Raw genomic sequence first — 144179 nt, forward strand, 5'->3', positions numbered from 1 at the left:
CCATGCTGCATTTTAAGAGTGTTTCAAGGCTCATTAAACTTTTGAACAGAGACAATGAAAACCCTGGCAGACTCCTTGAGAAGCTCCCCTTGCACAGTTTTGCATTATAATGCAGATCAGTAATGTGACACCTCAGAAAACAGCAGAAACACACGGGAAAGCTGCTGAGGTCAGCAGGGAAGAAATGCCTTCACAGCCGCTCTCTCACTTGAACACATGCTGACATTACTCAGCACAGCAGCAGCAGTCACAGCAGCTGGTCGAACTGGCAACAAAAGGAGGAACAACAAACTGCCTCCATGTGTCACACTACACCAGCCGCAGATCCTTGTTAAAGTCACTTTACGTTTGATAAGTAGTTTAACGTCTGCATTACTCAGCAGTTCTTGGCAAATTTGCTGACAGAAGTTTACTTATGATCCAGAACAATTTGAGACATTTTGGGGACAAAAGTTGACACAACAATAAGACATAACTTCTGTTGAAATTCACTTGTTATTGTGAACGTGGAAGCGGTGAAAACAGTTTTGCCCTCACTTGAAAAACAGAGCAGTTTGGAGCTGACGGGTTATGGTGTCATGAGTGAATAACACAAGAGCAGCAGATGATGTGGACTTATTAGTCAGAGAAGATTAGACAAGTGACTGACAAGTGTTGACCAGTAAACCGCAACGGAAACTACCTGAAATGATGCCTAATGTGGATCCGAATGTGCTCTATATGTTTTAAAAGGATGAATAATTGCAAGTGCAGAATACTGCTTATTCGTGACGCATCGGCCTTTCAGGAATCCCCACCCAGATGGCTGGTGGGGTTGGGGTGTGGTGGGGGGTCTGACTCTGAGCTGATGTACTGGCTACAGATATCTGGGTGGGGCAGAAGGAGAGGATGAAGAGTTTGCATGCCAGGTGTTGCAAGGAAGAAAAAAAAAGTTAACTGAGGAGGAACCCTCTTCTGAAGTGAAATCCAACCTTAGATCTATGGACTAAGATGCTTGTAAGTTAGGCATCTGGCAAAAACTTGTTTTGACATGAACTCACAGAGGTCATTACAAATCGCAGGCGCAATGAAGCTGTTTCTGTTCATTATATTTCTATTGAAAAAGTCCAGAAATGCCTCACTGTTGAGGCGTTTCTAATCAAGTCACCGTTCATCACAGACTGTACATTCCATCAAATAAGCCGTTCAACTGAATTAAAGTAGTAAAGCCTTTACAGTTTGGATGTATATCAGAGCTATTAAAGCACGGTTGTTCTATCCATTCATGCCACAGCATCACTGTAATGTCTTTAAAGCTTGCTGATACTCCACAAATTCTAAATAAAGGTGTCTGTCAGGTTTGAACGTCTTGTTCCATGTCTAAATCGCTTTCTAAGAATGTCTAGGAATATTTCAAGGGGATTTTAACACCAGTGTTGTTGTTTTTTTTACAATGTTCTTTGATGCTAAAAATACAGAAGGGACTTGAGGTTTTCATTCTGTATAAATAAATCAAAAACAGTGGATGTTCTAAAAAAAAAAATCAGTGAATCATATCAAATTCCTTTATTGCAACTGAACGATTGGAAACAATCTATATGCCATTATTACTATTATGATAATGATTTGATAGTAATAAAGTTAAAAGCCGGTCCTCTTGTCTAAAACAACCAAATCTTAAGCGCAGTTTATCTTCGGCAGAGTTTTCAGCCTCAGTCTGTTCCAGCACAGTTTTAGGGTACCTGCTGCCTGGCTTCTGTCCCGCAGGTCTCTGCGTCGCCCCTCTTCCTCCTCCTCTTCTCCCTCACGCAGGGCTTCTGCCATCATCAGGATTTGAAACGATGTCAATCAAAACGATAGCAAACGTAGAATCCTTACGAGCAGGTCATTCCATCTGCCCACATGCTAGTCGCTCGGTTCTGTCCCCTCTAGAAGTTTCACAGCGTCCTGCCCACAGCAGCCTTTTTGTGTGGGTGCGTAGAGGTGGTGCCACTCTCTGTCCGGACCCCTGAACTTGCGCTGGGACGTGCGCATTCAAAGCAGGACTGATCACCCGTAAAAATTTAACCCCTTAAACTCACGGTTAACGTTAAGCATCGTGACTTTAAAAGTATTCTGTTTGATTCACATTAAAGTCAGGGACCAAGTTCTCAAACGCGGCACGCTGGGGCGGAATTTTCACGACTTTGGCCGAACATTTGCCCCATTTTTCTCCTATAGGCTAGATATTCAGTTCATTCATTCAATGGCCATTTTATTCAAACACATAGATTTATGATCGCTGTTGGAAAACTGGAAGGACACCCGAGTCAACATTCTGGTCAACAAACGTTTGGCTTAAAAGCCAAAATTTGTCGCGTAATACGCCAATAGGAAAATATGTAATGGTTTAAAAAGAAGTCTAACTTGTGCAAGTTAAAGGAACTTCCACAATATCCATGCAAAAGTTTACTACTTTAAATGTTTTCATATCTTTACTGTATGCTGCTGCAACAAAACAATTTCCCAAATTGGGATTAATAAAGTATTTATCTATCTATCTATCTATCTATCTATCTAGAAAAAAAAACATTTATGTGGAACTTGTTGTCATGTAGACCCTTCCAGGTAGGCTAGTAATCCACTGTCAGCTATATCATGTTAACGTGCATGACCTCAATTTGTTTATGTAACCCTACCAATGGAAAACACATGTATGTGGACTGCTGCTGGTGTTTTCCAGGCTGTAGTTTGAATCCTCATATGAAAGGGAGGGCTTTTGCCGCCAGATGTCGCTACAGACCTGCTCATCATTACAGCCGGTTAAGCCTCATTCAAGCATAAAGGTGCCCCCATTTCAGCATCAGAGCCAAACAGTCTGAAGACACCTGGTAATGGCAGTTGGAAATGGTGATTTTTTTTTAGACTGGTTTTACACATAAATGTGCACCTTAGTATTTAAAGTGTGACTCGGCCTAAACAAACTGCCTTTCATTCAAGCTTTAAAGGAAGCTGTATATTTTTACTCTCCAGTATAATTTAGGACCTGTAAATAACAAAATATTTAGGGCCCCAAAACTTTGACAATCTGGTGGATTCTTTAAATATATCTTTCATCATCTATTCCTGTTCACACGAGCAAAAGCTCAAATGTCTTGATTGCTGCATATTGGATACACGCGTTTGGGGGGGGGGGGGCGGCGACAGATGTTTGCGTCATTCACTTTATTCGCTTTTTAATAAAGAAAACACACTCCTGGTCTCATACTTTATCGAGCACTTGTTTTGTTACAAAAGTGGTGACCCAAAAAAAAATCCATCAGACTCAAATCCCGTTTTTTAATCGTGTCGGATTCAGGCGAACCAGAGAGAAAGTTTTACCCAAATTACCCGACTTCATCGGATCCGTTTAACGCAGCTCAGATTGAGAGTGAATCTGTAATTCTGACCCAGTTTTCTGGCTCCTGGAAAAAAGCTCGATGTTACGCGCCGCTCAAACAAGCGCGTTCAGTTTGCTTTGTTTTAGGAAATATAATAACTACAATAACTACAATATATATATCATACCGTCGTTCATGTTTGGTCACGTGTTTCAGAGGTTAGCGATGACTAACGTGAGGCACTCCTTCAGGGGTGGAACTGGGTCTGCTGGAGTTCATGGTGGGAGGAGCCTCCGTATAAGGATTAATGAGGGTTTCACCTATGTATCCGCCGCGGACGAGGTTAAGAAGCTTGGTTACGTGTAGGCTACCTCCGTATACTGTTTCTAAAGTGGGGCGGCGTGGAGCTGGGGCACTGGAATACACTGGTGTTTATTCCTTAGAGGACGGGCTGAGTGTGTGTTTGTGGTTCAAATCAGCTGCTGGTCGACGCCGCTCACTGCTGTGCGCTCCTGTTCAGGAGGAGCCGTCCGACTCCGACGGGTAAGACAGAAAGAAAGAAAGGAACAGATCGAAACGCAGCACTTATTTTGGGTTTTCCCTGCAGTTTCACATGCATGTTACCTTATGATTTGACACTGACACCTGTGCTTGTAATCTTTGACAGTTGACTCTGTGATTGACATGTAACAGGGGTGGAGGGGTCGGGACTGTCCCAAACTGCGGCTGTGTGGAAAACTAGTGTTTGCTTGGGGATACCCAGTAAAATGACAATTTGTGTCACATCCTTTTAAAGTTTGAGAAGTGAAAAAGGAAAGTGCATTTCACTGCTCCCCCCCACCTTCCTTCCCCATTAACTGTTGAGTATTAACAGAGATAAGATAGACCCACCCGTCTATAACCAGAGGTCGGTTTGGCAACCATGCGCAGCCAGTAAACCGGTCCCTGCCTCATAGCAGGTTCTCGGTAGCCTACCTGGTGTCATAACTTGGAAGTGACATGCATAAAAAATGTTACACCTCGCTTGCTGAGCTTGTTTTCGAAGTTATTTTCCAAGCCTGAAACGCAGCTATGTGGTTGCGATTAACCTGCTGACGAGTGTTGATCTCAAATATCCACTGTGAGGAAGGCACGGTGCGCAGGTGTTAAGTTACCAGCAAACATCAACAGTGTCTCATGGCTGGCCAGTTTGAGTGTTTTCCTGTCCATCTGTTCTCTTCTGATCAGTGTCATTCACAGTCAGCTGATGTAAACAGAGCATTTGAGGCTGGTTTTCAGTGGAAAAAGGGCAAACTACTGTGTTGTTCATGTTTTATTTATTCAACCTCCATCTGATGAGTGAATACACCCTTTTTCCCTAAACGTGCTTAACTTGTTTAAAAAAAAAAAAATCTCCATAGCCTAATGATCTTTTTGATAGTGCGACGTTATGCAAAACAGTTTTCCAGAGGCTTGGCAAAAGCACACTTTTTGTGACTTGAAGTCGGACCAACATAGAATATCTGTCATGTATACGTTTTAGCTGTAAGAAGGCACAAACAACAATCTCTGGATCTGGGTTTAATTGGTTTGGTTTATCGGATGCAGAACAGTATAAGATACTTATCGCAGGGGTTTTATTTCTCAGGTTTGTTTGTTTTTTTATCGAGGTGTTTCTCTCTACGTACAGTCCTGAACTCAAAGTTTGCATTGTTTTAATGAAAGAGACGGAAGGAAAATTTCAGATTGTCACATTTCGGATCCCCAGGATCCTATCAGATGATTGGTAGATTAGTTTAAGAGTGAGCAGAAACATTTTCATTGTTGTAGATGAATGTACCTATCATGCAACTAGTTTATTAAAACCTCTCTATTTGTTCCAACTCCTTGGCCTGTGTGACTATAAAGTAAGTGAATGACACAGATATATCAGTTTTACCTGTCATCTCATACACTTTGATGCTAATCTGGGTCAATATGTTTATTCGAAGAAAGGTGAAAACCTTTATTTTTCCTCCCAATTTGTATAGCCTCGTGTCTGTTGTTCGGGATTGGTTTCATGCTGCTGAGCTCTGCCTCTCAGTCTTTTCCAGTTAGAATACTACATGTCTACTAGAAAATTTTTTTAAATTTATTTTTAAAGCCCCCCCCCAAAAAAAAATAGTCCCACTCCAGCACTTATTAATTCCCTTGTGCTCCTCAAAATTGTTCATTTCAAAGTATTTTTTGCGACAAAAAAACCTTATGTGGCCATAAAATTGCTGGGGTATTACTCTACACCTTTTTTCCTCATTCAGTGAATGAGAATTTATGAATATTGGTCATCTGCCTCTGCACACATCTTCACCCACCAGCAGATGACTCTACCTGCCCTGTCTCTGGCCCATTATGCAATCTCTGCAGTGCTTAAGAAGATCAAGCAAAGTTCTACAATGTTGCATGCAAGTGAAAATATTGGAAAGGTTGCTTTCAGAAATAGAAAAACGTATCCATCTACTGTTAGCCGGCTGGCGAGGCTTGGTGAGCCTTCAGCAAATCACACCAAGCAGCTTCCCCTCCTTGCTTCTACTGTTTTGGTCTCTAGCTTGTGCTAACATCTGCTGGTAGCTTGCAAGCCTCTCATTTCATTGGTTCCTCGCTGCTCATGCAAAACAGCTGTAAAGCCTCACCCTGTAAATATCCATGATTGGCTCCTCTGATCTTCTACATAGAATACAAACGGGCTGTCTGACCTCACCTTTCTGAGGCAGCTGGTGGCGCTCTGTACAATCAAAGCAGAAATCCACAGGCGTTGCGTTGTCTGGCGATTTTGCTCACATGTCATATAAGCTTTAAATATATAGCTTTACCTATCTGAGGAGGATTTTAACATAAATTCCTACACGCAGCAAGGCTGCAAATGGGGTTAAAGCTCTATGAAGTGCCCGAAGGACTGTCTGAGGAATGAGAGGAATGTGTAGCAGATCAGTCATTTTGCCTGAATATCTCTATATTTTGAGACAGGATTTAAGTTTGTTAGAGTATGTTTGGCTGTCAGCAGCACTCAAACCTGCAACCAAGAGCCTCCCGCACAGGACATTTGCGAGTCTCCATTGCAGCATGCCAGACTGTGAATGATGGTCATACTAATGTGATTAGATGTAAAGGTTCAGGTCACAAGTTGGGATCTGATTTGCTTCAGCTTGCTTGTTGGTGGCTCACCGTATTATCACAGTAGTTCTGTGACTGAGAAAATATTCAGCAGTAGATGTTCCAAAATCAGAATAATCTGAAAATCTTACTCTGGTAGTGAGCGTGCGATCAACTATGGTTTTATTGTGAGCATTGTGAGGTTCAGTAGCTTCTTCGTAAGTTGGTCAGTTAAGAAGGACACGAACACAAATCATTTGTGAGAAATTTCAACAGGGGGACAGGTGCTGTAGTTTGCATATCAGCAGGTGTTTGTGTGTTTGTGTGTCACCCTTTTCTGCCTTGAATCCAGCCAGCTCAGCTGTGTCCCGTGTTTAGGATTAGCTCCACCTTTCCCACCCGTGTCCCAAAGCTGAACCTAAAACCACACAAACATGCCTCATAAACTGCCCATGGCTGCATCTCCGCTTAGTCCAAACTAAAGAGTAACTTTTTAGCTTTTTTTTAAGATTACGAGCATAATAACCAGTTATGTTAGTTACTTTTTCTTTTTTTTTTCATGAGAGTTAGTGGACGACATTCCCACCATTTTCACGCCTGCCAGTGCATGCAGTGAACTCAGATTCATGTTATGAATCTTCTATTTTTAATCTATGTACACACAAGTTGGTGTTTAAAAGACAAATGCATGCAGTAACTGTTTTCATAGGAGTTATTTTTAATTGAATTTAAATTTCTTTTGTCTGTTTCCAGATGAACCATTTATATTTTCAGTTAGTGATCTTAATATTAGTAATAGTACTAATATAAAGGACATTTATGTTTGATTGGTTAATTATACTATTGCTATAACACGTTATGTGGCTCCTGAACACAAGTAAATCGAGGATTGCATGCGTTCATTATCCACTCTCGAATGAGACGGTTCTTGGGACTCTGTCAGGGTGATAGAGATTACAGGGCTCCCCAAAGACAACACGCCTTCATTGGCTTTCACTCTACTTGGATTTGCACTGCAGGTTGGAAAGCTAAAGTGACGTTAACAGCCAGCCGAAGGTTGATAGACAGTTTACAATGAGGGTATAATTCCTCTGTCTGCAATTGGATCAGAAAATCAGGCACAAGACTGTCTTTCTCACTGTGTTTTGTTTAACTTTTAAGAGGCTAACATTAATAACTTTTGTTTATATGGTCTGTATTTCCAGTAATTTTCAAGTTTATCGTAATGGAAGTTTTATTTATTTGTTTTTTTTCTTTTGATCAAGGTCTTTTTATTGAAGATTTTCACAATATACATAATACAAACAGTATACTGTATCTAGTCTAATCCCCAGTATCCACCCATCCTACCCACCCCACCAGAGAGACACGCAAACGAAAAAAACAAAAAAGGCCACATAAAAGACGACAACAAAACAACCACACCAAAACAAAAACAAACAAACAAACAAAAAAACAGACACAGCACAACACAAGTCTATGGGGTTACATTCTCTGCTTCCATTTTTTCCACAAATGTCAAGAAAGGCTGCCAAACTGCATAGAATTTCTGAGCAGAGTAGTTATGGAAGTTTTTGATGATGAAAAAAAAGAGTGGTAATCAGATTTTAGGCTCAATTTTGTCTTGTGAATTAGTGGATTTCTTTTTTTTTTTTTTACACATAGCCACTGGGAAACAATTTCTGAGTGTTCCTGGATTTGTAAGTTTTAAACTCGTTAAAACCTCAAAGTGAATACCATACATAGTTTGCAGTGGACAGAGGAAGGCTTTTCAGGGTCAGTAATGCAGTCTAGAGAATGGATCAGTGTTATTTGTCTTGTTCCAAGCAGCCCAAATTCTCTTGGTCACGTCCTTTTTTCTCTCTCCAACTTTGACCAACTTTTTAGCCAAACTAAATCAATGCTAACCAGGCAACATCGGTGGCAGGCATAGCTAACCCGAGGACATTGCTCACAAAGTGGCCCTCCTATCCCAACTCAGCATGACATACAGGATATGACATATTCTCTATAAGCATCTGAGTTAGTCCAGTTTCTGTTCACTATACAAAAGATACTCATGAAAGTGTTACATTTGACTTACATTTTAGCTCCTAAAACCTTTGTACAGTACTGTATTTCTCACCTTTTGAGAGGAACTTGGCTAGGCTAAGCTAAGCTAAACCAATCGTCACCCGTTACAAAAGGTTTTCCCTTCAAATTAAATTTTTTTCCTGTTAAGTTTTGGCTGTTCTCAATAGTTATGTTTAATGATGGTTTGTCTCATCATATAAATCTTTTTTTCTGTCTTGAAATTTATGAACAAAAATTGTAACGATAAGTGTGCTCCCAATCAAAATTTTTTTTCCACATTTGAAAGGTTAAAATGCATATTAATGCATGTATATATTATCCATACCTAAGCAAATTCACAGATGAGCCTGGTGTGCTATTTTCCTTATCTGGTGTTGTTTGTACTGAATTCTCTTTAAAAGAAAAAACAACAACATCAAAAAATAAATTTATAATTAACTGTAATCGTTGCCTTTTCCTTTCTTTTTTCCCCTAACAGGCTCCATTTTGCCTCAGAAAGGGCTAAATATGCGACCCAAGTGTGGTTCTGCAGCGTTCTTTAGTCTCACTGATAAATGCCTCTTAACTTCACGCTCATGCTTTATCAACTGCCCTTTCCTCCGTTTGACATGCAAACATTGCTGTTTATCAGTGGGTGAGATGCGATGCAAACGAGCTCCAGAGGAAGCAGCAGGAGCAGAGATAGGATATGCCCACACAAAACAGCCTTATCACTGACAGAGGCTTATTGTGGTAACAGGACAGGTTGAAGTCTTACCATGCCAACATGAAAGTACAGTGGGAATGATGTCACCAGCCCACATTGTATACACACAATGTGGTAATTCAACCTGAGACTGTCAGATAAAAGATGTGACCTACTGTTTTCAACAAAAGAAAAGGGTTTAAAAAGGGGGCAGAAAAGCCATGTTTTCGGTACAATCTCTGGCACTATGTAAATACTTTGGTATTAGGTTATATTACGCTGTCATGCAATCTACTAATGAGTGTGTTTTCAGAGGGACGTTCTCCCGTGTTTAGAGGAAATGTAGTCCTCATTTATGCTATTTATGAATTATTCTCACGTTAAGAAAGTACATTTGAAAAAGGTTTGGTGGCTCCTTATGAGGAGCTCTGTCAGAGGGTTGGAAATAAAAAGAGAAAAGATAGATAATCCTCTTTGGTCTGAGGTATTGCCTAACACCAAGGGTGATTGAAAAAAATCAGTACGCGCACAAACGAGCACTGACTTGTCCACACTTGGGTAAAGGATGACCTCATGCTGTACATTGGCAAGAAGCAGATTAATGCCTCATCCGTTCCTGTCTGTAAAAAGCCCTCTCCTGTGTGGACTGAGTGTGAAGTTGAATGACTTTCAGATCTACACATGAAGTTTCTCTGTATTGGGATCAGCCTGTTTTTTATTCATTTATTTAATTTCAATCTGCTCCATGGAACCCGTTTCCTCTGAAACGGGGCATTTCTTCCCTTCAGGCTTTTTGATTGGCTTGTAGTGATGATTTTCTCCATTACTTCTTCTTTCCCTTAAGCTGGTGTGTTTGGTTATGTTAATGAACTGAGTTGAATAGGGTAGGAGCACCCTGTTTGTAAAACCAGTTCAAAGGTAATTACGACAGCCAACACCCTTATTATGTGCATGTGAAACTCCACAGCATGGAGCAAGGAGCAACATCATCTACTTTCACAACAGCCTTAACTTATAAGCTTATTATAGTCTTTATTCAACACACAGGGGGCTTTGCTGTTAAAGAGCCCTCTGCTGGTTTTGAAGGGGTTCCTCATTCATTGTAACAATAATATACAAATTTACCACAGTAAATTTGAATTGATTTCATTTTCTGCAAAACTTGGAATAGTAAATAATCTGTTTTGTCATATAATTGGTGGTGTGTCTCAGATGGAGTAACAGGCTCCTAAAGAGTCAGTGCTTTTCACGGTCTTTAATTTGGTAGCGTTCATTTTAAATATAGAAAACCCTAGAGGGCTGTGATGATTAAGCTACCACTTCCTCAAAAGCCTTTGCCTTCAGTTCTCTCCATCAAACCCAAACTGTCAAATTTGTGGGTGAAATATGCCATTTAACACTTTGAAACAATTCCATTTCTTTTGCCAGCTTAGCTGTTTTCTGGAATTTGTGGACGTGCATGTGGCAGAATCCTTGTTACTATGATCGCTTCTTGGAGTTTAGCTGCCCCACATAATTCCAGTGTAGCTCCACCCAAACACCAGTAACCAGTAGTTATGTTTGCCAGTTAGACTTGCACATGTTTTTGAATGTGACTTCACTGGTATCATCGCTGTGTTCAATAAGAATTGGTAGCAATAAAGATGAATGTGGGGAAAGACTATAGACATTGATGAGTGGCTTTTCTTTCTGCTGTGTTGCTATTCGAATTCATTGGATGGCGAGGACTAGAAATGCTCTGGCCGTACCTTGTGTGGCCTCTCTGTGACTTCACCTGTAGACTAAATATTTTAGCAGCTTGTATAACTTTAATGAGCCTGTTTGTCACTTGGGTTGTTATGGTCACCGTAAGTTTTTATTTTTATTTTTTTGCCTGTGAGTGTCACCCTTAGTCGAAGTGAACTGGACTTTTTCTCTTGCTTTCCTATTTTATTTCATTCACTCTTATTGTATAAGCCTAAAAACTGTTTGATGTACACATCAATTAATATGAAAAGAGGAGTGTGTATTGATAACCTCTTCTAGACTTGGCCATTTGATAGAAGCAGCTAATCTCCTTAACATTTATGGTTACATTTGGCACTGAATCAAAAATTCCTATTGGGTGCAGTGGTGTTTTGGCCTTACATATAAATCCAAGATTTCATGGCCAAAGAGATGCTCATCAACCAATATTATAGAAGTTAATCACCTCAAGATAAACACTTAAGCAATTGCAGAGGAATGGGGCACGACAGGATGAACTGGTTGAAAAAGCAACAATCAAAGTTGAAACTGTGTGAAATATCTTAATCTGCTTAAAGTTGATTGAGGAAAAAAAAAGGAAATGTCTCGGAATTCTTATTTAACAAGAAAGTTCATCTTTACTGTGAGTAATGGGTGTGCCCTGCCTTTCAGCTGTTTTTCCTGACCACACCTTTGTGTATGAAACCCTCTGGGATGGCAGACAGCTGACAATGCCAGAAACCAGATCAGGACACAGAAAAAGACAGAAGCCTTCAAGGCGAGCTTTTCCCTTTCATTTCGGATTGTTTGCACCCACCAGTTTCATCTCTGCTTTTGATTCATTTTTTTTCATGTTTACTTTGGGAGGGCTGGTGTTAGACACACGTGAATATCTGCGCGACAGTTAGTAAGTAATCGTTTGAACGAGTGCAATACTTTGCCTCTTACGTGGTGAGAAAGATCCATCATGTTTCACTTAAAAATGGGATAGTTACAACTCATGACTTTCATCTATCTAATTGTCATAATGATGAAGCTCTTTCGTTGAAATGTGAGGACAGTGGTTTGCAGCAGGCCCCAAAACAGACAGCAGAGCCTTTATTAATAACAGTACAAAGAAAGTGTGAGGAAACCAGGCACAGCTTTGAGTAATGGTGCTTTTTCAGCCAAGTTAGTGGAACTAAAGACAAGCAAATTCAGATTGGTTTCATTATGGCTTTTCATTTTCTATAAAATCTCTCGTTGTTCTCGACTCGAGCATTTCAGCATGGCCATTACTTTTCAGTCTGGCAATCGCCAAAGACCCACAGGACGAAATGGAGGATAGAAGTAAAATGCAAACCATTTCACCTTTCTTTTCACATTCGTGGCTTTGATTTCATGAAAATGTGATCACCACTCTGTTTGTTACGCCGTTTCCCGTTTGGGGTTAAAAAAAAACTTAAATCGAAATAATTTGATACCTGGAAGAAAATCACATTGATTAAAAACAAGAATTATTTGTATTAGTATTGGCACTGTTGTTATGTTTTTTTTTTTTTAATGCTCTCAAGTATGAAAGGAAGATGGCATACGGTCTTGTTTGTTCTGGTTTATCTTGTCTTATCTTCTCTGACTGTGGACGTGTACTTGTCAAATTGCCATAATTGGGTAATTGGACGTCAGGAAATCACAAAAATCTAGTGAGATTCATGATGTCACTGTAAACTCGCAAATATTCAAATCACAGGAGACTATTCCAGAACCAAACTCTCAGACAAAATATGTATGTAGTTAGTTTTTTTTTCGTATTTTGACACATGCTCTGCTGTACATTGTCTAGGCTCTACAGTATTTGAGTTTATCTGGAGCACGCGGGGCAGTGAGCTCTCTGCCTCTGCGGGGCTGTAAATGAGGCCACAATTTAGGTCATGTCTTTGATTATCGAACTTTTCAGATTGCTTTTGTGAAAAAGAACATTGCATTCACTAGAAATCAAACAAGTGGATTTTTATGTGTTTGATGGAAAATGTTCAGACCGTATTATTAAAAGGTGTTTGTACAAAGTCTTGGATGTGGAGCATTGAGCGGATAAAAGCAAGTATTGACCTATTTGGCCACTGGAAGAAGGCAGAAATGTACTACTCTAAAATAGGGCAAAGAGCATTTGAGCGGAGTTGTTAGCAATGTATTGTTGTCTAGGAGGAGCTTGTCACTAATCTGGCTGTCTTCTCACCACTTGCCAAAGAAAGAAAGGAAAAAAAATCAACATCATGAATTTAGGAGCAATTTTTAAACCTCCTCCAGAAGAACATGTTGGCAAATGGCAACAGATTTTTTTTCACGAGCTGAATCAACGCCAAAAATACTTAAACGACTCAGTAAATGAACACTTACAGTAAACATGCTAATTAATGAAACAAAACAATACTAGAAATTGTGTAACTTCACCCATTAAATGGGATCAAATAAAGTGGGCAATGCACTAAAAACACATTTTTTTAATTATAGTTTGATTCAGAGTTTGCAAAAAGATCGATAAATGCAGAGATGTGATGCAGAAAATCAATAACCCTTTCCCATGTTAGTTTTTTACTGCTTACAGGAAGTAAGATTGCAGTATGATTACACAGCACCATTATCACGCTATGGTTTGAAGTAATTAAACTATGGCAACTTTTACACCCAACAACTGACTCTGGTCTGCTTGCCTGGTAACCACCTTCAGAAATCTTTCTGTCAGGCCAAAAATAAGACACTTGGATTTCTCTCAGTGTTGTTGTACACAAAATGTGTCTGCATGTGTGTCCTCTACATGGCACAAAACCAGCTAAAGTGTTTAAATGACTCCTCGTTGGCACTCAGATACATAACGCACACACACAAACACCACCACCTCTTTCCATCTGTCTCCTTGTGACTTTCTCTGTTAGCACATTGTCACACTTTTAGCCAGCATACATGCTTGATAAGAAACTCACATTTTTGAATCGCTAACATTCAAAACATCAACATTATAAGTAAAATAGGACTTAGAAAATTATGTGATATTGTACCTGTAACCAAAATCTAGATTCCTGAGCGTTTTGAGGGGGTTGCATCATGTGACACAGTTCAGAGAATGGATGTTAATGGTGCTCGAGAGGGTAGTTGTAATGTTGTTGGGGAGGGGCCCTTATGTCTCTGACAATGATACAATTACAGGTCTAACCGAAAGGGACAGTAGAGTGTTCTTCCCGATTGGCGAACGCGTCAAGAAAATGTGCGTGAAATATTTTTCTGCTCAAGTGTTCAGCGCTCGATTAGAATAGGTTTCATCATTGTGTTTTATACATGAAAACACTGTTTGTTGCTGCTACTTTCTTTCCTCACACCTCCTTCTTTTCTTCAGACTTTCTCCAGATCTGTTTTTTTTTCCCCTAGTCCCTCCCACCCCTCCCCCTCTCTCCCTCCTCCCACTCTGTAACCTCCTCCTCCTCTCCATCTCCATCCAAGTGGCTCTTGGAGCAGCTTACTCATGTCCAGTCATTTCCCACCATGCTTCGCCTCTTGCACGCACACTCATTTCCCGCTCCTTTCTTGACGTATCCTCATATCTTTTTGCTTTGACAACAGGACAAAAATGAGGTCCTTGCCTGCTTAGCGAACCGTCCCTGTTAAATATGGCCCAAGGAAGGTAAGAAACCTCACCAACTGACACACACACACACACACACACACACACACACACACACACACACACAGTCCTTGACACACTACCACTGGGTTTTTTACATTCCTTCTCAAGAATCCAAGCCGCCCAGCCTCAACTCTAACTGAAAGCAGATGGTTAAAGTTTGACTGTGCGTCTTGTAATGGTAAATGCAAAGTCAACTCAAAAGAAAGGGATGAGCTGTGATTGGTTAAGAGACACATTAAGGGGCTGGAGCTGGTAGCTGTAATTTGGCGTTGTGGTGTGCAGCTGCTGTGTGGTTTACTGTTGATTCCCTGCAGTGAAAGTCTGCACAGCCATGTGTAGTGTGAGGGCTTAACTCTGTCCTGTCATTGTGGTAGTCTTCATGCCATTGTTTGGCTGCTGGAAAATTTGTTTGTATTGCAGCTACGCCAATGAAGCGGGTCCATTTAGTGGTTAATTGTCACTAACTTTGCCCAGACTAAAATACCACAGCAGCAGGTGGTGGATTGTAATTTGTTTCCCTGGTGACGAATCCTTAAGATCTACCACCCTCAGCATGTTGATGCCTGAGATGTGTTGTGAGATATAACAGCAACCATTGGATATACTGTGAAATTTTGCTCACTCAGTAGTTACCAACAACATCAACTTGAACGATGTTGGTTTCTTGACTTTTTGGCTGGTAACCTTATCAGGTAAAAGCCTTTGTCTTGTAAAACACTTGATGGATGTCATCCTGTGAGAGGGAACTTTCTTTCTGATTAGCTGTCTTCCGCCCCTTCTCTACAGAAGGTTTATTTTCATTGTGAGGATTTCTTTATCTGTATCTGACTTGAATGCTTGATGACCAGATAGTTGCTGCAACACTTTGTTTTGCTGATACATAGATTATAGCAATGGGGGTGGAACGTGACACAGGGCAATCAATGGGGTGTTTTGGAGAAGCGACATTGTACGAGTCAGGTGAACTCCAACATCTGGACTCGAACACAAACGCATTCGGATTTTTCAACACATGCGGGAGAGTAATGGTAAGGATTGTTTCCAGTCACTGTATTTACCTGCAGGGATTGTAGGTCCATCCTGGACTTTCTCTCAACCTTTGGGACAGAATGCGATTGAACTGAGGTTTTAGGGGCACATTTATTTTGGTGTAGAATATAGGGTTTAGAAATGGTTGATAAAAATGCAATGAGTTGTTACAGACAGGTTTCGTGCTTCCAATTTCCTTGTTTGAAAATTCTTGTTGACTCTATTACAAAATGACTAAATCATAAAAGGAATCATTCAGTTTTAATCCAGACTTGTTCAAAATGTCAGCAGTCAGATGTCACAGATGTTGGTTGTGTCTTTCTGCTCTGCTTATTTATCCGTATCTGCAGCATGGTTAGTTTCACTGAGCTCAGTAAATAACAACACAGACTGTTTTTACAACCTACCATGTTTAATAGATTTTACAGCAACCGTAAATGTGCTCTTTAAGGCATGAGTGATAGCTGCTGCAGTCTAAGACGATGGCTGTCATAGATTACCATGTTGCTTTGGAATGCTCCGACGATATAAATAAATTGTGCTGTGAGAGATCCAGGCACTCCTCTTAACAACAAATGGTTAAACTTTTCCAAGTGAGTAGGAACAATAATAAAAAAAAATAAAAAAAGTCTTAGCACCATCGGATACCACAGAACGCCAGTGTTGCCATTTCTTCTCAATCCAAACAAGGCGTTTTAGACTGTGACAGGAAGTCGCAGTCTAAAACGCCTTATATACTTATGTATTTGAGAAGCTAGAAAGAAAAAATCTGTGCGTACAAATCTTTAATACATTTTCTGTGCGTTTACAAGAATTTAAGTCTTCTAAGAAGGAATTAGACTTTTTCATTTCGAGAGACGAAGTAGGCGCTGCAGATATTTTCCTTTTTGACTTGCTGGTTCCCAGTCTGAACCTTCACTGGCCTGAATTCACACCCTCTGCTTTTGGCAAAGGATTGTGATTCCACGTTTGCATCCATCTTTTTTGGCGTTTTGTGCATCTCTGCTTTGGGACTTCCATCTATCCCTGATGCTCTGCTTATCCTCCGAGGTCGGGTCGCGAAGGCAGCTGTGCAGGACCAGCACCTCCTGGGCGATCCCGAGGTGATCCCAGACCAGAAGAGATATACATACTATGTGTTCTGGATCTGCCCGGGGCCTCCTCCCAGTTTCACGCTTCCAAAGGGAGGGTGAGCAGGAGGCATCTTAAAACTTTTTTTTTTTTTTTTTTAATTAAAAAAAAAAAAATTTCATTGTGGAGGAGCAGCAGCTCTACCCAAAGCGCCCCCTGGATCGTTGGGCTCCTCACCCCAAAGGAAGCTGATCTGGGCAGCTGATATCCATTCTCTAATTTTTTTTGGTCATTACCCTAATGTCGAGACCATAGGTGAGGGTTGGAACAACAAATTGGTGAAACTTTATGTTAATAGCTGCCCCCCCTCCCAAACTTCTTGGTTTTTGACCAGCAAAGAGTTGGATTCTGCTTTGGAACCAGTTTTTCTGACTGGGAGGTGGCTCTTTTTTAAAAATGTGAATACAAGTTGTTAGATTGGGAACTGGTTCTGGATCAGTCCTGCAACTGCCTAAGTCAAAAAGGAAATTTGTCCTGCTAAATGTTTGTTGATTGCTTGAGAGCTCATTTATGAGATCCCTTAAACAAATGGGATTTTAAGCTACATCCAGCATCACGTCAAACTGTCTTGATAGTCATCACAAACATTTACTATCTACAAACACAGGAAATAAACAGGAGCGGATTGACATCCCGACATTTCTCCTGAATTGCCAGGCTGTTTCTGAAAGCCCGTGCATTTACATTGAGTTGTTTTAGCTCCATAGCAGCTCACATATTCCTGTTTTTAGAAAGCACTACGTTTGTTCGCTTCGTGGTTTTCCTAAAGAAAACTTCAGTCTTGTTTTGACAGAATTTATCTTGCCAGTAATGTTCTCTCTAGGGGGGGGGGGGGGGGCATTGGGCACAATTTTCCATTGTGCCCAATGTGAGTGTTGGATGTTTTCAACAAAGCTGCTTTCAGGCTATTTTTGCCAAAGAAAAAATATGTACAGTCATTCAGACAAGCCATGCTAAAAATTCAGACTGAAATGTCTCAACCAAAAATTAAAACGATACGTACCAAAATCAATATGAAGTATTTAGAACTAGCAGTCTTTCTGTTTACCCTCCCTGCTCCCCACACGTAGCCATAGTCGATCACACCCAGTTGCCGTTTGCCATATGATGTCAAATGTTTCAGTAATGAAAGTGATGTTAGGGGGCTGCAGGAATCCGCTGTGGGCGTTCGTGGAATTCCAAAACCAATTTGACAGTTTAGTGCGAAGACCGGAGTGTGGCAGGCAGCTCTAAAGTTGAGCATGGTGTGTTTCTTTCTTTCCTCTCGAGTCATCTCACTATGCCTGTTTTTGTTCTCTTTTCTGCATGCCTGTCATAGCTGCTGTCCAGCCATGCAGAGGCAGAGAGGGAGTGCTGTCTACTCTGTAGCAATCATATTCATAACCATATCATTTCATCTTTGCTGTTGTTTCATGAAGTAACCTTTTGCGGTCGAGTGTGTGATTATGTCTGCTTGTGTTTTCTTTTTCTCACTCTGCAGATTCTTGATGTTTATTCCTCCTCCTGAAATTATGGTTGCACCCACTAAGCAGTCAGGAAAGTCCTCCTTCTCCGTCCTATGACATGATTTAACCCACGTGATATGGTCAGAACGATGGCCTCTATGGTTGCCAATGGAAACCGAGACGAGCCGTCTCTGGTCTTGAAAGGGGTGGATCCAGAGACCTGCATGATTGTGTTCAAGAACCACTGGGCTCAGGTAAACACCTGCATCAAATAATGTGAAAAGCATTTGAACTAGAAGTGCCTGTAAAGCCTAAAGTTTGTTTAATTTGCACACACAAACATTTTAGATGACACTGTATAGTTTACATTGCTTATATTTCTCTATAGATTGCATACTTATCTGAGTAGTTCTAGATTTTCAACAACTGCTGAGAGTGTAAGCTTGTTCTGAAAAGCATACATTCTGCCTCACTGCTGCTTCAAGCCTTAACAGTAGAAACTGACTCCAGCACACTGCGGTGCGGCGAGGGCCAGTGGAATCTTGGCAGGGTGTCGCAGTCTGTTTCAGACTCTTGGCTCATTGCAGCAGCATGTGTCCCTGTTCACCCCCAGCGGGACCTGGAACCCTACTAACCCCAAGCCTCCCACACTGAGCTGAACCGAGTCGGCTCACATTGACACGAGTGTGAAACTGGACAGACTGTAAGAAGATAGGGAAATCTGTTGGTAACTAAATGTCATCTGTGTTTAGACCTACGTGAATGATTTTCTACGTGGGTCCCACTCTGCGTGGGTCTGACTCTTTCTAAGTCTAAACTAAGCAGAATTCTTCGCCGGCTTTATTAATGTTAACACGAAGCAAGCTTGCAGGGATTAGCTGCATGATTTGTTTGGAAGTGGTGTGATTTTAATATGTGCGTGTGAGCATGCTTCGCTCTTAGCCTTTCATAGTGTACAGTATTTTTTTTTTGAGAGTGTTAGCTTGCACAAACAAGCATGATTGCTTGCACAACATTCAAGCAGTGTTTTTATGATTTTAATAAATGCCTGGAAGGTGTCTTTTGTCATCAGAAAGTATTGCAGTCATCCCCAAAATTGTCGTAATATTTTTTTCCTCTTTTTTTATTACAGTTTCAGTTGCAGCAGGCAGTTGTTATTAATTTTTTTTAAAAGGAAAACTGAACTCGCAGGTAGACACAGTTTAGGTTAATTGGTGAATTATTCCCTTGAGAGGCATATTGGGAATTGGCATTGAACAGGCAAGCTGCTGTTTTGCCACATGACCATAAAATATATATTTTTTGTCTTTATCTTTATATCTACGATGTCCTGTCTAACCACAAGGATGGCTTTTTTTTTTTTTTTTTTTGTATAGATTTCAACAGAGTCCTGTTGATCTGAAAGGACTGGATTTGTTTTATTTATGACCGTAAAACAAAATCAACATCCCAAAATGCCGTTAATGTGTGTTTCGATCCCTTTTTCTTTCACACTGGGAGAAAAATTAGTTGTGGAAAAAGGAGAGGCTGGTTAGTCTCACACGCTGTTCCAGATTAAAACTCGTTTTGCTGCAGGCAAACTGGCAGCACAAGTCCACTCCTGCAGAGTTTTTATCCCGATGCAAAGTTAATCTGTAGCCTGAAATGAGTGTTCTTTACTTTGGTTTCAGCTAAAAAAAAAAAAAAAACACCCCTTGAAATCAAAGTAACATGTAATTTTGGCCTTATCCCTCAGCTTGGATCTCTGTCTATTTCGGTATTTAAAGGAGAGGTTTATGTTCACATGCTGAGTCTTATCTGCTGCTCTCCTGGCTTGATACAGCTCATTGTGTAGTGTGTTCTTTACATGCTAAGTGGCTGCCAACAGCTTAGAAATGCAGTCTTTGACGTGAAGGCAGGTTTTTACAATGGCTCTGAATTGCTAAGCACGTTTCCTTAGCACTAAAAAAAAGAAAAATAGAAAAACCAGTTAATTGTTTGTCCAACCAAAACTGTACAAAATAAACTAATAAACTTGAATCTTGAATCACCCCCGCAGATGAACACTCAGCTAAACTGAGATGTGCCTGAGCACACATTGATGTTAGAGGGGTCATCTGTCCAGTTAAATAGCCTCGTCGAGCTGTAACCGTGCTCAACTCCATAGTGCACGCTGACTGATTGATCGTGCTCATGGTCCATACCATGTGACTCCTAATAAATCCATCAGTTTCATGAGTGTATTTCTGTTCAGTCGTGTCACATCTAAGCTGAAACAAACCACACCAATAAAGGAGCAGATCTCAGCTCTGCGGCGATGGTGAAGTACTCTACTGGTTACATGAACTGCTGCTTTTTGGGCATTTATCAACCAGAATAGAAACAAAAAAGGAAGATTACGGTTTTTCATGCTTTTTCATGTATTGCTGATGTTTTCTCTTTAGGTCAAATACATAAACACTATGATACAAATTTTTATAATTTTTTTTTCTAATTCTAGTAATTGATTTAAACGTATGTAGGTGTTTTTTTTTGGGGGGGGCCTCACCTGCATTTTCTTATTGCAAGATTTCTCCTGCCACTGTTAGCATGTGATAATGAAATCCGATGAAGTTTTTAGTCTTTAACACAATACTCACACTTTTAACTTGAGCTTTTATTATCAAGGGTTAAGTTCTAAACTTCACTCAAGAAAGATCATTGCAATTTAACTGTTTTAACAATTTATCTGTCACGTGATCTCCCACACGACATTCTGTTGCGCCAACATCCTTCATTCATTTGTAGAACTCGTCATGGGACTTAAAGTGAAACCTGGGACCTCCTTGTTGCTGATAAAGTCGGAGACAGTTTTTTGTTTACGTTTAAAAGTGCCATATCCCAGTTCATAGAAATTGAATGCAAATGCATTACTTTTTAAGTTATCCTGCTATTAAGCAGACAAATTGATGGAACCAGCCACATAGCCTCCTTGACAGTGATAGAATCTCAGTAATGGCTGGAGAGCCAGACCAGCGCTGATCTTTCAGGCTCAAGAAAACGGGGCCAAGGCCCATTGGGCTAAGGCTGGGATTACAAACTCTGTTCTCCTGTTTCCATTAGCTATGCCGACTTCTCTCATACACAGCCAGTTATTGTCATGGCTGCAGCGTCAGGCTGGGGACACTAGCTCCATTATTGTGACTCTGGTTTCTACACAGTGGGCACACATGGGAGGGACTGGAAACACAATAGACTGTTTCATTCTGAGTTTATTTGTACTGTGCTGCTGGTCTATTTACTCCCAGTTTCTGCTGACAGTTGACCAGTCAGGAAGAGAGGAAGGATTGTACCTGTTAAAGCTCTGAGAGTATGTTGATGCGGTGTTTAAACACTGTCTATAAAAATGTTTTCTCAATAAAATCCCTAGAAACAAGTTGACAACCTTTTGGAAAGTTGAAATGAGAAAGCTGTGAGAAAGGTAAGGTTTGAATCTCCAGAGATTCCCATGGAGGTATTGGGGGTTTGGGTTTTTAACTTGGGAACAGCTGATTTGATGTTGTCTCATGCAGCATTGGCCGATAACATGGGGGAAATCTCTCAGATGGATAAAATACTCAGAGCCAGAAGTTCAACATTGGGAGTGTAAAGTTGCTTCTTCACAGTCGCATCTCCAGGATTACACCATCTTTTGTGAACAAGCACTGCAATCTCTCCTCCTTTACTGTTACCAGACTTTATGCGCTTTCTGTTCTGCCTTTACAGTCTGAGAGCTGTGTAGAGAGGTGTTGCAGTGCGAGATACTGTATGTTCTTACCCCATGGCTCGGTGAAACGCATAATCCCTCAGTTCCGGTATTCATGTTGTGTCCTCATCAGCTCTCTAAGCTTGTCCTTCTTATCTGCAACATCCCCATGTTGCTCCTGCCCAACGTCCAGGACATCTCCTCTTCAACTTGCCTCTATTCAGGTTCTGATTGCGGGCATTGAAAAGCTCAAACGTGGAAGCAGCTTCCCCATTGGAATGGATATAGATCATAATGGATGTGTCAGAATTACCACAAAGATGCTGCAGCACAGCATCCAAACCTGCATAGAGAAATATTTAAGAAATACAAATATTTTAAATAACTAAAAAAGGAAATAAAATGTGAACCTTCATGTATTCTTTTTGAAAATTTCTAGAGGATACAAAGAAAAAGACTCAGTTTGTCCAGAGCTGCTGCAATAGGCTGCCTCTAGTGCGACACCATTCTAGAACATGACATTGAAAAGTATTCATTTAAAAAATAAATAAATAAATAAAAAAGTCATAATCTCTTAACGGTACTTTAATTGCTCTGGGTAATTATCTTAACATGGTGTCACCCTTTTCTGTGGGTTGCAATAGAGATGTGGTGGAAACAGGCTTTTTCTGTGATAAATCTACATAATGTCTGTCTCTTTCTGTAGGTGGTGAAGATCCTTGAAAAGCATGATCCCCTGCGCAGCAGCTCCACCCTGCCTTCCCTGGGTGTCATCAACCTCAGCTCCAGCTCTAGCAGCAGCCCTCGCTTTGGCCCCATCCCTGGAGATGAGGCAAACGCTGTGCAGAATTATGTGGAGCACATGCTCTTCCTGCTGATGGAGGAGGAGAGCGGTGAGGCTGGAGCTATGGGCCCCATCCTGGAGTTTGTGGTGATGGAAAATGTGATGGAGCGTCTATTCGTGTGGAGCCTCCGCAGGGAGTTTACAGATGACATGAAACTGGAACAGCTGAAGATGTATGAGATGCTGGTGGGCCAGGCGCACCAGCCTCTGCTGCATCACAAGCCCATCCTGCGGCCGCTCATGATGCTGCTGTCCTCCTGTTCGGGCACAGCGGCGCCTGCCGTCGAAGCTGAGCTGGTGCTGCTGCTCAACCAGCTTTGCTGCGTTCTGGCTAAGGACCCCTCAATCCTGGAGCTTTTCTTCCACACCAGCGAGGATCAGGGAGCCACCAACTTCCTGATCTTCTCCTTGCTCATCCCCTTCATTCACAGGGAGGGCACAGTGGGCCAGCAAGCCAGAGATGCCCTGCTGCTTATAATGTCGCTGTCTGCTGAGAATGAGCGAGTGGCCAATCACATCGCAGAGAACACCTACTTCTGCCCGGTCAGTCCTAAATGAAAAAATTACTTTACTTTTTTGTCATTTCTCCCAGTCCCATCATTACAATTTCCTGGCATTCCTTTAAAGAATCTGGTGTTGAATGATACAAATGTCTGGCATTCATAAGATTACATCTTGGTTGCAAGCTAATCCCATATGAACAATGCTATTTAGCGGCTGCAGAACGCGCTGTGAAAAATGCGTTTTGATTTGCTGCCAATCAAACAACAAGAGTCTGAATTGAATTGGTTACAAAGGCATCCACAGGGAGACAACAGTGGCATCATCCCACTGAGGATGTATACATTACCACAACACTAATGATGCACTCATCTTAGGAGCATTGCAACAGGCTCTGGTGTTGTTTGAAATCCTGCCTTTGGAAATACTAAGAAGCACATGACAAGAAAAGATTTTATGTTGAAAGTATTTTGTTGACAAGTGTCTATATTATATGATGGTCAGTACTGCAGGAAATTTTGCTGCTCAAAACCTGTAGGAGACATAGACCTACTGTATATGTATGCCAAAGGATGTTGCTGATGGAGAGCTGCCCTCATAGTATCTTCATCACCTACTAAATCATGAGAAATCACAGCTATCATGCGTGTCATATGGTACACTGCCTCATTGTTAAATGAATGCCCATAGTATTTATTTCTTTATTCACTCTTTGCCAATTTATTTAGAAAACGGTTTATTTAAAGACTGTATACTTTACCTGAGGCCTATATTTGGAAAAAAGTGTTTTTTTTTTTTTTTTTTTTTTTGCAGAACATGTCAAATCTTTCCATCATGTAGCTTTTGTTATGCAGCCTAAACAGATTTTTTTATTTTATTTTTTGAAAATCACTTCTTTAAACTCCTCTAGCCAGGCATTGATTAAACCCAATCAATATTACATAGTTTATTTTTACCTTAAAATAGTCCCATTATGTCTTAAATTGTTTTGTTGTTTCACCCTTTCCATATTTAAAGTGTGTAGATGTGTGAGTCTGCATTTTGGCCATGCATCCATCTCCACTTCTTGCCCAACTATTGGACTGTATATGAGAAAGATGTATCCACTGTGACCTCACTCACTAGTTGCTAGAGTACCTTTTTGACTTTTCAGTTGTCTGTTTTTTATTTATTTGTCTGTCATCAAGTCAATCAATCAATTAATGAGGTGACCATATATGGACAAGACATGACTTCTGTTTCACCTTGCACACATCACACACATCATTAAGTGTAAGAAAACATCAGCAGTAGCAGTAACATCATAACTGTATGACATTACTGACTCATATCAGACATGGTGATAAAGCTTGCAGGCTGATGAAAAATGTTTGACATCTTTGTTGTCATCTTGCTTTGGTAAATTAGCATGCTGAAGTTTGCTAACTAGCACCTAATGGGAGGCATTGTGATTTGTTGTTAGCCCTAAAAGAAAGAAGACTTAAAGTTTTAACCGTATCGCGTGGGGATCTCTTAAATGTACCAATTTTAGTATATCCCATCTAAAAGTTGTCAAGATAATTTGCTTAGAATATCAACTGTGGACCTTCTGTGTTGGGTTGTCAACAATTGCCCAAATTAGGTTGGGACCTGGGATGTTATATCATATTAAAACACTGACTCTCCTCTCTCCCTCAGGTGCTGGCCACAGGCTTGAGTGGCCTGTACTCATCTCTGCCCACCAAGCTGGAGGTTCCCAGTGAAGAGTGGCACTGCCTGAACAAAGAGGACTGGTTGCAGATGCCATCACTTGTCCAGTTTCTCAACTCACTGGAATTCTGCAACGCTGTTATTCAGGTGATCATGTGAGCATAGGCTGTATGAAAAGGATGAATTTAGCCCCCACTGGTTTGTGGACTTCTAACGTGTTGACTTTTGAAATTGCTTGTAAATGGGAGCTTGTTAATCTCAAAGTCGCTTGCTCTTAATTATAGGCTGCTCTATTGTCTATTGTACTGTAAATGGGGCTATAATCTGCAAAAGTGGCATGTTATATTGAACTCGTACACCAGCGACTGAGATCATAAACTTCAAGCAAAATGTCTACTGAGTTAATAACGTTACATAAACTCCTACATTAGCTTCATTTTTAAGACTAAGAGGCTCTGCCCATCTTTTATTTAGTGGCTACATGAGGGAGAGCCTATATGCACTCCGCTCTGCAACATATAAAATGTACTGACACGTGGCTGCAACTCAACTCAGTCATGAGTCATGTCTTTTAAGAACATCTCCCTTGATACTGACTGTTCCCAGGTGGCCCACCCTGTTATCAGAGACCAGCTGGTGGCTTACATCTGTAATGGCTTCCTCGTGCCTGTTCTAGCACCTGCACTGCACAAGGTAGGACTCTCCTTCCTCGTCCTCTTCACCCTCGTGCTATACGGAGTACATATGCCAGGTGGAAGTTGTGAATACATTTTTGCCCTAAACCTAACCCTGATGACATGTTATTAACTGTCAGATTATTTAATGTTTTTAAACAATTTGTTTGGAGTCATCACTTTATGTAGCCCACATCGGTGAATGAAATATTAGAATCGCCCATCTTCCCCCTTTAAGTCAAAGTCTTTACAGATTGATACAATTATTAATATTTTTTTTTTGTGCTGTGTTCTGTGCCTTTAAAATTTTTGATTTGTCTTGACACTAACACAAACATTCACTGCTGACTCTGAAGCTCACATTGGAGGAGGTGATGACCACCACAGCGTACCTGGACCTCTTCATAAGAAGTGTGTCTGAGCCGGCCCTGCTGCAAACCTTCCTCTCCTTCATCCTCGTCCACCGACATGAGAACGTCCATATTTTAGATACGTTAGTCAGCCGCATCAACACCCCCTTCCAGGTATGGTACAAACCCACCGAGAAACGGCTATGAAAACAGGCTTTGTCGTAGAACTTGGCTCGTCGTGCTCACACATCATGACTCATGTTTAAAGAGCCAGAAACGGGTGTCGATTTAAAACCAGCTGCAGAAGCTTCTGATACCTTTAACTTTAAATGCCAGTACCAAAGCAGGCAGATTATTGCCATGGTGATTTTCAGTTGGAGGTTTTTAACCTGTTTGTAAGAGAAACTTGCATGTTTTATATATACATATATAAAAATATGATTTCCAAAATCAACAGTCCAAAACAACAGACTGTATACAAGAGGGACATAGTAGTGAATAGTCAATGGTGACTCAGAATCTTACTCAGAATCCAAGGCCATTGTTATGCTCTTGCTGAAGTGACTTGTAAGTCACAACCTAACACATATCTATGTATTTCTATGTTTCATTAAACTGGTTGTTATGCCCCGCTGCCCTGCATGTTTTACACGTGTCCCTGGTCAAACGCGCCTGATTCAGATGAGGAGATTATCAAGCTCCTGCTGGGAATGATGAAGAGCTGATGAGCTGAAGAGCTGATGAGCTGTCTCCCTTGTTCAAAGCGGCAACGTCGGAACAGGGAATCATGTAAAACAGGACCGGGGTCTTGGCAACCAGCACTAGCATTACTGTAGTCTATTTTTACTTAAGGTTGGGACCAGAGTTTACAAAATGAACATTGTGCTTTATTTTTTAATTTTTCAATTTATTTGGGAAATACAGAGGTCTTAGATGATGTAAGAAGGAGGGTCAATGAGAGAAAGAATTATTGGTACTTTCTCTTAAGATAATGAAAGAATTAGATTTTTGACAATTAACGTTTTGACTAATTGATCATTTAAGCATTATTTCATAAAAATGAAGAGTTTTTCCGGTTATGCTCATCAGATTTTTATGTCTTTGTGTCTTTTCATGGAATATTCCAGTTGGGCACTGTGTCGCTGGCACTTTTCCGCACCCTCATTGGCTTATACTGTGAAGATGTGATGCTGCAGCTCGTATTGAGGTGAGTAACCCATTTATGATGCATGCCGCATCTAATTGGTCTACAACATGATGAGCTTTTACTATCTACCTCCCACTGTTACCATCTGTCTGCTCACAATCCTTCCCTACGCCTCCCCCTACGACCGCCCATTGGTTTTTCTAATGCTCCTTTTCCATCTGCCTCCGTAGGTACCTGATCCCCTGCAATCACATGATGTTGAGTCAGAGACGTGTGGTGAGGGAGAGGGACTTCTATTCGGGGTCGGCGGCCAAGATTCTGGCCTTGACGCCGTCCTGCTGCTCTCCTGATCATAGTCCCCCACCCCTCCGACAGCTGGATTCCATCCTTTTTTCCAAGGGTGCAGAGAGTCCCAATAAGTCAAGCAATACAGGTAACAAAGAATAAAGCAGAAAAATGTGTTTCTTGTTTATTAAAACGAAGGACTTTTTTTTTTTTCCTCACTTATACTGTGGTAGAACAATGTGAAATATTCTTTGCACCACTATATAGCGGGTAAAGCTTTAGATGTGAAGGAGCTGCATCTATGATATATATATATATATATATATATATATATATATATATATATATAAAAAAAAAAAAGACCACTTGGAAAATACGATCGTATTTTCATTTGAATAGATTATGATAACAGGTTGTTAATAAGCCAAAAGATGTTGCACTGAACGCCGGTAAGGCGAGGCAGTTTATTATGCTTCACGTCAAGCTTAGGGAGAAAACTTGGCAACAAATAAGAGAAAGTTTCCATTTTATGTTTCGCTTTAAAAGAGCTTCAGAAAACAAATTTGACTACAAATTAGATAAAAGCATACATGTTTGATAAATGTGTAGACGTGCGTAAAATAAAGTTTAAGAAATAAGGTGGCATATTAATCAAAAAGCGGTGGAAAATAACTGACACACCGAAGGCTTACAGTTGGAACAAAGCTCAGTTCCAGGTTGACTTGGCCCCAGCAGAGGGCAGCAGAATGACTAAAAGCCACTTCACTTTGTTCGGTTAGATATCTGGACTCTACCAGCTGACCTGTTCCTAAAGATCTGAGACTATTGCTGGACTTGTTCTCAGTGAACATATTTGATATCAAAGCACCAAACTTTAAACCATCATCAGTGGGTACACCAAGATTCTTAAGTGTTAGTTTTGGTGCTTTTTTTCTCTTTAGTTAAACTCTGAGTGCATGCCTTCGTTCTTTATCAAAACATATTGTCAGTCGTACTTTTATTTAGTTAAAGAAAGGTATAGATATGACACAAAGCGTAGCAGGTCTTTGAGGCTATAGTGAGTGCACTGGATACATCTGGGTATCCTCTGAATTACTGCGAGAGACAGCCCCATCCTCTCTGAGAAATATTGAGAAGGTGAAGCACGTAAAGCTTCTAAAGAAAGGCCCCCAGAATTGACCCTTGTGGGTTTTCTTACTCCACTTAACTTATTTTTATATTCATAATCAGCATTGCAGAATAAATATCCACTGCTTTGTTGGTATGATCTGTACCACGGATGGACTGTTCTTTATCCAGTTGTCCAGTATATCTAGAAGTAGTTTTACAAGTGAAAGCCGTAGTTTAATGGCAGGCGAGAATGGATGTGATTCAGAATCTGAGACTTTTTATATATTCGATGGAAGAAATATGCGCATTTTTTTTTTTTAATTGACAGACACTACGGTTTAATGCAGAGGAGGGATTTATAAACCATATTAGGAGTGCTGATGATATTAGCATTGATGATAGGAGAGATGGGCCTAGAACTGTAAACAGAACTTCATTCTCATGCAGTGAGTATGAGGTGTGAGGTCGTATATAATTTGAGGATGAAATCTCAGTACGTGTCACAGTCTAAATGAATCATTCTTTGCAGCTGCGTTGTTGAACAGATTTTATGAATATTTTTGCTGCTTTCAAAATCAGCTGCAAGTTGAAATAATTTAGCTGGTTTTTCATTTACGGTTTCACTATTCATAAGCCCATTTAAGTGGGACGATGTTATAACCAAAGTAATGGTCGTGTGCAGTCAAACCAAAAAGAACACAAGACAAGTGTACAATTGTTTACTGTCATTTAAGATAATAAAAGTATGATTTATGCATGTTACGAGATCAAAATATGTTCAGACATATGGTGCGCTGTAAGATGTTGAACTGCATTTAATTGGAATATGAGAAGATAACAGGGATGGTTGTTAGTATTTTATCAAGTACTGAGATCTCCTGCTGTTTCGCTGTATTGCATCACTTTACCCCTTGTAGTTAGATGTCAAGCTCATTATTTTTGCTCTGTGTGAGTGCTGCATTTCTACGCTACATGCCAGCTTTTATAATTTCTGATCTGTTTTTGCTAGAGGAACAAAAGAGCTTCTCAGAAGAGGACGATGGTTCAGGTAACTCCTGCACCATCGGGTCAGAAATCTACCTGGATGTCAGCTATCTTCATTACCTCTATGACGCCCGACTTAGCATCAGCAGCTGCATGCGGGCCTGTCAGGTTTGGTCGGCACCATATGATGGCGAGAACCCACTTCCTGAGAAATACCAGCCGGGCGTCCTCGAGGAGCCAGGGCTGAAGAGTCGACAAATCCAGATGGGTCTGAAGAGAGTCCCACAGCTACTGGCGCCACCCCCTAGACCCAGCCGGCTATCAAGTGCAGAGCCATCCCTAGTCAACCAGCTGGAGCTGGAGTGGGATGATAGTTATGACGCATGTCCGGTGCAAACAGGCGAGGCTCCTGTAGAGAACAAAGCTCCGCAGCCTTCTCCTGCTGAGCCCCCAAGTCACATCCAGGAAATGAGAAGAAATGCTATCATGTTTGTTAAAGGTGCATACATTGAGGAAAATGAGTTCCAGGATGATGCCATGGTATACGATCTCGTTGCAAAGAAAGACACCACAGAAGCTGAGAAGTGCAAACCCAGAGGCTCACAATCAGAGGAACCTCAGCAAGACTCTGCAGAAGTCCCCTTAAGAAACGGGCTCAGTCTAACGCTTCTAGACCCTGTAATGACTGATAATGGCAAGAACAGCTTGGAGACCAAAGCCAAAGGTCCGACTGATTGCAACGCCAACCTCCAAAACAGCGGCGCTGTTGAGTCGGGTGAAGACCTTTTAGCTCAGTATGAGGAGCTCATTCGTACTTTGGATCCTGAAGCAGGTGTGAAACAGGTCAAAGCTGATGGAGAGTTGAAGAATCCTATCACACCAATGGAGGAGGAGGACGAGGACGAGGACGAGGACGAGGAAGAGATGGACTTCACCTCCTTCTCTGCGGAAACCCCAGAGCCAGAGAAACTGCAGTCACCATTTGGGACAATTAACAGGTTACTCAGTGGAACTGCAAATCGAAGCCATTCGGTGCCTTTTACAGGTAAGGAGAGAGGAGTATTATTATAATTATTCACCAGAGATGGAAGTTAAAAGATTATTACTCTTCCCGCAGGCCCATTTGTGAGTGTGCTGTTATCTCGTTTGGAGAATATGCTTTCAAACTCGGTTCATATCAACCTGTTGCTGACGGGCATCTTGGCCCAGTTGGCTGCTTACCCTCAGCCTCTCCTTCGCTCATTCCTACTCAACACCAACTTGGTTTTTCAGCCGACTGTTCGCTCCCTTTATCAGGTAACCTACGTGCGTGGAAACCTGCAATTTTGCTTTGCAAATGAGACTGACCTTTCAAATAATGAGATGAAACATTAGCGGAGCTTCATTCACACTTGTGTCTTTTTCTATAACTTTTTCCAGGTGCTAGCTACTGTGAAGAACCAGATAGAAGAGCAGGCTGCCAGCAGGAAAGACTTTCCAGAGCTAATCATTGCCGCTCAGCACTGGTTATTGGCAAGAGAGGCTTCATTCATAACAACAGGTGAGAATACACAGCTATGAGTGTCTTCTGCTATGCCCTCTATGACTGGAATCTGTATTAGCAAACAATAAAAAATCCTAACCGAATAGTAAGTCAGTCAGATGATTACAACTCTCGTGTCCATTTAGTACACATGAAGTTACAAACGTTTGTTTAGTTTAGCATTAAAAACTGGAAATGGGTAAGTGAGTAGCCTGGCTAAAATAGCATGTTGTTGTTTTTTCTTCCCTTTTACATAGTCCAGCAGTTACTCAAAAATCATCTGTGGTTCTCAAAACTGAACATTCCGACTTTTTGCCATGAGATTTAAATAAATAAATAAATAAATGCCAGTCCACACGCTCGGCAAGACCAAGTCTCTGCTGCTGGCCTCCTCTAATTTCTCCTTGTGCTAACTTCTCATTTACAAAAAGTAGGATTGATTTATTTCTTATTTTTTTCAATATTCTGCTTGGAACAGGCTGTCTGACCTTGCCTTTCTAAGATTGAATGTGTTGCTCTGCAGATTCAAAGCAAAAATCCTGAGCCTTAGCACTGGTGGCTGATTTATTTATTTATTTTTTAAATTAATTTATTTTTTCTCATGTTGCGCATTTAAAAACAAAAATAAAACTTGATTTTCAGGGATGAAAAGAAACAACATTATCAGGACGATCACCAGGGATGTTTTCCTGCCCCTTACCCCCAGTCTTTATGCTACGCTTAGTAAACCAGCTGCTTGTACACCAGCTGCTTGTACACCCCTGTGCGATATTGGAAATGACAAACATTTGTTTTAGAACCGTATTTAAACTGTTGGCACCAAAGTAGAAACTCATAGCAACAAATGTGAACACACAGCCATCAGACACTCAAGTTAGCAAGTCATTTCCATTTTGCCTGACTGCATAAACATGGCATCGGAATAACTTGCGAGCACCAGAACTTCCTGTTGTTGACCAGTGGGCCGTGTTGATCCACATGTCTGCGTTATGGCTGCATGTGGAAAACAATTTTTAGGGGAATTGGGAAATCCAAGACCAAGTAAAAAAATCAGCCATTACACAGTTACAGCAGTAATCAGGCAGTGCAGCGCGGGCCAAAGTACCATTTATAAGTGCTGCAGTGATGTCTTCCTGAAAGCACGCTATAGTGTCCTACTTTTAGGAAGCAGAATGAATTCTTCATGTTTTCATGAGGTCATACATCTTTTGCAGTGTAGCTACAGTTTTAATTTGAGCCCTTGAGCTTTAGCGATGTTTTAGAACTATATCCCTATAGTTTCAGAGCTGTGGAGCTGTAAAAGCTCTAAAAAAAAATGTCAGAGGAATGTTTGTGTAAAGATGAGAGATGGGGAATTTTAAAGGGAATATTTTATTTTGTTTTATCAGACAGATCCTACTTTTCAAATTATTCATAAAAGGAGAACTCGGCATTGGAACTTTTCTCTTCATAACATGTCTCACATGCAGATTTGTGCGTGTATCAGCCATACATTGTTCTACCCGTGTGTTTCCTTTTCTCCATGGAACCTAATCAATTCGTCTCCTCTCAGACAAAAACGGCAGCAGTGGCTCCAACCACCATGATGGGGGAAGGATATTAAAGAGTTCGCCACCACCAAAACCTAAAGCAATCTCTCCGGATCAGACGGAGGTCTTTGCTACCGTCCTCTTCACAGAGTTCCTCAAAGAACTGGCTGCGATCGCACAGGAGCAGTCCATCTTATCTTACATTCCTATGGAAGAGTAATAGTGTCCCAGCACGCCTCTGATGATGGATGGAGCTTGACTCTTTGGATATATATATATATATATATATATATATATATTTTTTAGCCATCTTTTTCAGGTACTACTTGGAGTAATCGTGTGATTGTAAAAGTATTTTTTCTTTTTCCAAGTTAAAAAAATCAACTTCAAGTGCTTTTTGATTTCTTCACCCTACTTTTGTAAAAATGTTTGGCAGCCAAGACGGAGGTCCGGACTTTGAGCTGTTAAATCTTGACCATTTTCCTTAACTTGCACCAGCTAATTACCTTCATACAGCTAAGCACCGGGTTCACAGACCAAAGACTGTAGTGTTTTTGGTTTTTAATGGAGAAAAACAAAAACAAACCATTTTTAGCAAACATCTGCCCTTTATCGGACCAGTCAGGTCTCAGCACCTGTTCTGAATGTCTTCTGGAACCAGCGCCAACCACGACATGCTGTTCAGTCTGGTTCAGTAAAACAATCAGGTGGCCTTTTGGGAGTTTTGCCTTAATGCCACAAGATTACAATTAATCTTGATTGATCATTATTTCCCCTGTACTCGACTGGCAGCAGTGCTGGCGACATCGCATAAAACATGTCAAAGCTTAGGCTTTGTTACTGAACCACTGTTACTCAACTTAATAAGTTGGTCACCTTTGTCTTTAAACTACAGAGTGGATTTCCACAAAATCTTTGTGTGCTCGACGGAGATTGCTTTGGTGATTTTTCTTTTTTGCTGATTCATGATGGTACCTCAGGAGTTTTTTTTTTTTTTTTTTTTTTTTTTTTAAATGCACATTCTGTTCTCGTACTTCTTGAACAGCTGTGGGTGAAGCAGTTTTCCTACAATGCACTAGTTTCTCACCTTCTCTATATCTGTACACATTGACAAACTGGATCAATGTTGTATTTAATTCGCCTTACTTTTAGTGATGCTTTTTCATATATGTGTGTGTATATATATATATATATAGGGAAAATAATGTGGTGAAATAGAACACTGCAAATCAAGCATGTTTGGAGTAAACGTAAGTTTAGCATATTTTGATAATGGGAATGGGTATTTAAATTATTATTTTTCTTAATTGTTATCAACGTTCTGCTTAGCAATTGTGGAGGGTTTTGTAAATTCTGATAGTTCTGAAATCTCATAATTATTCATTTGGTGAAAACAAATTCTGAATGTTACCAAGGGCAGCCTGTTGTGAATTAACTTTATTTTAGTCCAGTTATTGCACACGGTTGATAGTATGAATGAAGAAATGAGATCATTCGGATACATATATATTTTGTAACAAAGCGTGTGTGTGTATGTACTTGCAAACTGGTGCCTTAATTTTTATTTTAGTTAATATTTTCCCTGTTTTTTTTCCCCCTTTTTAGATGATTATTAAATGGATTTAAACAGAAGTAGGATTTTTACAGTTTAAGCATAAACTGTATTGGAAAATATTTTATTACAATAAGCTCAAACTAACTAAAAGTCTAATACCTGCGCACAGGCTGAAAGTAGGCAACAGTTGAGACATTATGTAATTTAGAAATGTACTGGCAGTCAAACATTTTCTCAAGGAAATCTGGGGTGGACCTCTATGCAGTTCCTTCATTTAGGGACGGGTTATTTCTGATGGTTTTTTTTTGTTTCTCTCATTAAAAAAAAAAAAAAAAAAAAAAAAAAAAAAAAATCAATAATCAGACCCTGACACACTAAACTGCTTTAAGTATTTCTGAGTAAACTGTTGGATTATCTGGAAAAATGGTAAAGAAAGTGGGCTGTGAACAAGGCAGCTCATAATTTGACTCCCTATGACAGATTACTCACATTACTCTAAAGGATGAAGTGATGGGTTCATTCTTGGTTGGAATAAATGTTTATTTTATGTTTCTATTTTACTCATTGCTATGCAGGGAATGAATTATGCACCAGGTTCTTTGTGAACTAACTGACTTTCAACACAAGTTGTACATTTGTTTCACTTAGTCATTTTTTTGAATTGTGGGAAACAGGTCTTTCTCTCCAATGAAAGAATGTTGCAGAGCACTTTATCAGCCTGCAGTCAGTACAGCTACGGTTAGTTTCTGCCTCAGTTAGAAGTCCAAAGATTCTGTGTTTTCTGTTGAAGGTTTGACCAGGCTGCTGTTTGTTGATGCCCGAGATAAAAATGCATAAAGACAATAAAGAAGATTTCTGCTAAATTAAACCAGATATGGTTAATGTGTTGCCTTTTTTTTTTTTTCTTAATTCACTTTATGTTGCACGGTTTGTGCAAACAGGTCATTACATGGGTGGAAAATATATTAAACTAAAAATGTCTCTGCCATCGTTAGCTGTTGATTCCTTTTTATATGTCCATGTAAAAAGAGTTTTGTATTCACGTTAATTCATATCTAATTGGTTTTCTTAAAAAGGTTTATGGCAGGGAAAATGCAATACGGATAGTAGTATGTACAAGAACAGGATTAGAACATGTTTAACCACAAGAGGGGGCTAAATGATCACTCTGCTGCTGGGATGCATGAACTGGGCAGGGTCCAAGAGCATCTGTCACGTCAGCAGTTTGCTTCACAAATAACCATAATGGCCAGTCTGGTGATAGCCAGTCGTATGTAATCTGTAAAGAACAGAAAGTTCTTTCAGAGGGGGGGGGAGTCTAGCCCTCTTATTTTAATGCCTTCCTTACAGCAATTTTAAGAGGAAAACTAGTCATAAAATACAAACATCTATTTGCCATGTGAGAATATTAAACATTAATTTTTGCCTTCTGTTCCCTGGCGAAAACAGACTGAACGGCAAAAAAAAAGCAGGTCCACAGACACAGTTCTAATCTGAAAAGCTTTATTACTTCTCAAAGACATGAATTCCATTCATAAATACAGATCATAATGGCTGTAGCCCAGTGAGACATAGTCCAGAATTTATTTACAAACTGTCAGTCCCAGGATATAAGCATACTTAATTTTCCACTAAGCCTAGTTCTATCAAAACAGTTTATGCGGCTGGTTTCCACAACAACAAATTGTCCATGACTTCACCCTCTTGCAGGGCAGTCTGCCCCTCAAGAAGTCTTCTTTTGTAGGATCTCCCTCACCAGAACCGGGTCAGCTCTCCCTTTAGTCTCCTTCTGAACCAGGCCCATCAGCTTGTTCAGAACTTTCTTGTTCCCATTTCTGATCGCGTGAACCTACAGTAAGGGACGGAAAGCCCACAATATCTCAGAATTCTCTTGATTTGCAATCTTACCAGATTTAGCATTTGAGCACCAACCTCATTGGGATGCGAGTCCACCACTTTCTGGCAGATGCTGTGCAGCTGTGCAGTGTCGCTAACAAGCCCCAAGTCCTGCTCCTTGATTATCTGTGGGGCCGTCTTTCCCGCTGACAGCCACATCTCCTGGAACACCTAAGAGCGTGGAAAAACCAGCAAGATGCAGGTGAAATCAAAGTTGGAAATCACTAGTTGGATTGCGTGTAGTCACAGACAGACAGGAATAATTGCATGGTCTGTGTGGCGGACTGACCTGCTTGGCAACTGAGGACGAGATGTGTCCCGTTTCCTGCAGCTCCAGCAGCTCGGCCAAGGCATCAGGAGAGATTGGGCTGAAATCAAATCAAGGGCTAATTTAACTACACTTTAATAGATGGACTTGAATTGGTGAAAGAAATGGTAGGGGAGATGGACAGAGACAAAGTAGACAGTGTCAAATTGAAAGGACAAAAAGGCAATCAACATCTGCAATTTGACTGTAATGCTTTTGCCTTTCCTGTGTCTGCTTGTTTATCCTTTTAGTTACCAGAAAAGAAAATGGAATAAAAAAAGCCTGTCACTCACATTCAGTGTACATAGAGCTCTAATTTAGAGGTTAAATCTCCTGGAAAACAAGGCCGATGCACTGTGGGAAATCTAAGGTCTCCAGCTTTATGAACAAGTGTCACATACAATAGTGATCCCCAGTCAGGGTACTTTTATCTCACAGGGTTTTTCAGCAGCTGCCAATATGAAAATTATGAAATGATTTAAGAAAACGTGCATATTCCTAAACAGTTTCAAACATTTATAATAGCCAAAAGTAACTGCTAAACTGTCTTGAAATAGTTAGCAAAAAGTAATAGACAAAGCAATGGATAACATGTTCTGAAATACAAGAACATGTGAACGTAGCTAAACAAATAAAAAAATGGCCCTATTTCCATAGACATTAAATTCAAAATGGGACATTTCTCAAATATTCGAAGCAAGATTAAATTAACTTTGTGTTTCAACCTTTAACAGTTTTAAAACTACAAAAATGAGAAGGGTATTGAGCAAAAGAAATGGGAAGCACTTTGCATCAAACAGTATCAAAGCTTAAAAACACTGACTGTAGTTTTAAAAGTATATTTCAGTTTGCATTTGAGGGATTTAAACGCATCCTTCATGCAAATGGCTTCCAGGTCTCCTTCCTGAATAAAGCTGGGATTCAGCTGAATTCTCATTTGCAAATTGCTGATACGTATATCTTCCTGAGGGTCTATTGTCCCTAAACAGGGTTCTGACTTTTGCTTTTTGTTACTACTTGTTGTACTCTGTGAAATTTTTCTCATTAGTACAATGACATAAAGAACTCAAACCACCTGAAAACCCTTTGCTCTCATCTCATAGCCTTCTCCTGCTTTGTGGCCGTCAGTTATTTTCATTGTCAGAGTGCTAGGCAGCTGCTTAGAGGAGTCTTTGGTTTTTGGACAAGTCTTAGCATGCTCATTTCAGAAAAGGTTGGGATTGAAAAAGAGAAGACTCATTATATTTGTTTTCAAAATGTACCCATTTTAACACCGACACGGTGTGGGTCTGGTGAGATATTTCTCCTTTCTGTCATCGGTTTATCGCAATCCACCCACATATCTGTCACTGAATTTGCCTTTGCAGACAGCTGCAGGCACCCTTTTTGAGGGGGAAAAACCTGAGCTTATCTGAGCTGGACGTGCTCTTAATGACACATCTTAAGTTTCCCTTGTCAAACTCCTCATTATATTATTCCAACCTAACGGCTTAGAGCCGGAGGAGCTAAAGGGCTGGTGTGACGGGACAGCAGCAGCAAAAATGTTGAAGCTGCAAATTATCATATGAAGAAAAGAAGAAGCTCCTCGCAGTCCTTAAAAGAAAGTCCTTTGAGACATTTACCAGGTATCCCAAAATGCCATTTATACCATCTTAACTCCACATCCTGAAAAAATGTTTCTGATAACTCTGCTTTGTCCCCCGTCTGCAGCTTTTCACGGTCCTGCCGGAAACACTCTCTTTCAACAACTTTCCTCCTTTCAAACAAAGCAAATGCAGCTCTATGCATAAATAAAGCCCCGCACCTCTGGAGTTTATTCCCACACAAATGCTTCACAGTAGACTGGAGTGTTGGACCAAATAAAGCTCACAGCATCTACACTGACGTCGGTACATTTCTTGAGTTTCACGTGACCTGTAATGACCGAAGGCTCTCAGTTCTGAGAAATGATCATTGTGTTTCATTACTGGTCTCAGCTGAAATTAGTTCAAACTGTTCTCATTTTATCCACAGGAACTACTAAACTGCAATTTGAAGAAATCGTTTAAAATGAAGGGGTGAAATAACTGTCCAATATTCAGCACAACAGTGTGCCATGAACATGAACTACTGGAGATAATTAATAGCCAGTGGACAGCAAAGTATATTTTTTGGTGAAAGTGTGTTTTGAAAGCAAACGTGTGAAAGCTGGCAACCATGGCAACTATTTGAATTTAAACAAAGCCAATAAGTCTTTAATTTCAAGTGGGACATCTTCCAGCATTTAGCATTCTCCAGCTAACAGACTGTTTTTCAAACAGGCCTTGTGACGGGTTGTTAGACTGCAAAAGGGCCTTTCTCATAGTCAGACACAAATGATGCCATTTATCTCGATGTAAAAGGGAAATTTGATTTGCCTCTGGTCTGGATTTCATCTGCCTCCTTGACATTCAATCATGAGTTTTGACATGTGAAATGAAATTATTTGTGGAGTTCAGGTAGTTTGAGAAGGGCATCGACCTGACGTCTCACTCAACAAATATCATTTGTTTATAACTGCACGGTGAAATAGGACCGGCTACAGGTATGAAGAAATGCTGTCAGGTTGGCCAGGATCATGACAATATAGTATTCTAATAAAAACAAATTAAAAAGAAGATAAAAAGCTCTTTGATTCTGGATGTTTTGGCCTGGTTTTGAAAGCTGAGCTCCTGCAGTTATGTACAACCCAAACCACACACTGGTAAATTCTGTCAGGCAAATTTTGGCCCGACTGCCGCTTGACTCTGCTGATATGAAAATGCCAGCATTGGTTACTGCCAGGACAAAACTCCACATCCAACCTCTTCCTTCTGTGGTAAATTTTTGTTATCATCTAATTAACTAAGAGCCAGTGTTCACGTATGCATTTTCCTAAAGAGGATATCTGACCAATATAAAAATTGATGGTATTTATCAAAGTCTTGACTCAAGTCTAGTTATTAGTCACAAGATGTGGGGCTGAACTTCTGATAACAGACGAGCCAAATAAATGTAGTTTCTCTACATAAATAACCACTGATGCAGAGACAAGAATAAGTTCAGTAGAAATGAGCTCATGGAACTCAAATTAGGGCAGCAATAATAAAGCCACCTTCCCTGCTGTCCCTTTATCTGTTCATTGTTTCTCCTATCACAGCCTGAACTCACTAATCATTTACAGGTGACCAACCAATCAGACCTGTGATTATTATCAATATAATATGGAGTGATTTGTCAGTGTGCTTCTCACCTCTGGCTCACACTCATGTCTTGTTGTTTGAGGTGACCTAACAGCTCATTTGTCACCCAGCCAATCACATTCCGGGGCTCCCTCTTGGTCGTCTTCATCACCGCTTCAAAGTACTCCATCAAACCGTCTTCATTCTGCAGTACAACACAGTGGGAATGATTTATCATTTAGCATATCATCAGAGTGGAATCAAGACAGGCCCAGCAGATTTAATTGAAGCTAATTTCACTCAGACCTGAAGATTTGATTTGGAAATAAACCTCTCTGAGCAGTTGTTTTCAGCCACTTAGAAACTCACCACCAGAGTGACGCTGTGCTCTGGCAGGATGCCGTACGTCTGCACAAGCCTGTCTCTTTTGACACTGGGTAACTCTGGCAGTCCTTCCTTTATCTTCTGCACCACCACTACCTGGCATGCGTCAATGCCAGGGGGCAGCGATGCATTATCCTCATACACAATCAGAGGGGGCAGGTTGGGCTCTGGCATAAACCTGGAAAGAGGCAAGGGAGGTGGTGGAGAAGACGAAGGGAGAGTGCTTTATCAGCATTACAGATAAGCTCACGAAGGAGGAGGCTTGCTTTTGTTGAAATACTAATAGTGCTCCAGACACCACGCTTGCCACATTTCACTTGCTTCCCTTATCATTTGACTCAATCAGCCTTAAACCCGTCTGTCAGTCATCCCCCCACCTAAACTGAAACACACACACACACTTAAAGTCTTAAAACTTTAGGGTTTACTTCTCTCCATCGTTCAGCTATTCCTCAGTACCAGAGTGAGCAGAATAATCTTTTGATATTGTAAATGCACATCTATAAATACCAAAAAAAAAAACAGAAAAAGTGACTCACCTGTAGTCCTGAAGACCCTCTTTGTCCCTCATAGGAACAGTCTCCCTAGACAACAAGACAAAAATTAAATAAATCAACATTTTGATGCTTCAAAAAGGTCAGTCAGTTCTGCATGACTCACAGTTTAAATAAACTTGTGTGGACTCTTTTGAATCCACTCAGTTCACCCTCCCTCTGAGATTTCCTGTCTATTTAAGATCTGCTTCCCTTCCTTTTGACTGGCAGGCTTTAATGAAGCAAGTTTGTCTGGTGTCATTAGTAGAAAATATTTTCCTGTGTGGCCACATGTTATGATGATGCATATATCAAACAGAATAAAGAATCATTTGCCCAATGTCTGGATTTTGTTTGTGTTTCAAACCAACATTCATTACATATATACAGCCCACCACTTTGAGCACTTTTTGTGTGTCATTTATGCACCGTTTAAGCTTTTTGAAGATCTTTTTACACTATCAAAACTACGCACGTAACAGTTGGTGTTAAACTCTAAGTACAGTACAGGGTAGGGAGGCATCCCTTTAAATCAGAAATTACATACAAATCAATTAATAACACAACACATAACTTAAGCCGTTATTACTACACAATTCCATATGGCCGGGCAATTTAAACCATTTTTACTGACAAGACATTAGAATTTAGCCCAAGACAGATATAAAATTAGATTCAATCAAATGCATCCATGCTTCATGTGCGATAAAAGATAACAGCAAACTTATTCTGCATCTCTTGGCCAAGCATTTTTTAAAGGTGGACAAATTTTTGTTATAACCTACCCAGGCAATTCTAACCCACAGCTACAATATAGTAACCATTGGCAAAGCGATTGTACCTCATTCCCACATCTTGGTGTCTCATGGCCACATGATAAAAAACTACATACAGATGTCACCAGATGAGCGTATTCCTCTGTAAATGTTAAGGCCACAGTCCAACACAGAATATGGCAGCTGACAGCGAGGACTGGCACACCAAACGTATCTGGATATCTGTTTGGTAAATATCATGTTCACCTGCTTTTTGTGCATGTGGACTAAATCTGACACTCACAAGCTGAATGTAGATAATTTTTGGTACTTAGTCCGTTTTCAGTTGCAAAAGTGGCGCATGAAAAAATACTGGTTGACACCAAAGATTACAAGTGAAATGTTCCCAAGTGGCACTACTCAAGTAGTCTGTTCTTCAAGAATGTAGAAATGCATTTACAAAACCTTACAAAAATGACCAAAAAGCTGTGGCTTGGCTGTGGAGATATTAAGGAGTTCACAAAAGCATAATAGAACAAAGGATGCGAACATATGTACAGGAGACTCGTCTCAGTCAGTGTGGATGTTTTTAAAGCAGCATCATCAGATCTCTGTCCGCTTTCACAGAAATGAGAAAACAGAGCCATTCATGCACGCTTTAACCTGCTTTGCCACCTCGGACATGCAAGGCCTCATGGGAAGGAGCCAGAGCCCCAGAAGATGATCAAGGCCTCAGCTGTGTGAGAGCAGGCTCATTCTGTGAGCTCATAAGCCTCGAGATACACATTGCTCACAGATAACACAGGCTGACGGCAGCATCCAAATGGCTCTATGCATCATCATTACCATGATGGTTTGTCCTCAGCACAACTCAGAACTAATGAGCCAGGCAGAGATCCAAGTCAGAGGGTGTTGTAGTGGCTAAATCTTGGCATCACAGTGCTGCTTTTTCATCCCCTTACCCTGATTTGGAATCATATGCCCGGGTCTCGTTTTGCACCGTCCCCCCTCTCTGCACGACACCAATCTGTCTCTGGATCTCGTAGTCTGGTGAAAAAAAAAAAAAAAAAAAAAAAAATCACAGAGAACATGAACACAAATACAGGTCACACTTGTTATTTGGTGGTAAATGCCAAACACCGGCTGTTATACACCGGTAATCCTCGTGTCTTTGACTGCTGCCGCGTGATAACTCGGATAAACAATGTTTCCCTTTGTGGCTTATAAGTATCATTCCAGCAGCTGAGTGAATGTGATACAACTTTATTGATAAATAATTCAAGCTCAGCATCACAGTATGTCAAACCACACACACACACACACACAGACACACACACGCACACACAAAAACATGTCTGTGAAATGCTGTCACGTTCTGGCTGGGGCTCTTTTAGCTTAAGGTGAAACACAATCGACAGTCAGTGAAGATACAGCTCACACATAATCCACACGTGTGTGTGTATATGATAAATGCACTTGTTTTGTTTACTGAGCGGCTGCCACCACACAGCTCACTGTTTATGAATGGCCATCAGTCCTTAACTCTGTTCTGCCCCCTCTCTACTAGAGTTAAAAAAGGATCTAAAAACACATCTCTTCTCCATGTCCTACTCTTCTTAAACCCACCCCCCCGGCCCTACCCTTCCCCCCTTCTTTTCTCTTGTTAAGCGACCTTGGGTACCCTGAAAGGCGCTATATAAGTCCAAGTTATTATTATTAACTCATGCTTCACAAATTTCGGTCAGTATCAACGCTGCTTCCTATCTTGATCTCCCTACACAAATGTAGCCATCTTGTTTCCACTACACTAAAAACATCTATCCTCTTATTTATCACCACATACATGATAAAAATGTTTTTCTTTGCCGTTTGATAGCTGTCAAATAAATGTAATGGATGAAATAGAAAACAATTCTCTCCGAGTCATAAAGCAAAAGACATATACAGTAGAACAGGTCTTTTGCCTTATAGGTGTCCATCTTCTCCTCTAACTGTTAGAAAAAAACAAATCAAATGAGAGTAACTTATAAATATGTCAAACTAGTCCTTAAAGTTAAACCCCATTGTCTTTCCCAAAAAGTTCACGACTGTAAAGTGTAAAAAACAAACTAAACAAAACAAAATACAACGATTTACAAACCTATGTAACATCTGAAAACAGAACAAATATAACATACCAAATGTTGAAACTGAGTCATTTTTAAAAGATATATGCTTGTTTTGAACTGGATGTATGCAACACTTTACAAAAAAGTGTTTTTGTTACATAATGTTAGTGAAGTGCTGTTATTCTGAGGGCTGCACGGTGGTGTGGTGGTTAGTACTGTCGCCTCGCAGCAAGAGGGTTCCCGGTTTGAATCCTTTCAGCGTGGAGTTTGCATGTTCTCCCCGTGTATGCATGGGTTCTCTCCGGCTTCCTCCCACCACCCAAAAACATGCATGTCAGGTTAATTGGAGACTCTAAATTGACCCTAGGAGTGAGTGTGAGTGCACAAGGTTTGTCCCTGCGTGGCCCTGTGATGGACTGGCGACCTGTCCGGGCCGTACCCCGCCTCTCGACCAATGCCAGCTGGGATAGGCTCCAGCTGCCCTGCGACCCAAAGTTGGAATAAGCGGGTATAGAAAATGGATGGATGTTTTTCTGAGATAAGGCTTTTCCTGAGAAGACATCTCAGGATGGCAGCATCAGGTTGCTTCAAAAGCTACCAATTCCATGTGCAACAATGTGCACTGTATCAAAACTGTCATGGATGCTTTTGAACTGTGAGCTGACAACCTGGATGGTGCCTCTCCTCTTTTTCATTGAAGGAAGCAGCTCCCACGAGTTCCAAAAATAATTTAAATTCTCAATTCGTCAGACCACAGGACAGCTTTCCACTTCTTCTCAGTCCATTTTACTTGACAGAAAGACAAGGCAGCTGCTTTTATGTATGCTTACTAATACATGTGCTTTTTTGCATGAGTTTCAGCTTGTGTTTGTGTACGAACTGATGAAATGTGTTTAGTCTCAATGCTGTTCAGATGCATTCCTTAGCTCACGCAGTGACGACTACTACAGAGTCATGTGGGTATTTAAATCAGAGCTGCCTGAATGCCTAGAAAGCCATTTGATATTAGTCAGCATGTTTTTAATGCTAATGTCATCTCAATAAAAGAAATATGTTTCAGCAATAATGCAATCAATTATGATTCTTTAAGATGCAGTATTGAGTGTTGACTGTTTATTAGTTCTTACCTATAGCCCTGGCCAGATATCGGATGCTGTTGATGTTCTTCACCTCGGTCCTGATGCCCAGCGGTTCACCTGGCCTGTGCACAGACACGTTGGCATCCACTCTAAGCTGGCCCTCTAACGGGAAAGAGGTAACGGATGCAGGAATAAGTTTAAGTTTAGGAGTGTAGAGGCTGTGGCAGGCAGAGAAAAAAAGATTTACATACCAGACATGTTGCCCTGACAGGTTCCCAGGGCTTGCAGGATGAGCTGAAGCTCTCTGACAGCTGCAGCAGCCTCCTCACCACAGTTCATGTTCGGCTCCATCACCAGCTCCATTAGACCCACACCTGACACAAATGAAGATGGCGGTGTTTTATATCTACAGGGTGCCTACTGCGCCATGCTGCTCTGCGACAAACTAAAAGAGCACTGGCTTTGATGTGCATAATAATCGAAAAATTATTATAAAGCCATATTCACAAACGACAAATGGATATTTTCAGGAGAATGTGCACATAATTAGATCTGATCTTTTTCTGCAGTCGCTGTTCGCACAAGCACTTCACCGCAGGAGGCTTTCTGCTGGAGATGCGTTCTCCTGGCTGGAAATGCGGGGGGGGATTGGGTTGGGTTGCAAGGGAACGGGGTCTAGAACGCGCAAGAGGAGTCTGACGCAGGAATCCCTGTGTTTACTTCACAAGACATTGAAAATAGCAGAAGAGGCTCCTTACTCATGTTGACACTGATGGACGGCTTTCCTGAGACTGAAAAAGTCCAGAGCGAGTGTTGCAAACATTCAAATCCTCACATGCTACTTCTCCAGAACATCTCTAGAACATTTAAGGACTCCAATGTGAGCATGAATGCGGCTTTAGATGAGAAAGTTGCAACCATTGAGTATAATAATAATTTTTAAAAATGTGGCAACGGTATTGTTAGTCACTCAAAACTGTTCCAGCTCTCCTACGGTCTGTGGTAATGATATCTTAGCCCGTTCACTCCAACTGTAACTGATCCAACTAAAAAGGACTTGCAAAGGCATTTCCTAAAACATCTGGTTCATTGACAGTTTCATTCATACAAAAAAGGTAAATAGTGTATTCATTAGGAATTTTATTTTCTGTCACTGAGGTTGATCTAAAATGATCTATAGCCCACAAATTTGTCATAATGGACCATCAGGTCCCTTTGAAAAACAATAATGATGGTTTTTGTAAATATTTTCAGACGATGAAAGTCTGTTTCTGAGGAATAAGCTGTATCATAACTCAGCTCCAAGACGCAGCAACAGGATTTGCTGACAATAAGCAAACGGAGATTACTCACAGACTTATATAGCTTCATTGCAGCTCTCTAACCTGCTCTGTTGAGGTCAATGAGCGTCTGGCTGCGGACGTCATCATGCAGACTCTTGCCGCTGTCCTGTTCCAGCTGAATCTGAATGATGTGCACGTTTTTTCTGATCACCTGGCTACTCTTCTTTCCTCCGAGGAGGCTGTAAGTCAGCGTGCCATCAACTGCGATTGGCCGACGTTGCTGAGTGATTTGGTATCCAGCCTGAAAGGAGAAAATACAATAAACACAAAACCGTGGGTGGCACAGAAGTTACAGAACCTTTAAAACATTTCCGATGATGCTCTTCCCAACTATCCCTCAGCCATGAACTGAAGCTTTTATCAGCTCGCTGCAGTGCATGCACCATATCATCCATCTTAAAAGACAAAAAGAGTTTTCCTATGCGTGCATTTATTTTTCAAATCTCTTTTGGTGAAACTTTTGTTTAATGTCTCTGCTGGTGTCATTTAAACGCATTGACATGTTTTTTTCCTTCAATGGAAATATGTAAGAAATTTCAGACCGACGTCCAGCAGCTTTGTAATTCACTGGATAAAAACATCCATTTCTGTGCAACAAAAACATCCTTTTTCAACGGCAGTACATGTTTGAGGTACAGCAGAAAACCCCTGTAATGTATTGGTGCTGCAGTCTGTGACATGTGTCCATGAAAGGGTGAGGCAGGCACCATCCATTGCTGGCTGATTGGCTGGGCTGTCATAAAAATGCAGAGGGAGAGCTGCCCTTACAATTAATGCTGCCACGCACAAAAAGCACAAGAATTAATATTTCATGTGCTCCTCAATTTCTAAACGATCCCGTGGCCTTAAGTATTACTTTCCCATGTTTCTATGGTAACTACATAACAAGAGCTTAACATTAATCATACTTTAGCGAAAGAGAGCGAGGACGTGGGAGAAGGGATGGGAGGGGGCTCTTAGTCACCGGCTCTCTGTACGATGTGCCTGATCGACACAATCACCTCCACAACTCCTGATCTTAAAACAAAGAGAAGAAGAAAAAAAGAAAAGAAAACCGCTGCAGATTCCAGCTCTCAGTTTTTCCTTTCCAGATTCATTTTTCTTATTTTTTTAGAAGTCCCCATTCTTACTAATCTTATAGCAACTTTCATCTCCGCAGCTGACGATGTCTGTTGGCCGCACCATGAAAATGTCAACAGTACACTAGAAAGCATTCATTTAAAGTGAGGAACATTTGAATTTCCTGCATAATAAATCAACTGATCCTGGATGAGGCATGTTTGTTCCCAACAACGCTGCAGTAGCCACATTAAGCCTTCCCATTTATGCTCTGACTGCAGACCTCTCCTTAATGAGCAGCTCTTGTGTCCTTTTTTCACCCAAACTTTCCGATGCTGCTGCTTACAAACTGTTAAAGCAGAAACGGACAGAAGCGCTGCAAACCAACTGCTGTTGTGACTCGCTGAGTCATTTTCTGACTCCAAACAAACAAGACTCCGTGGGTCATCTAAAGATTTTCTCTGCTACCCAGTGGAGGTCATAAAGACCCTTAATCAACTCATTTAACATATCAAAGCTTCCATAGCCCAGCTACAGTATGCCTGTTTATTTAGAAACTTAATATCTCAAGGAAATGGTGATTATTTAAATTACTGTGGAGCTGCTCAGGCATGTTATTAAAGGGCTGTTCAATTTTTTATACATGTGTGGCTTGTTTGCTAGTTCAATTTAAATAGGGACAGCAGAATTAATCATTTAATGAGCAACTGTGGTGATTTACAAAATCCAATCAGGGATTTTTAGTGGAACATATCAATAATGTACATTGCGGTGTACAATTGGATTTTTTTTATTTAAAGGCTGGCTAGTTCCTGCCTCAGACCAGCTCCTGGTTTGGTTTTGAAGGCAAAGATGAAAATTAAACTCAAGGTCAGAAGTGAAAAGTATCCCATCAGCTGCATAAATCAAGCCACTCTGACTCGACTGTATCAAGCTGTTTTACACAGCAGTGAAACACACCACTCTCTTTGACCTGCTGATGAGACTAATGGAAGCTAAAGAACTCAACCAGGCAGCAGCAGGGTTTGTGCTCAGTGCAAACAGAAACAATAGATAAAAGACACGCACGTCTCAGCGTCCACAAGAAACATTGAGCAACGCAGAGCATTTTCAAAACTGTGTTCGGCATGCACACGAATGTTAAACAGACATTAAGGAACAGGATGCTGGCACAAGTGCTCCTGAAAACCTTATAGAAAAACAATAACTGTAATTAATTAAAGGTATTATCGTCCCTTCTGTGTGTTTCAACTGTCGAGTGAATCCCGAGGAGGTAAGGCAAACTTCTGCCAAATCAAAAGAAAGCTGGAGGGACCCAACAATAATCTGTAGGGGTCTGGAAGGGATTTTGTTGGAATTTAAAAAGAAAAAATCATGGACTTTCCGAGGAGATTATGTCTCATATAACATGGAAATTCAAATTTACACTTCTGCCATTTCGTAATAACCAGTGAATCCATCTACAGAATTAAGAACTACAGACAAATAATGATCACATTTTCACAAGAAACTTTGGTCAGATAACAAGTTAGAAATAGGAAAATGTTGTCATTTAGTTCAGTGCATTGCAGTTATGAATATACCGCAATCAAAAAATAAAAGCAAAACCTACTCTTTTTTTTCTGTTTATTGCTTGCTGCTACATGAAGTTTTCTCATTTCAGGCCACTTCTTTGTGCAGTTCCATGAAAATATTTGCAAGGATCTTTGCTTCATTATTACCCTCCTTATTATCTTGTCCAGGCATGTGCATGGCTTAGCAGGGCAAGACAGAAACTGAAAATTCAAAATGCTGCGTTCGTCCACATCTTTCATCGTAGAACTTCTTTATATTTTAGGAAAGGTCTCCATACGGCAAGTCACTGCAGAGCAACCGTGACATTTAGTCTTTTCCTTAAAATGTCACTCATAATGGCAGTAAAATTACCGCGGGGCTCTGATGCGATGAGAGACCTTGCCATGCATGCCTCCAATACAGAGTGCAAAGAGGGCATCACTAGGGCAAAACCATTTAATAGAAAAATTTGTATGCTTTGTCGTCCCCCCCACCCCCCCAAAAAACCTCGACTAGTTCATTCTTATAGCATGTTTTTAAATGCAGCAGTCTTTCTAGCAATGAGGGCATCATTTAAATGTGTAGTTTTAAAGCACTAACCTAATTATTTGGAGTTGTGTCTCTGCCTCATATTGACATCTTCTTTTAACCAAGCTTTCGGTCTCTGCTGCTATTCAGAGTCTTTAGACAAGAGAAATGATTTAGGTGTTGAAAGCGCACTGATTTTCTGTCCGTTTTTTGTGAGAGAAGTATTATTCTCCCTTCACATTTGGCTGGGCTTTGGTTGCGTTCAAATAAATGCTTTGTGTAGAAAACAAAAAGAGAACGGAATGCACCGAAGGAAAAAAAAAAAAAAAAATCACTAAATCCCTGGCCGGTGTCTGATAATGGTTTAGCTTTCTAATAGCTTTTTGATTTGTCTGCATTTTTAATCGATTTTGGCTGATGACACCGAGACAAGGCAAGACGTTACCACCAGAGGCTAAGACAGCCAATAATCGCTGATGGGCTCCTAGAGTGGGAACCTATAAGCGGCATTATAAAAAAAATCTTCTTCTTCTATTTAAAAAAAATAATAAAATTAAAAAATAAATCAATAGTTCACTTTGCAATTCAGCTGCTATGATATGCAACAAATGTGCACCAGTCCTGCCTTGAATGTGCAGTGTGAAAAGGGCTGCGATCTACTTGGAGTTTCTTGGAGTTTCATACAATTGGCTTTAAGAAAAGATCTCTACGGCTCATGTAATTTTGTTGCTTGCTAGAAGATCATGAGGTCAGTTTGCCAGATTTGAACAACGTAAGTCACAAAATCTATGCACTTCAAAGTAACCTCAGCTCAGCTGTACGAAAAACACACTACTGAAAAATACCAACACTTGTGAGTTCAGATTACAATGACTTGTTCTAAACCACATATATACACACATAAAACTAAGTGAAAGAGCTTCAAAGTTAGTCATTTTTCTTCAGAGACATTGGGAGACAAATCAGAGCCCAGAGACCCATAAATGGAGGACTTATATTAACTACAGGGACAGACATATGGCTTCAAAGTTTGTTATTCCTTCCTCCAAATGGCCAAAATAAATAAGTAAAAAACGGAGTTAATTATTGCTGCTGCACAAACATGTCCTCAATGGTAACTATAAGTAGAGTTTAATTAAAGATGAATGAGATGGCCACTATTACAAAACACGTCCTGTAAGAAAATAGCCGGCATCCTGAAGGCACCTGCTTAATTTTCATTTGCATGGACTATTTTCGCATCGTAGCTCATCACATAGTTATGTGTATGTCCACACAGTTGTAAGGTGTCTACAACAGCAATAATGTTTTAAATTATGTGGGTAAAACACACATTCCCAAATTATTAATAAAGGCAGTAAAGGTATGGATACTGGGAAATGACCAACAGATAATATAGGAATCGAATTGCAGTGCATCAAATGAGCTTGTAACTAAAAGGCACAAATGTTTTTCAATGTTTTTTGTTGGCGCAAAGAGCATATTCGTTGTTCAGCAGGGCTTGCTCACTGTTTAGATCAGATTTCACAGTTGGGAGAGTTTAAAGGGTGTCAGAGAAGTTCGAGGACGATGAGAACTCATAAACATAAAAGCAAGGAAGCATCATGAAGTACATGCAGATAGTGCCTCTACACAACAAACTCCTGTTGCTAACAAAGGAGGACAGGAAGAGAAACACTCACAGGGAGGTCAGCGTAAAAGTAGTGTTTCCTGTCAAAAAGGGACTTCTTATTTATGGTACAGTTAAGAGCCAGTGCTGTCATCACTGCTGCTTCAACGCACCGCTTGTTTAATACCTGTGAACACACAGGAACATCACGAGTTAATCTCAGAGGAAGGGATGTAAATTCAAAGGTAACCTGTGCTATAATTAAATTAAATATCACTTACAGGTAATGTACCGGGTAAAGATGCATCAAAGATTGAAACCAGGGAGTTGGGAGGAGCTGAGAAGCGAACCGAAGAACCGGAGAACAGCTTGCTGTTGGAGTTAATCTGGGCGTGAATTTCTAAGCCAACCACTCCGACCAGCTGCTGTGAGGCACTACAGTAAGAGGAAAAGAGACAGATAAGGACAATCTACAATACAGGTGGATCGAGGATAGCAAAAACAGACAGAAAACTGTACAACATGACAAATTAGGAAATGTTTTCATCCTGGGTGACCGGTATCCTTTCTAAAAAGCTATGTCATAATTCAGTACTACTACCTAACAGTGTTTTCATCGTGCCAAGTAACTGAAACATGAAGATGTGTAAAGTGTAAATAAAAACAGCATTTGCACGATAGAACATAGATATTGATCAGATATTCAAAATAAGACATTTTACGAAATACATCAGCTCATCCTGAATTTGAATCGCAGCAACACACCTAAAAAGAATTTAAAAAAGTTAAAAAAGTGTGGCAAAACAAGTGGCACTAAAACGAAGAAACAAAAAAACAGCCGGAGAAACATGTGACAGTCACTTAAGTTCAATTGGCAACAGGCCAGTAACATGACTGGATATGAAAAGCGCAGTAAAAAATAGGCAGACGTACAGCAACCTTCCAAAAACTGCAACTGCAAATTGAGGAGCAATTTCAGAATAATGTTCCTCAACGTAAAATGTTTAAGAGTTTGAATATTCGATCAAAAGATTCAGAGAATATATTCTTTATGTGCAAGAAACATGGATGACAATCAATATTGTTCTCAGAGGCTCTCAGACAGCACAGCATTAAATCAGATACGATGTATTCATGGAAATCACTGTGTGGGCTCAGGAACATTGTCAGATATCACTGCCTGTAGAGACAGTTCTCCATCCCACAAATGCAGGTTAAAGCTCCATCATGCAACGAAAAAGCCATATTTGGAAAGGGATCAACAATGCCGAAAGGTGTGTGTATATATATATATATATATATATATATATATATATATATATATATATATGTGTTTTAGATTAACATGCACTTCCATTCAGGTGACACCTTTTTCAGGGAAGGCTTTGTATATTTCAGTGAGATAATACTACACTGCATACCGCTCTATCCTGAAAGACAGGCAGCGTCAATCCATTGAACAGTGCCTGTGTTTCAAATCCTAAATTGTTGGTTGTGCTACAGCTCCCACGTCTCTGTATGAAATCACGATTGCATCTCTAAATTGTTTGTTTTATTCTATCTGTCATTCTTTGTAATCTGGTTCGACACATACTGCTGTGCTGCTGTTATGTCTCATGCTGCAGTGCTGACCCGTTTTGGCCAGGTCACCCTTGTGAAAGGGATCCTGATCTCAATTGACTTTTATCTGGTTAAATAAAGGTTAAATAAATAAATACCAGCTATCACAGTAGCATGGCTTTGTAGTAGAAGAGTCTGAGCGCTGCCTGCAGTCCAGACCATTCGTCAACTGAATGTATTTGTTGAATCAAGAAATGAAAAATGTGACAAAAAAGGACTGTTGAGCAGCTATAATCTTATATCACACAAGTAGGGGACAACATTCCTCTCCCAGAGGTCCAGCAGTGAAGTTATCTAAAATTATACTTTTCTTTGCATATCTGCATCGGTTGTCATCTAAATTGCCAAACGAATGGACAACTTTTTCCCTCACTTGAAAGCATGTGTTCACTTTTTACGGGGGCAACAGAAATAAATAACTCTGAGTTTCGACATGAGGACCCTGGCTGGGCTTGGACATTTGTGAAAAAAATAAAAGTACGACGGTAAAAAGCTTAGCAGTAGCACAACAACGAGGTGGAGCACAAGGCTTGGTAAAATACATGGGACGAGCGATAGTGAGCTGCAAATAACATGAAAACAACTGACATGATTACCTCTTCGGGCGCAACACTAAGGTTAACAAGTCAGGTCAAGACAAATTATCCCACATTGGAGCTTTGCTTACCTCTTTGGTCTTTGCTGGGGTTGACTGCGGCATTGAGAGCTCGACGTACTAATTCGTCGGATTAAACACGGGGCCTTTGGATAAAATACTGATAGTTGTTTAATATTATTAAATAGCTCACCAGCTGCAACACCGCAGGCAGCCATGTTTTCCGAAGTGCTCTCATTAACAAGGGAAGTGTAGTGTTTAAAGTGACGTTTAATATGTGCGTCTACCGTGCTAGCCACCATTTAAAACTACAAACCCCAGTTTACAGGAAAACTGTAAATTCCAACTTGACAGACGTCATTTCCGCTTTGGCCACTGGCGGGACTTGTTCACATGGTAAACGAGCGGGCTGCAAACGGAGCTTAGAACTACTTACTACTACGCGACACTGCAGAAAAAATCCGCCAAACGCGATGGCAACAAATGGAAAAGTAACACATGGACCAAACGACGATGGCAAGTGTGCAGGTTCTCCTCACTCGCATTCAGCTGTGGTGAATGGAGCAGACACGGGGTCATCGTCCCACTCCAAGTTGCAGAATGGAGGAGCCGTAGAGCCGCAACGGTTCACGTTCAGCCCCGAGCCCACCATGGAGGATATTCGGAGGAGGCAGGCGGAGTTCACGGACGAGCGAGACTGGAACAAGTTTCACCAACCCCGCAACCTGCTCCTGGCCATGGTCGGGGAGGTGGGTGAAGTGGCAGAGCTCTTCCAGTGGCGGGGAGAGGTGGCAGAGGGTCTCCCGGACTGGACCGAGTCCGAGCGGGAGCAGCTGGCACACGAACTAAGCGACGTACTGATCTACCTGGTGGAGCTAGCCGAGAAGTGTCGCGTCGACCTTCCCCAAGCGGTACTCCGTAAAATGGCTCTTAACCGACTGAAATATCCCGCGAATAAAGTGCACGGCTCGGCCAAAAAGTACACCGAATACAAGGACTGAGTGTGAGGACACAGGTGTGGACCAGTGACTGGTGATGCTGCGGTTCTCTGCTGTAACAAAGGCCCACTGCTGAACAGTTTTGGTTGAAATGGCATTTTATTGGCCAACTTGTTACACAACCCCAAAAAAAGAAGAAAATAATGACCTATTGTGTTTGAATTGACAGTCGCCTACATATGCAAATTCATTTTTGATTTCACACGGGACTCTTGAAAGGTTTTTTTTTTTTTTTTTTTTTAACTGAGTTTAGCTTTTAATACCTGGCTTTTAGTGATGTTGGAGTCAGTTTGAAATGTTGCACATCTGTAACAGGAAGTCTTTTGTTGTGGAGAGTCTGGGGAGGATCAGGAAGAGGATATTTCTCCCTGAATATTTTACTGAGTTATTTAGTTTGGAAACTGTAAAGAGGTAACACCGTGCATCAGAACAGTTGGAGTTCATGAGAAATGTCCTGATAAAAAATGACATGGAAAGAGTGATTTAATTTGTTTTATAGAATTTATTTTTTTCCAAAGATTTAAACGTTTAACATCACAACTGTTACATGTTGTTCCCTGAAGTAAAAATTGCTTGGAAAAATGCCCTGTGTATGTTTCACTTACTTACCAGTTTAATGTGATGGGAACATAAGACTGTTTACTGGCTACATGCAGAATTATTCCATACAGAGGAGGCATCTTCACCCATTTTTAAAATTTTTTTTTCTGGTGGTGGCAATTAAAAAAACAAAAAGTACAACTTTATCTATTTTATGGAAACAGCCTGTCCTCAATTCTTCCATAAATATTCAGAACACTATTGTTTAGCTGAGTCGATGCATAATAGAATCCTCACAAAGATTCCTGTATTCATTTTGTTTTTGCATTTGTTGTTCCTGAGTGCTGCAGTGAATCTAGGTTATTTTAACTTGATTAGTGTACTACATTGTAGTATTTACGTATGTATTTACAATGTTATGTTTCCTTTTAACGTCACTACATCTCAATGGAAGATATTGTACCCTTTCACTTAATACTAATTGCTTCTAATTTACATTTTGACACTGAAAACAAATGAGATGGCTGCTACGGTTTAGTAACACCTGAGTGGAAAATGAAGTCTCATTTGCTGTTTATCTTAAGGCACTCAATTTTCTTCCAATTTTTATTGCTAATGAATAATTCCTGCCATAAAGCAACAGACAATTCATGTGTTAAAAGTAATCATTTCTACTACATTTTTTTCATTAACAAATTTCATGGTCATGATAGCCCTGTTTAGGTCCTATCTCCATTATTTATGACAGCCAAGGGCTGTTTATGAGAGATAGCAATGGAATTAAATGGTCGTGAAAAAGACAAAAGTTATACGTATCGGGACGTTTAAAAATATATGAATAAAATTGGTCCTTACAAAGTTTTAGAATTAGTTAAATAATCCTCTGACGTACGACACATGACATTTTACACTGCTTCCATAGCCGGTAAGATGGTAAGAAGCAGCCTAGTGCTGCCATCCAAATGCATTTGATCAGCTGGTCACCAGCAAGTGTGAGCACCTCTGTAAAAGCAGATGTTTTGGCACTCCTGGAGCATTCAGGCACATCATTCTACTGTGAGAAAGATTATTCACAAATGGAAAACATTCAAGACATTTGCCAATCTTCCCAGGAGTGGATGTTCCAGAGAAACTGCAAATAAACCCAAGCGCTACTTCTCAGACTTTACAGGCCTTGGCATGTTAAAGGTTAGTTCATCACGTCGCAATCAGAAAATGACCAAATAAGTATGGCTTCAGGGGCTGCATGGTGGTGTGGTGGTTAGCACCGTCGCCTCGCAGCAAGAGTGTTCCTGGTTCCAATCCCTGCTGGGGCCTTTCTGTGTGTAGTTTGCATGTTCTAACTGCGTATATGTGGGTACTCCAGCTTCCTCCCATCTCTCAAGATTTCCGGTTAATTAGTGAGTGTGGATGGTTGTTTGTGTCTATGTCGCTCTGTGATGGGCTGGCGACCCGTCGCCCAGTGACAGCTGGGGTAAATAGCCTACCTCTCTTTCACTGGAGTGAAAGGTCAAAACAACACCAGGTGCTAAAGTTTTTGCTGTTTTAAAAACGCAACATAATACCAACCGTAGGCCCACATTTATTGTAATAAATCTTTTGGTATGAATATTAATATTGATATTATTGAAAATGATTGCATGCAACTGGGTGTTCTGTTCTCATCAGTGCCAATCGAACTTGTAGCTGATTGATAACCACGACTGCGACAGGGTCATTTGATCCAGTACTGATTGTGAATTTAATAGTTTGCACTCAAAAGCCAGATGTTACAGGGGGTTATTGGGTTTTGACAGGTGTTGAGGTGGCTTTAGATTGCCTATTCACAAATTTAGCTTTGGGAATTTTCCTTAGTGCAGACGACTGCAGCCCAGCAGACGTACTGTGTCAGTGTCTGGAGGAAATAAACACCTGGATGAGAGAGAATTTTCTACAATTAAATGAAGACAAAACTGAGATCATTCTGTTTGGTAGCAAAGAGAAGAGGGTCAGCGTTGGTAAATATCTTGAGACTCGGGACCTTACAATCACTGACCAAGTTCGTAACCTCGGAGTGTTGATAGACTCAGATCTGACTTTCAGCAGCCACATCAAAGCTGTCACCAAGGCAGCTTTTTACCATCTCAGAAACATCAACAGAATTAAAGGTTTCCTCTCCCAAAAAGACCAGGAGAAACTCATCCATGCATTCATCTCCAGTAGACTCGATTACTGTAACGCTCTTTTAACTGGACTTCCCAAAAAGAGCATTAAACATCTGCAGCTCATCCAGAACGGTTTAGGCCCAAAATACATCTGTGACATGTTCAGAGAATATAAAGCCAGCAGAGCTCTTAGATCCAAGGACTCAGGTCAGCTGGTCCAGTCCAGAGTCCAGACTAAACACGGAGAAGCAGCATTTAGCTGTTATGCTGCAAACAAGTGGAACAAACTGCCAGTGGAGATTAAACTTTCACCAAATGTAGACATTTTTAAATCCAGGTTAAAAACATTTCTTTTCTCATGTGTCTATGCATGAAATCTGCACGATATCTTTTAACTTATCTTGACTGTTGCTTGTTTTTAAATTCATTTAAATGATTTTATTTGTTTCTCTTTATATTCTTTTATGTATTTTTAATGCTTCTTCCACTCCCTGCTGCAATGCTTTTATTTTATGTGAAGCACTTTGAATTGTTTGTACATGAAATGTGCTATACAAATAAATTTGATTTGATTTGATTTGATTTTGTCCCTTTTACACTGGCCAACAATCCCACTAACATCTGCTAACATCTGGATAGAGTGCAATGGGAAGGTGAGTAATCAGCATTCACACTATATTCTGTGTTAAAATTGTTTTTTTTTCATCGACCTGAATCCCAAACAGATAAATGCCACTTAAAGCAAAGTAACGTAGCGCAACAAATATTAGATGTATTGACTTACATTTATAGCAGCTCTTCTTTTTGTCCTTCCTCTCAGCGGTTCTGCTGTTTGAAGCTAGAAGTTTATAGTGGCTAATATTAGCTAACTTTATGTGGAACTCTCTTTGTTACTGACTTTGCAGTCAGATCAGTTTCATCCTCAATGGGAATTTTCTCTCATTCAGAGCCTTCAGCTTCAGCTTTCATCTCTTGAGGTAGCTCACTGAACAGTGCCCTATGATTTATGACCTGTTCTCTCAGAATTTTTCCTTCAGACTTTAAATAGAATTCCACTATTCCTTTTCAATGACATGTTGTCATGTCACTATGAACTAATCAAACAGCTAATTGGCAATGCTTTACCTATTTCTTATAGCCTTCTTCTGCTTTGTTGGCATCAGTTATTTTAATTCTTAAATGCTTGGCACCTGTTCGGAGGAGCCCTGGGCTGCTGATTGTTTAAACAATGTTTGACATGTGTATCACTTGGCTTTTTCTGAACAATAATTGGAGACAAGCCAAACAAGTCAATCAAGGTCTGATAGAATTTATCTGAGCTCTCAACCGTCATCTTATACCCAAACAATTTTATCAATAAACAGAATCATAAATACCTAACATAAACTTAAGAAAACACTTGTACTTTGTGGTCAAATACAACAAAATTGGGACTTCTTGTTATAGGCTTTCTCTATTCTGAGGGTTTTAATATGGCCTTGTTTGCATTTATGTTTCCAATGGCAATTCTTGTAAGTCTTCAAGCACACTTAAGAAATGACACAGTGGCACTGTGCTCCAATCACTGTTTCTGTATTTCATATATGCTCTACCTGCCATCCAATGGAAGCTGCCTTTTAAAGTCAGGGTGGACAAATGGCTTCAAAACATACGAACCACTCAAACCACCACACAAAAGTCACATTAAAAAATGATGTTCGTTAGCAAGGTTTATATGACTGAACTGCTTTAAACCAAACAAGGAAACAGACTCAAAATCGAGTAAATGTATCTATATTTTACATTTTATTGACTTAAACAGGGAAACATAATGCATTCCGGTTATTTCGGTGGGTCATGGCTCATGGTGTATTTATCTTAGTTATCTGTACTCTAAAACTTTGTGAGCTGAGGAGATTACTTTTGGAGCTTTGTGTCTTCATAGAGAAAGAACTTGGTCCTCATGCTGCTTTCTTGAAGATGGTGCTGAGTGCATAATTAAATTCAAGGCTATTGATGAGTTATATATCTTCGATTTTCTTCTGCTTCATGAAGTTTATTGAGGCAGATACCATCAGGCCTGTAGTTGCTTCTTGTGAAAATTAATGCGGGATGTCTAGTTTGTCATTAAAACAGATAAGCTCTCAGAGACATTTACCTGAGTGAATGTATTTCTGAGAAAGCTTTGGTTTCTGTCTTTCTTTTTCTTTTTCCTTGGCCATGTCCTCCTCCTTGTCATGATCTACGTCACACACACACACACACACACACACACACACACACACACACACAAACAATCTTTTATTCCCTCATAGCGATAGCAGTGGGAGCTGTCAGATGTCACACAGGGGGGTTATCCAGCAACAGGGACTCATGTCATGTTACATCGCACAAGTACACATCCACTAACAGAGATACAAGCAGACCTTTTTTGGACAATTGCTGATGGAAAGACAAGATTTCTTCTCTTCTGTATGATCTGCCGGGGGCAATCACATCCCAAGTCGTACAAATAGATTGGTTCTGAACATCAGCCTCTTGGCAGTTTTCTTTCTTTCAGTCCAGACCACATCACGGAGCCAATCAAGCATTATTACAAGTCTAATTGCCTGCCAGCAATTAGAAACTTATACGAGTGCCTTTGTGGTTTATAGCCAATTCAGTCTTTATTGTCTTTATGGAGTTATGTGGTTAGAAGCTGTTACTTATCTGTACTTGCTGCCCCTGGGTTCCATCCTGAGAAAGCATGGTATCTCTTTCCATTGCTATGCTGATGACAGCCAGATCTATGTGCCCCTAAAGAAGAAAAATGCTTTCTCTCTGAAACCACTTCTGTTATGTCTTGAAGACATTAAAGTCTGGATGTCCTTAAACTTTTTAAAATTTAACGAGAAGAAGACAGAAGTGATGGTGTTTGGTCCCAGTGGCTCCTGTGAATCCCCTCCTGTTGACTTGGGCCCCTTGGTGCAATACAGGAAGCCAACAGTCACAAACTTGGGTTTTAAGATGGACAGTGATTTTAAATTGGACCGGCAAATTTGTGCAGTAGTGAAGTCCAGCTTTTTTTATCTCAGGCAGCTGGCAAAGGTGAAGCCCTTCCTCGCACGCACGCACTTTGAGACAGTAATCCACGCCTTCATCACATCATGGCTGGATTACTGCAATGCACTTTATCTTGGAGTCAGCCAGTCCTCCCTCACACGTCTCCAGTTGGTCCAAAACGCTGCCGCTCGCCTCCTAACTGGAACACGTAAGAGGGAGCACATCACTCCCATTTTAGCCTCCCTCCACTGGCTGCCTGTGCATTTTAGAGTCCATTTTAAGATTCTTTTATTTGTTTTTAAATCTTTAAATGGACTCGCCCCGCCTTACCTCTCTGAGCTGCTCCATCCGTATGCTCCTGCCCGATGCCTCAGGTCAGCTGATCAGCTGCTCCTGGAGGTACCGAGGGCCAAACGGAAGCTCAGAGGAGACAGAGCCTTTTACGCTGCCGGTCCGAAACTGTGGAACGACCTCCCGTTTCACATCAGACAAGCCCCTTCACTGCCCATTTTTAAAACCCGTCTTAAGACCCATTTTTATTCCCTGGCTTTTAACCCAGCATGAGACTCTGTTTCTAGTATTGTTTTATTGTTTTTATTATTTTAATATTGTTGTTGTTTATTGTTGTTTTTACATTGTTCAAGTGTTTTAAGCCTTGTTTTATTTTGTGTTGTACAGCACTTTGTTTCAGCTACGGCTGTGTTAAAAGGCTATATAAAAAAAAAATTTAAAAAAAGTACATCATTTAAATACTGTCAGTACAATCTCCACATTTGCTGGTTTCTAAAACTAACATTCTTGGGAGGTTGCGATTTAGAAGATGCAAAATGGAGTTTGCTAAAATATGCATAATGTTAGGTTGTTTCAGGGCTGACCGAGCCAGTCCATTTAACCAAGTTTTTTCACAAATCTTTAATGTATTGACACTTGACAGTTTAGATGATGCCCAGCCACCAGACTACTTCAAAGCTTCAAAGTAAAGCTGGAGTGCTTTGAAGGCATTTTTATCAAATCAGACCAACAGCACATCTCCAATTGGATTCATAGTGACCAGGCTTCAAGCTCTTGTGCTATAACACATGTAGGTATAGTTACAGCTTTGTAACTGAAATCTCTAAGTTGATGATTTATGATATGAATCGACATGATTCAGATTAATCACCAGTTACTTTATTCCCCTGATGGTCAGAGGAACATTGTTGAAGCATGTCCACACAGCAGCTGAAACAGCTAGCTATGCATTCTGCTTCTGTGGCTTGTCCAACCTTTCACGAGCCCCTCAGCTACCTCAGAATCCACCTGCAGGCTCTGATTCCCCTATGGAGGAGTTTATCATTGTTACTCTGCAGTCTCCTGTGTGCTGAGCTTGATGTTTCCGCACAAGAAGTGATTGAGTTCAGGCACAGACGCCAGATAAACTCTAAGCTGTCTTGTACCCATTTAATAACACATCAGTGCCAGGTGAGGTGATCTTGCTAAATTACCTTTCCTTTCCTTATCTCCAGCTGACTAATGTGTGTTATTGATGTAATACACATGCTTAATTTAGTCTTTCATTTATATCATAACTTACAATCCACTGATGTCATTATCATCCATATGGAGCTGTTGTACTGCATTTTGTTTTTTTCCAGCTATTGTTTAGCACTGAAAGCTCCTGCTTATTTGTATAGTGTATTGTTCTGAGTTCATGTGTACTTTTCCTTACATGAACATATGGCTCTGAAAGCGAACTGTTCAAAAGAATCAAACAACAAATTAATTAATGAGTCAGTCTTCAAATGTGGCATTTATGTGACATGTGGGATGACCCCAGTTAAGTGAATGTCTTGTTCCTTTGCAGTGAATTGTGATCCATCCATTCTCTATTTTTACCCAACTTATCTAGTTCATGCCCAGGAGAGCTGGAGCCTTTCCCAGCTGTCACTGGGAGTGAGGCAAAGTGCCATCTGGACAGACTGCCAGTCAGTCACAGAGCTGACACAGAGATAGAAAACACTGCACTCCAACACCCATACCTACAGACAACCTAGATTCCTCAAAATACTTTTATTTGCTGTGGAATGGATGAAAACTGAAGCACCCATAGAAAGCCCTCACAGAAACTCACAGAAAGTATACAGTCCTAACCACTGGACCTTTGTACAACTCTTGTTAACTGTGATATTAAAGTTAGTTCAAACAGGAAATCTCTCCAACAAAGACAGGTAAGTGCAATCCACTTGAATCGTTCCAATAGTTGAATCAAGCACTCCAAAATGGGTCTCTTTAGACATGTGAAACTGGTAGGCTTTGCAGTCACTTGATTTCAGCGAGTGACTGCAAACTTGACAAGAAAAGCAATGCCTCCACTGTTTTATTTTTAACAGACTTTACCGCCATTGTCATCCAGGAAAGGTACAACTTGACAAACTGTTCAACATTTGAGTAGAGATTATGTGAGTGTACCAAATCAATCCTGCTTATCCCACCTCACAATTCCAAATATACATACATATATATGTATATATGTGTTTATATAACCAAAGTAACTCTCCATCTTAAGCCATTAAAAAACTATATGCATAAGCTTAAATGATTTACCTCGGCTCTTAGTGTGGAATATTTCTTCATCCTGCAGACCCAGTTGAAGTTTTATCTGGCACTTACATGATGTAATGGTTAATTTATCATGCTAATATACCCACAGAATTTATTTTTATACTTTTTATACTCCTTTTAGAAGGAACATGTCATAAAGGACTGCTGGGAGATTGTTCGGAAAGCTTTCATACTCATAATGTAGAAAAGCATGTCTTATTCTTAAACATATGTTTTTTTTTCTGCTTGGTTCTTTCATTTCTGCAAGTCCATTTCACACTGCAGTCTTTGCATTTGATAGAGTACTGATATTAAATGGTAAATGAAAAAAACTATGGATAGCATCAGACTTAAATATATTTACTTGGTGTGGTGTTTTCCTGCTCCTATGTGCTGCCGTTAGACTATAAATAATAATATGCATTTAGAGTACATATTAATGGAAAGCAAAAATTTAAACTGTACAAAATTCATAACATTCTGCCAGTATCTGCCAATGTTGAGCTTGTAGGTTTTTGAAAGCCAGGCTGTGTTTGACCTGCTTCATCAGCGTTCAGGCAGATATAGACTAAATAAAACATCCACTGACAACAGCTGTAAGTTAGTTTCCATCTTGCTGATGTGAGTGGTTAATTAACCATTTGTGTAAACTAATAATACCCAATCATTGTGGACAGAAAATTGCTTATATTATAGACGAATAGCATAACGAATAACAGCATTTTTTATTAATTGCTCTCAAATGTCACCAAGCTTGTTACTTCCCTGTGCTTGACACCATTGATAATTTAAGAAAAAATGACATTTCCAAATCATCATTTGATCAGCTAGTGATTGTCCTGTGATGAATTCCGGACTGAATGACGTGACCACATAGATACAAGGTGTCCATTTTTTCTTGAGCGAGGGAGAGAATTCCCAAAGAGCTTGCCAAGGTAGTGAAGCTAGATTTCAACTGACAGAAACATTCAGATCTCTGTTTCCTTTGACATCCTCATATCTCTGTTTCTGTCAGTTAGATCTAGAGCCAAAAAGATAGGACAGCATAGTTTTGCATTATTTATATCCACACAATAATGTAAAAAGAATAGATGTATCAGGCTGCATCAGAGGGCCTGTCCTACCCTGTCTTAAGAAATTGGCAGAACTATAAAGATTTGAAGCATTTGTTGCAGTGCTACCTCACTATAGTCGCACAGGTGTTACTCATATCATGTCCAACCCTTGCAGATACTTGACAGTGTGATCTGCCGCATGCAGTTCATGGTATGAAGCATACGGATGATAGATGTTTGAAGGGAGTGGCTCATAGCTGGAGAGATCAAACTGCGACACAACAGGCAAAGGTCTCATTTACATATGATTACAGAGATCTGAGAGCAATAATGTTAATATCTGACAGTGAAATGCGGAAGGAGTGTCATTTGACTGAGCTCAGCAACATTAAAAAAGACTGATACTTGGCTCATATTGTGCTATTTCAGATTCACGCTTTTTTTTGTGGAGTAAAGAACATAAAGTAATCAGTGTTACCATATACCTTAAAGAACAAGACTGCTAGTATTTATCTATCGGCAACCATGTGTCCAAAAATGTTTGTGTCCGTGGTACAACAGCATGCAATGATTTGCAACTCATTTTGAATTTTATGAGAGAAACATTATTCTCAAATTGTTGAATTATTTGTCAAAAAAGTATACAAAGATCAGGTGAAGTCCTTCCCATGTATACTTCTGAATGTTTCTTTGAAATCTACGTCCTATTTCAGTAATGCACAAATTGTTCTACCTCTTGTTTGCTCTTTCTCAACTGCGCGAAACAGAGCCTCCCCCGCCTTTACGTTAAAGGATAAGACCGGTTTTTTGACATTGGGCCCTTGATTTCACATTATAACATGATGTTCTACTCACCCCTGCTTGTTGTTGGTCATTTGGAGCTGTTCCGAAGATATTCGAGAGGCGTCTGGCTGCTCTCTTGAGATATTCGGCCATGAAACGGTTTCCTATGGGCAAGTTTATACAGGCACAAACTATGCTGTTTATAATTTATTAATTACTCTACACTAGCACTGATAACGTGGAGGTGCGTCGCTTACTTAAAAAAAATCCGGGTTACTAATTTTGAATTTTAGCCGAATGAATTAATAGGCAGCAGGTCTGTGGGCTGTCTGTGGTAGTAGCACGACGATGACGTCAGTAACACCCACTTTACGACAAAAATTCAAAATTACAGTAACCCGGATTTTTTTAAGTAAGCGACGCACCTCCACGTTATCAGTGCTAGTGTACAGTAATTAATAAATTATAAACAGCATAGTTTGTGCCTGTATAAACTTGCCCATAGGAAACCGTTTCATGGCCGAATATCTCAAGAGAGCAGCCAGACGCCTCTCGAATATCTTCGGAACAGCTCCAAATGACCAACAACAAGCAGGGGTGAGTAGAACATCATGTTATAATGTGAAATCAAGGGCCCAATGTCAAAAAACCGGTCTTATCCTTTAATGTGTGGGAAATTTCTCAATTATATGGAAATGTCCATTTCTAGTTGTATTTCATCAACACTTGCAATTAAAATTGTCAAGTCAGAACTCTAACCTGGTTTTCACACCTTTTCCTTTTCATTCTGCATGTGTTTGTCAGACTTTGCCATTAATATTCCTATTGCCACATTCATATGGTCACAGGTACATTCTTTCACATAGAAAACAAGTTTCAATTTTCTTAAACAGGCCTACTCTATGATCATAGCAAATTTTACTCAAGTAAATCACACATTAGTTGGGAACTATTTTCCACCACATATTTAGTTAGTATTTACTGCACCAGAGGAGATAAATGAGTAGATTAATTGTGATGAAAGAACATATAAACCTTCACTAATTGTTTTGGTCTTCAAAAGATTTGTTGACAAGACAAAAAATAATATCAGTAGACTTATTATTTGATTAAAAAAAAAAAAAAACAGACAGCCTGAGCATCAATGCTTGGAAAAACTACTGGGGTCTAACATCAATGTCAGGCTAGATTTTGCTTAATGTGTGTCTTTGAGTTGTCATTGGTCTGCCACCATTTTCCATCATCCTATTCCAGATTATCTTACATTTTACAATGCCAGCATGTTCAATTCGACTGCATCAGGAGGGGCAGCGTGAGAATGATTGACAGTTAGTGGTGACATCCTAAACCAGCCACACAGACAGATCAAAGTGCTGCATTGTTGGAGGGAAATTGGACTTCGGCTGGCTGCGACAAGCTCACTATGAGGAAAGTTTTCTATCCTGTCTGGCCTCATTTCAAGCTCAACATCTTGAATGATTCATCAAACTGAGTATGGAAATGATGAGGGAAAAGTTCAAATAAAGAGTGACAAATTCCTGGTTGAGGTGTCTACCAGAGGGGGATGAGAGGTTTTGTTATTCAAATGCAGAGCTTAAGCTTTTGAACACTCTACACTGGCTGTTTCTGCTCTGAGTAGATTCCCCACTATTCCCTCTTCAGGTTTCATTCCTCTGCGTGGTATGAATTAGAAATCAGTACCAGACTTTATTTTTTTAAATTTTCTTGCTTTTAGTTGGATTGAATCTCACACTTCTTTATGAAATTTACATTTGTCCCTTTTATAAACCTGAAGCTGACTGTGTATAGAATAATGCTTTCTTAAATATGTCTTCTGTTTCTGAGGACATAAGACATCAGATACTCCCTGAATGGCAGCCAGAACTATCTATACTGTTGCTATGTTGGACTGTTGCTATGGAGATGTCTTTCACCATCTCCTTGAGATGGACAGCTGGAGCCTCGCCACAGGGAGGAGCCCTTTCTCTCTCTCTCTTCTTCCTGTGTGATGTTTCCTTAGGAGTCCAGCCTAAAGGAGTCAGTGGGGTTCCTTCTTCGTAATGGTAAAAATAAATCTGTGACTCACACCCATTTAGACAGAAGGAAACTGACCAAGTTCAAGCATTGGCAAAAGTGTACAAGTGAGTAGTTTTTTTGCAGCAGATATCACAGGCTCGGAATGCATCGTTGCTGCATTTATGCTGTTATGTTTTCTGAATCTTAAATAAGATAGCAGAGGTTTTAAATCCAATGGCTTCATAACATGAATACCAATTACCTTAAAAAAAAAAACAATTATCGGTATTTGATTTTACAAAAGAAAGTCACTGTTTCTATGTTAAAAGACAGTTTTTAAAGAGATTATTTTTTTGAATAATCTTTTTCATTATGATAAGGGAGGTAGGATAAGGAGCCTGCGTGATGAGAGCACATTTCTCACAGAGTAAAGCCTGATTTATGGTCGGAAACCAGGTCGTCTGCGTGTGTGTCACAGTTAACGCAGACATGCCCCCGCCCCCTACGCAGACACTACGCAGACACTCTGGTGCACCTCCTCAAAATTGTAACTCACCGCAGACAGTGCCGCAGACATCGCCGCAGGGAGGAGAGAAAGGAGGCCTCTGATTGGTCAACTCTACATCCGCTCTACACTATGCGTATTTCCGGTTTGCTAACTGGCTGACGCTAACCGTGACGATTGTTTCGCCTCTCTGCCAGCTCCAGTAGTAGCCTTAAAGGGCCGTGTATACTCTCGCAGCAGTGTGTCGCAGTGATCTTGTCGCAGACACGACGCAGTTATTTTTGATTTATGCCCACTTTTGAAGCGCTGTCTGCGCTATGTTAATCCCACGCCACAACGCAAGAGGGACAATCACGAACAAGCTAGGATTGTGGGTGTGGTGGGTGGCGTGTTTCTCTTCCGGTTACGGAGGTCATTCAACAACAATGGCGACTGGACGAATGCGCACTTTGATTGAGATGCAGCTGATAGATCTAGAAATAGAAGAAATATTGCTACTACTGGAGCTGGCAGAGAGGCGAAAGAATCGTCACGGTTTGCACGGTTAGTGTCACCATTAGCCGGTTAGCAAACCGGAAATACGCATAGTGTAGAGCGGATGTAGAGTTGACCAATCAGAGGCCTCCTTTCTCTCCTCCCTGCGGCGATGTCTGCGGCACTGTCTGCGGTGAGTTACAATTTTGAGGAGGTGCACCAGAGTGTCTGCGTTAACTGCGACACACACGCAGATGACCTGGTTTCCGACCATAAATCTGCCTTTAGAGTATCACACTCGGAGAGAACTCTTGTCAAGGGTAAAACATTGAATATGCGCCCAAGAGTTGAGAGTGATGGTATTGAAAACTCTGGATACTGTTTATCAAACATGAAAAATCATCTTGAAATAAACCACTGAGTTGCAAACGAGTGGCCTTCAAACACACACATGTAGCACAAATTGCACTTGTGGTGAAATGTAGCCAAAAAACCATTTATTTTGTCAAGCATGAGATGTTAGGTTTTAAAATGACTTGTTTGGAGTTAGGAAGGAATTATAATTTTGATTAAAATACGTTATTTAAAAACCCTGCATCAATCCAGGGAAGGTGTCAGTATGAAGCAACTTGTGAGTGAAACTGAGCTCTTCTGGAACATAAAAATTGACATTCAAATCAGTGGTTTGCAGAAACGTGAAAGGCAAGTAATTCCAGTCCCTACTTTGGGGAAATGGGCTGCACAAGGATGTTCAATACGTACCCTCATATCTCACAAGCACAACATTATGATCACCCATGCCGTGTTTTAAGTTTAAGCCCCCCTCTGTTTCAGCACATACCCACACACTGGTGGTCAACCATGCGACATCTGCTAAGTCTTGTTGTTTTTGGTGTTAGTCCATGCCAGTCATCTGGCCAAGATGATTTGGCCCTTGGCTTGTTAAAATTGCTTGGACTGGTTCTTCCACATCCGACACACAAATAACAAAATTGGCTTTTCACTTCCGCTATATAGCCCCTACTTTGACATGCACTGTTGTTCCATTAGTTTGTAACAACAGCAATGTATATGAGTCGGTTTAAACACAAAAGGCACTTTATCTAGATTTGGAAAAAGCTGCTGATTTGGTTAATTAACGTTTCCTGTCTCACTTACATACCCTTTTTAGTTATTCATGATCTAATATTTGTCTGTGCTTTTAGTTCTTAATAGTATTTGAGATAACTCTGGTTGCATAAAGCAGAGCTTGGAGAGAAAACTAATTGAAACTAGTTTGTCAACCTTGCAGATACAGTCATTAAAAATGTTTCTTTAGTATATTACAAAAATTACATCCAGGTGGGGTTATACTTCTCTCAAATGTATTAGCTGTTGCATATTAGTTTCAGGAAGCAGGGTTGACAGGGGAGAATTTGGTTTGTGTGGTTTAGTAAAGAGCACCAAGGTAAGGATTAAAAAGGCTGACACAATATTGCCTAAATATCCTAAAGTATCATACTTGGGATAATTGATAATTGGGGATTACTTCCTGGTGGATGATAGACAATGGAATGGTAAATGAAGCAAGTATTGCGCAATTGGCCTGCCGGGGAGACGTGGATTTAGAGAACATCATGTTTGTAACCCACTGAGAAAGGCCTGCTGTCACACTTTGGCTCTGCTGCTGTGCTCAAAGACACTTTCAGAGTGCTTACCTGCAGCTGTTTTGATGAAGGCTACCACGAAACTGTGCCAGCTGCTGGGGATACTGCTGCGCCCTTTTGGAGTGAAACCAGCATCGTCGAGGCTACCCTCCTTTTTCCATGTGAAATAAGTACATTGAGACTACATTGGGATTATTCAGTGAGAGAGTAGTGACTGGTATTTTCAATTGCAAATGACTGCTTACTAAAATAGAATTCTCAAGATAAAAGATTTTCAGTTTCATCTTGTGAGCATGAGATTCTGTCTTTTTTTTTTTTTAAACACTACAAATCCTCAAAACACCCAGTTTTCTTAATTTTTCCTCATCGGATGCCATGAGAAGGTTTTAATTCTGGATCCCAAGCAGCTGTGGCCAAGGCTCTTCGTATGACTACCACTCTCTTCTGTTTCAAAGCATGGACAGAAAACATATGAGCCCTGATAAGAACTGCTAGTCCCCTCATGAAACATGCAGTTCACTGTAGCATGAGCTACACCTGCTATGAATTTTTCAGTTCCTTGCTTCATTGATCTTTATGGAGAATTGACATTCATTTTCTTATTTTTTTGCTTTGGTCATTAAACAGAGCTTTGCCTGTTTGGCTCTTTACCCTCCTCAAGGTACATCCTTTTCACCTCACTGTTCGTGGGCTCCCTCATCCCTCATTCTGCTACTTGTCAGTCATTGGATGGCTTCCTCCCGTTGGCCTGTAACAGGGGTCATCAGCTCTATCCCTGTGTTTTATACCGACAGGCATCACTCAGGAACACAACAGGGAAAACAAACAAGTACTAATGCCTCACCCTTAATAAATAGCTCCTAACAAAGGAACTTTAGTATTCAAACATTTAACTTCAAATTGGGCAGGTCCATTTAAAATAATGATGCCAGTAAATCCTGTAAAAGTGTTTTTATGACTCGCTCAGCAGAACTCCAGAGTCAAATGTGACTCTTCAGCACATTTCCTACCCAGAGTAAAAATTACAGCAAGAACAGTTGAAAACTGGCAAATGAATACAAAGTGGGGTTAACAAAACAACAATTTCAAAAGAACAAATTGAAATGAAATGCAAACCAAAAAGTTCTTGTTATCCAATATGGAGATAAAAATACCATAATACAAGATAATAAGACCCAGATTATTGAATGTATTGAAATTGAACAGCTTCAACTGCAACCAACTCCTTCCAATTGTGTAGAGTTTTTTTTTGTCATCATAAAATGCTTGTAGGATTAGAAATGCCAGCTTTGAGGCTCGTATATCATTTGTCTCTTCTGGCTTCTGTAGCCGGCAATGCAGCATCTCAGAGCGGTGAGGAGGGCAACACGTAGAGTTGGGATACAAAACGCGTTTTTCTAGGTAATGAAAACAGTGTAAATTGCACACTAATAAACCAGCCTACTATCATGAGAAAACATGTAATAGATACATTTGTGCGCTCATGAGGATGTATGTACCTGTTACATGATTTCTCATGAGTGTGAGAAAACATGTAACAGGTGCATTTGTCCACATGTCCAACATATCGTAGTGTCACAATCCAGGTTAGAAATCGTGAGAAATCGTGGTAATCTATCTACTTGCTCTTGTTCTGTGTGGGGCACATCAATTTGAGCTCATGGTAGCTACATTCAGTGAATAATAAAATTTGTAAGCCCTAACGATATGTATATTTTTCTAACCCTACTCATGATTATTGTATAGTATAAACCTAACCATGCATAATGATTTATATCCCCAACCCTGCTCTTTATTTTGTAACTTCTAAAGCTAACCATTTGCAATTGAGAGCCAATTAGTATAGAATCTTGACTGAGAATGAGGTGGAACAGTGAAAGGACATTGGAAAGCGTCTTAGTAGGTGTTATATTCGTAATCTTGGGCATATGCCATCCTATACCCCTCCTCCTCCTTAAAGGATCCAAATTGGCTTTGCCTACATGCCGACATGTAGCTAGAGCATGATGACACGTCACAAATGAACATTATCCCAAAGTGAGAGCCGAGTGAGATGTTGAAAGTGTACGTTATCACAATGTGAACAACAGTAACACGTAAGCTGTGTCTTCATCTATAAATGGGAAAAAGAAATAAGGAAAATGAAGTAACTGAGTGGAATACAATCAGTTTATCTATTCTTCAGTTAAGCTTAATTCAACCTGTAATTAGAGACTGTTGGGATTTAAAATCTCTTTTCCAATTGTGTACTGATCAAGATGGACGGCTGCTCAAGTCAGCAGAAATAACACAATATATACACTCTACACTGAATAATATATACATGTGGATAACATATAAATGAACAACAATCACAATCGCAATTCTAGATATGGAACTGAAATGGGGATTGAACAGTCAATAGTCAAGATTTTTATGTATCTGCCCTGTTGTGATTTAAACATTATGGTTATGAATTCTAGGCTACATTTCTACTGAAAGTGCCCTTAGTGTAACTGTAACCTTAAGAACATATAATTTACTCATTCATATTATATTCTTACAAACAAGAATCAATACAGTGCTTCATAAGAAGTGCTTTTTATGATACGAAATACATGATATTGTTGAGTTGTATTTTGTAGCACTGAAAGAATGAAGTCCTGCGGTGTTGGCCGCAGAATCTGGCAGAGCAGACTCATCATTCTTATTTACAACCAAACATGGCAGCTCATAGATTATGTATGCTTCATGTGGTATGGGGCCATGTCCGATCACAGATCACTGGGAGTCAGAGTCCTCACAACACATCAAGTGTGCACCATAGTAATTATTAATATGGAATAAAGAATGCTGCACACTGAATGGGCTGTAGGATCTACAAAGGATTGGACTAGATCTGTTCATGAAAGCCAGGCCACACTATTGTTGTGACTATACTACAAAAGCCCCAGTATACTGTAATGCAACTAATGTTCAGTCAAAGAAATCAAAGACTGCAGTGAAATTTAATCAAAATAGTTTAAATGTTTCAGTACATTTCACATAGTTTGAAGGTGTTCCCCTGCCTTCATTTTTGTCACTTTTGTTTTGTGCTTACTTATTGAGATGTGTTCTCAGAGTTTTTTAAGAGGCCTCAAACTCTTTGTTCATTTATTTATTCGCCCAGGAGCACTCTGGCTCATTAGTGATGTTCTAAAAGGGAGCTTTTTAAAGATAAAAGTGTTGTTTTTCACTCGGAATAAGTGTATTTCAAGGCAGTGGTTTTTCCTCTGTTCTGTCTGGCTTTATTGCTTCTCCAAATTGGTTTTCATAATTTATTAGACAACAGAGTTTAAGGTTGTGAAGAATGATATGGTGATGGAGCACAGGGGCCAAGGGCACAGATTTCACACAAAAGCTTGCCAGTCCATAAATATGATATCTAGGCAAATGTGTTTTTGTTGGGAAAACAAATTTCACTTTAATTATTTCTAGCAGTGTCTATGCATTGTCTGTATTTTCTTCATTAATGGGTTTTGCTTAGACCCTGCCTTCTTTCTTCTATCATTCCTCTTCAACCCACTCAGGAGGTGGTATGTTGGCCAAAGCAAAGGGCCCCTCATCTCTATAGGTGGGGATAAATCAAACCAAATCAAGCTATTAAATCACCACAGTTTAACAGACTCGATCTGTTTAAGTATGTGTTGGACCACCAGGGCTTGTATGCCTCCTAAATGCATCCTAGGAGGATGGAGGGAATGTGGGCTTGACCTCTGGGCCAATTCCAAATGACCAAGTTCAGCTCTTCACAATAGGCACTGCATTCTGCAGGAAAGCCTCTCCAGAGAGCTGCTGAAGACATGACTAATTACTACACCCAGGCATCTGCGCATTAGTGTTACCTTGATTTTCCTCCTCTCCTGATAATTTCTATTCTGTGGCAGTGTTAAGGGAGAGCGTTTGTAAGAAGGGAGAAGGAGTGATAAAAAGGTGAATAAAATGAAGTGGGCATACAGCTAAAGGTAGTGAAAGAATTATTGTGAAAAAGTGTGTGTGCTTTTTGTGAGAAAATAAAATACCAGCATTGAGACTGAAGACTTGTTTGCTGGCTGGTCCACTTTGGAAGTGGCAAAGGGGCAAAGGCCCTCTATTCACAACATGTTATAGAGTGGTTCCCACAGCTAAACACAGGCACAGCTGGGTGTATCTCTGAGGTAAAAAAAATGGGAGTCCTCTCTGTCACCAAAACAAAATGCCCTCAAGAGCAAGAGGACCTGTACATCATGTTATTTCTTTCCATCTCATCTTTGCAGCCACCTTTTCTCACAGACTTTTCTTTTTATAGCAACCATTTACAAACAGATCAAAGCCACTGTTCTTACAGAATCTTTCATTTTGTGCAAGAGAAGAGGAATTAACGGTCACAATGCTACTGTGATATAGCACTGAAGTTTGCACAACTGTGGTCTTTTGGCTGGGCTGACAAGTAGCTCGATTTTTTGAATTTGCTTAGTGAGTTTTACAGTTACATTGTTGGTAAGCCCACAGAGTGCTGAAGCTTACACAATAGCTGTGTCAAATGATCTCTGCTGTCTCTCAGAGTCCTACAAATCAAGGAGCAGCACTTTCGTAGCATGCATGTGCAGACCCAATCTGTGATAATGACCAAGAGAAACAAACCTTCATACAGAGATGTGTGAATACTAAAAAAAAAATCATCCATCCTGCCATCCATTTTCTATACCCACTTTTCAGTGTCATGGTGGGGCTGGAGTCTTTCCCAGCTGCCATTGGGCGAGAGGCAGGGTACACCTTCAACTGGTCACCAGTCCATCACAGGGCCACACAGAGAGAAAACGAGACAAACGATCACTCACACTCACTCCGAGGGTCAATTTAGAATCATCAACTAACCGCACGTGTGTGTTTTTGGACTGTGGGGGGAAGCTGGAGTGCCCAGAGAAAATCCCTGCATTCATGGGGAGAACAGGCAAACTTCACACAGAAAGGCCTCAGCCGGGATTGGAACCAGGAACCCTCTTCCTAAGAGGCGACAGTGCTAACCTTGGTCTGTATGGCTGTATTGTGTCAACTTTTGAGGCTCTTGTGTTGGCCAGGACTAACCTGTAAAAGAGATTTGAAATGGAAACTTTTCTGTAAAATAAATGTTGAATGAAAATGTTCTAGTCTGTTTTATGCTGGATATCCTGGATTAAAGATAGATTGTGGTTGAATTTGGTGAATAAAATGTCAAAATTTGTTTGATGGACACACTGGTGCACTGACGGATTTTTTAAAGATTTGAATTATTGATTCTCTAAGCATTATTTGACAATAAAACCTTTATACTACACAAATCATTTCCTTTTGAGTCTGTTATAATGTCATAGATTCTGTACTTTTGTCTCACAAAATGTTAATGTTTCAATCTGATTTAACTCATATTTAAATCCGATTTAACTCAGGAAAACTATTAGGAAAAGAATCAGTGAAAGAATTGACTTTTTTTGGCCTAATAATTCTGAAACACTGAACATAAACTACTCTGAAGAAGATCCAGTTGTCATTAAACTGAGAAGTATGTCCTGCAAGGAAGCTAATTGATCATAGTGATTCTGTATTTAAAGTGTGCCAGTTGATTCATGTATAAATCAATAGATCGTGTAACTTAAGGAACCTTTCCAACATTCTTCATTGCCAACATCCAGGGCTGCCAACTCTTATGCACTGAGTGCAAGACAATTTTGAAAATGTTGAAAACTGATTTCAAGACAGCATGAAAGGAAAAGATGCTGACTGTATATGCAGACAGACAGCACAGCAGGACAGCACAGCAGCAGAGGGCCAGTGAGACCAGTCAGAAAAAATCCACAAATCTGTTATCTTGTAATCTATTACCATCTATGCTGCTCAGAGAGATGGCGGCTTTTCTGCAGCAACTTGACTCCGCCTTTCCTCTTGCGCTATGCATTGGCAGGCAGCAGTGGGAGCGGGAGCAGTGGTTACAGAGTGCCTCTGTGTCTTTTGCTCTGAAACATTTCTCACCGGGTCTCTTAATTTTCTTTCATTCTTTGATGAAGACCTTGCGAGTATTGAGAATAAGCAACCAACAGATTTGACACTGTTTGATGAGGATTATTTCTTCAGATAATATTCTGTTATTAGGTCTTTTTTGGACCTAATGAGGAGGATCACACAGCAGTGTACTGTTCTTCATGTATTATTTTTTCACCTTACACTTCATTTAACTCTTGGTGCTGGTAACTCAAGAGGTTAAATGTTCCAGAATATATTACTGTACTATGCATCTTTCCAAGCTTGTTACTCTTTTAAAACACATTGTTGGTGAATGTACCATACCCTCAACAACACTGAATTAACACTTAGGTACCACCACTAATGCATATCTTAATAAATAATTTTTGATGAGCATCCTATAAAGATGTACAAAGAAGTACACAAAACTTGTCTTTCCTCTCGTCAGAGTCTTCGACACAACGTTTCTTTGTTGATCTGTATCCTCATTATCTGCTGCCACATTGTTTTATTCTTCATGTCTGTATTTACGCTAAATAAACTAAATACATTATTACAATAGCAAAATAAAAAAAACACATATCAGCATTACTTTGGTGATATCCCAATGATAAACATACTGTATAACACACACATGCACTCTAATGGACTATGATAATGAAGATGGATTTTTTCTCAAAACACATTTTCAGTTTTGAATTTGCTGTAGAAACACAGCTTGGAAATTGTTTCAATCTAATCTTTTTTCTGTACGGACATTTCTTCTTACTGTATTCTCTATCGAGTTGTGTCTCCAATAATCTATCACTGGCCGATAATGTGTCTCATTGTAGTTATCGTTTCTTTCCCTGTCTTTAAGCTATATTTGATATTGATGATGCTTTTTATGTATTTATTTATTTTTAAATCAATTTATTTTTATCTTTTATTCATTCATCTTAGTGGAAACAAAAATGTCCTGCATGCGTGTGATCTACACGACTCTAGGTGTTTGAAGAAGCTCACAGTGAATGTGTTGAAAAAAGTGGAGCAATCAAATTAGCATAATTAGTGACATATTCATAATACTCAGAAATCCTCTAGTATTGCTCTGATACTTATTTCAATAAATGTAAAGGACGAAACTTTTCAGCCCATATTTTTATTACACTAAATTCATCTCTACAATAAGAATGTATTGCCTAGTTTAAACTGGTTTAAATTTGTAATTGAGGAATCATGGGCAGAAAAAAAAAAGTTTAGCAAAGGAAAGCAGATAATGCAAGTCGTGAAGGAATATTCACAGCATTTTTAAGTATCACCTGTCACACATTGAATCGTATTGATTAGGAACGTTGATGCAATATGTTAAACAGTTCTAAGGTGGCAAAATTCTGAGTTTTTGTTCAGCTACAGGAAACAAATGTATTGCAGAACCTTACATTCATAAGCTCTGTAAGATCTTGATCTATTTGACCTTTTCCTAAAAAAACTCAAGGTGTCTGCAAACATAAACAAAATCTTGTGATAAAGTGAAGGAAATATTAGATCTGTCTTGTTTTCACTTCAGGTTATTGAATTCTAACAGCAGTAGCATGGCTTTGCAGCAAAGAGTAAATGCTGTTTTCCCTGGTGGCGAGGAAAAAATTAACCAAGACAAAGTAAATGAATATAACAGAAAACCACTTTTATCATCTCTGTTGTTCAGGTATGAAACTATAAAAAACTTTACAAACTAGTATTAGAAACGATTATATACAGAACTGGATTGTTTGGAAGACCCTTTTCTAATTAAAAATCACAACATTTAATTCCTTAGCCAAGGGTGGCACTAGTTGATTAGTTCAGTAACTCTGTACATGTGAGGTTGCAAAGTTATATACGATGTGCGTCACATCAAGTGTTTACTGCAAGTTAACAAAACAGCAGCGCGTGAAGGAGATGTGACCTGTGTAAGACTTGCTGTTACCGACAAGGCCATAACTGTTTACCTTCAGTTTACATTTCTGTTTACCAGAGACTGAAGGGGTTTGATGCTGGTGTTTTTTATAGAGGGTCTCATTGGGTGGTTTCTGGTAAGAAGCAGATGATTTTAACCCACAGGCTAGCCGCTGTTAGAGATTGGACTATTGGTCTAATACTGACTGTTAGTGTTTGTCGAGACGTCATGGTGGGTTTCATGTTTTTCAAAGGGAGTGGGTGGAATGGAAAGAGATGGAAGCAGCAGGGAGATGTGATGAATGCCTTACAAGAGTTGTTACTGAACTAGTGGACATTTGGAATTTGGTGCTCCTCCTGTGTGTGCTTCAGCAGTGTGTAAACATTTGCCAGCAGATTCTGTCTCTCTGTAACATATAAACTACATGGCACACAGTGGTTATGGACTGCTACTTTACACTTTTTACAACAAAACACATTCGCCAAAGACACAACTTGTGAGGACTTGTGTTTGACACCTACAGTATATTTGCTTCAAAACATGTTCTGATATCTTGTATGGCTAATTTAGTTTTAATTTAAGGAATTTGGGGGTGTAAACTGTCGGGTTTCGGTTAAAAATTCAGCCGTGTATTTGAGCATGAATGGTTGACTGGCTACCTGTCCCTCGACAGGTATGGCCTGCCAATTGTGCAGCGGCAGCTGGAATAGGTTCTCGCTCACGGTGATAAAGTGGGCATGGAAAATGAATGACTTCTCATCAATTCATATCAAACCACCTATATAATAATAATAAAGTAACAATAATGTTTTTAAAAACTGAAATCTCTCATTGGCTCATTTTTCAAACTTTGCTTTTTCTTCCCAAATTCCAGTAATGTTCTTTCCTGTTTGCTTTACTGTCCTTGCAGTAAGAAACTTGTTGTCTCGCTGTTGCTGAGCTGGCAAACTGAAGGGATGTGACATTCTTTTATAAGGTCCATCAAGTCCAAGAAACTCTCTTTGGACCTCATCAGAAATGTGGTGATAGATCAGGGGGAGCATATAAAATCATTTGTGAAGCTTTCACTCAGCATGGTTACATGCACAGTTGAGTAGAACTATTCTTTAAGTTCAACCTGGCCACTTAATTGAACCATCGTACTTGTTCCAGTAGCAGTGGTTGGATTCCAGAGTTCCCATGACCACATGTCGAGGTGTCCTTGGGGAAGACACTGAACCCTACGTTGCATTCACTGCATCCGTGTGAATGTGTGTGATTGAGAAAAATCACTTTGTTGCCGGTAACACCATAAACTAGGAAATGCTTTATGAGTGCCTGTGAAAGGGTGCACGTGGCTTGTTTTTGCTTGAATCGTGATTTAGTCAGATGACGCTGCAGTAATGAAATCCGGATTTTACTGGAGGAGTGCAGCAATCTGGAAACGCTTTCATCAGTTGACACATAATACTGCCTAGGACTAGCCTGGCTGACGCGTCCACAATCTCGATGAGATGGTGGTCTGGGAACTAGGTGTGCATTTTCTCGTATTTGAGGCGTGGTTTACGAATGCCTAGAGCCGTTTATTGGGCGCTACGAATGTCTATCAAATGACGTCATGTTCCTCCCATGCTGCTTTGCGCGCGATTCATAGCCAATTGTATCACTTATACAAGATGACGACAGAAATTCGACGAGGAAGAAGAAAAAAAAGTAAAATAAAAGTAAACTTGCGCTCTAAGCTACTTAAATTGACAACAAAGTAGGCCTATATGCTATTTTCTACATGAATTTTTATGTTGTAGAGTTGTGAATTTATTTTAATAATGGAGAAATTGAGCAGCCTTGCTTTGTTGTCTACAGTAGTAGATCAACTCTCATCTTACTTTGAAGCTCCCAGCTCCCAGAAGTGACGTCGACGCAGCTTTAGCAGCAGAAAAGCTATCAGGCTTGTGTTGATAATAATAAACTCCTGGACTATGTACAAACTTCCAAATGCATCGTTTTGTGAGTACAGACCATATTTGTACTACTGTAGAAGTTTGGTGTCATGGCATGTGATTTTAGTGTGGTAATTTTGGAGATACTGCCAGGGTCTGTTAGCGCTTGTACTAAGCTATTCGGGATAACTCAGTAACTCAGCTGATGTTCAGCCAATATCGGAAAAGCTTTGGGTGGGCTACTTGGCTGGATGTCACAGTTCAAATGACCCTAGGGTGAATCTACTCCAAAACACTTTCCAAGGCTGCATCGAACGGTAACGTTGTGTCCGCTGTCATGATGGATTAACACTCTACAAGCTTCGGTGTAGCGCATATATGTCGTCATCGTCTTGCTGCCCCCCCCCGTTCTGTGATTGGTTCCCAAACTCCGGCAAAAATAAGGGCGGTGGTTTCCAGGCTGACTTTGCAGTGAGAATGAAATCGAGCGCAAAGCAGCATGGGAATTCCCAGGCTAGCCTAGGACTGCTTTTCAGTCCCAATTTCTGACACGTTTAGGCATCTGACAAAAGACAGAAAAATCTGTGGATGGGAGCAGCTTTACTGGGAATTCATCTGTACTGACATACACTTGCACTCTACTGTTTTTACAAAAAGAAGAAAGATGAAACTTTGGAGCATGTACAGAGCACCTGGGCCCATCTGAGTGCAGTTGATCATGTATATGCAGGAGTGATTTGATCTCCAAACACAATAGCCGCTTTCAGACTGTGGGAACCTTTGGCAGTTCTAATAACCTTTTAATCCGCGAGGCCGTTTTCTCCCGCATTCGGACATACAGGAACTCGGGGCCATCTCCCTTAGTTCCTATAACCATTTAGCTCCTTCTCCGAAATTCGAGTAGGACAGTTCTGATAACTGCGTTCTTAGAACGCGGCTATTATCTGGGTTTGTTAGACCAGTTAAAGAAGCTTGATTTGAGCCGACATGTTTTCATGCATTTTGAAAGTCCGGTTTTGGTCTGATTGGCACCGAAATTACTTTTTTTCTGTAAACATGCTGTGTCTTCAGAAGCTCACTGTGTACTCAACAGTGTTTACCACATATAGATTGTTCTTGAGCAGAAGAACTGCCATTCAACAATTCTCTGACTTGGTCTTCAGCTGACAATGGTAGTCCTTACTTTGTTCTAGACAGCCAAGAGCTGGTTCGTGCACTGCAACTCAACACTCAGTGAACATGAGAACATGGATTGAGGTTGCAAGCTGAAGTCCAACATAGTGGAGTAGACTTAGTCTTGAAGACTCTGTTGGTCTATGAGGCACTGTACAACAAAAAAATATTAGCAGTGCGTGTAACAGCTTTGTGAAAGAGATCAAATTTGAATTATAGCTAAGACACAAAACAAGCACGCTCAGAGTAGTTTACAGTGGGCAGAATCATCAGTCCCAAAATGATAGGTTAAAATTGTGCCCACGCTGATTGCTAAACAAAGATTCATCTTGCAAACTTCACCACAAATCTCCAAAGCTGTTCCACTGATTAGGAGATGATCTGAGCAGAAAGGCTGTAGCAATCACAGGGAGCCAATTAAATTTGTAACAGATGATTCCACTGAGTGTTACCCCATGTGTTTATGCCAAAGCAGCAATAATGTTATTGTATAATGAGGTTAAGAAAATAAAAAAGAACCTTATTTTTTAAATGGCTTTGTGCTGCTACATGCAATGTGGTGATTTGGCGTAAATTATCGTCTTAATGCAAGATAAGAAAAAAAAGACAAAACAAAAACTTCCTTGATTATTACCTCATGATTGTTTTTTCAAACTTGCCATTTTGGTTTGCTCTTCAATTATTTCCCCCTCTTTTTTACTTAATTTCTGCATAACCTTCTTCTTTTTTCTCATGATCCAAAATAGTAATTAGTATAAAAATACTCTGGCACCAAAACACAAAACCACGGAAACATGAAATCTGAGACTTTGGGGGTAGCTGCTTCTTCAACAACAAGCATATGGCAGACACCCTCTTTGTAATACTACACACTGATTTAGGGTCTCCTCCTGCTTCTCCGACTCCACCCTCTCGTACTATGCCTTTCACTAAATTAGCTAACGTTTGCATTCATTAACTGGGATTTTGACTAAATTCTGTTTGTAAAGTCAGTGCTGTCTATGAATGTGCGTCCTCACAAGCATTAATTCCACTGAAATGTGATCCTGCTCTGACTCGCTCTTCATGAGAAGATGGTTTCGTTTGTACATTCCCCTCTGCCTCTATGACAGGGGAATGTTAATGAGTGGAGCCAGCCATAGAGCTGAGCTCTGTGCCATATGGACCTGCCACAGGAGTGGCACTAATCCTAGTCTGTGATTTATTCAGAAACACAGCTAATACATTCAATTGTTCATGCATGCCTACATCTGACAAATAATAAAGATTAGAGTTACGCAACGATTTTGATGCCACTCATGGTGACTTGTGCGACCACTTTTATATTTCTGTTTACAAAGCTTTTATCTGTGTTCTCCCTTCAGAAAAATACAGGAAGTTTTTATCTCTGCTCCCAAGCTGTAATTATTTTGCCTATCCCTAAAGAATGTGGTGAGTTGGAAAAGAAAGAGCACTTAAAGATGCGGCGCCATCCACTGGGAATTAGCTGCAAATGAAAAAAGACAAGTAAATAAAACACTCGAATCTCAGACAGCCGACCTCACCTTGTTAATCAAGACAAATTTGAGCTGGCTGTAAATGTTATAGGTGACCATGACTGCCCTTGTTTTTGGCCTGCAATGAATATTATGATTAAATAGGCTGTTGTTTAGTTGTGTCACCTCTCCAGGTACTCTGGCTTCCTCCCACTGTCCAAAAACATGCATTTTAGGTCAATTGGTGACTCTTAATTGACCCCAAGGAGTGAGTGTGAGTGTGACCCTAAATTGGAATAAGCGGGTATAGGAAATGGATGGATGGATTGATGGGTTGTGTAATTCCTGCTTATCGGAGCTGCTGCCTCTTTTGGACACAACATAATTGTCCGAGAAATATTAAAACTTGAAGTTATTTCATGGTTGAATAAAGGTTAACCTTTGGCTCTTCAGCGAAAAGGTTAAACTATAACCAATACACAATCTACTGTGGTGTGGTGTCAGCTTGAAACTGCATTGCACAGCTTACACGGCAGCAAAATAAGTTACTCAGTACCATATGTGTGGCATTTTGATTCAAGGCAAATGTAGCCTAGAAATGAAATATGAAAAAAAATGTCCTGGGTAGATAATGAAAACATCATGTCTGCAGTTGGACTTAAGCACATTTCTCTCTTTTCTATCCTCTAACTTCAATTCTCTCGGTCAAAGACTCTAAGGCCTCGCAGGAGGCGGGACTCCTCTTGGCAGGAGCCAAACTCACATTCAAAGGACTTGTTCACATTCAGTTTACAACTGACTCACTCAGCACGACATCCTTTGTGATCTAACTCAGTGTAAAGATTTGTGGTCAAGCGACAGTGTATATTCCAAATGTTGTTCAAAAATGATTGTTGGGTGAGTCTTCTGTTTAAAAAAATGTGTGTGAGCCTGTCTTTAAATCAAATGTCTGAACTCCACGTTTATGTTAGACAACATAGTTTTTATGATTAAGCTTTAGAATCTTTAAGAAAGTTTGTGGTACTGACCCTCTCAAGTAAACTGTATATTTTCTGGATACAAGAAAAATATGTATTTCTATTTACATACATGCTGGGTACATAGACCAGAAAGTCAATCAGTTCATTGATAAAAAAAAGGGGAAATTGTCAGAGTTCACAGGCACACAGTACTTAAATCAAAACAGAGCAAATTACTTATGCTGATTGTAAATGCAAAGTACATTTTATAACTCATCATTAGGGATTGCTGTTGCTTGAAAAAAAATCTTAGCTCTAATTAGACATTCAACCTGATGTAACAAGTTACACAAAACTGTGGAAGATGTTTCTGCTTGTAATATTTGTAAAAACTGCAAAAATATGCAAAACTCCAAGAAAAGCTCTGAGCCTTTCAGATTGAATACTTGACTCTCCTTTATTTTAATTTCTGCTTCATTTTGACAAGACATTTGGTATCTGAATTGCACAGCAACTTGTAATTTATTCCAAACCAAGAAGTACAAACAGTAAGAAGCCATTTACAGAGAATGTCTAGTTTGCTGTGTTTTGAATTCTGTGAGACAAAAACATACATCGATTCACAGGATAGTTCACAAACCAGCAAGTTACTTTGGATTAGATGCAGATAAGTCCTTTTATGGCTATGCAGCATCACGTCATATCAGGAATGATGGTATGCAGGTTACATGGACACGTATCACTTAAAGTCATATGTATAGGGTCTGATAAAGTCAGCTCAACTTGACCATGTGCGGCTAGATTTATCTTGGTGCACACAAAGGGGTAATATTCATTTCTCCTTTGTATATATGTGCACGCTCAGGACGGGGGATTGGATCGAAGAGAAGTTTCGTGCAATATGTTGGTTTATTTCGTGAGAAAATTGTTTTTGAATTGGTTCTGTAGGTATGAATTGAACTAATTTTGAATTTGTCAATGAAATTCAGCAACTTGAACAGGTGAAATATTCAATATGCAATATAAAGTGGGCTAAAGTGTAAACTTCCACTAATCTCAACTCTGACGTGACGTGATTGAAGCTGCTGCTGTACCAGTGGGAGCAAAGGATTCCCCTGACTGACCTAGGATGCCTGTGTCTGCCAGGGTGGTAGGTATACAAGAGCTTTACTTAGGCATCTACATCCTGGAATACCCACTAGTGATTAAATGTTAGCTATGACGTAATGACAAAATGCACGAGAAGTGTGACTTGTCCAAGACAGTGTTTATAACTCTACGATCTGTTGGCGTGTGGAAGCAGCAACCAGGTAATTATGGAAAAGGTGAGTTATGAGCTGCAGCTGAGATCTGACCCTCACACACCGGGAACTCCTTCTGTAATAAGAAGTAGGGGACAGTGGGACAGAGAGGCAGTAGCTCTGACAAAGCCAACATTTTCAGGAGCATCAGTATCTGCCCCATCTTGTCTTTTCTGTGTGTAACATATCATAAGCTTTGTCAGAGCTTGATGACTTCCTTTTTCATCCAACCAAACATTGTTACTCAACTAACATGAAGCCTAAATGCTTTATAAATGCATGAATGTACAAAGCAATCCAGGTAATGTGTTCTGCTGAATTGAAACACAGGTTTTTGAGTAGTCTGAACACAAACAATACGCCAAGCTGAGTTAGAACTGGATAATTATATCCAACATAGCTTAAAGGGACACTATGTAATTTCTTCCCCCATCTAGTGGTGCAATTTTATTTTGCAAAGTTGAATGAATTTGCTCTCTAGCGCCTCACGTTTTCAAATGTGCGCTGCAACTTCTTGAACTACGGCAAGCGGAATGTGTCAAGATTCAAGAAGCTATAGCTTCAGACTCAAGGTCCATACAAACAAAAAGAAATCAAGACACACAGTACAAAGGATTATATAACACACATACAACAACACTATGAATACAGATGACAGATAACATGTCAGATAACATAACATCTCCTTTGGTGTGCAAGCAATGCAATTAGTCATATTCCGGGAGTTACCGGAAGTGACGTTGACGCAGCGTTAGCATTAGCCTGTGTTAGCAATCGGAGCATTAGCAGCGGTAAATAAACTCCCGGTAAACTTACAAACTTTCTAATGCCTCGTTTTGTGAGCTAAGAGCCTATGTGTACTACGGCAGAAGTTTGGTAACAATCAATGCATTATTAGTGGGATCATTTACGAGATAAAATCTATTTAGCATTTTTTTTTTTTTTTTAAACTTTATTTTAAATCAACAAAATAACAGTTTACAAATGTGAGCATAACGCCAAAAAGAATATATCCAGGGGGAGCATTAGCCTGGGAATTCCCATGCTGCTTTGCGCTCGATTTCATTCTCACTGCAAAGTCAGCCTGGAAACCACCGCCCTTATTTTTGCTAGAGTTTGGGAACCAATCACAGAACAGGGGGGGGGGGGCAGCAAGACGATGACAACGTCTATGCGCTACACCGAAGCTTGTAGAGCGGACACAACGTTACCGTTCAATGCAGCCTTAGAAAGTGTTTCGGAGTAGATTCACCCTAGGGTCATTTGAACCGTGACATCCAGCCAAGTAGCCCACCCGAAGTTTTTCCGATATTGGCTGAACATCAGCTGAGTTACTGAGTAATAGCTTAGTACAAGCGCTAACGGACCCTGGCAGTATCTCCAAAATTACCACACTAAAATCACATGTCATGACACCAAACTTCTACAGTTGTACAAATATGGTCTGTACTCACAAAACGATGCATTTGGAAGTTTGTACATAGTCCAGGAGTTTATTATTATCATCAACACAAGCCTGATAGCTTTTCTGCTGCTAAAGCTTCGTTGACGTCACTTCTGGGAGCTGGGCGCTTCAAAGTAAGATGAGGGTTGATCTACTACTGTAGACAACAAAGCAAGGCTGCTCAATTTCTCCATTATTAAAATAAATTCACAACTCTACAACATAAAAATTCATGTAGAATATAGCATATAGGCCTACTTTGTTGTCAGTTTAAGTAGCTTAGAGCGCAAGTTTACTTTTATTTTCCATTTTTTTCTTCTTCCTCGTCGAATTTCTGTCGTCATCTGGTATAAGTGATACAATTGGCTATGAATCGCGCGCAAAGCAGCATGGGAAGAACCTGACGTCATTTGATAGACATTCGTAGCGCCCAATAAACGGCTCTAGGCATTCGTAAACCACGCCTCAAATACGAGAAAATGCACACCTAGTTCCCAGACCACCATCTCATCGAGATCGTGGACGCGTCAGCCAGGCTAGGGGAGCATAGGAATAATAATAAAAAGAAGAAGATGATGCACTTACAAAAAGAAAGCTAATGAACACAAAGACATATGTGCCAAGGAATAAAATCTATTTAGCATTAGCGGCTGTAATAAGCCATTTGGCGGAATTCTGCTTGTAGGCCTGGTGGGGAAATCGCGATTCGAAGTGCTTTATGTCTGGCACTTCGTCATTTTTCATAGAGCGGAAGGACATGGCAGCCTCCATAGAGATTACCTGCTCTATGTAGAAACAGACAAGTTATTCTTCACTCAGGAGGATAAGTGAGATTTTTGACAGAGATCATTTTACACCAATGAGAACTAACTTATGAATGAATATGTTGATTTGAGCTAATAAATGACTTAATTTATTACATAGTGTCCCTTTAAACTGACTTTATGAAAAAATGGCTTCATTTAAGTTTTTTCTTTTCTTAATTTTGTAATCTTTGCAGTCTTCTGGAATAGATTTGACCTCTCAGCAAGTTGGTTGTAGTCTTTATGATTTGTTCAAGTATTTTGCATTTTTTGGTTGTTTTGAATGTTTTTTCCCCCTCGGATGTAGGAAAGTATTCTTGGGCAAGAGAATAATGATATGTATAGCAATATTTGCAACAATACTCTTTCCTTACATATAGCCATCACAACTGCTTTGTTTTGGTGAGGCAACACAACTTCCTGGATAGGTTTAGACACAAAAAGTGCTTGGCTTTGTATTTCCGTAAAATAAATGCTCTCACAGTGTCTACAGCATATCAGAAATCCTTTTTATCCTTTTTATCATATCAGACAAATCTCAGTCAAACGGCACAAAAAGCACAAACATGGTACAGGCACAAAAATCTGCAGCTGAAATACAGATGCGGCCACTTAGCATTGCCTTTCCCTGTCAAGGGTCAGTCAGTTTCCAGCCAATTTCAGCCACAGACAGACAATCAGACTTGGCAAGTGACTTGGAATGACCCATGCATGAAGTGACCTGCCATTCTAAGTAGCTGTACTTGTTAATATATTTAGAGGACTGTGCAGGATAAAAAGCCCAATATTTGTCTATCTGCACAAATATGAAAATGTGCAATATGCACCTATTTCAAGTGTTGCCAAGACTATGTTGACTATTAACATTCTGTCAGGCAGCTGAGTGCAACTCTTGAATTATATGGTGTGCTGCTTTGCCTGGTCGCTACTATTTTCTGAGACCAGGAAAGCCTCCAGCTAATGAATAAATCAATTTATTTCTTTGTTGTTGGTCTCACCGCTTCCGTGGTTCTACAGGAATAGGTTGTCGAGGTGGAGCTGATTAAAACTGATTTTTCCCCCTCAGTTCTGTAGACTTGCTACTCTCAACCGTTTCTTGAGTGTAGTAATAGTAAAAAGAATACTGTGTATCAGTGTTCTGACATTGAGCTGAAGACATAAAAACCTGTATTAAATGATTTATTTGCAATTTGATCATCACACTGACTTGTGTTACATCTGCAGCTTCTACCTGTTTTGGTTTTCTTCCGGGCCTGCATACCCTGAAGGGTCTTTATGTTGATTCCCACTGGTGGATTGTTTGTATTCCTCACTGCATATTTCTGCATCGTTCTGTGCTGTATATACAATGCTTTTATACAATTCTGCCATGGCAGGAACAACCCCCCAAAATAGTCATACTGCCAAGTCAGGCTGTGTTATGATATTAGTTTTAGAAAACGGTTGCAATAGCAAGTCCAGGACATTTGTCACTGTCTTTTAGCTTAAAAGTAAAACAGATGTTTTCTATATGTTCGCTGTTGCTTATTCAAACACTCTGTATGTGTCTTTGAGCATTTGGCTTAAAACTCACTTATATCCTTATGTTACATTCATATTAATGCAATCATGTCAAATCATAGAACAGGCTAAACATAAACAACTGCAGTTAACAAAAATAGACTCACTTATAGGCCTCTAGCTCCATTGCAAAGCTAGAAGTCAGAAGTCCATGAGGAAAAGACTTAATCTATCATCAATATCATTGCTTAATTCATTTTTGTTGCTGTCAATTAACTAATCAATTATTTCACTAGTCTTCTCTGCTCACCACTCAATTTCATGTTGCTCCCCGCGTCTTTTTATGACTGCAACAATTTTCTAAAAATTATTTTGTCATGTTTCAATGAACAGTGTCAACGGGTAACTGTTTTACAAGGGAACGACGGGGGGAGCAGCACATGAATTAGGTAGTTTCAGTCAAAATTAGATAAGGAAAATGAGAGAGGTCAGAGAAGTAGAAAATTGAAATTACAGATAAAGAGCATCACCAGAGAGAGTGGTTTTGAAGTGAAGTCACATTGCCTGGTGGAGATGCACAACTGCATAATATAAAAAACAAAGAGGATGGAAGAGAGACATACAGAGAAGTGACTGAGGGAGTGAAATTATGTTCTCTGTGGCTGTCACACAGTCTGGTGGAGTTGCTCAGTCATGGGCTGAGGCTGTGCACCCATAATTCAGTTTGATTTAAACTGCGATAAACGTGCTAAGGGATAATAAGCAGTATAATTTGCAGGAAGCTGTGATCAGACTGGATAAGTAGGATACTTGTGTTTAAATTGCAACCTACTCTCTCTCTCATTATCTAGGACTGTGTCCATTTTATTTGAATTTTGAATGAATATTTACTATCTACTCTGGTGTTCAGATCAGTTTGTATCAGATCAGTAGAGCCAGATCCATCCACAAAAGTTTTGTTACAAAGAATGTCTAGTTTGCGGTGAATGTTAGTTTGTTTAACCCAGCACCAGGGTTGAAACACCTGCTATAAATCACAAATTTGGTTTTTACATAGTAGGTCTTCATATTGACTTTGCCTACTCACTTATATACCTAGAAATATAGAAGATGAGATAAGGAGTGATAGTACTGCAATTGGTTAATTTATTTTATAAACTTTTGTATTTATCTCAATTGCTTAAAACGATGACAGTTTCATGTTCTTAAAGGTCTGTTTGAGAGGGATGGACACTGATACTGCACAAAACTTTAAATGAGATTTGTGGAATCTACACTTCCTGTTTTGCAAGGATTTCATCTCTGGTCGCTTCCCTAGAGAATTTCCTGCCTCATTTGTAAGTGAAATTTAGCTGCTGAGTATCTTTCCCAGGATATGTGTGCACAAAAGGTAATGTGCAACGGCGGATAATTTGTAACACAGAACCAGTCATTGGAAATCATATGAAAAAAGGGCAACATTTCAGCTGTTAATGATGAACTATCTTTAAACAATCAGATAAACATGTTGGAGCCAGTTGGTAAATCCTAGTCATACTTTATTCTTTTTTTTAAACAAATACTCTTCAGGTCTGATATGACTCATGTTGTAAGCATCTGTGCTAACCTCTGCAGGAGCTACTCTCGTTATGGAACATCTTGTTATGTTGCTGCTGATATAGGATACAGATTAATTTGAAATAACTCCTTTTTCACAACTGCATCATCACTCATATTTAACATTACAACCATTGTTGATATCTGGAATGTTTTTTTAAAAAAGATTCTTTGAGGAGAACTTTCTTTTTTTCCCACCTTTGGCAACATGTCCTTTGGGATATCATGTTTCCCAACTTATTTTGAGTAATGAGTAGTTTTCTACCTTAATTTGGGATGGATCTGTTTCCTGTGAAAACATAATAAAACGTTTTTATTTTCAGCATGTATGGCCATTTCATACAGCTCGTTTAATTTTCTCCGTGCAGTAATTTTTGTAATCCGTGAAACAACCTTTTTGGGGATTTCTCTATTTTCTACCCCAGTTAGAACTTTTCCCACTGAATCATTCACACATGAAGCAATTAAACGAGTCATTCTTACACTCTTTCCTCTCATATGATTAACTTCTTTTAGCATGGCTCAGCTGACTATCAGCACTTGGCACGATAATTGCTGCTCATTGAAGGAAGGAACATGGCAATAAATTTGTCAGCACATATTACAATCTCGGACCAGTGGGCAGGACAGAGCATTCTGCCATCTTGCCCTCTCATCTTAATGGCAGCCATCTCCTGCTTGGCATATCCCCAGACACACAACTCATTTCATCCTACCATTAATTCTGAACAGCCAGGATGACAGTGTGTCCATCATGCCAGCTTTATGTAAAACAGGATCCTTGTCATGCCTCATAATACAGACATCCATCCATCTTGTACCAAAATTAATAAGGATAATTTGATGCCACAATGCTATTAAAGGTGATTCTATATATAAAGTGTTTGCAAGCTAATTCTCATAAAATGAATAACAGTAAATGCAATAGATGACAAACACCAGTGAGAATGATGAAAGTGGTTTGTGTTAGATTGTGCTGAATAACAGATGGATTTGATATCCTCTTCTGTATTTCATCTCATTCTGTCCCCACTGGAGCACTGCTTAAATGCCCGATGAAGCCCATGCCCTCCCGTTCTACAGATGGTCTTCTCTGCCTTCATTTAACACGTTATCAGCACCTGGCCTCTGAAAATTCATTAGGGAGCACCTCAATCATACGGCTGAGCTGTATCGAAAGCAGAGGGGGACAAATCAATTTTTTTTGGCATGCACATGCAAGTGGAATTATCTGCCTGTGTGTAAACCGGAGGCCTGACCGGCTGATCAGTTTGTATATTCTGTCATCGGCGAAACAAGGTGGGAGGTCTTTTGATATTTTGGGGTCATGCAGAAAATGTCTGTTGTGGAGGCTGGGAGCAACAGTACATGAACACCGGTTGATGCAGTCATCTGCCTCTGCACTATTTATATCTTATGGTTAAGACACTGTCGTCTAACTGGAGACTGTTTGATAAAAGAACAACCAAAAGCCTATCTAACTACACTGACTAACCAAACCAAAAATACATCAGAGAGAGAAGCAACTCTTTACTTATTGTAAACTAAACAATAAAACCAACCAAGGTTTGTGAGTGTATACATTAACTAAAACCTGGCCCAGCCTCTGATAGACAGTAGTGTCTCCTTATCAAGCCTACAGAAATTTCTACAAAACCATCACAAAAACAATAGGTCACCAGAACAAATCACAATCTAAGCTTACACCTAGGTAAGCTCCACATCACAGCTGCCCAGAAAAATGGCTTGAGCTTTTTAAGCAGGAGGTACACCAGATTCTTTTGTGGTTGGTCAGGAGACTGGGACACTGGCCAATCAGTCTTTGAGGGAAGTGAACAGAAGGGTTGAGAGGACCAATCCTGGCGCTGCAGAACTAACTTTGCATACAAATGAGAAACACTATAAGGCACAGTATTTAAAATAACTGCACAGAGCACTAATCGTAGATTAAAGGATAATTCCAACTGGTTTATTTGGGCATCACAGCTCTTTGAGTTGCTTCCCTAAACCTAAGATTAATTTAGACTTTGATTTACATTCGACTTACATTCAAGGAAGGCATGCCAGCTTTACCATACAGTTCAGAGCGGCTCCAACCAGTGATAATTCTCAGAGCACAGTGGTAGACTGAAGTCAAGGACTGTAGGCAGCTGGTTGAAGCACGCATATACGCAACACACGTGTGTATGAAAAACAAATGTGTTACTTTCACATACCTGATCACAATGTCTGTTTTTTCACATTTTTTGTTTGCACCTTGTGTTGCACCATTACAGTTCTGCCTAAATGCAGCCACAGAAGTACCTGTGTGGTTCTGGAGTCTTAGTTTTATTTTTAAATCATTTGTATCCTCAGCAAAAAGCCTACATTTTGTTTTGACCCAAGTGCACCGTCAGTAACATTTTTCTGACTGAATACTGGAGTAGAACTGTGCAGAGAAACGTTATCTGGTATGCTTTAAGCTGCTCTTAGCCGACTGAGGCAAAGCTGCCACAAGTGAACTGTGAAACCTGACTATGTAACAGCTCATGTGATGGCAAACATTTCACAACTGGCCAAACAGAGCTACAGATGTGTGATTTAGAGTTTCATGCGGGATGTGGTGATAATATGGAGATGAGCTCTTGTATTAATCTCTTTTTCAAACAGCGTTACTTGTCTCCAGCTTTAGACAGCTGCTGTAAATTGTGTGAAACCATAAACACATTAACTAAAATTCATATAATAATAGGTCATGGATTTTCATGTAAAAACTTTAAGGGACATTTTGAAATATCCACAAGATGTGATCCAAATACTTTTTTTTAGATTCTTTTAGTCTGGCCTAAATCTTGACAGTCTCTCTCTAGTTGGGTTGAAATGTATTGAAAATCCTCACATTTGATCAGTTGACTTTGGTTGATTTTGTGGATTTAAATACAAATAAAGAGCTGTTGAATTAGTTACTCTGCAGTGTCTCACAGGGTTATTATTATTATATTTTTACATGAAGATTTAATCAAGAATGCAATAGTATGACTTTCATCCATCCGTTTTCTGTACCCGCCCTATCCAATTCAATGTTGCAGGGGTGCTGGAGCCTTCACCTGCCATTGGGTGAGAGATTGGATACACCCTGGACAGGTTGCCAGTGTCGCAGCTGTAGTCTGGTTGTGTGTATAATCAACACTCTGATGGCCAGAATATACAGTAGGAACTGCACTTTAATGCCTATAAGAGCAGGGGGACACAATGAGCAGACACACAGGCACAAGCTCTCCCTCAGCAACTGCAACGGGTCAGAAAATATGCAAATGAGGTCCAACTCGGACCAAACAGGTAAAAACGGCTTTTTTATAATGACTAAAACACACCAAAACATTAAAGACAACCTGACGCTACATTTACTGGACGTTTTCAACTAAACAAACAACTTTTAAACACGCTAGCTTAATTTAATGACAGAGAGCATCCCAACACATCTTACCATCACACGCACCTCACACGTTCTGGGCGGAAAGGTGCGGCGACGCTGTACATGCGTCATACACTGTGTGTCGTCAATTAAGAGTTGGCATGAAATTACCCATCACAAGCAAAAAATGCCAACAGGCGGAAAACCCACACAACTGCTGCAGTCAAAGCAGGAGAGAAAGCCCACAAAAAGGTGGTTTTAGATGTACACATAGGTTTTAAATTAACACACACTCCCATTCAGATGACGTCTTTTTAAGGGAAGATTTTTGTTGTATACCAGTAAAAGATGATGCTTTGCAGTAGGGAATACATATGCTGGACTGGCCAGCTTGCAGTCCTGACCTTTCACCAACTGAAAATACTTACATGAAAGCACATCTTGAAATGCAAAATTCAGGACTCAGGACTGTTGAGCAGAATCTTATCAGCAACTGGTCTCGTCTGTTATCAGATGTTTGCAGAGTGTTGTTAAAAGAGGCTGGGCCGCTACAAAGTGGTAAGCATGACCCTTCCCCATCTTTTTTGAAAGATGTTGCCACCATCAAATTAAAGATGAGCTAATATTTTTCACGAAATAGTAAAATGTCTCACTTTCATGTTATATGTTTTCCATGTGAATAGAATTGTGAATAAAATGTTAGTTTTTGAGATTTGCAAATTGTTACAAATCATTACAGTTTTTTTTTCCCATGTTGTCCCAACTTTTTTAAAATTGGAGTCGTATGTTATTGCATCATTGATTCACTACTCTTTGGGTATGAACTTCTCCACCTGAGTGTGGTAGAATGTGGGTCACATAAATGTCTTCATCAGAAGGTGTTGGCAAGGTTCGGTGTGGATGTCTGTGCACAGGCCAACCAGAAACTTATGCGATTTCTTATTGCACATGTACAGAATACATCTTATTTACACGTTTCCATCAAATAGGCTCCAAAAGGGGGTAAATTGAGTTTAATCAGTCTCTTATTCTTTATTGTATAGTCCTCATTTGAAATAAACAATGACTATAGCCTAAAAAATATTTATTGATTCAAATTAATTTACAACTAAATTAATTAGTTACTTTGTGCGTATATGTATGCAAAAATAAGACAATATAAACAGATCGACACAATCAAAAAGTGTGAAAAATGTAAATCCATGATTGTAATTTGGTGCTTGATATGAAAATAAATGACTCCACAAAACTGTGTATGAGTTGTTTCATATGTAATAGTTGCAGTAAGACCTCCATCCCCCTGTCATCTCATCTTCCTCCCAAGCTCCTCGGCAAGGGGAGGACATGATGTTGACTTCACACCATCCTCTAGATTGAGAGAGCACACATGGAAATGTCATCCCCAACGAGATCTTAATTAACAAACTCAATCATGGTGAGATTGCAGCAGCCAGCCCACAGATTCATGAAAAATCCTTTTGCTATTTAAATGCAGGATAAATTAGGGCATTTAAAAAGTATCTTGTCATCCAAATGATATGTCTGGTCCTGCTATAACAATTTGTACAGAGCTATAACATTTGTGCAGTATCCATATTTCTCTCACCATGTTTTGGTACGGTTATTATTGTTATTATTTAAGCCTCTTGGCCATACTGAAGGCAGGAAGGATGCATCATTTTAGGGCTGTTTGGCCTTGATTACACCTACTTAACAAAATTTGAGCTTAACTTGTCTGATGTTAGGGAATAGATGTGTTTTTGTGTTTCATATCCAAGCTTAAATTATATCTGTATTATGAAGAAAAAAAAACTCAACTACCCTTGCTTGCTCTTTTCTATTCTCCTGCTTAGGAATTCAACAATGCTGAAAAGATTGATGTTCAGGTGTGCTGCAAGACAGATGTGTTTCCCCTTCACAGAGCAAAAGGATGGATGTGGCGTTGCTCACAGTCATTTAGCCTCAGGAAGCCTATTGTGCTGTTTATCATGTGTAATCAATCACATGTACTGTATGGATTCTAAATTATGAATTGAAGCAATTCTCATTAAGCATTGAACATTAGTTTTAGAAAAAGCTGGTAATCACACTGCAATTACTGGCTAAGACAGAGACACATAAACCTCTCAGTACTTCATGCAAGCAGGACAGCCTATAAATATATTATTTGTCACTTCAGTTCTGCAGGGCACTCTCATTAAATGTTTTATTCTGCCACACCAATTATAGCAGGCGAACCAGTTGGGGGACCTACTGCTAATGAAGCTGAGGCTAAATCTACACTGTCTGCATCAGATACCAGAAAAGTTTTCATTTCCTACCTGCTCTCCCTGCTTGTCTCTCTTTAAAGTCTGTGGTCTTCTTAATGATATGCTGAGACTATGTTCTTAAAACAGAAAAATAACCCCTGTGGCTGGTCTTGAGCTCCATTAAGACATAAACAAAACAGAAAGGCTCAGAGAGTGTATTTTATTTGAGGGGGGAGGGGGCATAGTTAATGTTTATGGGTTGATTTTCAATATTTCCAAGGCACAGCAAAGTCCATGGCCTATGGCGTCAGTGCAGGCTGAGAGAAAAACTAATAAAGGCCAGCTTTATGTCCTGTGAAATTAAATTTAACATATAACCATATATTTTTTGGCCCGTTTGTTTTACTGTCTTCCTTGCTATCACACATCACACCCTATGAAATACACATATATCTCTGTGCACCTTTAGATTTCTTTATCTGCTGTGCATATTTTGTTTTATGATATACCTAGTGGCCTTAGAAACAGAGCTGTAAATGTTGTGGTCTGGTTGTAGGTTGTTGATGGATGAGTGCACAATAGGCCCTTGTGCTGGTAAGGTATTTGCTGTATCCCTGCTGTTATAAAAGTCATTTAGTTTAGGTAGTAACTAATGAGTTGGTTGTCTGTGCTATCTTACAACCTATCTCATTCACTCTATGTCCCAACATCTGTTCTGGCTCTGATCACTGCTCAGCTTTCCTTCACTGTAGGACTTCTTCATTTTTTTTCACGGATCCTTGTCAGAAAGAAAAAAAACAACTAGAATATTGTGGGGAATAGTCCAAATTATCTTCCAGCGTGACATAGATCTGCTATCATTACACAAATGTGTAAGAGCTGGTGTTCCTGCATGTTTTTCTGCATGTGTTTAGGACTATTATAACTTGGATCTGATTATTCTCTGTTCTGTTTGAACAGGGTCTCGCTGCCCTCTTTTGCGTTAGGTCTCATTGTTAAAAGTAACATGTTCCTCTCCAGACTCTCCATGCATTGAATTTGGCTGTACTTGTTGTAAAACATGACCTATGACATTATTTGACTGTCTCCAAGCATGGCACATTCAGTGAAGAGGCCACTAATACGAGAACTACTACAACTAACACAGGTGCAGCTTTTGATGTGCTGCACTTCTGTTGCAACAAATCTGGCAGACCTGCTGGCCTGAGAATTTTTTAAACAAGTTCAACATCACAGTCACTCTGCCATGGTCATATGGCTGTTGTTTACTATTTAATTAATAATTGTCATTATGTTTAGCCAAAATGACAGTCTTTGCTTGTGTTCTTTACATCTCACTTTGGCCTGTTGATAAGGACAAGCAGACATTGTATTTCCTTCTTCTAGGACATAGGTCATAGGATATATTTCAGATATACGTTATGGTATACTGATAAGTACATGAAATAAATTGCCTTTATAGAAACAATTTATATGATTTGTGGAATTAAGACCAGTATAACATATTTGATTGTACATTTTAGAAATAAAATTATACATGCTATGCACTGATGATTATCTTTGTATAGTTACGATAGTTTCTTATAGTTCCGTGTTACTCGTCAGTTGACTGTATGTGTAAGGACCACGTCTGTTTTGATACATTTATGATAGCTAGAAGAAGTTTGGCACAGATTTTCTATATGTGTAGTGTTAAAAACTGAAAAAAATAAGTATTATAATGTTTGTAACAGTTTCTTTCTTTTTGATTTTGTCTGAGATTACCTTATTTTGTACTTTATTTTATACTGATCATGTACTTTACACCAAATCCAAATGATTTGCCATTTATGTATACGTATATAATAAATATAACATGATATATTAGTTACTACTATTTTATCGACAACTAAAATAAATAATAAATGTCAACTAAAACTTTAAGGCAAGTGTATTTCCCTTCACATATACAGAGGATTAGAAGCAGGAGCATGCGAATTGTGGGAATTGTGCGTGCAAATCCTCAAACATTTGAGTAACTGCCCTTACTTAAATTCCACAAATGCAAATCATGGTTTCTTTTGCAGCTGAGACATGGTTATGTAGCAGCTTTGATTAGGTGACGTTTGTCAGATCATTTGTTCTTAAACGTCAAAACAGAGATAAGAAATAAGCAGACTCCTTCATCTCACCGCTCTGAGCTGTGACCTGATGGGTGATTCCAAAGACTGCTTTTATAGAACTTTTAGAGGGTAATGGTAATACTCAAGCAGTGATACCTTATTGTTGCTCACATCTTCCCTTTGAAGTTGGCCAAACGAAATTAATAATACAGCTCTTCCAAAGACAACATAACCCTTGGCAAACTCCTGCCTCAGACGTCCTCCCAGAGGACAGGTGGGGAAAGTTTTCACTTTCTTTCGTTACTGAAGCAGTGTAAGGCAAATACAATTATTTCTGGAAACTCTTTCGTGTAACCTTGGTAACTGATGATCAAAGTTTTTCCCTTTGAGTTTGAACAGTTTTAACTTGTGCTCTCTCCGGGCCTGCGCTAATCCTCGGACGCAACTCTTGAAACTTCTCTGATTACATTGCTCTCACAAGATACTTGACAGAAACGATCTTGGGAGCAGAGGGAACCTGGTGATCAAACACTTCCTCATGCTCAGGCGTCTTAGCTGAAATGGGGCGCAGAGAGCAGAAAACTTTGTATCATGCCCTTATTTAATTATTTTACCACAGACTTGATCTTTATTATGCTGCTGATTACTTGCAAGACCAGAAACAAAATCTTTGTGATCGCAGCTTTGGAAAAAAGGGGTGATTCATTCCATCACTGCAGCGCAACTCATTACAGCTTTGCTTGGCATAGTGATGTGGAAATGTCACGCCATCGATCAGCTTTAAAGAGGCAGACGTGATTGAAAATCTGATTACTTTTCAGCATATTCCTGTTGTTTTGCATGAAAATTAGGTACCCCACATCATTTATGATCCATCATTACAGCAATTCCCTTTATGCCTCTCTGACATCATTAATAGCTGTGAGCTTGTTTATGCAGCTCCTCTAAGCATCTCAGTAAACAAGCACGTGGTTGTGATGTTTAAATTTGTCATCATTCAAGGCTAATTCTCTTGCCTTTGATGAAAATATTGTTAGCACTGTCAATATGGCACCTCTGAGTGGGTAGAAATGTGTGTGTATGACCACTGAGGTACGTGTGTGTTGTGGTATGCGCTGCCAGTCTGGCCATGCTTGTCTGCAATTACTCCCCTCAGTGAAAACATTCAAATCTACTGCTATGGAAAGGTGCCATGGCTGAGACTCGTCCCCACCTACTCCAAAGACCCTGGATTTGCCACATAAGCATGTTCAATCCATCGTCTGAGAAGTAGAACAGATGCCAAAATGGGAATTACAACTCCGATCTGAACAAGAATTCTGGGTGCAACGATGCCATGACTGCAGCTTTGGCTTATTACAGCCTTGTGTGTTTGTGTATTCAAGGATGTGCCAGTTTAGAAGCCTCTCAGATAAGAAGCACATGGGAGGCTCATTGAGATTAGCTTTGAGAGGAACGGGCTACCGACGCTCAAATGCCGCTGTCTCTGAGTCAGGGAGGGTCCTTGTAAAAAGGTTGATTAGGCAGAAAGAAGGATCAAAGAATTTAACTAATAACGTGACATCTCATCTTTATGTACAACCATCCCTTGAATTTGATTTCTGCCATGACTGATTAGTTAGATTTCATCAGATGTTTTGTTATCTTGCCTCTGCATTCACTTGTGAGACTAAAGAGTAAAGATAAGTGTAAGCCTGCATGTACCAGACCTCAGTGGGATTTGCAAGTTTTACTGCAGGTCTGGGGATCAAATGTAAACATTTGTTTACACTTGTTCAGTATGCCCTCAAACAATCCTCTATGTAAGTGAGGAGGGTAATTGGTTGTCTCATAGGCAAAGGTGCCTTGAGGAGCTATAGTAAATAACATATGCTTGCTTTGAATTGAACATGATATATCCTGAACTGTTACGTGTTGTGAAAAGCATCTTTTTGGAGAACTCATAAGCAGCTGTGCTGGGTATCCAATTTACTTCTGTGTTCAGAAAGGCTAAACTGAAAACCTTTCCTGTCATCTTTGCTCTTGTCCAGGAGTACTTTTGCTATCCATTCATCAACTACCTCTTATCCAGGACCAGGTCACTCTGAACAGAGATCCCCTGACCTTTCCTCTCCGAAACTGTATTTATTTTAACAAATCAAATCAAGCTCACCAAACAAAATATAAAATATCTTCAGTTCATAGTATGGGAAAATGAAAATAAGGTCCAAATAAATGCAAGAACAAACTCACCTTCTCACCCTCTTTTTGAGATTTGGTTTTACACCCAGCTCGCTGCCATGTTTCACTATGTCATGGATGGTTTTGTATCATGTCTGTCATATTTAATTAGTTTCTGAAATTCATCCTGACATTAGACCAAAACGTAACCTTAAGAATCTATATCATCCAAATGAAGTGTTGAAAGGTGTGAGATATATCTGTCACTTTAATGGCTCGGTGCCCTGATCTGATAACTATGGTAGAAAAAACATCACGTTCAAACAAGCTTATCTGTCACGGTTATTGTTGCGAGTAAAGGAGAACCCAAAAGCACGACAATGAGGCAGGCGATTAGCAAGGGAAGATCCGTTTATTCAGTCCAGAAAACAGTCCGGGTCACAACCAAACGATATGAGTGAGGCAAACAAATCCGACAAGGGGCAGGCAGGTATCAGGATCCAGGAAAACAGTCAGGGTCAAAACCAGGCGATCAGAGTTAGGCTAACAAATCCGACAAGGGGCAGGCAGGTATCAGGATCCAGGAAAACAGTCAGGGTCAAAACCAGGCGATCAGAGTGAGGCTAACAAATCCGACAAGGGGCAGGCAGGTGTCAGGAATCCAGGAAAGGCAGAAGTAGGTCAGAACAGGTAGGCAGGACTGGAAACCGCTGGAGAGCTTGGCAAAGAATAACACAAGACAATCTGGCAGGGAACAAGTAAAAGTGATGATATACACTGAGGAACTAATGAGCAAATAGACTGCAGGTGAGGAGGAGATGGACAGGAAACCTAGGTGAGGGAAATTAATAAATTGCATGGCAGGATCTGAAATGACAGGAGAGTTAGTGAAGTGACAAATAAAAATAAATAAACTAAGAATTAAGCCAAATTCGCACGGGATAAGTATTACCTATGGATCACTGGTAATTCGCAACTACCCCCGTTTTGCTCCGTTGTACCTGGTTGTACACATAGGTTGAACACACAGGTGTGCGTTCAGACGGGACTTAAATTACCACAGGACGTCTGTTTCGCCGAAATACAGTAGGTAATTCGCGGCGGAATTATTACCCCACAAATCACGGACATGGCGCATTCGCACAGGACTAAGAACTCAGACATTCTCCGCAATTATTCCGAATTATGGGGGGTCCATAGGTAATACTTATCCCGTGCGAATTGGGCTTTAGTGTAACTACGTTACATTATCAAAAATACCATCTTGGGCAGGCAGAAGTCTGAATGAAAACAAAGTCTAGCATACTGGTGATGCTTGTGAGGCAGTGTCTGCAGTTTTCCTGGAGTGTTGTGTGTTAGAGGAGTACAATTTTGAGCCAATTTTTGTATTTTTTGGTCAATTTGTTGATCTGGAGAAAATAGGGTGTTTTGTTCGTTTGCCTTTTGGATGTTATGGCGTCAATAAGCGGTTTATTGCACCGAGTGTTGTTTTCTGACTCACATGAATCCCAATGTAAACACTTCTCTTGAGTGACATACCTTTGAGAAGTGGTTCTTTTTCTCACCAGTTTTTCAACTCTTGGCAGGACATTTGTTTTTCCCATTGTTGTTTGCTCTGTTTCCAGAATAGTGTTGTTGTCTTTGCTGTCTGTATCTCTAAGTCAATATCAGTGCCTGTGTTTCATCTTTTGAACTGCAGATCTTTCAGTAATTGGTTCTTTGATGGATGTTGCCCAACTGCACAAACACTCTCCTCTAACTGTTTGCTAATGTTGCCTGATTCGGTTTTCAACTGAGAATTTGCAGTGTGACCAGACAATATATACTGGTTTATTAGTGTTGGTCTGGATAGGACGCGGTTCAATTTCTCCCTCACAGAGGTCGAAAGGATGCTCAATAAAACACAGTCTTTGATCAACTCCTCGCTGTTAGCATGAGATGAGTCTTTCACAAACAATCTCAAGTCTGTCACAAATCGTTCTCAGTAGTTTTTCTTCCTATCAGTTAAGATTCTCTTGAAGAAAATAGCTTCAAGTTTCCTTCCCTTTTTTTTCGTCAGCAGTCCCAAGAACCTTAATTCCACATTCAGCTTTCACTTGGCGCTATGCTTCAGGGAGGTTGTTAACATCCCAGCTCATGTGCAGCAGTGGAACTTTAAAGGAGCCTGGTTTGGATGTGCCATGTTTCACATTTTATTAAAAAAAAGACAGGAGCAGTCTTGTAACTCATGAGAAGGATTCTTGCTTGGCAACACATCACAAAGAACACTGGGTTGGTCATATGTCACTCATATTACGTGCTGCTTTACAAATACGTTCAAGTGATTAGCATCAACATGCAAGGCATGTATGTGACTAACTGTAATTGATATTGATACACATGAATGCAAGAAGCAAGGGTTTCCCACAGCATAGCATTGCTTTGTAGCAAGATTATTGACATCATTCTCCTCCCTCGTCAGTGGTTTTAATGCCTGGTCTCCACATGTCTGTCTGCAGTACGACCTCTATCTGTTCATAAGGGCTGCTTTTGCACAAAACAACCAAAAAAAAAAAGACAACAGGTAGTGAACACTGAAACATGTTTACATTTTGAGTCAATATGGTGAACTTGTTTGTTTGTGCAAACTCTTGTCTGTTTATACATCAAGCAGTTGCTGAGACCCAGTGTCATTTATTTTGGAGTCCGGTGTCTGGCCACCTGACAAATGTAAATCCAATATTCACTCTCATTTGGCTTTGTTTTGGGTCTCTGCCAACTAAGCGGGGAAATACCTGGCTCTTTTTGCAACTGAAACCTGCATAATGTTTAGCAGGTGTTTGTCTGTTGTTTTGTGCCAAACAGATCAACCCACTCCCTCTCCCAACTCATCACATGCTGATGTTTGGCCAAGAATCATTAAGGGTCACTTTTATGGACAATTGGTACACCTCTAAAGAAATTATAATGTATCAATTACACTCATCCATGTTTTACATGCTTGCTGCACAGTACAATAATGTACTGTATAATAGCTGCTTCAAGGATTTGCAGGCATATCACTGCCTATCTGAAAAACTCCAAATTTAGTCACAGTTAATTGTTAATTAAATCTAGTCTTTTGAAGGCTCTACTTATAAGGCCCAGTCTGCTTTGACTAATCAAAAGTTGCAGCAAAAAAGTTGTAGTTGTTTGAATTGTGCCAAACTATCCACTAGTGGGTATTATGCTAGTATGTTTGATAGTGATACTGTTAAGTGACAGAAGAAACAACTGGTCTACAAGGTGTTTTGTGTAGTTCATGAGTGTTGCTTCTGTTGGGTAAAATAGCTGTCTTTGGCATATAAAAGCCCTTCATCATTGTGTATCTTGTACGTACACATGACGCTAAAAAAAAAAGAAAAATACAAATAGGGTACTTTTATGATATCAGCACATTTCTGGTGTCAGCCTACGAATGCTCAAAGGAAATATTGACACATCGACTGTCTGAAAACCTCTCTTATGATGCTTTTAGTCTGCAAGTTTTTTTAAAAAAAAAGTTAATTTACATCAGAATAAGGAGGGCATATTTGATAAGAAAACTGATTTGGTTTTATGTTTAAAAATAATTCATCTTATGTTTAATTCTACCAGTGAACAATTACTGTTTTGGCAGAAAAATACGTCAATTCCACAGCAGAAGAGAGTTGGAGTGCTCTGCAATGAAGTGGGGAAATTAGTGCACATAATCTGTAATCTGCACCAGTAATCAGTCAAAATGTGCGGGATAATATCAGCATTTTGGATATTGGCAAAATACAATGAGTGCTTACAATGAGAAGCTATTCCTTTAGTTGACATCATGCGTGTTTATTGCCTCTGTCTGACTGTCTCACATAGCCATTGTTGTCATGATAAACTTCTACATTTTGCAACAAAATACAGCACTTTCAATTTAATGAGTTAAGTACAACATTTTGAAGTCAGTTCAGTTTCTGTCATTTCCTTACAATAGCCCCTGCTCAGCTGAGCACTATCTATTAAACCCTTTAGAAAAAGATGTAGCCTACATAAAGACAAGTGGACAGATTTATGACGGTTTACACAAACTGTTGGTTTTCCTTTCAATCTGGAGGCGGAAGGAAAGTATTCGTGATACTTTGTTTATGGCTTGACGATAAAAGGCAGGCTCTTAAAAGCAGAAGGATAATTTCATTGACAGTGATTACCAACACGGTGTTCTGTTTGCTTCTTCCTGGGATTACTGTGGCTACTAGTACTTTCAAATTCTGTCCCGACCAATTTATCTTCCAAAGTTATGCACACTCAGCAAAGTCTCCCCTATGAAACAGTTTCAATTTTAATTAGCATTTTCTTTCAGATAGAAGTCCTCTGTCAAGAGTGTCCAGCTGAGAAGTGAGATCGCCACTCTGAGGTGTAATTTCCGCCTAATTTTGCCATGAATAAGAACTCTTCTAATTACTTCTCTGTTACCCTTCTAACTGGCATATGGAGGCTTTAGTTTCACACCATGTGATCCAGATGTATCCAGATAACAGCCGTTTTTCAATTTACCCGTTATCTCTCACCTTTCTTAATCAGAATAACATCCTACATAAACAGATCTGTTTAGCTTTTATCTACCAACATGCTTAATAAAACATACGCGTGCAAATGAAATCATTCATTTGTCCTTCCACAAGTTACCATTCAGCTCACCTCTGTGATCTGAAACAGATGTGCTTTACAGTTAAGGATGTGGTGGTAAATAAGTGGGTGTGTTTGTGGAGAATTTGACGAGATATTGCAACTACAAATGACAAAAATTAATATTTAACTTCTGCTTGTGAGAACTATTAACTAAGTTTTAAAAGCTCAGGAGAATTTGCCAGTTGGCCAAATCTCTTACCATCACCATCTTTTTTTTTTGTCCAGCATTTTTGGACTTCGACAAATGTGCAACATAGCTTGTCATAGTTTCCACTGCTTAAGAAGTTCTCCACAGTATCATTAATGTTTTCCAAAGGAAGTGTAGATAATATTTGAACAAAAAGCTATATGGAAAGATTCAAACTGTGTTTTGCATTTATGGCTGACGTGTGTGGCACATACAAACAATGGCGCCACCAAGACAAAAAGACATGAAACATCTGTCTGAAAAGTCTGATGGGCCTTGGCTCTACAGATCATTTGGTGTTATCTTTTGCTGACCCATTGTCCAATATTTTTGAGGCACCACTTCTGTGTTCTACATCATTTAGGAGTCTCCTCACACACTCATGCAATGATGTTCAACAGCAGGCTTGACAAAATACAGATATATGTCATATATGCACATATTCTAATGGTGTCAGATTTTGGTCTCATTGCTTGCCAGATCTGAAAGAAATACAAAATCCTTACTAAGGTAACAACATTAATTCACCATTGTTTAATCATAATTTTACCAATCAAAGCTCTGCATTGAAAGTTAGAGCTAAATTTAATGTAAGAACAATGACGTTCTGTAGAGAAATAACCACTATGAAACTATAATGTTGTATCATGTCTTCTCTGTGTGTACTGCCAAATATACTAAAGGAATATGTTACCATTGTAACTCGTGGTGGTGGAGACCAACTAGTATATCAGAATGCAGCTGATTTATCAATCAAGTTGTTTACTCAGTAATTGTGGATTTATTTTTCTTAAATTGGTGAAAACTCCAAAATGTCTTCAGAGCAAAGTGACCCGATCTGGGTGTGTTTTGTGAAAATCCGTAGTTTTTTAAAAGAGTAGTTTTACCTTCAGTGACTGCTCATGGTCTCATGGGAATGTATGATAGAAGTGAGGATAACAAGGTTTTCAGCCCACATGTATATCAGTCAAGGTGCACAGCTGCACTCACAATTGTAAAATTCACATCAGTATTAGACCATATGTATTTGTCTTTTAACAAAGTACAGTTTATGGAAATTGGCGGGAAAGTTGTTTTGTTAAAAAAAAAAAAAAACATTTATTGCATACATGACAGCTTTAACAGCTAAATGTGTCTCTGTCTGGATCAATTTTGGCTTACAGGATGATGATGCATGCTTTTTTGGTGATCAGCAGAGCTGAGGTCACTTCACTGTGTTAACGAACATTATGTACCAATTTATGGCTTGATTGATGAATTGATTGATTAAAAAAAAGTTATGATTGGCTTAAATGAGCCTACATTTATTTAAAAAAGATAATCATCCTCTGGATGCACTGAAACGAGTGCCCGCATATCACTGTAGATTTATGAGCCATGATGATGGTTTTGTTATCTTATTGTTGTAGATCTTTTGAAATTTGCTGTCTGAATTTAAAAGTAATAATAACCTGGCATAGATATCCCAATATAGATAATGTCATTTCTTGTGCCAGGGAAAGGGCAGAGGAGAAACAAGAGTTACAGCAAAGACGCAGGGGTCTGTGTTAGAAATTAATTAAGTGATACTGGAGTTGAAATCTCATTCACACGTCAAACATTTCATTGTTAAAGTTTTCTTTTTTCATAAAACAAATTTTTGATTGTTGACAGCTCAGCTGATTTAAATGCTCGAAGTATGTTAGATGGATGTTATCTCTTGTCATAACTGCCATAAATATGGTCAGGAGGTGCCAGCCCCCACCTCTCCAGGAAGCTTTCCCTTTGGAGTTCAAGTAACACATTGGACCACAGTTTTTCATATTGAAACACTGTTGTTTTATACTCTCTGAGTATATTTTTTTCCCATTGTATTGAGAAAATTCAGACCACCTCATATGTGATGATATAGATAGTCATCATAAACCATACCGTTCATCTTTTAAAGCCTCGTTTCCACTATGCAGTCCGGTATGGATCGGTTCAGAACGGTTCGCTTATTTCAGTGTTTCCACTACCACGAAAGTGTACCGGTCCCATGGTACCCGTTACCATTTTTGTAACCCTTCTGCTTGGGGTACCTAGCACACAGGACCGGTTCCAGGCTCTGCTCGCCGTTGTTGGTGAGGAGGCTGTGCAGCGGGAGCTCGATGGTGCTGTGCGAAACGGAAACGTTTTCCAGCTGATTGCTGCAAAAATGGCAGAGAATGGTTTCAACCGGACTGCGAGCCAGTGTCGCATTAAGCTGAAGAAGCTTGGAGGTGGTTCCAAATTATGGATGTTAGTCTTTATTTGCTATTTACGCTTCGGCACGCACTCCGCCCACCCCTGTGGGTCCCCTTTGTACAGTGGGAACGCAAAGCTGACCCCAAAGCAACCCGACCCGTACCGTACCGTTCTGAACCAACCTGTACCGGACTGCATAGTGGAAACGAGGCTTATTGCTCTGCGGTCAGCACTTTGCAGATAAAATTGTCAAGCTATCACTGGACAAATAATGTTTGTGGAAGAGGTTTAGTCAACGAATTAGCCACTATAGACCTTCAATAGCCAGTAAAGCAAACACAAATAAACAGAAACATTAAACATTAAGAACTATGTGCTTGTTGGTATATATTTTCAGAACAAGGATATTGGAGAGCAGTGATGTGTTCATGATCATCTTTTCTGGAAGCAGGAAATTCTTATATTTAGTGTTTTGATTCACTGTCTAAGGCCTTTAAAAAGTGACTGTAATACATTTGGCTTTGAAATGCCTGCTGCTCTGTCTCTCCACCGTCGAAAATGAGCAGAAGATGAAATGATTCATCACAGCAGAGACAGCTTCCGGAGAATGAGATGAGATGAGAGTGGGAGCGGTGTCATTTTATATCTCCCAGAGAAATACACAAAGCTAAGATGAATTGTGGCTGCTGGAAACCAATAATGCGTGAACACAGGAGGGGAGTGAACCTGGCAGTGCTCCACAGGTGTGACTGTGTTACCATATTTGTCCTGCGCCAGTGTTTAAAGAAGAAATCCTCCCACGACGCTGGCCTCTTCTGTCTGCTGCACATAGCCTGTGCTTGGACAAACTGAAGGTCAGCCAGCTTCAGATGCGAGACGCTCCAGATCTTAGCAGGTCATTCAGTCTCACGAGTGCTGTCCCATATCTCAGAATGGCCTAACTATACTTCTGTGAGGTCTGACATGTTTACAGTTCAAAAAGGCAAAGATAGACTTTTTCGAAGTCTGGGATCTTTTAGTGCAAAATCAAAATAAATAACACATGAAAGCTCCAGGCATCAACAACACATAGACATGATGTTCACTGCTTTTATGTTTGTTCTCCATCCATTTGTGTCTGATGGGAGACAGAATGAACCAGTTTGTCAAAATGAATTTGAGTGGATGGTCAATGCAATGTTTTGCTCAAGTATTGTAGAAATTAAGCAATATATTTTGTATCTTGCAGGATAGTAATAGGTTATCTCTAAAATGTTCACTACAGCATTCCAAAACAACCCCCAAAAAAACAACTGAATTTCTAATGTACATGTCTTTGAGGGGATTGTGGTTAGCTGCAATATAAAGTTAAAGCCATAATAATTACTTTGCTAATTTGCAGCTTTTGTAATAAACTGATATGACGGTCTCTTTCATGGGATTCAGAGGCTGTCCTCGATGATTTGAGTGCTTAGGGTGAAAATGAAATTAAAGCTGATTTCACAGTTGCCTTCAAAAAGAGGGCTGATGGCAGAGCTTTCTCAGATCCACGTAGCGGTCCTCATGACTTTTCTGGAGGCTATGTTTCACCTCGCCCAAATCAGCAGGAAAATAAAGTGAAATTTGGCAGGTGTTTAGGGGTTTGTGCTGCTTGGTCCTGTTTGTCCTCAAGGTGTCAAAAATTAAGGCATAATGAAATAAAAAATGTAAAAAAAACATCTTGCCTATTGTTCAGATTTAGTGAAACCCTGTGTGTGTGCTGACTGTTAGTTGGTTCAATAGTCCATGACTGAGAAGGCTAAAGCAGTTTGTAAAAGGATTGTTCAAGGTATCAAACTAGCATAAAGCATTGGCTAACTGATATTGTAAACGGATGTAGGAAGGGAAACATGAGCAAGTGAAAGAATGTGCCTGAATAAATGTTAATTTTCTTGTTGCCTCCACCCAACAAGTCTGTGGGTCAGTGACTTGATTAACTGACTGATGGCACTATGTGGAACACTGAGCACTGATGATCAACACAGAGCTCCGCTGATTAAAGTCCTATTCCCTCAGCGGAAGCACTAATCATCTAGGCTGACGTGCCACCACAACTTCTATCTACACTTGCTTCTCTCTGTCCTCTCCCGTCATGCACACAGGCAGCACATAATGGATTTTAACCATGCAGCTAATACTTAGATAGTTTTAATTTAATGCTGCTATTTCTGGAAGATAGCGCTTGTGTTTTGTATGCAAGAGCCATCTTGCAAAGTTATATCAGCCTTCATAAGGAAAGGGGTTGTGCATCATCATTACCACAGGCTGGTAAAATATTTAGCTACTCCCACATCTATCTATCTATCTATCTATCTATCTATCTATCTATCTATCTATCTATCTATCTATCTATCTATCTATCTATCTATCTATCTATCGTCCAGCTGGAATCGTCAGCAGACGTCCACCTGAGATGTTAATTGAATGTCCTCTGAAATGCATTACTCGACCCCCTTCGTGCTTGCCTTAAACTCAAACAAGCAGACACAATATGGTATCTGCAGAGAACAATTTGATTTAGACTTGACCGGAAAGCAGTAATAACTCTTTTTTTCGCACAGTATATAAATAAAACAAGTTTCAGTGCATATATTGTTTTGACAAACAAGCAGACCCGAAGATAAACATGAAGATACAGCTCAAACACAGTCTATGTGTAATTACATTATGTTCATTTAAGATGATTAAATTTGGTTCCTTGAGGCATCAGACTGGTTGGAAGTCTTGGAAGATATATATCACACAGCAAACAGTGCTACACAGCACAGTGTGTCAGTCTAAATAATATATAATCAATGCATGTGCATTCAAAGTTTAAAAAAAAAGAAAAAAAGTTTCTCTTTATTTCCCTGAACCAAAGTTTCTTCTGATGGAAAATATGTAAGCCTTTGAAGTTGCATATTTCATCAGACAATAAGATGAAAGGACATCAGGCCCAACGGCAGAAATGGAGAATTGAATTTCCTGAACATGCCTGAGTCGGTTGCAGGTTGAAATTACACAGAGACAATTCATAATCTGATTAGAAATCCATTATTCCTGTAGAAAGACATGGCACCAGCAGATAAAAAGAACTCACAGTCTGTGTGTACAACAATTACTTCAAACAATCATGTGATAGAGCAACAGAATGCTGAATGTTTTCACTGCTGTACTTGTAATTGTTTATCAGATGTAGTAACCACATATGGATCACATGTACATATCTTAGACATGCTTGACGGAATCTGTAAGCAGTAACAACTTGCTGTAAATGGAGTGAGGAAAGATGCATAGATTAAATACTAATTATTGGAAATCTTTCCTCCACTTCAGACGTAGACATTCCTATTGTTGCAGTGCTTTGATGATTTTAAAATAAATCCAAAATAAAACAGTACAATTTAATTATGTTTTTCTTCATACATTACCTTGTATATTAGACAATCTCTTATTTCTGAAAATGAAAAACATTTAATGACATTCAATACCAAGTCAACCAGGAGTATTTCTTCGACATTTTCTCTTCTTTTTTTTGGTAAGACATGAATCTATTTCATGGAAAATGCCAAATTATTACAGCATTTAGAGATTGACAATTTTGTAGGTATGGTAATGAACTCAAAAATATATATACTGGGTGTATACAGATTTGGTCAATTTGGCACCATACTCAGAAAAAATAGGTCAAAACACATGTATCCATGGGTAATTTATTTTGCATTTACTTGTATTTATTTTAATTCTACTGCTCTAAATTGTTAAATATCCAGTCAAAATGATATTTTATATTGTGATAGTGGAAATTAGTGCAGTTTAAAGGCCACAGATTTGGGTATTTAGTTGGTTGCGATTTGCAATGTGAGCCGCCACCACATCCTTAAAACTTGATATTTAAACATTTTCTTTCCGTATTTTCCAACATTAGAACTTTTTAGACAATTAAAGATGATTATTTACAGTTAAAAGGCAACTTCTGGATTATATTAATGTGGAATCCAGCTTTTCTCAGTCAGAAAAAAATAAAGGAATTAACAAGTTAAAACAAAGATATGGAGAAGTTTTAAGAAAATGGTTTAATTGGCAGGTACTAGCCAACTGCAGTCCTGGACCTGAAGGGAACTGTTGGTTTAGGCTAAAACGTATCAAATATACAACAGCCATTTCTGTCAATTCATTAGCAGTTGCTTTTGATGGCTCAGGACATAGAGTAAACCAAGTTAAGTAGTTGTTGTTGCCAAACAGTATGAACTAAACATGAATAAATTTGAGAAAAGTGAATCATTAGCACTGAGCAGTTATAGTTGAGTGGAGCTAAGAATAAAAGCTGTCCTTCCAATCATTAAGGGAAAGGAGGAGACAAATTAAATAATTAATATTCTGCTTTGGCTTTTGATTATGGTACTAATTAGAGCTGCACCTAATGATTATGTCCCAATCATGTTTTCAATGACTCGAACAAATCAGTCAGTAAGAATTAGTGGGAGGATGGCAAGCGGAATCTTCCATTGCTCAAGGAGACATTTTTACATTAGAACCTACATCCAATTAGAATTGATTCTAAACCTTGGAAATTAAGGGAAGGTTTCTTTGGAAATATTTTGCTGTTATCTACTATTTACTGTGCACTGGCAGCTGATGCTGACAACAGCTTGACATATTGCTCATTCATTAAAATCTCATCACAATACAGGTGTTATTATAATACGGTAACCTTTAGTTGTACCTTTGTGTTCATAGGTCTAATATCTTCTCCTCTTTTGATTTTTTGTTGGTCTTCAGGATCTCCTGAGGCAAAGATTTATCTCTTTGATCTTTTAGAGTATATTTCATTCCATTTCTGCATAGCCCTTTTCACACTGCCCATTCTGCAGGTTTGTTGCACTTGTCATTTTGCTTTTAAGTTACAGAAGATTCGGAATGAGAGGAAAAAGCTGATGTGTATCTGAACTGGCAGTAGAGGGTTCAGAGCCAGAATAAAGTGTGTGGATATGAGGAGCAAGCATGGAAAAGTAGGCTGCTCTAGAAGCCAAAGCTTTATTATGCCTCTTATTTTAGCGCCAGTATTCTATTTGAAAGCACACACTGAGAGAAAAGGTGCTTCTCAAAGCCAAGGATGCTTCCTCTGTAGGTTGGGTACTTCCAAATTGAGTCCTTCAAAGGGTAGGAAAGACTCCCTCCTTGCATTCAGCGTGAGCAAAAGATTGTGGTTGCTTTGAGAAAACAATGAATACACAGAAACATCCTTCAAATTTCATACAACGAAAGACTAAAGAACTCAAAGGATCTTTTACATTAAGTACCACAGCGAGATTTTATGTCATGGCACCCTATAAACACAGTCGTTAAGGATGTTTCCTTGACTTTGACCGTGCAAACATTGTGATTTTCTTGTCATTTATACATTCTTTATAAGATATGGTCAGATACATATTATCCTGTAACTCCTGTATCCTGTAAAGAAAAATTCTCCTTTTCTGTGACGCTTGTTCAAAGCTTTGTCAGTAGTCCTATTAGAAAACAAAAAACAAGGTGAAATTGTTTATAATATATAAATGTCATCGAGCAGCACTGTGTAGAAATAAGAAAAGAGGGAATAGTGCAAGCTACATAAAGTAATGTCTATCCATCCATCCATTTTCTATACCCACTTTCCTCTGTTCAGGGTCACAGAGGTGAGTCTATCCTAGCTGCCACTGGGCGAGAGGCAGGGTACACCCTGATCGAGTCTCCGGTCCATCACAGGTCCAACATAGAGACAAATGAGACAAACAACCATGCACACTCACTTCTAGGGTCAATTTAGAATCACCTGTTTCACATAACAAGCATGTTTTTGGACTCTGGGAGGAAGCCAGAGTATCCAGAGTAAACACATGCATGCACAGGGAGAACAGTTGGGATTGGAACTGGGACATTTCTTGCTGTGAGGTGCTGGTACAAACCACTACACCACCGTGCAGCCCCTATGAAGTAATATGCTAAATAAATAAAAAAATTGACAAAAAAAATTACAAACATCCATGTGATCTCCATTCGAAGTGATGATGATGTTGGCACATATGAATATCCCAACACAGCTAGTAGTTTGTTTGTTTGTCTACTTTCTTCTTTTAAAAAATTTTGAATGACTAACTCAGCAAATTGGCAATTTGTGATGCTGAACTGAGTGTCATTTTCCATAAAATGTTTACCGTCAAGAAAGGCAGTCAAGACTCATCCTACAGATACCAGGTGATCCAAGATGAGACTGAAATTATTCTTATAGGACTGGTTCTTGAATGAATCCCCCTTTAATTTATGAAAACCCTCCGTGACCCACCCTGGCTTACACAATTGCAAAGGGAGAAATATATGAGAAGAACAGGTCTGCTGTCTGTGCTATCGAAACACACTTAAATATCCTGGCACAGAGCCCAAGGGCCAAAAGAAATTTGTTACCCACGATCACATAATTTATTCACCTGACGATGTGTTCTTGGATTTGTGTGTTTTTCCTTCTGTCCTATTTTGTCTCTTATTCTCTTTTCCTTGTTTATTTGTGAAAAAATGTTCTTCATTTGTTTTGTGTGATTGAGGAGGGAGAGGCAGGCGAGTCAGTACAGCCTCGGGTGAGAGAATGAATCCAGTCACAGCTGGTGTGTTTCTCTACCATAATGAGCAAACGTGACAAGATGAACGTGTGCAGCGTTTACCCTGTGCCAAGCCCTAGGAGACACTTTGAGGGAAGCACAGTTTGAAGATCTTCATGTGCAATTTTTTGCTGGACACAAAATCAAACTTTCTTTATTTTTTCTGTTACACTGCTGACATATACTGCTGTCAGAAATCCTGACCTAAATCTCCCCCGTGTGAGTCACAGGAGATGGTGATTCATAGGTTACTATCCAAAATTACTGGCATCCTTGTTAGCGGAACAAAAGTGGTCAGAGCTGGTGCCAAACTGTGCCTGAGGAACCAAGAGCTCAACTAATTTCCATTCTCTGTTACCAGGAGTAATACAACCTAAAGTCTCTTAGCCAAGTGCAGAAAATCCTTTTTACTTGGAGCAAAAACATAGCTACTCCCAATCGGGCCACCAGAAGACTGAAATTTTCATGAATCCAAAGCTACTTAAAACTCAAAAATTTCCTAGCAGTTCTCACGAATGCTATATCGTGGATTCTTGTACTGCATCTCTTTTGAGACAGTTATGTGGATAGAGTCCATGAAATATGGTTAATGTTGCAACATGTTGCTGTTAAAAGAATAGTGACAAAAAAAACTGTGTAAAAGTGACTCATTGTAGCATACTGTTTGTTTTGCTTTTTTATTTTAAGTTTTGTTTGAACATAATTTTCACCCTGACCCTGATTGTTACTAAAAGGCGAGGCATCTGTTTCTTTTTTAAAGAGATTTGACGATATTGTGAATACACAATCTTAGTCTTAGTCCAAATTTGAAGAAATTTGTACAAAAAAATAATATTTTACACACTTTTAGGTTATCTGATACATATGCATCACATCACATCATATGATAAACAATATTACTTTATTATCAAGGTTTGTAATCAAAAAAGAAAAATAGTGATGCCACAGGCTGCTCACTAACTCTACTGTAATCTGATTCATCCACATGAATCACAATTGGTATGGCAGGATGAAAATAATCAAGTGTTGCTACGAAAGTTGCAAGGAATTGTATAAGATGAAATTATGCTTTTCTCTCATAAGGGTGGTCCAGGTGATGGAGATCTTTAAGAAAGTATTCAAGCTCATTTCCTTAAGATTTGGAGAATTTGAACAACTCTTATTATGGCTGCCACTTAAAAACTTCTTATAATTTCACCCAGTTATGACGTATCCTAAGCAAAATTGACTATTCAAACAAACCCTTTGTTTGTGACTCTAGCCAAATTTGCACTGCTCCTGCTTTGGTCATTTTTTTAAATGAGCTGGTTGTGTTTGTGTTAATACAGTGTTTCTCAATTCCGGTCCTCGAGTACCACTGCCCTGCATGTTTTTGATGTTTCCCTCCTCCAGCACACCTGATTCAAATGAATGGCTCCTGATCAGGCCACTGCACTGAGTTGATCATTTGAATCAGGTGTGCTGGAGGAGGGAAACATCGAAAACATGCAGGGCAGTGGTACTCGAGGACCGGAATTGAGAAACACTGCGTTAATAGATCCGCACAGTTTTAGGATGTCATCTGCTAAACTTGGGACTCCCATCAGTACTATTTCTGATTTGCAACCAGATGCAAATTTGCATTTCTTAGTAAATCAGGGCCATGGTGCTTCGGGAGATCCACAACATTTGAATCCTTCATGTAACGCTTGAATGGAAAGCAAATGACCATTTTCCATAAAAACATCACACTTTCCCTTTAATTTGGTGGGGTGGAGACTGGATTTAGAAGGTGCCGTTAAAAATCTAAAATATTGAGCCATGTTTGACAGTTGAATTTCATCAGTGACACTGACTGACTTAGTGACAACATGTTATAAAATGTTGTTCATGCCTGGAAATTGCATGGCTGGTTAAAAGGGTTTTACTCAGGTTTAATAGTAGTCTGAGCTGTAGGGAAGAGAAGGAACAAAATAGCCAAATCCCTCTGCAGTTCTTCAATTATCTACTCTCTTAAAGCATCCAATATGTCAAAGGTTGGTGGACGTGAATTGCTAAAGTTGGATGTTGTAATGCAGACAAGAAGTGTGGACAGTATAGATCTGAGACGTGGGGAAATAGGGTTTTATATCCACAAACTGTTCCATTAAAAAAGAAAACACCATCTGTACACTCTGCACAGAACTGGTGTCTCCCATTTATTTGACTAACTTCTTTTTTTCCCTGATACTTATAGTAGCAGCTTCCCTTTAGGTAATTTGCATTTTTAATATTTTGTAAGGAATCGGCAGGATGAGATCAAAGTCCCTTTTAACTCATTAGCAGATGAGATGGAAAATAAAATTCCCAACCCTCCCATACAAAGCTCTCTGTGACAGCAGCTATTACAGAATGAAAAGGTCAACACAGAAATAATTGCTCAGTTTAAAATCTGAATGTGCAAATCAGATCAGAATATGTCTTTATAGTTTAAGCAGACTTTTAATCATTTTCCCCCCTTAATGGGCATACATTCTTCTTCTCCCAAAATATAAGTGAGAAGCACATAAAAATCTATATTTTTATTCAATTAAAGCTGCACGTCTCAGCCTCCTTTTCCACACAGTTGCCTCGGAGCTGTCAAGTAAATGGTGCTCAAAATAGCAATCGGGCTATTTCCCTGTCACCCAGTAGCTCAACACTACCAATAGAATTTTTATTCAAATCTCTAAAACGAAGGGCAAATAGTCCCCAGCCTGTCACAAGCTTCTCTTAATACTTTTTTTATCCCAGAGCACCCAGAGAGAGTTTATCACTGTGTGCATGCTCTTATTTAGAACATGTATCTGATTTTCTGCCTGACAGTTTGCATCTCAGTGCATCTTTCCTCCTCGTGTACTTTATGCCACTGCAGAAGACAAGGTACACCATTCCTCATGGCTGCCCTCTGCGACAGTTCTATATCACACCTCACACTCCTCCACAAAGACAAATATCATCGGGCGTTTTTGCTATTACATATTGGTTTTCAAATATCTTTTAGGAAATTAAATTAGAAAAGGAATATTGATGTCTGTGTTCGTGTAGCAGTGTCTGTTTAGCTCAGACACTTCCTACGCTATAAATCAACAGAAACATAGAAAGTCTTCTTGCTGAGCTGTCATTATCATGCAGTACAGTGTTGGTGTTGGTGCTCAACCACCACTATCTTGTGCATTATGAAATCTGTCTTGTACTGAAACTGTACAGTTTTAAGCTCCATAATCTTAAAATCCTGAGAGAAGAATGGAAAATATGGTCCTTGATGGTACTGTGAGGCCTGCAAAATGTATGCATATCATACACACAACACTATGTTACAGCTATGAAAACAATGTACACTGTAAAATGTCAGAGCTTCTGATCACAGAATGTTATTTGTCTTTTGTTACTGATAAATTTGCCCTCATATTGTTTGAGGAGAAAAAGTATTACAGGAGAAAAAGACATAATGGGCTTTTCAGTGAGGATGAGAAAGTGTTTTTTTTTGTTACCTTGGAAACTATATCAGTATAGCAGGCAGCGCTTCCTTCCATGGACAAGATAGGTACTCATGTGAAGGTCTGTCATGGTGTATCACTTCCTCTGATGTTAATGTGACTCACTTCTCACACTGTGTTTGTGCAGGTAAGATAAAGAAAAACTGTTGAAATAACCATTCAGCTTTTGTATGTTTGTATTAATCTGCACACACCTTAGAACAGGCCTGCACAGTCTGCACAGTAGAAATGATACTCCCAATTATGAAATGATGTGATGTTCCTACTGCAAACAATCTAATTTAAGGCTGTGGAGTGGTGTGGTGGTTAACACTGTTGCCTTGAGGCAAAAAAGTTATTGGTTCCAATCTTAGCTTGGTCCTTTGTGTGTGGAGTTTGCATGTTCGCCCACATGTTCTTTGCAGGTTTTCTCTGGGTATACTGGCTTCTTATCAGTTCAGAAATACTCATGTTAGGTTAATTGGTGGTTCTATATTGACCATAGAGTGAGTTTGAGTGTGAATATCTTTTTTTTGTCTCTGTGTTGGCCCTGTGATTGGATTGGTGACTCATATAGATTGTACCCCGCCTGTAGCCCAGTGGCAACAATGATACGTGCCAGCCCCCCCTGACCATTAATTGTATTAGGTGGGTATATAGAATACATCCGGAGATACCTCCCACAGGTGCATACTAACCATGAGTTTACAGGTAACGTAACTCAGTAACTCAGGTAATATAAAAACAATGGAAGATTATTAAAAACTTATTCTGACATCAGAGCAAATACAAAATATGTAAAAGAGGTGAATATAAAGTTCATAAGATGTATACAAGATGCAATAGTCCTTTGGAGACTAAGATAAATATATATCCAAAGGAACAGTACAAAGACCTGAGTAACTACCTGTTCATTAAATGACAGGAAACAAGACTGCAGCAATAAAAGAAGAAGAAGAGGGCAGCAGAATGGCCAGGAAATTCCCACAAGATCATAGTGAGAATTCTGTGAATTAATATGAAAAGCAGGCCCTGCCTAACATGATAATATTCATCCTGTTAAGGCTGTAGCCTATCCAAGCTGTTGACAGGGGAGAGGTGGGGTACACTGTGAAGGTTGCCAAGCGTTCAAATTGCCAACAAAAAGATAAACAAGACTATCTATTACACACACACCTATGGCCAGTTTAGTACATGCATCCGCATGCCTCCACAAGCATCATAAAAAAAAACTTGAGCAGTAATAAAATGCTTCATACATCCGACACCTAAAAGAAACATCACTGAGAAAAGAGATCACCAGCTATGAGTGACTAAATGTAATGTGGGAGCACCATAACAAATAAAATCATACTTAAATTTTACAGCTCTTCATGAAACAAATGGCAAGAGAGGCCATGAAAAGTACAGCTATTTGCATCAAGTCCAAAACAAAAGGTCAATTTGAATTTTTAAAATTTAAAACCATCAAATAAGATTTATTAAAAAGTTAATTTTGTAATTGCAACATAAATATGAAAATGCGTTGTACAGGCACTTTTGAAAATTAAAGTCGTCATAAATGTGATTCAGAAAGCTTGCCTCAGAGATAATATTGCAGTGCTGAGTGGGTAGTAAAAGCAGTACACCGTTTATTCTTTTTTTTTTGTTACACCGAAGAGCTCTACATTGAATTAGCTGAATAGTTCCACAAGGTTATTCATTAACTCTTCATGTGGACTCCTGGTTACCATGGGCCCTAATGTGGCTGCATTATTTGTAATGTAGCCACACTTGTGCCTCCATTCTTATTCAGAGCACATCTACAGTAACAAACCAAAGAGAGCTGACATACAGAATTACAGAATTTCAACAGGACTTGTGTTATTACAAGTGAAGGGTCTGCGCCTTGGTAGCTTTTCAAATGTACTAGACCACATTGCTACTTTAACTTATAAATCACATTGTTATTGCTGCGTGTGATGACAAATTTACTTTTGAAATATATTCCTTATCTTGGGTGAGTGAACATGGTAGCTATTATGTAACATTGAAGCTTGAACAATTACTTAATCCTTACATGCAATGTTTGAAAGAACGTTACAGAAATTAGGTCGACTCAGTGATGAAAGATCAGCTCTTGTAATCATTAGATTCATTAAGGTTCTCTCTTGTACAGAGTCAGAGTTTGTTTAGGAAAACGATTGTGAACTGCTGAATCAGATAGTGGAAAGTTTCTATAGTTCTCTCCAAATGGGTGACTATTGACTAATACAGATCTCTGTTCAGATCTGATTCAGATCTGATTAAGTCATCCATACATTTTCAAAGCAGCTACAATATGTGCCTCTGTAATCCGTTGCTTTATATCAGGGAACACTTCCCAGATCCGCCCTCTTAGGACATCACCTGTTTCGTCCCAGCTTCCTACGCACTTATTTGTTTCCTAAATTGTCTTTGTTTTCTAAATTGTCTTTTTTCCCATTTGTCTAGGTACCTAACTTATACTAGTAAAGTCGCTTTGGATTAAAGCTTCTGCAAAATGACTGTGATGTAACGTTATGTAATATATTGTCTCTATTTACAACTTTTTTCTAAAATCAGCACTTTGGACTTGGAAGTCAGTGTCTGAGTTGAGTCTGTGAGATTTGCTGTGTATTTGTAAAGATGGATTTGAATGCAGTGTGGCAGTGGGTGAAGTGGAGAGCTCTGTCTTCTCACAGGAAGAGGGTTCTAAGTTTAAACCAATGCTGGTCAGCCGCAGCCCATCTGTGTGGGATTTGCATGTTCTCCTTGAGCCCTCATTCCTTTTCATCAGGTTCTCAAACTACTTGAATTGGCTTTGTGTAAAGTCATTTTCATTCTGATAGACCCCTCTGACCTTCTACAGCATAAAGAGAGTATTGCTTGCAGAGTGATTTAACCTGCCTCTCTGTCTTTGCATTTGCTCTGGTCTTTGACCACGCTAATTATTTTTTTCAAAGTTCTGTGTGAACAATGTGATGGCATATACCCCTGCTTTCTTTAGCCCTTTTGTGGAAATGGGTGGGCCATGTAGTTTCTGCTGAGGAAAAACTACTACTTGACATACAATGCAACATTTAAACAACAGAGTTGTGAACAATTCTGTGGTTAAACATAATACTCACATATACTTTTCTTGGAACAAATTTAAGAAAAAATAAAAACAACTAAGAAATATAGTGTTGAAAAAGTCCTGTGTCTTTCCCTCTTTTCTCATAAAGGTTCCAGTCCTGTTTTGAGTAGTATTAAAGCAAAGTCAATAAAAATCTCCATTGTAAAAGCCACTGACCCAACCTGTTTACTCTTTGTTTTCCCCTTTTTGCACTTCTGTTTTTAGTTAACATCGATCCACAGCCTGCGCTCATGCTCAACAAGGATATATAATCAAATTGCCTTTCCAAACAACACCAGGCGCTGTCATTTCCAGGAAAGCAGGATTTAGAATGTGTGCGTGTATAAGTGGTGTAATGAACAGAAAAGCGGGGGACAAGGTGTTTTCCATAGTCTTATTCAGGTTCAGCTGAGTTGGCCTGTAAACTTGAATTGCACTAAAACTCTTTGAGTGATAAATGAAGGTAAAGGAGTGCAGTCATCTGTGTAGAGTCTTCCTCACAGGGGCTGATGGGATCTTATCATTTGTGGCTTCCTGACTGTTACTGCTCTGATAGCAGCACTCCCGGCAATGCACTCAGATAACAGCTGCCACATAAAAAGTGCTCTAACATATAATGAAATTCGAATTAAAGCTGCTACAAACATTAGCACCACCCGTAGCATGAATGAAGACATTAGTGATCAAGGGAAACAGATATACAGCATATGTAGTATAGACGAGTAGATGTAGACATAGGAAACAGATAGGGAAGTGGTGTTTTGACATTTATTGCCAATGTCTGTGCTTGTTTTCCATACCACTGCCTCCATACCAAGGTCATGTTTTTGAATTAGTAGACTGTTGCATTGTGTAGGTCTTTCAGAGGTGATGTCATAATCGTAAATGAATACAATAGCTTCCAAGTACGCATGGTGGTGCGTTGGTTATCACTGTCAACTCACACCAAGAAGGAAGTTCAAAGCTTAGCTGGAGTGTGCCTGTGTGAAGTTTGTACATTCTTGACTGTCGGAGCGAGTGTGCGTATGCATGGCTTCCTTTCTCACTTGTCTCTCTGTCGGCCCTGTGACAGGTTGGAGAAATGTCCAGGGTGTACCCTGCCTCCAGCCTCCAGTCTCTCTGGCGATCCAGAAGAGGATGAAGTGGGTGTTGAAAATGAATGAATATTCCATATGTATCATTTCATTTAACTTTTCAATCACATTTTTAATGTGTATTCTTAGACATGTTTTCCCCCTTGACAGTTAAATTATTAGATAAATCAACATTTGTGCAAAGAGAGAATGTAAACATTTCTTTGTTTCATTAAATCTTCCAAAGACCCAAACATGTTGGCAGAGACCACACCTGAGTGTGCTAGATAGAAACAGCAGTCCTGGCAGTGTTTTGCTTCGTCAAGTTGAGATAAGGGAGAATTTATATTAGATGGGATTATGTAACAAAATGACAAACAACAATTATTTAATCTTATGCTGTAGTCACTGCATCACATATTTCACTGAATGTAATCATGACATCTTCAATGTATTTCAGAAACCTTAAGAGGAGAAACCTAATGTGCAACTTTGACACAAGTTTGAGAGGCTAAATCTACAGGTGCATTGTATGTTTAGCCAAAACTATAAGAGACACTATCTAAAAACTTAGTTGGTCAAATTAAGTGCATATATTCCAAGGTTAGAGCTCTTTTATTGCCAAGTTTCCCTTTTTTGTGTTTTCTCAGACAGTGTTTCTGGGCTGAGCTGCAATTGAGATGTAGTAACACAAAGAAGCTAATTCATTTGAAAACATTTTAGAATTTTAAGGTCTTTTTAAAATTAAAATAAAAATCCCTTTTATCTGTGTTTGAGAACACATATATGGTTAGCTGACTCAAAAACTCAACCTTCGGAGTATTGTTCTCCAGCTTCCTCATCTTTCTCTCCACCCAACTTCAAGTTCAAATCATGCTGCCTTCGCTGTTCATTGGAATTAGGAACTACAAACTCTTTTACATGCGCTTTTTGTCATTTGTCATAAAAGCATCACCAGTCAATTGTTCATTTTACCTAAGATAGAAATGAACTAAGTTTGTTTGACGTTTTAAAGGTAGACTAGTGTGACAGGATGGAATCCCCTCCTCCTCCTCTTGTTAAACGCAGACCAGGTGTAACCCTGATTGCAGGGTGTGGCCCTGCATATATGAGCAGGTATTTGCTTTTGTGAGTGTGACTTTGTTCCTTGTTAGAGCCTGATCTCCAGGTGCTGGTGTGGTGAGCTGCGGTAGCGTTGCTCTGGCATGTCTTGTGTTGGCTCCTCTGTCCATCTGGACCCCAGGCTGTGTGTTGGCTGTGGCATTTTGGCCAGAGTTCTTCCGTGCAGTTTCACCTCCTGAGTGTAGGGATCTGGCTCAGCTCCCAGGTGTGCTGTGGCGCCGGTGGTTCCAGCTGCTGTTGTCTTGTCTTGCCTGCTCTGTACTAATGTCTTGAACTGGTGTCTGCTTTGTCTTTGGGTTTATTTGTTTATTTGTTTAATTTTACAAATTTTTTTTTGAGAATTGGTGTTGCATGTTTTGATATTTCATTTCATTGAACCAATTCAGCACTGATGTGCTGTGGTAATTCTCATCATTTCTGATCATTATGTTAATTTAGCTGGGGTTGGTGGAGGGGTAGCGACCTGCTCTTTGGATGGTTGTCAAGCATCAAGTTTAATAACTTTATTAGTTTATTTTTTAACTTTATTTAGTAACTTTAGTAATTTTATTACAATGTCAACTGTCATTTTTAAAGAAGCTTTTATGTAAAGAATTTACACTAGAATCACCTCAGTTGATGTGCTTTTTGAGTCTGTTTGCTTTAAACTTATCTTTCATTTCCTGAGGGTGGAAACAAAACCACAATAAGGTGGTGGACAATCTTGATTTATTTATTTATTTTCTTTCTTTGTTGTATTCATTTTTTTAAATTGCCATGAATTCCCTCTGTGGTAGGCCTCCTTCTCGCCACACCGGGAAATCTGAGATATAACTGCCGATTATTTGTTCTTAGTAAGAAATTCTTATTTGAAATTTGTATTTGAATGCACCAGTAAGTTGGCATGAAGACGGTGCAGTATTACAGCGTACAGTTCAGAACAGTATGGCTTATCTTTTTATCGTTGACCATTAAAGGTCGTCCCATGTAACTAATACCAACTTGCACTTTTTTTTGGTAATACTTCAGTCGAGGTGCAAAGTGAGCCAAGCTGATACTATACGGGCAGCGTACACACTGCAGAGTGCTGATAGGTCAGAGAGAATCATCACTTGTGAGTGTAAACAACTTTACAGTGGCATGAAAATATGCTGACACTTCCACGCTTCCTTGTTCAAAGAAGTTGCAGATTACAGATTGATTTACTTCTTCACTGGGTTGTAAGCTGCTTTGGTTAAGTATCCTAAAATAATGTAATGTGATGTAATAAACACACACATGCACTGAATTTACGTGTTTCTTTTGTGTCGCTGAAGCGTTACACATGCTGCAATGATAAACAGCTGATCCTACCCACAGTGGGGGAAATACTGTGTGAATATCTCTGATACCATTTTCAATCAAATACTATCTTACCATTTCAACAAGTAAGACAGTAGGACATTTCTTACAGGTTTTGATCTGCAAAAATAGTTTGTTATCTTTATCTTTTCAAAACGATCTAACAAGTAGAAATATTTAACACACTGTCAAAGATGTTACAACGCTTCATTCTAAATCTACGATTTTACTACGTTTTTTCTGAGAACTTGTTTAAGAACAAGGAGTCAGTAAGTCAACTTTTTGACTTACTGAAGGTACAGTACAGATTTGTCAACTAGGCTCATCCGTGCTTAATTTTCCATTACACTGAATAGCAGAACATTACAATGCTCTTTTTGTGAATTAATTAAATCAGTTTCTTTATTTGTGCTGGTGTTGTGGTCCAGATTAATTTAGCCCTTTATAGAAATATAATGCCCATTTACCTCTTGTGAAAAACAGGACAGTTAACTATAATTGTGCAACTATCCTATTTTTCTGAGACTGACTGACATTCCTGCATCCATCGACTTAGCACATCAGTTGTGCATAGGCACGACTCTAAAGCTGCATTGTTATTTTATTGTTAAGAAACCTGACAGTGATTGGCAGGGATGCCCAATTACAGCTGCAGCTGGCTGACACCAGTGCAGGTCATTGAATTCTCATTTGGAATACTGTTGTCAAAAAAGTCTCATTGATGCACAAATCTGACCCACAAAGAAGCTTTTGATTGAAAGCTGTTACTGTCCAGGTCAGCAACAACAGGTCCAGGTAGTGTCAATTGGGATGCCTTATGGGAAATTGACTTGATTAGTTGTGTTAAGGAGAAAAACCTTGTAGATTTGTTAAACTATGTATATTTGTTTGTGTGTCAAAGGCTTACACAAAGAGATATCTGTTTTATAACCTGAAAGCTCAAACAAAAGGCATCTGTGATGTTGCAAAATGGTAAATATGATGTGTGGCAGTTCTGTGCCACCGTGGGTTCCGTCAGCTATTAAACACAGAGAGCCTTTCTTTATCAGTCTCAATTATCTTTATTTTAGACACGTTTATACTGCTCATGTGGAGTCTTCCCGCTCCTGTGTCTGACTCCACAGGCTCCTGGTGTCCTTCCTTCCCCTCCAGGTCCAGCTCGCTACTGTTTTTAAAAAGGGAGAGTGATAAGACAATTTGTTTCTGGTGCACTAATCACTCACCTGATGCTGCTTCCCTGAGCCCCTTCCACACCTCTCTCCTGCAGCTGATGCACCACGCCCCCTCCACATACCTCCACCGCCCGACTTAGGCCGGGGAGCCGTCCGGCCCAACCCACTCCCCCCCCCCCTCCTCATGTGAGCGGGAGAGGAAGTCGGCCACAGCCATCTGGGCCCCCGGCCTATGGATCACCTTGAATTTAAACGGCTGTAGTGCGAGATACCAACGGGTGATCCGCGCGTTGGCATCCTTCATGCGGTGGAGCCATTGGAGGGGAGCGTGGTCCGAGCAGAGGGTGAAGGCGCGCCCCAGCAAGTAATACCGCAGAGTGCCAACCGCCCACCGGATGGCCAGGCACTCCCTCTCCACTGTGCTGTACCTGGTCTCCCTCTCAGAGAGTTTCCGGCTGATGTAAAGCACGGGGCGGTCGACACCCTGCACCTGCTGGGACAGAACGGCCCCCAGCCCCCTGCCCGACGCATCAGTCTGCAGGACAAATGGGAGAGAAAAATTAGGTGTGTGGAGAAGAGGCTCCCCGCAGAGGGCCTGCTTTACCCTCTCAAGCGACACCTGGCACTGCTCCGTCCACTGGACCGGATCTGAGGCACCCTTTCGGGTGAGGTCGGTCAAGGGGCTGGTCAGCTCCGCGAAGCTGGGGATAAATCGCCGGTAATATCCGGCCAGCCCCAAGAACCGCCTCACCTCCTTTTTTGTCTTGGGCCTCGGGCAGGCTGCAATCGCTGCTGTCTTGTCGACCTGCGGACGCACCTGCCCGCCGCCCAAGTGGTACCCCAGATACCGTACCTCCCTCCGTCCAACTGCACACTTCTTCGGGTTGGCCGTGAGCCCCGCCTGCCTCAGGGACTCGAGCACCGCAGCCACCTGCCGCACATGCTCCGCCCAGCTGTTGCTGTGAATGATGACATCATCCAGGTAGGCGGCAGCATATGCAGCATGCGGCCGCAGCACCCGGTCCATGAGGCGTTGAAATGTGGCTGGGGCCCCGAACAACCCGAACGGAAGTGTGACAAATTGGTACAAACCGTACGGAGTGGAGAAGGCCGTTTTCTCCTTAGACTCTGGAGACAAGGGAATCTGCCAGTAGCCTTTGGTTAAATCCAGTGTCGTGAAAAAACGAGCAGTGCCCAGGCGATCCAGGAGCTCGTCGACCCGGGGCATAGGATATGCGTCAAACCGTGAAACATCATTCACCTTGCGATAATCCACACAGAACCGAATAGACCCATCCTTCTTGACCACAAGAACGATGGGGCTACTCCAGGCACTGTGGGACTCCTCTATTACTCCCATTTCCAACATGGCTTTCAATTCTGCCTGAACCACTTTTCTCTTGTGCTCCGGTAACCGATAGGGCCGTGAACGCACCGTCACGCCCGGGTGAGTCTCAACCTGGTGTTGAATAAGGCTTGTGCGTCCTGGCAGGGGAGAAAACACATCAGCAAAATGCTGCTGCAACTTGGCTATGTCTGCTCCCTGGGACGGTGAGAGGTGGCTTTCACAAAGAAGCGAGGCTGGATTGGTCGATTTTGGTACCTCAGGCCCCAGCTCATCTCCCTCTGTAATTGTCGTCACCAAGGCAACAGACTCCGCCTCCCTCCATGCTTTCAGGAGGTTGAGGTGATAAATCTGTGTTGCACCTCCCCTGTCAGATCGCACAAGCTCATAATCAACGTCACCCACTCGTCGTGTGACCACAAAGGGCCCTTGCCACTTGGCGAGTAATTTTGAGCTGGAAGATGGGAGCAATACAAGCACTTTATCTCCCGGTGCAAATTGTCTTAGCCGAGATCCTCTGTTATACAGCCGCTGCTGACGGTCCTGGGCCCGGAGCAAATTCTCACGTGACAACTGCCCTAGTGTGTGGAGTTTTGCTCTCAGGTCCAGGACGTACTGAACTTCATTTTTACTGGGGCTCGGACCTTCCTCCCAGCTTTCTTTAACTAGGTCCAAAACCCCGCGTGGTTTTCTGCCAAACAGCAGTTCAAAGGGAGAAAATCCCGTGGAGGCCTGGGGTACCTCGCGCACTGCAAATAGCAGAGGATCCAGCCACCTGTCCCAGTTACCACTATCCCCGTGCACAAACTTACGGATCATGGACTTCAGAGTTTTATTCAGGCGCTCAACGAGGCCGTCAGTTTGAGGGTGGTACACACTGGTTCGAATGGATTTGATTCCCAATAATCCGTACAGTTCTCTCAGTGTTCGTGACATAAATTGTGTGCCTTGATCAGTCAGGATCTCTTTCGGGATCCCGACTCGGGAGATAACTTGAAACAGCGCCTGTGCAACACTCTTTGCAGAGATGGTGCGCAGCGGCACTGCCTCTGGATATCGTGTTGCGTAATCCACCAGGACTAACACAAAACGATATCCGCGTGCGCTTCGGTGAAATGGCCCGATGAGGTCCATCCCAATCCGCTCAAATGGGACCTCCATCAGCGGTAATGGGCGCAAAGGCGCTCTCGGAATGGCCGGTTGGTTAACCAACTGGCATTCGGGGCAGGACGCACACCAGCGGCGTACGTCTGCCCGAATGCCTGGCCAATAGAATCGGGCCATTACACGGTTCAGTGTCTTTTCATACCCCATATGTCCAGCCATTGGGTTATAATGAGCCGCCTGGAAAACCATTTCCCGACGGCTTTTCGGAACCAACAGCTGTGTTATAATTTCCTCTGTCCGAGTGTCACGACTCACTCTGTACAATCTATCCCTGCACACTGAAAAGTGCGGATATGTTAACGCCGCCTCTGGGTGCACCATGTGACCATCAATTTTTATCACTTGGTCAAAGGCAAAGCGTAGAGTATCATCACGAGACTGCTCAAGTGGAAAATCTTCCATGGAGTCGAACACGGGAACCTGCGGCGCCTCCTGTGGAGGCGCTGCCGGCTCCCCCTCCCCGTCTGCAGCGTCGGACAACCTCGCGTCACCACTGAGCACGGCGCACATATCCCATGTCCCTGCTGGTCGTGAGCGCACCCCCACACACTGCCCCACTAGTTTATCAAACCCAGGCCAATCAGTACCCAAAATCAGGGGGTGCACCAGGCGGGAGCTAACCGCAGCCTTTACGCTATGCTTTTTTCCCTTGTAACGAATTTCCACTGGAACCACGGGGTATCTGTGAATATCCCCATGTACACACCTAATATCCACCCACCCCGCCTCTATCAAAGCCCCGGGTCGAATCAGATTCTGGTGAACCATGGACTGCGTGCAGCCTGAGTCCACCATTGCCTGATGTGTACCCCCCTGGATCCTTACCGGAACGCTGTACGTCCCTCCTGGACCGGCGGAGGGTGCTGGAGGGCCGACAACCCGGATCACTTGGCCGACCTCCATCAGCGGGCACTCGCGGCGAAAATGACCGGGCTGCCCGCACCTCCAACATTCCTGCACTGCTGCTTGAGGAACCTTCTGCGGGTCGGAAGCAGCACCTGTAGCGGCTGGAACCTGGGGGGGAAAGATCGGACGGGGGTTGTTAGTACGAGAGAAGGGGAATGGTCGGGCGGGTGTGTGTTGCCCCGCTTCGGCCGCGAACGGTCTCCTCCGGGGCGCTGGTGTGGGACGACCGAGGTCTGCTGGCCGGGCCTCCGGTGTCCGGCCCCGGGAAAAGACCGCCAGGTGATCCTCAGCGAGGGTGATCGCGGCCGCCAGGTCCGTGGGTCGGTGGCAGCGCACCCACTCTGCAGTACCCGCCGGCAGCCCCTCCACGAACTGCTCCAGGACCACCTTTTCCAGCATCACCTGCTCGCCATTGGAGTCGCCTGGCTGCAGCCATCGAGCCGCCGCATCTTTTAACTGCTGGGCATAGGTGAAAGGACGATCAGTGGGCCCCAGTTTTGCCCCCCTAAAGCGGCGGCGATGGTCCTCCGCTGAAAACCCAAGTCGGTCCAGGATGGCTCTCTTGATGTCTGGGTACTCTCCCCGACACCGAGCAGGAAGACCCAGCGCCGCTGTTTGGGCGTCTCCTGACAGGAGGGGAAGCAGTCGCACTGCCCAGTCTTCCTCTGGCCACCTGCACGCCGCCGCCGTTGCCTCGAACATCTCGATAAACGACTGCGGGTCATCGGTCGGTGACATCTTGTGCAGGGTTACTCCGGCGAGTGAGGGAGTTGGTGGCGCTGCGGCTCGCTCCACCATAGCCTCCATCAGCTGGGTCTGCCTCTCCGCCTGGTCCTGGAGCGCAGCCAGCTGTTGCCTGCTGAGTATCGCCTGGTCCCGGCTCATCGTTGCTACCTCCGCCAACAGCTGAGCCAGCATGGCAACAGGTTGTTGTGGTTCAGTCATTTCCAACTCTCTTCTTTTACCGCTGCGTCCCTGGTCAGGCGCCAAATGTGGCAGTTCTGTGCCACCGTGGGTTCCGTCAGCTATTAAACACAGAGAGCCTTTCTTTATCAGTCTCAATTATCTTTATTTTAGACACGTTTATACTGCTCATGTGGAGTCTTCCCGCTCCTGTGTCTGACTCCACAGGCTCCTGGTGTCCTTCCTTCCCCTCCAGGTCCAGCTCGCTACTGTTTTTAAAAAGGGAGAGTGATTAGACAATTTGTTTCTGGTGCACTAATCACTCACCTGATGCTGCTTCCCTGAGCCCCTTCCACACCTCTCTCCTGCAGCTGATGCACCACGCCCCCTCCACATGATGCAAACCGATACAAATATCAAATAATAAACTGAGACTATCCTCCTAAATATGAGCCAATGGGTGCAGACTAAACCAACCTAGAATTAAGTTAGGAGAATATGCAGCCGCCCTGTGATGGACTGGCGACCTGTCCCGAGTGTACCCTGCCTTTCGCCCAATGATGGCTGGGATAGGCTCCAGCCCCCCCGCAACCCTACAGTTGGATTAAGCGGGTATAGAAAATGGATGGATGGATGGAATATGCAGCCTCAGGTGGTCATAAGAGCAACTGATTTTGAAGTGTAGAATTGCAATCCATGCTATCCATTTTAGCCCTAACCGTGATAGTTTTCTAATCCTAAACAAATAATGTTATTGCCTATACCCCACCAGAAAGTGACAAAAGTATTGTAAGTGTTGTTATGTTGATCTTGAACATTACGTCATGGATGCATGAGTGTCCTCCTTATGAGGATTTGGTGACTTCTTGAGGGAAACACTTGAGCATGATATCTGCTCCAATGGGAACAAGCTCATATGAGTTGTAATTCCTTTCTGCCACTTGTAGTGACCAGAAATGTTCAAAACAACGCAATGTATCTTGTTTAAGGGTGTTGACAAATGACCAACATAGTGAATTAGAGGACTTTTTTGTGTACACCATGTAGTCACTTTCTATAATGATATAAATAATAGACATCATTCTTCCACGGGACTGTATATGAATCACTAGGCAACCCTGTATTATCAAAGTTACTGCTAGTTCTGTCAGAACCACTCTCGTCAAAATGAGACGAGAACAGAGATGAATTTCAGAAGCTTATTCTGAATGCATGCAATTTATGTTTGGCGGTATGGCTCTGTTCGGAGGAAGTTCCCGACTTTTCCATGAGCTCCATGGAAGCCAAGACAGGGAACAGCAGCATCCTCAGGTGGAGTGCCTTCCATTTGCTGTAAAGGCAACAAACCCCCTAGAACAGAGCAAGCAACAATGAACAACAGTATGACATTGTTTGGCAATGAGAAGTCGGTGGAGCAGGGGAGGTGGTGGGTGCAAGCAGAGAGCAAATAAAAAGCAGTGACAGCAAACCAAGTTTAAATGAAGTGCCCCAAATGCCAGCATCCAATAGCGAGCATCAGCTGATTACCCATTGAGCGCAGCTGGCCATAAGGGTTGGGTCGGCGTCAGCCAATAGGCAAAGGGCGCGTTGACTACGTGGTCTGCCAGAACTAACGCGATGCTCCATTTCTGTCAGAACCACTCTCGTCAAAATGAGACGAGAACAGAGATGAATTTCAGAAGCTTATTCTGAATGCATGCAATTTATGTTTGGCGGTATGGCTCTGTTCGGAGGAAGTTCCCGACTTTTCCATGAGCTCCATGGAAGCCAAGACAGGGAACAGCAGCATCCTCAGGTGGAGTGCCTTCCATTTGCTGTAAAGGCAACAAACCCCCCAACAGACCATACTGAAACGCAGCCAGCCAATTGGATTGTTGGACAAGGGTGTCCTACAACCCCCCAACTGACCATACCGGAATGCAGCCAGCCAATTCATAAGTTGGAACCAGGGTATCCTACCCCCCCAATGATTTATTAGCTACCAACGTGTGACACCATTATGATTAGTAGTAGTAATATTACAAAATAATTATTAAACCGCGACTAAGCTTGACGTTAAAAAGGTGGAACTGCCGTAGGCTCACATTAACACAGACTGAAATGTGATGCGAGTATTTAATTGGGGCAAGCATTGAACTCAACCACTTAGGTACACCATAAAAATATATTCGGTCTCCACAGCAGCGACAGCGCTTTGCGGCAGGGCAAAGCAGAGCAAGATCCAAGCAAAGCAGCAAGATCCAAGCAAGCAGAACAGGATCCAAGCAAGCAGAGCAACATCCGATCCAAGACAGCAAAACGAGATCCAAGCAAAGCAGAGCAACATCCAAGCAAAGCAGAGCCTTAACACACTTCACCTGACCACCTAGGAAGATAAAGTCACCGTGAGCTTGCATATTTTTCTATCCACACAATTAAAAAGCCATAAAGCATGACACAATGACCTCTGTCATTGCTGTTCGTGCCATCAATTCCGGGAGCGGTTTTAATGATTTGACTTCATCCCAAATTTATTTGCGATCTTAATCAGCATCTTTCATGCAAAGTTAAGCCCTACCAGTGGCTCTTGTTTTATTTACCAGAGGCACAGCTGCACAATTTTTTTTTTTTTTTTTTTTTTTTAAATACCAGTAGGCAGCTATTCTAAGTGGAAAAACCTTTCAATGACCCATTGAAAACTACCTTCCCAACGCACAAACTCCAGCTAGCTGAACATCAGCTTATAGCAGGTTTAAGTAAAAATATACTGAAAATCTAGCTGTGGCAAGATGACACGTAGCATGGCAACTTGCATCAACAGGGCATCACAATGGCTTTAGTAGCAGAGAAACAGGATGCCATTTATTTCAAACTTCCAAGAAGACTGGCAGCCTCCAAAATGACAAAATGAGAAGAGGCTAGTGCTTCCTAACACGAGCACATCACATGCATAAGTCGTATACAAGTTCCCAGAAAGCAACACTCAGTATTTGCAAGCAAGAAACTAAAGGGAAGAAAGAAAAGCCTCCAGTGTTTCCTGCAACATGTTTCTCAGAGGTTCATCCTGCACCAGTACTTACTGGACAGATTGCTCTTTTATCAGTTCACAGCTGAATTCAGCTTTTACAGGCTGCTTCTCACAGAAGGAAAAAGGACAACGCTCCTCCTGAAGGGATAAAGGCTCGTGTATACTCTCGCAGCAGTGTGTCGCAGTGAGCTTGTCGCAGACACGACGCAGTTATTTTTGATTTATGCCTTGAAGCGCTGTCTGCGCTATGTTAATCCCACGCCACAACGCAAGAGGGACAATCACGAACAAGCTAGCATTGTGGGTGTTACGGTTACGGAGGTCATTCAACAACAATGGCGACTGGACGAATGCGCACTTTGATTGAGATGCAGCTGATCGATCTAGAAATAGAAGAAATATTGCTACTACTGGAGCTGGCAGAGAGGGAAAGAATCGTCACGGTTAGCACGGTTAGCGTCAGCCGGTTAGCAAACCGGAAATACGCATTGTGTAGAGCGGATGTAGAGTTGACCAATCAGAGGCCTCCTTCTCTCCTCCCTGCGGCGATGTTTGCGGTGAGTTACAATTTTGAGGAGGTGCACCAGAGTGTCTGCGTAGTGTCTGCGTAGGGGGGGGCATGTCTGTGTTACCTGCGACACACACGCAGACGACCTGGTTTCCGAGTATAAATCAGGCTTAGTTGTGGCATCAACCGTGGGGACGATGGTTGAAATGTTTTGATGTCATGCAAATTAGCATGCCATTTGCTGCGCAAGAGCCAATCACAATCAGGCTGGTGTTACACAAAGTGGCCGGACGCTTGTCCACAAAGCATCACAAACATATGCTGTAGAACTGCTACAGATGTCAGATCCTTTAAATCATCGAGTGCATCACTGATCTCAAGTGCCATCTTGTGTTTATGCTCAAGCCTTTAAACACAAAAACTGTTGGACGCATTGTGCCTGAAATTGTCCCCTAAATGGCCCCAAAGAAACGAGTGAGGACGGCAGGGATTGTTTGGACGGGAAGCGCAAAGCCGTTGGCCAGTACGTATGATTCTCTTAGTATATGAGCATCGCAGCTCACACAGCAGTGCTCAGGAGAGCAGTATGTATCCTTATGATATGGTGTTATTTGTAGCTTAGAGGACTGCTTTATAGAGCATAAGACTAGCTATCTTATTGTCAGTTATAGAGCATTAAATAAAGGATTCCTGTTAGAGGCAACAGTTGTGTTTTACTGGACAAGTCTCTTTAAATCGCTCTATATGAGCGTCTGTAGAGACCTCCACTGTTTGAAATTTTATAATTCCCAGAGCTCATTTACCAGTTGAATAATTATTCAAAGGTAGTTCAGTCAGCCAAGTACACTTAGGCTCCATTGTTTAACGATTGCCTAAGCTAATCAGCCTCTTACTGCTGCTTTTGTTAAGCAAAAAATGCAGCTAAGTAGTGAAGTGTCACTGTAGGTCTCTGGAGGTTGTTATACGACGAAGTGCATTCCTATAGCAAACAGGGTAGCATCTTGACGTTCTTCTCTTCAGGATCAAAACCTTTTCAGGGCCTATCAACGATGAGCCGAATTAATACAAGCAGAACATACATGAGCAATAATAATCACAGTGGATCTACATGAGATCAATTCGACCACAGCCACAGTTGGGCTTCATTCACAAAATGCTTTTGTATCCATCCATTCTTCATCCATTGAGCATGGGATTCAGTTCATGACACCGTGGTCATTTCAGCAGCAGAAAGCTCTGACTTTAGCATTCTCCATGCACAGAATTGATTCTCCCTCTACTGAGTTCACAGTGAAACCCTGAAAACTTGTCAATGAATCTCTGATTTTATTATAAAAGCACTCACTTCACTTTACCTGGCAGCTTTGCATTCAATACAGTGGAAAAAAAAAAAAATAGACTTGCTTGCTGGTGGATAAACGAGCAATGCTGTAGCTAGCACTGAGAGGAGGAACTAGTCCAAATAATGTTTCCGACATTGACCAAGGAAAGGCAATAGTTGTTAATCCTCTGACTCACATCAACTCCCACTGTATCCACAGGCACAAGCACTCACACCCGACACGACAGGTGACGCCGCACCCATCAGACTGTAATGCAGACAATGCCGATCAACAGCGTGTAGCGCCAGAGGCGCGCGCTCCACCTTAGAGCATCACCGCGAGGATCCACGGACCAATAGTCACGCAAAATCATGTGAATCGGTGTAAAATAAGCCGCGTGTCTAACCGCGGCAAGCCCTGCCACGTACAGGAGCCTGCCGCGGCATACCTTGACTCTGACTATCGCACGCTGTGACAGCTCGCCCGGTGTCGCGTCTTGGCTCGGCTGAATGTCCTCCACGCGTCCATCTCAGCCGAATCTCAGCCGAATCTCCGACTCCGCCGGCAGCGGGGATCCATGCCGGACGACAGGGTAAGCAGCACAATAATAATACTAGCATCGGCGCGTATGCTAATCGGAGCTACGTCTTGTAAGCAGAAGCAAAACTTTTTGCCCCTACGCGGGGAGCTGCTGTGGAAGGCTGCAAGCAGAGAGCAAATAAAAAGCAGTGACAGCAAACCAAGTTTAAATGAAGTGCCCCAAATGCCAGCATCCAATAGCGAGCATCAGCTGATTACCCATTGAGCGCAGCTGGCCATAAGGGTTGGGTCGGCGTCAGCCAATAGGCAAAGGGCGCGTTGACTACGTGGTCTGCCAGAACTAACGCGATGCTCCATTTATGGTTTTTCTAAATTAGAAAAAAAAATCTACTTTTGGTTTTGGAAATTGGCATTTCAATATGAAAAAAGGATTTTGACAAAATTGTGAATATTAGTCCAATCCGTCCATATTAGCCCAATCAAATTTTAGATAAAGTAACAAATGAGTTTGAACACTAATTCTTGGAAAACCAACACTGAAAAACCCTGTGACTACAATTGTCTCTTGTCTGGAAATGCAATTCTGAGTTAAAACTCAAAGTATCCGAGAAAATAACACTCATTAAAGTGGACATTCCAGTTTTTCCATTTCATTGAATTTCAACATTAAGAGCTTCGGAGCAAACTGGTTTGGTGACATTCAAACCTTTGTTTCATACTGATGAGGAAAATCTGTGAGTAAAATAATTTGAGTTAATTGCAATAATTTCCTATTTGCTGCCGCCTTGTCAACCAAAGTATTAGTCAGATGCAGTGAAATCTTTGTGCTATCTTGTCTATGTGTGTAAGTCCGAGCACATCCGAATTTGTGTCTGCTCATGAACGTGCATTTGAAGAATTCTTCAGAAAGCAATGCAGTTTGTCCTTTTCAGGTCAGTAAAACCATGAATCAAATACAGAATTGTATTAAACTGTAGGCAAATTAAAAGTGTAGAGTTGATTGATGTAAAAAAGCTACTCTCTCTAAACTGAGACCATTATGGATTTTCAGCTCCACAATCTCATTTTGATTCATATCAATAAATATGGCTACAGTGCCAGAGCATGCTGCAAATTCAATTCATGTGTAAGTTGGAAAAGCCATTTGCATCAAGTAATTGGCTGAATTTATCGAGGGAATATGAAAATATTGCAATCTGTTGATTATCTGGTATCTCAGTGTAGACAAGTATATTCATATTGAAATAACTGCAAGCAAAGTGCTATCTGTCTCGCCACAGCAAGTGAAGTAACCCTAAACCAGACATGTTCAACAAAGTGACGAACTCAGCAATTTTAAATAACATTAAATGTGCAATGTGTAGACAAGGACGTGGACAAAATATCCCCCAATGTTTCTGTGAAAAGGCGTTTAGATACGGGTATCTTAAAAAATAGTTGTTAAAACTAAGTCCAAACAACACATAGCTCTAACAACAAATACAACAATACGACGACTTAAAGGTAGAAAAAAATACCTTTTCGTATGTCTCTGAGCTCACCAACATGAAACAGATCCTCCATGCAGCCTACTGTCATTATGACACACAACTATGTAGCCAAAAGAAAGACATTATTGTAATGTTGCACGTCTTTCGACACACAAAAATATACCCTGTGTTCAGAGTGCATAAAAAAAATTACAAAACTAACACTTATGATTTATATTAAGGTCAGAAATATGCTTTCTTTTCAATATCAGGATATTATCAAAACGGCTGACAATAGATAAAAGTTATTACTTTTGGTTGATGCTAAGATAACAGAAGAAAAAGCATGGCCCCTAAGCATGCTCATGGCTCCTAAATGAAACATGTCTAATATCTGATCAAATTTGCCTCCACACCACCTCTAGGGATCACCTTCAAATTGCATCTTGAATGTGTGTTTTCATTTCTGAGGAACAAGCAGCGCTCCCAACAAACCCAGGATACTCAAGGTGTGATGGCTGCATGATTACAGACCTCCAACTGGGATTTTTTTCTCATCCAAAGAAAATGCACTGACAAAGTAAGTAACTTTCTGATGCAAATGTGAAAATAAACATTATTGCACGATGCACAAATTGTTTCTTTTTCACTTGTGCATGGATCGGCAAACTATCCCAACCTTATTCTCTGCTGCTGGTTCTGAAGATTTGAAGAAAACCAGTCTGCTGCTTCAACCAGGGACACATAGTAATGGAAGACACTGTAAAAATGTGTGTTTCCTCAGAAGATAAAAAGCCAGTGCAATTTTTAGACCAGGGGTGTGCCAGTGCATAGTAAGGTTTCTGTTTTGGTGGATGAACACTGAATAGAAGCTTTTAGTGCAATAACTAGCTCAGTAAAATCATGCGTTTCTATCAGCTTAAATAACCCAATGTTCACCTGTCTCTCCTCCCCTTATTTTTCTTCAGCTGTGCGGCAAATACCATGACCATAAGGGCTTTCTATTCTTTTCTACTCTGTTCTGTGCCTGTGCCACCTGTGCTCGATTCTTCTCAGAATGACTTGGGCATGCTTTCTCTACTGTAATCCATTATTTCTACCACTTTGGCTGATGGCACTGTCAAGATTCAAGCAGGAGCAAACAGAGCCAGGAGCTATAACTAGAAACTTTTTTTTACTACACAAATATTCAACAGAATGGCTCAAAGTCCCAACAAGAAATCTGTTTGTGTGCATGACCCTGATTCCAGCTTTTGGTTTTGTGATGGATTCAGTTTCAGCTGAACTCCATATGAATTCACATTCTCACTCTTTCATATAAATACCAGGTCATGAAATCACAAAGTCACGAGGTTGTTCTGTCGTTAAGGTTTTAAAGAGAAAACAAACCTGGAAAAAAGTTAAATGTTTACATTGCAGGGGGCCATTTTGACGTAAAAGATGTGGAGCTCATGTCCCACACTGTGATTTACTTTGATCCAGCACACGCTGTCATCTAAATGAGATTAGATGCAAATTTGCCGTTGTTTCTGTAACATCTGTTTTTGGGACCTTGAGCCAACAAGAAGAGGAAAAGTTTAAACACAGCTCCGTAGTACTGATGGATGACTGCAATAAATAACATCATTTGAAGTAATCACCACGCTCCCTGTTGTCGCCTCCAACACTTCATTGGACAGATAAATTGCTTGTTTGTTTGTGTTGCTCACCAGAGCTCCTTTCTTTGCCAATAATGTCACCGATTTCTTTCTTTCATTGTCATTGTTCTGGCTTCAATGAACACAGGCAACATTCACATAAATGTTTCTATTTTAATATGAGTAAACTATTTTAGTTATAGTTTATGGACTAGAATGGCTATAATATAAAGAAAATAAGAAATCTGTTTGAAAAAATATATTCAGCTCTGCATGGGTTTGAAGTTTCTTCTGAAAATCCTCTTCATGATAGTTTGACCCGTTGAATAAGGAAAAGCTCAATTATGGCTTTTTTCCACTTACAGCAAGATCCAGCTGTCGCACATGCTGGCTCACTGTTGTGGCTTACATGCCATTCTTAATTCATTTAATTTGTGCTTTTTCTGCTCTGGTAGGTAAAATGTCAGCAGTGAAAAAGGTAATTTCCATTGTGTTTGGGTCAATAATCAACATATCTGTTTACTGTAATAATAAACCCAGTTTGCATTTAGTTTCCTTTATATTTACTTTTTTCATTTAAGAGAATGATAAGCTTTAGAAATGACGAAGAAATTTCAGCTCATGTTGACGTTTCTGCAGACACAAATTAACGATTATTTTGATATAAAACGGTGGAGCAAAAATAACATATACTATTATAATACACATGCTATTTTCGTTCATGGTGAATAAAAAAATCTATTAGTTTGCCATTCTTTGTGTAAAATTTAAAATACGCCTGCAACAGGCTATCACCAAATACAGCAATCTTTAAGAAGCCCACCTGATTTTAGCTCCCCCTCAATCAGCCACTGTACTTCAGATTATGCAGCAAAAGGATGATACCTATTTGTCTGCCATAAAACTGGTGGAAGAATACTATAAAAAGGTTAACATTGAACTTTCAGTCTATTATGGCTGTAAAGAACCCACAAAGGAGAGATCTCCATTGTCTAATGCATTCATTTTTCTTTTAATGCATCAACCTGTGCAATTATTCTGTTTGGTTAAAGGCAACTTTTCTTCTTGATCTTCAGGGTAGGGGAGAAAAGTAATTGAAACTTAGCACTTTTGTCCAACTCTCTCAATTCAGTTGACTCGTTACACCTTTGAGCAAACATAACTTCACATCAGACAACTTCGGTCACAGTTTTAAAACTATCTCAATGCAGCTAATTAGAACTCAAACAAGTTTAATGTAGTATGTCTGTGCTTGGAGCGTACAAAAACCTCCATAAAGCTCTCATTTATGTTGCAGCCTGTGCTCAGTATTATTGAGCGTCTTGAGCAGAACGATCCCTTGGTAAGTAAAGACAAAAACTGCAGTGAACTAAAAGGAAAAATGGTTTTGGTTCCCTTGGCCCTGCTGAAAATACCTCCTTTCACTTCCTCTGAAGATGAAGATTCCTCTGACACATTGAAATCAATGTGATAATAACAGTTAAAAAGAATAGATAACAATAAAAATCTTTTAGATTGTTTGGCAAAACGTTAATGGTATTTCCTGACCAAATGTTCTGTTTCTTTAGTTATTAATGATCAAAAACTCTTTGGATGTTCGTATTGACCAAAAAATATCAGTGTTTTCACAGACTATCATCATCATAGTATAAAAAAACATGAAGTGTTCCTTGTAAATTGTGGAGCTCAGCTGCTGAGTGAACTTCTGAGCCTCTCAGTAACAAAGAGCATTGAACCACTTGAAGTGTTTTACAGCTACATTAATGTTGACAGAGCTAATGTTAGGTGGGCACATCAGCACAGTTTACTGATATGTTAACCCAGTTTATCAGCGCAAATAAAGCCGACATTAAAACTCGGGGCAGGCTAAGTGCAAGCGTAGAACGGACTTGACTTAGTTTTCGTTGAGATGCCAGAAGTCAGTCCACTCAGTTTCTGTCAGCCTTTTTCATATAAATTAGAGCATGATGAAAAAAAAACCTATCCCATTTTTATGAAAAGGCTTTTATACATGCTTAGTTTTCTTTTCTTGATAGGCCTTTTTTTGAAAACAGAGTGGTTGCACATCAGGTTAGATAAAAGCACCTCTTGGAAATTAGTTCCGACAATGCGAACATGTTCTTTTTCTGGAAATTAATATGGCCATGATGTAAAAGAATAACATACATAGAGTCGAAGGAAAGTTGAAAAGAACTTGAAAATGTTGGGCTCAATCTTGGGTCTATTGAGTCCACAGAAAAACAGATACAAACATCCTTCCCTACTTACTGCAACAAACATGAATTTTGTGTTTCACACGATGCAGAATGTAAGCATGTCACAATTTTTAAACAATTTTTAGACTTTCAACAATAACTATAAATAAAAATAAATAAAAGGCTATTTTGTCTTGTTTGATGTTTGTGTTGACCTTCAGTGCCTTTGGTCAAGCTACTGCCGTCTGTTAGAAACCTCAGAACACACACACACACACCAGGCACACACACACACACACGCACAGTGTGACGCTTGAGAAAAACACTGATCTTCTGCATGAGTGGAGATGGTTATGCAACGGTCTCATCACAGCAGGTGCGACACACTGACAGTGGCGTGTTGTGAGAAGTGAGAGGCGGACAGCCAGGGCTATTTTTAAAGTCACTATCAGAGCCATCAGTAAAGTCGGCTCGGATGCAACATTATTCTGCAAGCCTGCCGATTTCTGCAAGGGCTCTTTACTTTTCATTGGCACCGCTCTCTTTTCAGTGGTGTGCTCCAATGACAATAGAATACATATATATATAAAGTTGAATATTTGAAAAGTAAGTGAGCTAAGATGAGAGATGCGCAGCATGAAAGCAGAAGTTTTAAATGGGCCACAAAGGCAAGGATAAGATAAAGAATGCAATACGGTCTACCTAACAGGATCATATTGTGAATCAAGCATCTGTATGCTGCATTCATCCATCATATTTCACTGCAGCAAATCAAACTTTTTTTTTTTTGGTGTTAAACTTTTGTTTGCTGTGTCATAGTTGAGAAGTTGTATCGATTCCAAGCATCCAGCATCAAATTTTATCATCAGTCACTCAGTGGGAGTTACTGTGCACCAGTGGCTCCTCTATCAGAGCCCAGCATCAGTTGATATAACCTCTGTCACTTCGTGTGCTGTGAGCAGGCAGCTGTAGCTAAGCACCCACTACTTTACATCCAGCACCGAATTCAATTAACTGCCCAACTGGAAAATTACTGTTTGGGGAAATAAAACATAGAACAAGGAGGCAGAGAAACTGGGGCATTACTGTAGCTGATGTGTTTTTTGCACATTTGTTATGATTTGCTGGAGCAGAGAAACAGGATGGTGTTCAGGGCGTTTGGTTATAATGTGGAAAACCAGAGAACAACATAATAGAGTTCAGCATCAGAATGAAGGGAATCTATCTGCTCTGTACATTCCTACAGGACCAAAAATAAAGGGTTATAAAATTATGTTGAGTCAGTGGCTTCAGGCAGCAATATGCTCAGTTTAATAAGATTGTTGTACCTGATTAGGAAATGCAGAGAAACATCCATCAAAAAGGACAAGGTTTTTCACAGCATAAATAAATGACCAAGATCATTTCTGCTACTGACTGTATGGGGAATGAGAGGGTGTTACAAACTGCATATCAGCAGTTTTTTTTATACCATGCCTATTTATATCTGCATTTATATATAGTAGCGATATATATCTATATATAGGAAAAATTCTGCTGTGAAAAATACGTCTTCTGTTTCACTTCACTGACTCGTTATAGAAAACATTAACCATTTTGTCCTTAGCTGAGCTGCACTCACTCTTCAAGTGGGTTGACAGACTCTTTGATTGTTCCTGGAAATTCCATTTAGAGCTATAAACATGTCTTTTCGTACACTATGGGGATTTTTTTGGGGCATGTTCTTGTGCCTTCTGCATCAGTTTATGGTTTGAATGTTTTTATGTAATTGAAAACACAAAATTCCAGACCCCAGTTTAAAATACAATTACCACAAAGCTCAAGGGCATTATATCTTGCTTTCAAATATCACTTCTTTCCTAGAGCAGCTCTTCAGATTTATTATTATCTCTCTGAGTCAATGCACAAATGACCAAAAACATTTATTCCGTGTTATCTTATCTTATATTCTGAATTTTAGTCAAATCACTGTACCCTGTTTTGTTAGTTATTTTGTTTTTGCTAATCGGGTCATCAGTAACAACTGCAGCCATGGCCTACTTGCTACAGGGACATAATCCTCTCATCCAGTTTTACCAACTAATTCCCACTATGGCTGCTAAACACCCAGAACAGCCCCAAAGCTATTAATTAAGGGTCACACCTTAGCAACCCCAAACAAGCTCTGTCCTGAAAGGGCACGTTATGCACATTACAACTCAATGTGAGAACAGCAAAGCTGCAGATGAATGTCCCCTTGTGTCTTTCAGCAGGTTTCATCTCGTAAAGATGCCTGTGACTGTGTTCCTCTGAGGGTTTTGGTGATAGTCTCCACAAGTCAGGGACAGCTGTAAAAGATGCTCTTGAGCGGAAATGAACTGAGAAATCGAAACTTCTTTTTTTTCTTTTTTTCTTTTTTTATTCTCTGCTAAATCTGGGAGTTTGGAAATGCAACCAACTGTGGGCTTTCCCTTGTAACCTCATGGGATGATAATACTCCTATTTGGTCTGAGCACTTCACTGAAATCTTAAAATCTCCCTCCCTCTTTCCTCTCAGTCTCTCCTTCTCTCCCTTCTATCCTATCTGTCATATTGCCCTCATGGTTGACTAAAAGATTTTTTTTTCCTGCCAGAGGAACCATCCTAGCTTGCCCCAAAGCAATTACAAGCCTGGCTATTTCTTACTCCCAGCTAAACATATTGCAGACTGATATTGCATGACTTCCTTCCCCACCTCTTCCACCAAAAGATAACAGTGAAAAGTACACTCATACTGCAGTGAAATTGTCCGGGGAACTTCTCTGAAGACATTTTCTCTGAAGCTAAGCCCTTTGTAAATCCACCCTTTGATTGGTGTTTGGAATTAAGAGCATTAAGTGGTGGTCGGTGGGAAATAAAAGGAATGTATAAAACGTTAGACACTAGTAGGGAAGTTAATATCGTTGCATAAATGCCAACCCTACACTTTATTACAGCTCAAATTAGTATGACCTCATTAAACAATGCACCATGTATGGCAGTTTTTAAAAAAGATTGAAACAATGCCAGTACAAAGTGTAAAGCATCAAAGTGTAAAAGCACCACTGTGATTTTATCACCTTCACCTGGAGTGCAGCTGATCACCCTGGTAACCAAAGTCCTTTTCAAACAAAAGATAAGAGACATGATAACTTCATAACTCAGTGAAAGCAACGGCATTCAAACAGTCAGAAAATTGTTCACATTTTGGCTTATTTTCCACACGGCTTCATTCAGACACTCTTACGTCAATGACAAAGAGAGATACAGTCCTTTCCTGACATTTGCCATTTGTGCTAGATTGGATTTCAGGTACATCAAGTGAAGTAAAATAACAAAGTCCCTTTATACACAGTTTTTTCTTATAATGTAATGTAGTAAAAACACTTCTTAGAAGCAAGCACTGAGTGGTTGTGGAAAAACTACCCTTGGTGGATTGAAGTATCTGAAATGTTCCCTTTTCTACATGTTTAAGCTTTTTGAGCAGTCTGTAAAATAAAAAGGCATGTTGCAAATCTCTTTAGGTCCTTATGGAGTGACAGTTTTCTCATAATACGTCCCTTTCCTTTAAAACTTCATATCAGCTCAACAGCCACATTGCAATGTCTAAACTGAAGCACTGGAAAATATTGCTACATAGTCAAAAAACAGAAGCTGCGGCTAAAATGTTTTTAAGTTTTCTCTTTCATTTGGCTCATGTGTTGTGAAAAAAACTTTACGTACGGCAGCTCATCTCTTGGGGCGGCTGTGGCTCAGTGGTTAGAGTAGGTCATCCAATAACCGGAAGGTTGGCAGTTCAATTCCCACTCTTGCTTGGTGGAACTGATAGCTGGAGGGGTGTCAGTCCACCTCCTTGTCACAGCTGAGGTGCCCTTGAGCAAGGCACCATACCCCCATGCTCCCTGAGTGCTTCATGGCTGCCTACTGCTCCAGGTTGGCATTTGTCTCTGAGTGTGTGACCCTGTGCATGTGTGTGTCAACAGGTGCCAACCTGGATGGGTATAAAGTCAACTTAACTGTCTGCCTATTTTTCACTCATGCCTGCAATATTTCCTACTGTATAACTTGGTGTGTATCACAAGGGGCCCAACCCAGCTTTTTTAACTTCACAGATTATATATACCAGAAGAGAAAAGGGAGAACAATGCTCCTCTTAACAACTCCAAACTTCACTCTGCACTTACGCTGGCAAATACATAGTCATTTTCCCTGAGCTTAGTTATATAAACTACTTGAAGACTGTATGTCTAGGATGTAGTGCTGTTCAGAAAAATAAGTAGAAAATTGCAGCCAACTGAATGCCCTCCTCCTCACTCTCCTCTTTCAAGCATGTAAGAATGACAAAGTCAGCTTACTCTGGAGCCAGAAAATGGTATGTCCCTTGTGGATAAGTTACATGGGTGTAAGGAGGAAAAAAAGAGAGTGACCTGTTGTCTCTTTGGATATAAATTGCTTACTCAAACTTAATGGAAATAATGACTCATTTTCAAGTGATTTTGCCCTAATTGGAGTTGTGGATATTGAATTACTTTTCTGCTAATTGAACACCCTAACTGTTACACACTGTTACTATGACAGAAACACGATGGCAGAAATATTACGTATTGCATAGCAAACGGTTTATCCTACAGTCATAAGCTTCCCAGGTACACTTTAGTGTGGTTAAACCTCTCTTTTGCTCAGACAGTCGCAGTCTGCACAAGCTGCATGTCAAACTCACATGAAGGTCAGCTGACACTGCCTGTTTTCATTTGTGTAACTAAAGAAAACCATTTCTTCTCCCGTTTCTCTGTACCAGGGTCTGACTCATTGTTCAGGAAGACAGCTTTTCTTGGGGTGGGGGGGCCCCGGTCAGCCGCTGTGCCATGCCTGAGTGTATGAAAACAGAGGTGACAGGATGTTGATGAGGAGGCCCGGAGCGTTACCTTCCGACTGCAGTGCCCTGGAGTGCTCCACTCTGCCAACTGGTAATGTAGCTGTGAGGCTGTGCTCCTCTGTCTGTCACCCAGGCATACTGTCACTCATTACCTTCTGCATTTTCACCCCAGAAAAAAAAACACAGGCAAACACATAGTGATTGTTTAGTATTCAGCATTATCCATGAAGTTTGCTGTTTGTCTTCAGAGAAACAGCAGCACATTTTGAGTCAGTCCGACTGATTATGCGAAGCTGATGGATTTAAACCAGTGAGTGCATAGGAAGGAAGAGTGGAGGCAGGTAAATATTCGAAGAAGGTGCGTGTTGATAGCGAAGGTGTATGCCTGCAAGGGAACGTGTCCTCCGCCATGTCACCCAGCAGTCTGCAACTCCTTCTTCTCTTCCTCAATCCCTCAAACCCACTGATGGAGAAAACAACCTTGATAGGCGAGCTCAGAAAGGATTTGCACCTCCATTCCAGTTATTGTTGAGTCATAAAACTTTTAATAATTCCCACAGAGAAACGAAAGGGAAGTTATTTCTGGTGTCCATGGCTCTGGAAGAAGAAAAAAAAGTCTTATTCATTTTAATGCATTAATAAGTTGAAGTGAATAACAGTTGGATCTTTTTTTCAGAAGCTGCAAGGACTGGAGTCTCTGCCTGATGAGTCATCAGTACTAGATCTGGTTTATTTAGAGTCAAAGGTACAAGTCTGTGCATTTAATAAAATTAAGGAGAAATTGCTAGAACCTTCCAAAATGCATCCAGCCACTATAAAACAACTTGTGTGACTTTGGAACAAGTCAACTTTTGTGTCTACTTACTATTTAATTTTGCATTGAGGTTTTATTTATTTTTTTATTAGCAATAAATATTCTTATTCTTTAATTGTAATACTGGTTCACAACCT

General features: G+C 40.3%; 3 protein-coding genes across 4 annotated transcripts; 2 read left to right on the forward strand and 1 right to left on the reverse strand.

Annotated features, from left to right (window-relative positions):
• The first annotated feature begins 3628 nt into the window (after positions 1-3628).
• Positions 3629-34953, forward strand: fhip1aa (FHF complex subunit HOOK interacting protein 1Aa). Of its 2 annotated transcripts, XM_075463168.1 has the most exons (13): positions 3629-3881; positions 14524-14584; positions 18228-18446; positions 22602-23282; positions 24918-25076; positions 25536-25622; positions 25960-26127; positions 27081-27160; positions 27331-27533; positions 29505-30524; positions 30597-30775; positions 30899-31019; positions 32554-34953. In XM_075463168.1, exons 3-13 carry the CDS (start codon positions 18330-18332, stop codon positions 32748-32750), a joined length of 3012 nt encoding a protein of 1003 aa, XP_075319283.1. In that variant the 5' UTR covers positions 3629-3881; positions 14524-14584; positions 18228-18329; the 3' UTR covers positions 32751-34953. The 2 variants fall into 2 exon arrangements, with proteins under 2 accessions (XP_075319283.1, XP_075319284.1); XM_075463169.1 differs by lacking the exon at positions 14524-14584.
• A 618-nt stretch (positions 34954-35571) lies between these two features.
• On the reverse strand, positions 35572-52884 carry gatb (glutamyl-tRNA(Gln) amidotransferase, subunit B). The gene is made up of 13 exons (XM_075464443.1): positions 52707-52884; positions 50701-50854; positions 50493-50606; positions 45712-45910; positions 44578-44700; positions 44375-44488; positions 42102-42186; positions 40391-40435; positions 39837-40029; positions 39539-39672; positions 36271-36349; positions 36018-36152; positions 35572-35934 (listed from the first exon to the last, which is right to left on the reverse strand). The coding sequence occupies exons 1-13, from the start codon at positions 52850-52852 to the stop codon at positions 35809-35811; spliced, it is 1647 nt and encodes a 548-aa protein (XP_075320558.1). The 5' UTR covers positions 52853-52884; the 3' UTR covers positions 35572-35808.
• Positions 52885-53012: 128 nt separating this feature from the next.
• dctpp1 (dCTP pyrophosphatase 1) lies at positions 53013-54432 on the forward strand. The gene has a single exon (XM_075464444.1). The coding sequence runs from the start codon at positions 53108-53110 to the stop codon at positions 53633-53635; it is 528 nt and encodes a 175-aa protein (XP_075320559.1). The 5' UTR covers positions 53013-53107; the 3' UTR covers positions 53636-54432.
• The last annotated feature ends 89747 nt before the right edge of the window (positions 54433-144179 follow it).

The sequence above is a fragment of the Odontesthes bonariensis genome, chromosome 4 (genome assembly GCF_027942865.1).
Source record: "Odontesthes bonariensis isolate fOdoBon6 chromosome 4, fOdoBon6.hap1, whole genome shotgun sequence".
Lineage (NCBI taxonomy): Eukaryota > Metazoa > Chordata > Actinopteri > Atheriniformes > Atherinopsidae > Odontesthes > Odontesthes bonariensis.

Bases quoted from the DNA above. Each gene is read 5' to 3' on its own strand.
- fhip1aa (XM_075463168.1), top strand. From the start codon at position 18,330: ATGGTCAGAACGATGGCCTCTATGGTTGCCAATGGAAACCGAGACGAG. The intron at 25,077-25,535 runs GTGATCATGTGA...GACTGTTCCCAG, and splicing joins TCTGCAACGCTGTTATTCAG to GTGGCCCACCCTGTTATCAG. The intron at 27,534-29,504 runs GTAACAAAGAAT...TGTTTTTGCTAG, and splicing joins CAATAAGTCAAGCAATACAG to AGGAACAAAAGAGCTTCTCA.
- gatb (XM_075464443.1), bottom strand. From the start codon at position 52,852: ATGGCTGCCTGCGGTGTTGCAGCTGGTGAGCTATTTAATAATATTAAA. The intron at 39,673-39,836 runs GTGAGTTTCTAA...GTTGTACTGCAG, and splicing joins AGCACAGCGTCACTCTGGTG to AATGAAGACGGTTTGATGGA. The intron at 36,350-39,538 runs GTGAGAAGCACA...ATTTGATTTCAG, and splicing joins GACATGAGTGTGAGCCAGAG to CCCAATCTCTCCTGATGCCT.
- dctpp1 (XM_075464444.1), top strand. From the start codon at position 53,108: ATGGCAACAAATGGAAAAGTAACACATGGACCAAACGACGATGGCAAG.